Source organism: Periophthalmus magnuspinnatus, chromosome 13, assembly GCF_009829125.3.
Source record: "Periophthalmus magnuspinnatus isolate fPerMag1 chromosome 13, fPerMag1.2.pri, whole genome shotgun sequence".
NCBI classification, from domain to species: domain Eukaryota; kingdom Metazoa; phylum Chordata; class Actinopteri; order Gobiiformes; family Gobiidae; genus Periophthalmus; species Periophthalmus magnuspinnatus.
In genome coordinates, this window is record NC_047138.1 from 28,330,152 (window position 1) to 28,452,047 (window position 121,896).

General features: G+C 41.0%; 4 protein-coding genes across 6 annotated transcripts; 2 read left to right on the top strand and 2 right to left on the bottom strand.

Moving 5' to 3' along the window:
- Window positions 1-9,019: 9,019 nt before the first annotated feature.
- On the bottom strand, window positions 9,020-10,173 carry LOC117380075 (E3 ubiquitin-protein ligase RNF182). The gene has a single exon (XM_033976802.2). The coding sequence runs from the start codon at window positions 9,904-9,906 to the stop codon at window positions 9,124-9,126; it is 783 nt and encodes a 260-aa protein (XP_033832693.1). The 5' UTR covers window positions 9,907-10,173; the 3' UTR covers window positions 9,020-9,123.
- A 1,406-nt stretch (window positions 10,174-11,579) lies between these two features.
- On the top strand, window positions 11,580-40,210 carry sgpp2 (sphingosine-1-phosphate phosphatase 2). Its single transcript, XM_033976801.2, has 5 exons — window positions 11,580-11,927; window positions 15,118-15,279; window positions 29,814-29,993; window positions 35,648-35,737; window positions 39,006-40,210. Exons 1-5 carry the CDS (start codon window positions 11,685-11,687, stop codon window positions 39,549-39,551), a joined length of 1,221 nt encoding a protein of 406 aa, XP_033832692.1. The 5' UTR covers window positions 11,580-11,684; the 3' UTR covers window positions 39,552-40,210.
- A 2,467-nt stretch (window positions 40,211-42,677) lies between these two features.
- farsb (phenylalanyl-tRNA synthetase subunit beta) lies at window positions 42,678-69,380 on the bottom strand. Its single transcript, XM_033976800.2, has 18 exons — window positions 69,270-69,380; window positions 67,753-67,808; window positions 67,516-67,670; window positions 66,568-66,640; window positions 65,356-65,471; window positions 64,750-64,900; window positions 64,067-64,175; window positions 63,817-63,887; window positions 62,952-63,013; window positions 62,806-62,857; window positions 62,637-62,698; window positions 62,189-62,396; window positions 60,559-60,639; window positions 59,468-59,560; window positions 57,588-57,705; window positions 55,487-55,639; window positions 46,114-46,261; window positions 42,678-43,528 (listed from the first exon to the last, which is right to left on the bottom strand). The coding sequence occupies exons 1-18, from the start codon at window positions 69,325-69,327 to the stop codon at window positions 42,727-42,729; spliced, it is 2,568 nt and encodes an 855-aa protein (XP_033832691.1). The 5' UTR covers window positions 69,328-69,380; the 3' UTR covers window positions 42,678-42,726.
- Window positions 69,381-72,139: 2,759 nt separating this feature from the next.
- LOC117380454 (fatty acid CoA ligase Acsl3-like) lies at window positions 72,140-116,157 on the top strand. 3 transcript variants are annotated; one of them, XM_033977265.2, is made up of 15 exons: window positions 72,140-72,274; window positions 84,382-84,865; window positions 88,136-88,313; window positions 95,964-96,073; window positions 96,921-97,059; window positions 99,329-99,479; window positions 100,233-100,356; window positions 101,822-101,893; window positions 106,663-106,802; window positions 107,309-107,481; window positions 111,782-111,856; window positions 112,102-112,293; window positions 113,572-113,686; window positions 114,758-114,915; window positions 115,549-116,157. In XM_033977265.2, exons 2-15 carry the CDS (start codon window positions 84,491-84,493, stop codon window positions 115,704-115,706), a joined length of 2,160 nt encoding a protein of 719 aa, XP_033833156.1. In that variant the 5' UTR covers window positions 72,140-72,274; window positions 84,382-84,490; the 3' UTR covers window positions 115,707-116,157. The 3 variants fall into 3 exon arrangements, with proteins under 3 accessions (XP_033833156.1, XP_055081756.1, XP_055081755.1); XM_055225781.1 differs by lacking the exon at window positions 72,140-72,274 and adding an exon at window positions 74,684-74,699; XM_055225780.1 differs by lacking the exon at window positions 72,140-72,274 and adding an exon at window positions 75,739-75,779.
- The last annotated feature ends 5,739 nt before the right edge of the window (window positions 116,158-121,896 follow it).

Genomic DNA, 121,896 nt, shown 5'->3' on the forward strand with positions numbered 1-121,896 from the left:
CACTATGTAACATTTCTGGCGGAGAGTCTGCAGCCTGCTTGTATAAAAAGAACCGCAGTGTGGCATTAAGCTTATCTCTTCCTGTGGAGAGTTACAGGTAAGATCAGCGGAGAAGAAACGCTAATCACAATGAGAATGAACAAGGTATTTTCGAGCAATAAAAACCCCTAAAAAAAAGCAAAATTAATAGAAGTTTAATGTTATACTGTGGAACATTTCAGACAAACTACATAGTTCACCTTTAAGCGATAATTTGAAGTCATAATGTTTTTCCTGGTTTGTTTTTGTGTTGCAGTGTGCGCTATCAGCCAGTAGGGGGCAGATTCGTCGCACAGCAGGAGTTTTAATGTGTCAGACTGGTTTTATATCAATGGATTATGTAAGAGCTGGCATCAGAGGCTTTGGCAGCAGTGGCCTACAAACAGAGGGATAGAAATACACAGAAACACAGATACCAATGTTCCTTTATTACAGAAATGTGCCTTCCAGTCTGCCAGTGTGCAAATCAAAACAATAAGCACGATTCCCACTGGAGTTTTTGCAAATAAATACATACAAAACACCACGAGTTTAAAGTGCCTATGACAGGTTTTCATGTTTTTCTATTTATATCACTTGGTTTGAAAGGGATAGTACCTGTAGTAAAATTTTTAGCATAGTTTTACATCAGTTAAGTGTCAGTTTGTGGGGAAAAAAAAGTTGCAAAGAAAAGTGCAAAAAATGGAGGAAGGAGCAGTGAGTTCTTATCATAGACTGTATATATAAATGGATGTAGCTAACGTGTGCTAGCTGCCACGTTCCAAATAGGGAGTGAGCGTGGGCGCGCTTCCGGCTCCGTCAATTCTGGCTCCAATTCATTTTACGTTGAAAAACTGCGGCCCCTCTCTATGTAACTGCTGCTGTCAGACTCGTCATTTTGGTCTTAAAATGTTTGTGTTCACCCGCTTTACACGATCCTGTTGTTTTATTTCGCTTTTGTGTCCGTGAATCAAGATATGAACATTAATAACAGACGAATCAGGCGCCTTCTTTCACCGAAGTTGAAGTCTATGATTCTAACACAGAATCCGTTTAGCGATGGTTGTGTCCGAACGTCCACACTACTGTCTTCCCTATACAGAGCACTATTTAGGGGTCATGCCATTTTTAGTGCTGTCTGAATGTCCAGTTGGTGAAAAAGCAGTTCATTTAAAATTTCCCACAATGCACCTAGACCACGATGCATTGGGAAAGTTGGGAAAAACAACAGCGGACAGAGACAGGTCTTTAACTGGACACGACACGACTGGATGAAGCAGATAGAAGCACTGGTGTTCATCCTGATTATTGAATGAAACACTCTTAAATAAACCGTTGCTATGTAAAGTTGCTAGTGTTAGCCGCTTACATTAGCTTGAGCTGTTAACAGAGCGGTAATTTCCAAATGTCAGACAAAAAAATGTAAAAATCCAATCCGTTTACGTGAGATCCAGCTTGACAAAAACGTGTATGGTTATTATTAGTCCTAGTCATATTTCATCATACTTCATACTTGTGCCAATCCAATCTGATCATTATTTATGACAGAAATCAAGTTTTATCAGCGTTTAAACTTTTTTTTACCCAGAGTCACATGACCCAAATGAGGCACTAAAGCCCACTAAGAGTACAGAGATGTGTAGTGAATGAGGGGTTATGGGCTGGGGGGGGACATTCGGACACAACCAACGTCATCAAAACTGAAAATTATATCCAAAATACAAGGACATTTGTAATTGACCAAAAAAACAAAACAACACTTTTTTCTGACAGATTAAACATTGATTTAACAAAATAAATGTGTTCTCATCCATTTTTATTTGTCTAACCATAACTTCTGTGTAATTTAGACACGTTTTGGGCTTTGGTAACATTATGGTTGCTAGGTAACAGTTAAAGAATTACCTCTACGTATGTCACATCTGCTCCCCGTGTCCAACCAGGAAGTAAAATGATGAAAAGTAAAATTTTAAATATAATTATGCTGAGTACGCTTTAGTGAAAAAGTACTGTAACCTGTCGTATGTACTTTAAGTCAAAGAACCCCGTTACTATGGGATACAAGAGCGTGAAAGTGCTTTTAAAGTCGGGACAGGGGTGAAAGGGGATTTAAGCAGATCTGAAATAAGTTGATTGTTTTAGCAGTTCTCCTCCTCGCTAAAGCAGCAGTGTGCGGTGATGCGTCCACACAAAGGACTTTGGTGTTTGGGATTGGTTCATTCTCTGCTGGTACAATACTTCTCTTTGCATTCTCAAGTATAAAGTACACTGTATAGAACTTTAAAAATCAGGTCCTTCATATAAAACTAGTGGGTCATTCAGAAGATGCACTTAAAGGTCCTATATTACACAAAAGTGACTCTAGTAAGCGTTTAGCCATGTTATAATGTCGTTACCTCCTCAAAAACACACTTGGCGTTGTGTTTTGTTTCATTCACACATGTTTGAGTCGACCTTTATTATTAGTCTGGCTACATCTCCAAACCTCAAAATGCTCCGGTCCACCTTGTGATGTCATGAAGTGATAGTTTTCAAGTTAACATCTACCTTTTGCCTTTTGTTCAGTAGAAATTGGTAGTTTCATGGCTGAAATGATCCAAATGATTCTAGTGAAGGTGTGTGGAGTTTACAAACACAGTGGAGCACTTCCTGTATCACCACATGATGACATCACAAAGTGGAACAGCATGTTTTCAGTTTGAGAAAAGAACTCGATCTGTGTGTTAAACATGTGTGAATGAAACAAAACACAACTCCAGGTCTGTCTGTGATGAAGAAACAACATTAGAGCATAGATCAGAAAACAGTGTAATATGGGAACTTTAAAGTTTAAAGGAACCGTGTGTAAGATTTTGATTTTAAATTCCATAAACTTGACCTATAAGTTAAGACACTGCAACCCTCTCACCTCTCCACAGATCTGACCTGTGACTTGTTGACGTCACTTGATTGCCTCCATGGAGTTCGATAAGTTTAATGCCATACTGTGGAGGAACATTCCAGGCAAAGCAATAACATCTCCATGGAGACAAGCACGGGGAAGAAAAGTTATATAGTGCTGCCCTCCAGGATGGTTGACTGACAAATGTAAAGACGGGTCAAATGCAGAGACAAAATTGTGAAACTGAGGTGAGAAAGTCTTAATATTAATTTGAGAGATAAATCTGTATTAAAGTAGGACATAAACATGGTCTAAACAAGGTCTAAATTTGGAAGTAGATCTAAAACAGGACTAAATAAGATCACCCAGTCCTTGGTCCTGGTTTAGTCCCGGTTTAGTCCTGGTTTAGTCCTGATTTAGTCCTGGTTTAGTCCTGGTTTAGTCCTTTGCTTAGTCCTGGTTTAGTCCTTTGTTTAGTTCTGGTTTAGTCCTGGTTTAGTCCTGGTTTAGTCCTGGTTTAGTCCTGGGTTAGTCCTGGTTTAGTCCTGGTTTAGTCCTTTGTTTAGTTCTGGTTTAGTCCTTTGTTTATTCCTGGTTTATTCCTGGTTTAGTCCTGGTTTAGTCCTGGTTTAGTCCTGGGTTAGTCCTGGTTTAGTTATGGTTTAGTCCTGGTTTAGTCCTGGTTTAGTCCTGGATTAGTCCTGGTTTAGTCCTGGGTTAGTCCTGGTTTAGTCCTGGGTTAGTCCTGGGTTAGTCCTTTTTTTAGTCCTGGTTTAGTCCTTTGCTTAGTCCTGGTTTAGTCCTTTTTTTAGTCCTGGTTTAGTCCTTGTTTTAGTCCTGGTTTAGTCCTTTGCTTAGTCCTGGGTTAGTCCTTTTTTTAGTCCTGGTTTAGTCCTTTTTTAGTCCTGGTTTAGTCCTTTTTTTAGTCCTGGTTTAGTCCTTTGCTTAGTCCTGGTTTAATCCTGGTTTAGCCCTAGTTTAGTCCTGGTTTAGTCCTTTGTTTATTCCTGGTTTAGTCCTGGTTTAGTCCTGGTTTAGTCCTGGTTTAGTCCTTTGTTTATTCCTGGTTTAGTCCTGGTTTAGTCCTGGTTTAGTCCTTTGTTTATTCCTGGTTTAGTCCTGGTTTAGTCCTGGTTTAGTCCTGGTTTAGACTTTGGTTTGGTCAGTTCAGGTTAGAGAGTAGGTTACATACAGTTCCTTTAAACAGATAAGGTTCAGTGGTGGAATGTAACTAAGTAAAAGTACTGTACTTAAATATACATTTTAGGCATCTGTACTTTACTTAAGTACATTTTCAACTTTACTTAAGTACATTTTACTTTTACTACATCTGAGAGCAAGTATCAGTACTTTCAACTCCACTACATTTTTGTACTGGACTGAAAAGTAAAAGTATTTTTCATTATTGTTTGAGACTTGCTGAAAAGGCTGAGTTTTTTTTTTTTTTTAATAATATGAGCAAACAATTATATAAAAAAAAAAAAAAAAAAAAAAAAAAAAAAAACAGCTACAAAACAACAATCGATTCAATTGTTTCTGCTGAACAAAACTCAGCACAAATCTTTATCAAAACCACTACATTTGAACCTTTATAAGACCTCAAAATTTAGTCAAAATAATTTAACTTTTTACTCTTTAAGTAAATGTTTAAACAGGTACCTTAATACTTTTACTTGAGTAGATTTTTTCATGTGATACTTTTCCTTTAGTACCAAAACTGAGCACGTTTCCACCACTGATGAGGTTAGGGACCGTGTGCATGTTCACATTCAGCTTTAAGAAGTGAGATTCAGATTCAGACTGAGCCACTGTGTCATTGTGCAAAAGTCATTATATTGGGCTATCACTTCTACTTCACCAAACACACAATAAAAAGTTATAGGTCTTAAAATAACAGCTCAAATGTTTAAATCTTACACTAAACACTCTCGTAACACTCATTTTAGTGAATCTTACACAGACAGAGGCTAGCAGCTTCACGTCGGCCCCAGGTAGATCAACCACATCTCAAGATCTGGAGAAGGCATGACAAAAAACGTGAGTCAAAAGTGTATTTTAAAAAAATCTTTCTACACATCATTCTGTTTAACTGACCAGTTCTGAGCCATGTAAATGTAAAAGGCTCCACGTTACGCTATTGTCTGAGCCGTGTTATAATGTTGTTTCCTCATCACCAACAGACCTGGAGTTGTGTTTTGTTTCATTCACACACGTTTTAACACACAAATCGAGTTCTTCTCTCCAACTGAAAACGCTCTGTTCCACCTTGTGATGTCATGCGGTGACACAGGAAGTGGTCTACTGTGTTCTTAAACTCCACGCACCTTCACTAGAATCATTTGGATGATTTCAGCTCTGGAACTGGGAATCGCTATTGAACTAAAAGGTGGATGTTAACTTGAAAACTACCACTTCATGACATCACAAGGTGGACCAGAGCATTTTGAGCTTTGGAGATATAGACAAGACTAATAATGCAGGGTTACTCAAACATGTGTGAATGAAACAAAACACAACTCCAGGCCTGTTTTTGATGAGGTAACAGCTTTATGACACGGCTTAAAGATTAAAGAGTCCATTTTGTGTAATGTAAGACCTTTAGCGTCACTGCCTATAATAATATTGTGGTGTGCATAGTGTTTGGCTTACGTCACAACCTATTCCTATAAACGCTGTTATACCATCAAAAAGGAAAACAAAATGGACTACATAACCCCTTTACCGTTTGCACGTGAGATACTTCATTTTCCTTAAAGTGCGTGTGACAGGTTCACTTAACAACTGTTACGCACACAAGGCGTTTTTCTGGCGGTTTAAATGCTAAACGGTCACATTTTTATACAGCGCTTTTCCGCTTTCAAGCCACTCAAAGCACTTTACGTCAAGGAACCAGTCGCTCTACCAACTGAGCCACTGTTGCTCAATAATTTAACAAAATAAAGGTGTTATCATTTATTTTGTATGGCTCTAATCCTAATTTTAGTGTATTTTCGACAAGCTATGGCCCTTGTTAACATTATGGTTGCTAGGTAACCGTTCCAACCAGGAAGTAAAATGTTAACCAAGACCAAAATAAAAACTAAAAACTAAAAAAAAAAGCCTAGTTTCAGTAAAAATGAACCTGTCAGATGCACTTTAAGACGAACGGAGACGTACGGAGCGTGTAGAATACAGGTTACACGCTTTATAAAGTTAAAGTGCTAAAAAAAAAAGTGTAAAAACATTCTGAGGGGGGTTACAAAGATAGGGACCCTGTGTTTGCTGTGTAAATGGTGGGACAGGAGACCGATACTGTCCTGGTGCGCGATGCAGGTTGCTATGGTTACAGTGGAGTTTGCTTCGGATAGCAATAAGGTGAGGCACACAGCTCAAGAGATGATTTAAATACCTCTCGAATACTTTAAATATAAATCCAGGCCAGTGGTTCTCAAACTGACCAACGGCAGACGATGGGAATTTTAAAAGGTACACTGTGTAACTTTTCTGCCGGAGAGTATGCCACCGTTTGTCTCCATGGAGGTGTTATTGCTTTACCTCTTAATGCTCCGCAGTGTGGCATACAACTTCTCTACAGGTGTTTATGGCAAAAAATAAATAAATAAAAAAAAATCTTACTGAGAATGGGCTCGCCTCTCCACAGATCTGACTTGTTGAAGAAGTGGCTTGTTGACGTCACTTCATTGTTTCCATGAGGTTGGATAAGTTTAATGCAATACTGTGAGACATTCAAGGCAAAGTAAAAGTATCTCCGTGGAGACAAGCAGGTGGTGGACAATCCAATAGAAAAGTTGCACAGTGCGCTTTAATAGTCCTGTGTAAACTTGGTCTGAATAAGGTCTAAAACAAGACTGAACAAGATCACACAGTCCTTAGTCCTGGTTTAGACTTCAGTCTGGTCATGTTTTAGTCTTGGTTTAGCCCTGGTTTAGTCCTGGTTTAGTCCTGGTTTAGTTCTGGTTTAGTCCTGCTCCACTCAAGTTTAGTTCCGGGTTTAGTCCAAGTTTAGTTCCACTTTCGACAATTGTGAATGTACCCCAAGTCTGTACTACAGCTAAACCAGGACTAAACCAGGACTAAATCAGGATTAAAGAACTAAACCAGGTCTAAACCAGGACTACAGGACTAAATCAGAACTAATCTGGGACTAAACAATAACTAAACCAGGACTAAACCAGAAATGAATCATGACTAAACCAGAACTAAACCAGGATTAAACCAGAACTGAATCAGGACTAAACCAGGACTAATCCAGGACCAAACCAGAACTAAACCAGGACTAAACCAGAACTAAACCAGGACTAAACCAGAACTAAATCAGAACTGAATCAGGACTAAACCAGGACTAATCCAGGACCAAACCAGAACTAAATCAGAACTAAATCAGAACTAAACCAGGACTAAACCAGGACTAAACCAGAACTAAACCAGGACTAAATCAAGACTAAACCAGGACTAAACCAAGACCAAGACCAAGACTAAACTCTGGCTCTTATAGACTGCTCAGGACACAGTTTGAGAACCTCTGGTGTGCGTGTGGCTCTGACCTTCAGATCGTTCATGCAGAGAAAAGGAAAAATCAAAAAACTCAACAAAAAATACATGAATAAATAACAGCATTGCACCATTGACCCAAGTATAAGACAAAAGTCCTGTTCTGAGTCTGTACTGTCTCCAAATTTCAAATCAATACAACCCACTTTCCATCTAAGGCGGTGTTTCCCAATATTTAAGATAACAAATAACAAGAGAAGAGTAGGAGAGTTGGCAGTTTGATTCCCATTATATTCAAACCACTGTGTCCTCGGGCAAGACACGTCGCCCATATTGTCTACTCCAGCTCACAGATCGTATATATAAATGGACATAGCTAACCTGCTAGCCGCCGCGTTCCAAACAGGAAGTGAGCTCCATCGAGTTTGGCTCCAATTCACTTTCTATTGAAAAACTGTGGCCTCTCTCTTTGTAACTGCTGCTGTCAGGATCGTCAGTTTGGTGTTTTTATTTCGCTATTGTGTCCGTAAATCAAGATATGAGCATTAATATCCCTGGAAGAGGCGTTACTTTCAACAACCTCGCTCTGGATTGGCTCTTTGGTTGCTATGATACTCGTGGTCGGAATTCCAAATATGGAACTCGGCTCCGATTGGCCCCTATAACCTCTAGCCTCGATGAGCTTCGTTTGACTGGATTCAAACGCTATGGGCGACGTCACACTCACTTAGTCCGCTTATTTACACGGTCTATGCTCCAGTCGTGGCAAAAAATAAATAAATGTGATAAAATTTCATATTGTTTTCACAGGACAGTCACAAACTCGTCCAAAAACTAAATGTAGAACTTCACATCTGGGTCATATCTGAATGCAAGACGTGCCCAATTAAAGCCACACTCTGTAACTTTTCTCGTAGAGTGTGCCCCACCCGCTTGTCTCCATGGGGACGTTACTGCATTGCTCGGAATGTTCCTCAGTGTGGCGTTAAACTTAGTTATACTGCACACAGATATGACCTGTGACTTTACTGGTGGCTTCAACTGATTGTCTCCATGGTGACAGTTTCAATGCCATGCTGTGGAACATTTTAGACAAAACAATAACATCTCCGTGGATATAAGCAGGTGTCCAGAAAGGTTACATAGTGCGTCTTTAGGAGGGCAGATCGTCGTTTTTGGTCAGTACCCTCACCTGTTCTAATCGCTAAAACGAACACAAAAGTAATAAAAATACATGTAATAAATAAAGTGCTTTCAGATCTAGCATTTACTCATTTCCAAATCTGTCTGGGAAACACGGCCCTAGAGAACCCGGATTATCTGGACCCTGTCTGGACCAAAGCCAACGCAGTATTCAATTATTTACAGCCTGTTTACTGTGGGTCTGACTCCAAAACGCCAAGTACCAGCCCAGCCCAAAATCTGTACAAGAGAAGAGCCCGTGGAGACAGAGTGATATCATACAGTGGCATAGAGCGGAGGAGGTGCATATTATCAGCGGGAGGGGGAGGAGGGTCGCCCCGGGCAGAAGTGCTCCACATTCAGTCATCAAACCAACATCCTCCGGGAATAAACCAACCGCCCGGACCCAACAGTTCACGAACAGACTCGGGACCGGGCCTATGCTCCATGAAGGCCCGCGGTGTTTGTATAAGACAAGGCCATTTCGGGAAGTTCTGTTCCTATAAAAGTAAAGGGAGCAAAGTCTATGTACACCACCATAACAGACAGAGTCAGGCGTTTCTCCGGGAGTTACTGGTGGCAGACGCGCGTCCCGTGTCGTGGTCCGGTCTGTATTTGAGCCAGCAGATGAGCCACGTGACCACCACAGAGAACATGGCGAGGATGCTGGCCACGGACAGGCAGATGGGTCCAGCTGGAGAGGGCGGGATACTGTGGCTGTGCACAAAGATCAGGCCCATGAAGAGGAGCACGAGCATGGACAGGAAGGAGAAGATGACGCACACGCAGCCCGTGGTCAGCGCCACGCGCTTGCAGCTCTGACAGCTGTCGTAGCGCACGGAGTCCTGGGACAGCGTGGTGGCGGTGGACACGGTGGTGGACGGCGTGGCCTGGCTGTGGCTCACGCTGGACGTGCCCGATGCCTCCTCGCGGCGGAGGGCGACGAGAGCCGGGTGGAGAGGCGGGGGGTACGGGGGCAGAGCGTCCTGAGGGAGGGGGTCCGAGTCGATGTAGAGCGGGAAGTCCTCCGTCACCTTGGTGTTGTTGGGCAGGTTCTGGATGCGGTAGTCGGGCACGGGGGTCCGGTGGCGGCACACGGGGCAGCTGATGCGCCATGGCCGCTCCTCGCGCAGGTGCAGCGTGTTCAGACACTCCTCGCAAAACGTGTGCAGACACTCCAATATCTTGGGCGCGCGCCGGTCAAGGTCGAAGTAATTGTAGCATATTTTACACTCGTACTCCTCGTACGGGAACGCGGAGGACGAGGGCGCGCCGCCGGGGGGCTCCGCCGCGTTTGGTGCCAGCTCTACCTCTGCCATGTCATGTTTCGCCATTCACATTCTCCGCGGAAACACAAAGGGAGCTGGACTGGTGCTGATGACGGTGCAGTCTCTCCTCTGCCCCCTCCTCTCCGCGCGCGGCTCATTCACGCGGCATCACGTCCCGCCGCTGTTTATCCAAGCTTCTTTGTGTCTCAAACGAACGGGATTCCGGCTGTGTAGAGTCCCTGCGCCCATGCGCTCGTGCGTGGGGGTGAGATGATGTAATGGCGGTGAGTGGCTCACCCAAACACGCGCAGGGGGAGAGAGAGGCGTCCGCGTGGCGCTAACGGGCTGATGTTGTTTAGTGTCATGGGGCTGTAACGGCTCCGTTATTACGCAGAGCACGCACAACGGGATGATCTTATTTGGTCAACGGAGGCGTCATCTCACCCGCCTGTAAACAAAGCTGTTACTGTAACTAAAGTGTGACACTGCATCAATAAAAGGAAACTATTGTGCTACTGTTATACCGTTGGCAGAGATTATTATTTGAGACTACTCCATTTATCAAAGTTCATCTGGATCATATGGACAAGAAAACAGCCTTAGAAACAATAGACACAGATTATTTACTTTTATGACACAGGAGAAAGTGTTTTATACATCTACAAGAGAATCAGTAAAACCTGTTAGTGAGTTCACTGAATTTACACAGATCACATCAAAATTGGGTCTAAGGGGCTTTCTGGGACTCAAGCCATGACTAGAACAGAACTAAACCAGAACTAAACCAGGACTAAACCAGGACTAAACCAGGACTAGAACAGGACTAAACCAGGACTAGACAAAGACTAGACCAGAACTAAACCAGGACTAAACCAGGACTAAACCAGGACTAGAACAGGACTAAACCAGGACTAGACAAAGACTAGACCAGGACTAAACCAGGACTACAGCAAGACTAGAACAGGTCTAAACCTAATATACACTGGTGATAGAAAAATAACTCAATTACATTACTTAAGTAAAAGTAACAAAATACCGAAGCAAAAAATACTCAAATAAAAGTAAAAATATCACATGAAAAAATCTACTTAAGTAAAAGTACCAAAGCACCAGTTTAAAAAGTAAAAACTAAAAGTATTTCGTGCAGATTTTGAGATCTAATAAAACTTTAAATGTAGTGATTTTTGTGCAAAATTTTGTTCATCAGAAACAACTGAATACATGTTGTTGTTTTTTTAGCAGTTTTTATTTGTATATTTTTGTTTCCTCAAACTGTGAACATGATAAAAATAAAACCTCAGTCTTTTCAGCAGGTCTCAAACAATAATAAAAACGACTTGACTTTTACTTTTCAATCCTTTTCAAAATGTAGTGCAGTAGAAAGTACAGATACCTAACTTTTTTTTTTTTTTCCAACTAAAGTACAGTACTTTACTACTTTTACTTCATTACATTATGAGTCAAACTGGTCCCAAACCCGGATCTCCCACATTGAGGTTTAAAATGATGTCAGACTCAGGCCTGGATTTGCCCTACAGTGTTGAGTCACGTGACCAGTGTAATAAACCTAATGAAATCCTCCTGTTTCTCAATAATACGCTCAGACAATGCCCTACTACTGTCCCATACACACTGTACACACTTTACTACAGCCTCAAAGTCGCCCCGCCCTCGCCCCGCCCTCTCCCCCGGGGCACACCTGCGCCTGACAGCCGCACCTGAGCTTTGTGTGTGTGCCTGTGTGCGTGTGTGTGCCTGTGTGTGTGCGCCAGCCTCTCAGTCCTTGTCCCCGGTATCGACTCGTGCGCTTTATCCCTGACATATGCGCGCGTTTTCTGGGCACCATGTCGCAACTCCTCGCGTACCTGCAGGACTCGGAGCTCGTGGCCCGGTTCCAGAGACGCTGTGGGCTGTACCTGATCCAAGAAGAAGAAGAAGGAGCAGCCGAAGCACATCCCAACGCCTCCCCGGACCAACCGTGCCAAACCGGAACCGCCAGTACAGACGAAACACTTGCACATCTGCGCCAAAGATTCGACAACAACAACTCCAACTGGGGATATAAAGAGAATGGACACTGTGTCAGGGTGAGTTCATGTAGATTTATTAAGTAGTAGCTAAACGTTAAAGGTGTATTTTGAAAACTTTCCAGCTTGTCTCCATGGAAACGTTATTGTATTGGTATTTTTATTGCTAAAACAAAACATGCTTGCTTCACCTGCTTGGCTCCATCATGGGTATAGATAAGTTTAATGCCATACTGGGGAACATTCAAGGCAAGAAATGGCATTTAAAGGACATAGTTGTGTTGTGGAGGCAAAAATAGGTCATTGAATTAGAGTTAGACCCAACTCGAATAAGGATAAAACAGAGTAAAACAACTGTTGAAACTACCACAGTTGGCCAGTGGTGGAAGAAGTACTCAAGTAAAAGTAAAGGTATCACTTAAGTAAAAGTACCTGTTTAAAACTATAATTAAAGAGTAAAAAGTATTTAACGTCAATCTCTCAGTCGTACAGGTCTGATCCATCTCTCAACTGGAACTACAACTACTACAACTACAACTACAACTTTTTGTCCAGTTGACACATTCTACTTTTGGCTTTTACTATTAAAGTATTTCCCACATATTTTGAGGTCTTTATAAAGCTTTTAGTGTAGTGATCATGATTTGTGCTGAATTTTGTTCAACAGAAACAACTGAATCGATATTTTTTTCTAGCAGTTTTTATTTGTATATTTTGTCTGCTCAAATTATGGACATGTTAAAAATAAACTCTGAGACTTTTCACCGGGTCTCAAACAATAATCAAAATACTTTTACTTTGCGGTGCTGTTCAAAATGTAGTGGAGTAGGAAGTACAGATATCTGCTCTCAAATGTAGTGAAGTAGAAGTAAAAAGTATCCACTTGAAAATCTACCTAAGTAAAGTACAGATACCTAAAATGCAGTACTTTACTTCACCGCTGCCTTTGCATAGTGTTGTAAGTCCCTGTATATCACATTTAACCTCTTAACAGTGCAGTATTGGTCTACGGGGGCTTGTTGGGCGTGTTGGAAATGAGATAAACACAAGTCTGAAGTCCATTTTTCTACAGTGAATATTTCAATAAGAATCACAAACAAAACAAAGCAAACGAGTGACTGGCTTTTCTCGTTGGTCAGGCGCCATACGACCTTCTGCGCACCGCCATCTGTAAAGACGTGTTTACATTCTCCTACTGGTCACAGTGTTAAAGCTGTACTTGATGCAGTATGGCTCCAGGATACATGCATCAAAATTGGGACTAAAAGGGACTAAAAGTGACAGAATGGGGCTAAACCCGAGCTAAACCCGAGCTAAACCAGAGCTAAACCAGAGCTAAACCAAGTGAACATCAGGACTATAACGGGACTAAACCAAGACTAAACCAGGACAAAACCAGGACAAAACCAGGACAAAACCAGGACAAAACCAGGACTTAAAAGGGACTTAAAGCGGGTCTAAAGGGGGTCTAAAGCGGGTCTAAAGCGGGTCTAAAGCGGGACTAAAGCGGGACTAAAGCGGGACTAAAGCGGGACTAAAGCGGGACTAAAGCGGGACTAAAGCGGGACTAAACTGAGACTAAACTGAGACTAAACTGAGACTAAACTGAGACTAAACTGAGACTAAACTGAGACTAAACTGAGACTAAACTGAGACTAAACTGAGACTATACCGGGACTATACCGGGACTATACCAGAGCTAAACCAAGTGAACATCAGGACGAAACCAGGAAGAAACCAGGACGAAACCAGGACGAAACCAGGACTTAAACCAGGACTTAAACCAGGACTTAAACCAGGACTTAAACCAGGACTTAAACCAGGACTTAAACCAGGACTTAAACCAGGACTGAAACCAGGACTGAAACCAGGACGAAACCAGGACTGAAACCAGGACGAAACCAGGACGAAACCAGGACTTAAACCAGGACGAAACCAGGACTTAAACCAGGACGAAACCAGGTCTAAACCAGGACGAAACCAGGATGAAACCCGGTCTAAACCAAGTGAACATCAGAACTAAACTGGGTGCAAGCCAATAACAAACAAGTACGTGGAATGCTGTGTGAAAGAAAAATGGTGTACTTATCTACTGATCTACTTATCACTCTGTAACTTTTATAGTGGCTGGTCCCTCACCTGCTTGTCTGCATAGAGATGTTATTGTTTTGCTTAGACTATTCCAGAGTATGGTATTACTGGCTTTTGATTATTAAGAGCAACAACCCCTTGAGATTTAAGGTTAAACCTATAGTGTCGGATGCTATCACCACCGATACTCACGGTTGCCGATTTTCCATTACTGTTCAGCGCCTCAAAGCAGAGGCATGGGGCTCTTTAAATATGTTACTGTCATTACGGTAATGTGCTTATGTTGTCCCTCGAAGATGACAAATCAGAGCGCATGTGCTGTCGGGATTCTCCCAGTCAGTTATGTGATGCATTAAAGGAAAAATATGGATATGTAAAATACAGGACGTGTGAAAAAAAAGGCAAAAATACATGCTGATACTTCGTTTAATATGATTTTTTTATGGCAGACTTGTTAAGCAAAATTCACTTTTCAGGGGTTTGTATGTTGTTATAGTTGTTTCCTTCTCATTTACCATCTCAGAGTTGTTTTTGGAGTGATTCATTCATGTTTGAGCAATCTTTTAATCAAGACACCAAATTGCCGCTCAACCCGTGTTTTCACTACCATCAGTACATTCCCACTGTGACGTACTTACTTTGTTCTCCAGGTTTTTTTTTCTTAATCAGTGATGTCACTTAGCGTCACGTAGCCATTTTGGTACAAAGGGAAAAAAAAGCTGCTTCTTAGTGTGATCTGCAGCTATCCATAGGGGGCGCCGACAGCTACAGGGCTCTTTGTTGTGATGACTTTTACGGCAACATCAGCTCCCATTGGGCACCATAGTTTTTTTTTGTTTTTTTTTAAAGTCGTTTTAGATGGATATTGCGATTTAAAACGTAAAAATTATAACATAATGATCCACGGATGTCATAGATTTTTAGACTACCTTAATTTGCGGCTTGTATTTATGGTTATGTATGATCTTATTTTGAAGGGATTCTAAATTTTACTTATTTATTTCTATGGAGACGAGCATCTACAACTCAAATCCTATCGTACAAAAAAATAACTAAGTACAGAGACTCTCAAAACAAATGGTTTCGCCTATCATGCACTGATGAGCTGATAAATAAATTATCGCTAACAAGCCTGTGCATGAATCTTTGTGTTGTTCAGGAGCGGAGCGGGCCTGAGTACGAGGTCAGGGCTCCTCTGCTCCACCTGCTCTTCCTCTTCTCCTCCGCTCTGGGACACGAGGTCTTCTACATCAGCTGTCTGCCCTGGCTGCACTGGAACCTGGACCCATTCCTGTGTCGTCGGCTGGTCAACATGTGGACGGTAAGACCCTGTCATAGTCGCAGTGTAGTCCTGGTTTAGTCCTGGTTTAGACCTGGTTTAGACCTGGTTTCGACTACATCAACATTGGCAGTTGCAATTTATGGCCTATCAACAGGAGAATACTACTGGTCTTGGTTCTCCTCCTGTCTGCTCCTCTGGCTCTGCTCCTCTGGCTCTGCTCCTCTGGCTCTTCTCCTCTGGCTCTTCTCCTCTGGCTCTTCTCCTTTGCCTCTTCTCCCCTGGCTCTTCTCCTCTGGCTCTGCTCCTCTGGCTCTTCTCCTCTGGCTCTTCTCCTTTGCCTCTTCTCCTCTGGCTCTTCTCCTCTGGCTGATTTAATAGTTCTATTAATCATAATTCTGATCATTATTCCATATTGACTAAAGGTAAAACATACTTATCACTAGAATATATTGTCTGTATTTGTCGTCTAACTGATAAGTCCCCCTGAGCGTCTATCGCCCCCTCTGGTCCGTGCTACAAATTACATGAGTGTTGGCTGAGTGAGTTGAATCTGTCTACAAAGCTGCCAATCTCCTTCTTACTCTTTCTGTCTCCTCTTTCTCTCTTTCTCCACCTCTCTCCCTCTCCTCTTTCTCTGTCCACTGCTCTCCCTCTCCTCTTTCTCTTTCCACCTCTCCCTCTCCTCTTTCTCTTGCTCCACCTCTCTTCCTCCTCTGTTCTCTCTCTCCCTCTCATCTTTTCCCTTTCCAGCTCTCTCCCTCTCCTCTTCTCTTCTCTCTTTCTCCCTCTCCTTTCTTTCTCCCCACCTCTTTCCCTCTCCTCTTTCTCTCTCTACACCTCTCTCCCTGTCCTCTTTCTCCCTCCTCTTTCTCTCTCAACCTCTCTCCTGCTCCTCTTCTCTCCCTTCTCTTTCTCTCTCTCCTCTCTCTATTCTCTCTCTTCTTTCTCTCTCTCTTCTTTCTCCCTCTCCTCTTTTTCTCTCTTCTTTCTCTCGCTCTTCACTTTTCTCCCTCTCCTCTTTCCCTCTCCTCTTTCTCTCTCTCCACCTCTTTCTCTCCACCTCCCTCCCACTCCTGTCTCTTTCTCTCTCTTCACCTCCTCTTCTTTCCCTCTCCTCTTTCTCTCTCTCTTCTTTCTCTCCACCTCTTTCTCCCTCTCCTCTCTCTCTCTCTCTCTGTCCCTCCCTCCCTCTCTCTGGTGTTGATCTCTTCACCTCTCGACCTCCTTTCATCCTCTGACCTTCTGGTGACCCGTCTGTGACCGCTGTGTTCGTGTATGTCCTCAGGCTCAAGGGCACAAGGGCAGGGGCCACACAGGAGCTGAAAACGACTCAAAAGACGTTTCACTTTTACAAACACAATGTGATCGTTTCATATGAGAGAATCAAAAAATCACACAAAAACATACATGACAAAACAACAGTATGAAATGGGGCAGAATAATCACAAATGCATCTATTACAACAATACCATGTTTTTCAGGACATGTTTGTGTGTTTATGTTCTCTGTAGTGTATTTTCAGATGGAGGTCAGGGCCTGTACAGCTCTGTGGGAGATTCACAGTTTTTGAAAGACGTTCTGTGTCCAAATAGTCTTTAGTCCTGTCTGCGTCCTGATTTAGTTTTTCTTTAGTCCTTCCTTAGTCTAGCTTTAGTCCTGGTTTAGTCCTGGTTTAGTCCTGCTTTAGTCCTGCTTTAGTCCTAGTTTAATCCTAGTTTAGTCCAGGTTTGGTCCAGGTTTAGTCTAGGTTTAGTCCTGGTTTAGTCCTAGTTTAGTCATGCCTTAGTCTTGGTTTAGTCCAGGTTTAGTCTAGGTTTAGTCCTGGTTTAGTCCTGGTTTAGTCCTAGTTTAGTCATGCCTTAGTCCAGGTTTAGACTTGGTTTAGTCCAGGTTTAGTCTTGGTTTAGTCCAGGTTTAGTCCAGGTTTAGTCTAGGTTTAGTCCTGGTTTAGTCATGCCTTAGTCTTGGTTTAGTCCTGGTTTAGTCCAGGTTTAGTCCTAGTTTAGTCATGCCTTAGTCCAGGTTTAGACCTGGTTTAGTCCAGGTTTAGACCTGGTTTAGTCCAGGTTTAGTCCAGGTTTAGTCCAGGTTTAGTCTAGGTTTAGTCTAGGTTTAGTCTAGGTTTAGTCTAGGTTTAGTCCTAGTTTAGTCTAGGTTTAGTCTAGGTTTAGTCCTAGTTTAGTCATGCCTTAGTCTTGGTTTAGTCCAGGTTTAGTCTAGGTTTAGTCTAGGTTTAGTCTAGGTTTAGTCCTAGTTTAGTCATGCCTTAGTCTTGGTTTAGTCCAGGTTTAGTCTAGGTTTAGTCTAGGTTTAGTCCAGGTTTAGTCCTAGTTCAGTCATGCCTTAGTCTTGGTTTAGTCTAGATTTAGTCTAGGTTTAGTCCTGGTTTAGTCCTGGTTTAGTCATGCCTTAGTCTTGGTTTAGTCCTGGTTTAGTCCTGGTTTAGTCCTAGTTTAGTCATGCCTTAGTCCTGGTTTAGTCCTGGTTTAGTCCTGGTTTAGTCCTAGTTTAGTCATGCCTTAGTCTTGGTTTAGTCCAGGTTTAGTCCAGGTTTAGTCCAGGTTTAGTCTAGGTTTAGTCTAAGTTTAGACCTGGTTTAGACCTGGTTTAGACCTGGTTTAGACCTGGTTTAGACCTGGTTTAGTCCAGGTTTAGTCCAGGTTTAGTCCAGGTTTAGTCCAGGTTTAGTCCAGGTTTAGACCTGTCTTAGTCCTAGTTCAGCCCCAGTTTTGTCCCATAATACGTTGCATTTTTGTTCTTTGTTGTCTCTGTGGGAGATTCACTCTTCTAGACATTCTGTGTCCAAATGAAACATCGAGATTATTGTTTGTGAGAGATTAGGGCTAGACCAGGATTTAGACCAGGATTTAGACCAGGACTTAGACCAGGACTTAGACCAGGACCTAGACCAGGACCTAGACCAGGACTTAGACCAGGACCTAGACCAGGACCTAGACCAGGACTTAGACCAGGACTTAGACCAGGACTTAGACCAGGACTTAGACCAGGACTAGGAAAAATTATCAAACCAAGTCTACGTCCGAAGTAAATGGGCACAAGTGTACGTTGCCTTTAGGAGACTTATATTCCCAAAAATCATAACTGCTTTTCTGCTTTTTGCTTTTTTTGACACAACCTGGCAAATCAAAATCATAAAAAATGACCCTCCCACACTCGTATCTGCAGTTCATGCGATAGCAGCGTGTTTGGGTGCCCTCTCTGCCCCCCCCCCCCCCCCCCCCCCCCCCAGCTCCAGAGACATGTCCCCACTCTGACCCCCTCCGTGCCCCCTGAGGGTAGATTCCTCTGGGCTCCGGCTGAGCGAGGCCCCTGGGTGAACCTCCATCAAACAGTTGTGACCTCCCATACACACCCAGCCACTCCGGGCAGTAAACAGGCGCGCTCCCCTCCCTCTAGTTAGACATTACCAGGCTGAAAGTGCCCTCTCTCCTCCCTCTCTCTCCCTCTCTCCTCTCTCTCTCTCCTCTCTCTGCCCTCCACTGTTTTATTGAAGCACAGTGTGTTTTGAATGTGACTTTTTTTTTAGTATTAATACTTGCTCAAATGAGTATCTGGTTTCGATACTAGTTTCAGTATCAATTAGTACCCGATTTTCGATACTTTTGACAAACCTGCGATGTATTGCGACAGGGAAATATCACGATAAACGATAATATTGAAACAACTTTCTTTAACAAGGATTATCCAGTTTGTTTTTTTATTGAGTTAAGTGCTTTATCATTAAAACACATGAGGTGGAATAAGTACAACAATAAAACATCGAACTCACTTATTCAACCCTCCACAGCTAAAATCTTACCGTACTGTTCCATCTGTCAGTTATGGAGGTCGATATAGTAATTGTCATATTGGCCTCATCTGGGCTCTGACCCTCCCTCAGGCCTTACATAACCCCACGACTGCAGTTCAACAGTATAACAATGTAAGAGTTTCAAATAGGTCATGCGATTCAAAGTCCTGGTTTAGTTCTGGCTTTGTTTAGGTTTAGTCTTGGCCTAGTTCTGGCTTAGTTTTGGTCCGGGTTTAGTCGTAGCTTTGTCCTGGTTTAGTTCTGGTTTAGTCCTGGTTTAGTCCTCTCTTAGTCCTGGTTTAGTTCTTTCTTAGTCCTGGTTTAGTTCTATCTTAGTCTTGGTTTAGTCTCGGCTTGGTCCTGGGTTAGTCCTGATGGTTTAGTTCTGGTTTAGTTCTGGTTTAGTCCTGGTTTAATCCTGGTTTAGTCTTGTTTTTTTCCCGGTTTAGTCCCGATGATTTAGTCCTGGTTTAGTCCTCGTTTAGTCCTGGTGGTTTAGTCCTGATGGTTTAGTCCTGGTTTAATCCTTGTTTCATCCTGGTTTAGTCCTGATGGTTTAGCCCTGGTTTAGTCCTGGTTTAGTCCTGGTTTAATGCCGGTTTAATCCTGGTTTAGTCTCGGTTTAGTCCCGGTTTAGTCCTGATGGTTTAGCCCTGGTTAAATCATGATTTAATCCTGGTTTAGCCCTGGTTTAATCCTGGTTTAGTCCTGGTTTAGTCCCGGTTTAGTCCAGGTTTAGTCCCGGTTTAGTCCCGGTTTAGTCCCATTTTTTGTCCCGGTTTAGTCCCGGTTTAGTCCCGGTTTAGTCCTGGTTTAGTCCTATCTTAGTCCTGGCTTAGTCCTGGCTTAGTCCTGGCTTAGTCCCGGTTTAGTCCCGGTTTAGTCCCGGTTTAGTCCCGGTTTAGTCCCGGTTTTTGTCCTGGTTTAGTCCTGGTTTAGTCCCGGCTTAGTCCTGGTTTAGTCCCGGTTTAGTCCCGGTTTAGCCCTGGCTTAGTCCCGGTTTAGTCCCGGCTTAGTCCTGGCTTAGTCCCGGTTTAGTCCCGGCTTAGTCCTGGCTTAGTCCCGGCTTAGTCCCGGTTTAGTCCCGGCTTAATCCTCGTCTTAGTCCTGGTTTAGTCCTGGATTAGTCCCGGTTTAGTCCCGGTTTAGTCCCGGCTTAGTCCTGGCTTAGTCCCGGCTTAGTCCCGGTTTAGTCCCGGCTTAATCCTCGTCTTAGGCCTGGTTTAGTCCTGGCTTAGTCCTGGTTTAGTCCCGGTTTAGTCCCGGTTTAGTCCTCGTCTTAGTCCCGGCTTGGTCCCGGTTTAGTCCCGGCTTAGTCCTGGTTTAGTCCTGTCCTCAGAGCTCCCTGCCCACACTCCCTGAGGCCTTACATAACCCTGCACGTCCGCAGTCACACAATATAACGATGTAATGGTCTCAAATAGGTCATGTGACTCTACTTTTAAAGCCATTCACCTACAAGAGAGTCAATGCTGCTAAATGTGCTTTTTATCTTTATTTTTCTCTTTTATAAACCCACGAGCGACTTCTGTTTGTCCCTGTTTTATTTCATCTTAGTGAATCCTAACCTAATATTGTGTTTGTGTAAATGTGAAACGATCTGCTGCTCTGTGACCTGGAAGCTGTTGTAAAGGAGTTATTTTTTATTTTTTTATTTATTTTTTGATGAGTTTGACACAGGTTCGATGAATTGTTATAAGCAGCATTTTTGAGAACTATTCCCCAATCAAATCAAATGTAATATGTTGTTTGTTTTGGTTCATCACTATGGAAACGGTCGTAATTTTTGATTATTCTTAAATCCCTGTTTAGTCCCGTTTCCTTCTCCGCACTCCCCTCTGGCCCCGTCTAACCCCTCAGCTCTGGGGTTGTGTGAGGTGAGCGCTCGGTTGGACCAATGAGTGGTTGCTATGCAAATATAGAGCAACACGAGGAAGCGTCAAGTAAACAGCATGTACTCGAGTATTATGTGCAAATAGAATTACTCAAGTAGAAAAATGGGAATAAGTAATAGAGCAGTATGCACATAAATGGCCTTTTCAAATGTTATTAACCATGTATTGATTTAGTTTAGATGATAGATGATAGTTTAGATGCAGGTCTGGTTTAGTCCTGGTTTAGTCTGGGGTAAATTCGAGGTTAATCCGGGATTAGTCAGGGGGTAGTCCTGATTTAGTTTTATTTTAGTCCGGTTTTAGTACTGGTTCAGTCTTGGCTATGTACTGCCTTAGTCCTGTTTTAGTCCTGTCTTAGTCTGGGTTTAGTCCCGGTTTAATCCCGGTTTAGTCCAGCCTTAGTCTTGGGTTAGTCTTGGGTTAGTCCGGGTTTAGTCCTGGTTTAGTCCCGGCTTAGTCCTGGTTTAGTCCTGTTTTTATTATTGTTCAGTTTCATTGCTAGTTTGGTCCTGGTTTTGTTCTGGTTTTGTCCTGGATTTGTCCTGGTTTAGTCCTGGTTTAGTCCTGGTTTAGTCCTTGTTTAGTCCTTGTTTAGTCCTGGTTTAGTTCTAGTTTAGTCCTTGTCTAGTCCTGGTTTAGTCCTTGTCTAGTTCTTGTCTAGTCCTTGTCTAGTCCTTGTCTAGTCCTTGTCTAGTCCTGGTTTAGTCCTTGTCTAGTCCTTGTCTAGTCCTTGTCTAGTCCTGGTTTAGTCCTTGTCTAGTCCTTGTCTAGTCCTTGTCTAGTCCTTGTCTAGTCCTGGTTTACTCCTGTTTTTATTATCATTCAGTTTCATTGCTAGTTTGGTCCTGGTTTAGTCCTGGTTTAGTCCTGGTTTAGTCCTGGTTTAGTTCAGCTTTAGTCCTGGTTTAGTCTTGGTTTAGCCCTTGTGTAGTCCTGGTTTAGTTCTGCTTTAGTCCTGGTCTAGTCCTGGTCTGGTCCTGGCTCAGTCTAGTCCTGTTTAGACCCAATTGTCCATCTCAAACTTAAACTTACTTCCAACCTTCCCCTCTGTCATTTTCACTTTGTTTGACTTTGTTGAGTGAGAACTTGGCCTGTTCTTAACCATCTGCTCATGAATGAAACTGACCTCATGTCTCTGTTGTGTATATTTATGCAAGTCACACACAGGGCAGTGACTGGAATACAAATCTCTATCGCTATCATTTTTAAATTTACATTTCTGGAATAAAAAAACAAGTATAGCCCAAAGCTCAAAACACTCTGTTCCACCTTGTGATGTCATGAGGGCAATTCTGGGACTGAACTCATCCAAATGATTCTAGTGAAGGTGTGTGGAGTTTAAAAACACAGTGGAGCACTTCCTGTATTACCACATGACATCACAGGTGGAACAGAGTGTTTTGTTTTTTGAAGGACTCAGCCTCACCATAGATCTGACCTGTAACGTCCTTAGGGATAGATATGTTCAAATTTTGGTTAAATCGACAGAAACATTTTGTGCTCCTGTTTCTGTGACTAAATAGTTTTGATTTTTGATTAGAGTCTTGAGACACATCACAAGACCATTTTGGAGCTAAACCGCCGTAGTCCATCTCTTCTGCTCCCTCCCTGTTCTCTCCCCTCCCTCTCTCCTCATTCCCATCTCTTCTGCCCCCCCCATCTCCCGTCTTCACCTTCTTGTCCCTCCCTCTCTCTTCTCCGTCCCTCTTTTTCTCCTAATTTCCCATCTCTTCTGCCCTCCCTCCCTCTCTGTCCCTCTCTCCACTTTCCCCTTTCTTGCTCCCTCTCTCTCGCCCTCTCCTCCTCCTCACTCCCCCTTCCCATCTCTTTTGCGTCCTCCCTCTGTCTCCCTCTCCCTTCTTTTTCTCCCTCTCCTCCTTCCCATCTCTTCTGCTCCCTTTTGTCTCTCTCTCCCCTCTCTATCTCCCTCTCTGTCTCACTTCCCCTCCCTCTCTCCTCCTTCCATCTCGTCTGCTCCCTCTCGCTCCCCTCTCTATCTCACCCTCTCTCCCCTCCCCCCTCTCTCCCCTTCACATCTTTTCTTCTCCCCTCCCCCCTCTCTCCCCTTCACATCTTTTCTGCTTCCTCCCTCTGTCTCCCTCTCCCCTCTCTATCTCCCTCATTGTCTCTCTTCTCCACCCTCTCTCCTCCTCCTCACTCCCCCTTCCCATCTCTTTTGCGCCCTCCCTCTGTCTCTCTCTCCCTTCTTTTTCTCCCTCTCTCCGTCCCTCTCTCCCTCGTCTCCCTCTCTCCTCCTTCCCATCTCTTCTGCTCCCTTTTGTCTCTCTCTCCCCTCTCTCTCCCACTTCCCCTCCCTCTCTCCTCCTTCCATCTCTTCTGCTCCCTCTCGCTCCCCTCTTTATCTCCCCCTCTCTCCCCCTTCACATCTTTTCTGCTTCCTCCCTCTGTCTCCCTCTCCCCTCTCTATCTCCCTCATTGTCTCTCTTCTCCACCCTCTCTCCTCTCCTCCTTCCCATCTCTTCTGCTCCCTCCCTGTGAGCTCTTTTCTCCCTCCCCGTCTCTCTCCCTCCCTCTCTCCTCCTCTAGTCTCATAAGGACAGACTAAAGGCCACACTGTTCTCTTTGATTTAATGTCCCGTCTTATTCACAACCCACAGATCTGACTGAATCATTTTTAAAAGAATCAACTGAACCAAGTCTGTATCATAAAGTACATTTGACCCACTCTTCTGTCTGTGAGCACCCACAGACCCATCTCCAGATCTTTAACCCTTCACCCGCCCCCTCTTTCTTTTTGTTCCCTTTTGCCCTTTCTCTCCTTCTTTTTCTATATCTCTCTCCTTAGTTTTCTCATTTTCCTTTTTCCTCCCTCTGTCTCTCTAACCCAACTTCCCATCTCTTTCCTCCCTCCTTCCCTCTCTCATCTCCTCTCTCCCCTTCACATGTTTCCTGCTTTCTCTCCCAATTTCTCCCCTCTCTCTCTCCCTCTCCCCTTCCCATCTCGCCTCTCTTCTCCTGTCTGGCCATCCGATCTCTTCTTCTCACCTCTCCCTGTCTCCTCCTCCTCTCTCTATCTCCCTCTCATCTCCCCCATCTCCCTCTTTCCACCTTCCCATCTCTTCTGATCTCTCCCTCTTTCCCCTCTCCTCTCTCTCCCCTTCCCATCTCTTCTGCTCCCCCTTTCTCTCCCTGCCTCCCTCTCTCCTCTCTCCCCTTCCCAACTCTTCTGCTCCCCCCTCTCTCCCTCCCTCCTCTTCTCTCCCCTTCCAATCTCTTCTGCTCCCCCCCCCTCTTCTTCCCATCTCCTCTTCTCCCCCATTTCTCCCTCTTTCTCTCCCTCCCTCTCTCCCCCCTCCTCTCCCTTTTCTCTCTTCTTCCCATCTCTTCTTCTCCCCCCTCTCTCCTTCCCGCCCTCCCTCTCTCCTCTCTTCTGCTCCCCCCTCTCTCCCTCCTCCTCTCCCTCCCTCTCTCCTCTCTTCTGCTCCCCCCTCTCTCCCTCCTCCTCTCCCTCTCTCCCCTCCTCCTCTCTCATATTGACAGATTAAAGTCCACACTGTTCTCTCTGAATCAATGGCCTGTCTTATCCACAAACACTTGAGCATCTCCACAGTGTCCGTCTCCATCCATCTGTCACTTTGATCCGAGAACTAAACAAAAATCTGCATTTATTATAATCTGTGCTAATGTCGTCAAGGGGTTAGAGTTATCAGAAGTATCGAAAATCAGATAATCGATGCCAAAACTAGTATCGAAACCAGTCATTTGAGCAGGTATCGATACTAAAAAAAAACCTCATGGGAATATAAAAGAAGGTAGTACGATTTAATGTTGAAAATCACATTCTGTTGTCAAACGAAAGCATGTTTTTTTTCTCTTATCGTCCTGGTATCGGAATCGGTATCGAGTATCGAATCAAAATGCTGATTCCAGTGTAGTTATAGCTCCACGGTCCATCTTCTCCACTTTTCTTGTCACAGTTAAACACACACTTTGGCGCTGCTCTGCTCCAAACTGCAGCTCCACCTCCTCACGACAGGCCGTCATTAAAAATACAGACTTTAGCTTTAAATAACCAACCCGCCCCAGAGGATCATGGGAGATCGGGGACGAGAGAGGCAGCAGCAAGAGAGGTGGATAATGGGTCTATACAAATGTAAAATTCCATCTTTTTTTTGGGAAAACATTTGGTTTGGATCGAATTAACACTAAACAAGTGACGGAAATAAAACCAGAAAAATCTAGAATAAAGGCAGATCGTAAATGCGCACTGTGTAACTTTTCTGGTGGAGAGTCGTGTGCTTGTCTCCATGGAGATGTTATCACTATGCCTGGAATATTTCTTCACTATGGCATTAAACCTAACTATCTTGCGTTTGTTTTCATTATGGGAGTTTGCTCAGAAATAACTTGGAAAAACTTGCATTCTTACTGTGACCTGGGTAGCCTCCTCACAGATATGACCTGTAACTTGGCCAGTTATAGTCGTCCGCTTGTCTCCATGGCGATGAATAAACGCCAATAACCAACCAGGTCTATTCCAGGTCTAAAGCAAGAGCCAAGACCCAGATAAAACTAGAACAGCCCAAACCAGATTATGTAACTCCATAATCCTGCTCCATAATCACACCAGGTAAAGTGGGTGAAGTGTCTTGCTCGAGGACACAATGGCGTACCTGGATGGAGCTGAGTTATTACCACCCAATTCAGTTATTTTAGTTGTATTTATGATTTCTCTCTACTTTTTATCCAGATGCAACAGTAGCTCAGATGGTACAGCGTTTGTCCACCGATCTGAAGTTTGGTGGTTAGAATCCCGCCCTCGACGTAAACGGCGTTAGTTGAGCAGTCAGATCCGCTGCCCTACAGGTCCGCGGTGTGATTCCAGCTCCCGTAGATGATTGCTGTTGTTGTATCCTTGGGCAAGACTGCTTTCCTCATTGATTCTACAGAAATCCGCAATGCGTGTCCCTGATTGGCCAATCCACCTGTCAATCACGGCCATTTGAAAAGGCTTAGACCGTATATATAAATGGACATAGCTAACCCGCTAGCCGGCGTATTCCAAATAGGAAGTGAGCATTGGCGCGCTTCTGGTTCCATCGACTGTGGCTCCAGTTCACTTTCTATTGAAAAACTGCCCTCTCTCTGTAACTGCAGTGAGCCTCGTAATTTTTGTCTTAAAATGTTCATATTTATTTCACGATTGTGTCCATAAATCAAGATATGAATATTAATAACAGACAAATCGGGTGCTTTCGTTCCCTGAGGTAGGCGTGGAGCGATATTGAAATTTTGTGTCACGGTTATCATGGCCAAAATAATTGCGATTAACGATTATATCATGGTAATTATTAAAGTTGCTGACAGTTTAAATGTTATAGATAGTAATACTTCAAATTTGAATGTTATGAATAAGTTCCATGTTTAAACAATTTGTATGTAATTGTACTTTGTTTTCCGTGACAACTATGATCTAGTGGAGAACTTTACGGATAAGTAGCACATTCTGGTGATACAATGGCGATTATCTTTGTTGGCAATTATCACGATTATATAAAATGTCCCACAAACGATTATTGTCCGCCCTTTTTATCACAATAAATTGGCCCCTATAACTGCTTTAGCCTTGATGAGCCTCATTTGACTGGAGCTCACATCTACGTAAAGTATTGAAGAAGTGATCCCGGCCCAGTTTTGTTCCATTTTGCACTTCTTATTCTTTAGTACAACATTTGGCCTATACCTCTCTTCTTGCAGACGTCATTTTTGTAAAAATACTGTGTGACTTGATCAGCCGCATACTGGCACAGCCTCTGCAGATCTCCGGTTCTTATTTTAGCCTCTGCAGGTTGTGTGTCAGTGCAGTTTTCGAAACCAGGGAGCGTCCAGATTTTGAGGAGCGCAAATGTTCATTATTTATTCATGTGAGTGGTTAGCTTCAGCGCTAAACTAATCTCGATCCGCCTGCCTTATCCGTATCTCACGAGCTACTTCCTCTGTCTGTCTGGATCCCGAGTTGGCTTTTGGTGTTTTATATGGACAAATAAAATATATAATACAACTCAGACTGTGATCAGCTTGTGTCGTTTAAATGGAGAGGTCCACAGCCAATCCTCTGTCTGTAAAAGGATGTGGTTTGTGGTTTGAGTTCAGAGTTCTGTGATTAAAAGGCCCATAGTACACGATTTTCTGATCTGTTGTAATGTTTCCTCATCACAAACAATGTTTAACACACAAATCCTGCACATTTAGGCTGAGTTCTTCTCTAAAACTGAAAACACTCTGTTCCACCTTGTGATGTCATGTGGTAATACAGGAAGTGCTCCACCGTGTTTGTAAACTCCATACATCTTCACTAGAATCATTTGGATAATTTCAGCCCTGGAGTCACTAATCTCTACTGAACTAAAGGTAAATGGAGCTGTTAACATGACTGTAAACTACCACTTCATGACATCACAAGGTGGAACAGAGCATTTTGAGCTTTGGAGATGTAGACAGACTAATAATAAAGGGTTACTCAAACATGTGTGAATGAAACAAAACACAACTCCAGATATGTTTTTGAGGATTTAACAACATTGTAACATTGATTAAAGCTCATAATAGTCAATTTTGTGTAATATAGAACCTTTAATATTAGGGATCCGGGAGAATTTGCTGGAATGGGTGTTGCTTCCACGATGACGTAGGCCCAGAATGTCTCATAATGTTGAATCTTTGAACTACTTATAAAGCTGTTGTGTAGTTACTAGCAGGATACATAAGTTACGTAACGCAACTGGGTCAAATCTGTTAACAATCTCAAAACTGGTATCTGTTCACTAGCAAGGATCAGGCCGCAACAGTGGTTTACGATAAAGATATTTATTGACGATATGGAGAGATGTGGAGGTTGCGTAGAGACTCAGGATGGGGGGCTCTGTCTGAGGAGGTCAGCCCAGACAATTCAGGACCCCCATCTCTCTCTCTCTGTAGATGGTGAGGTCTTCCGGGATAGGCTTGTATAAATAGGGCTTCTGGGTAATTGGAGGCGTGGATGAGGTGAGCTGTGGTTGGCTGGAGAGGAGCAGGCGGAGGTTGAGGTGTGGTCCTGCTCCTGAATCTCAGTCAATCATATTAACTCCTTTTAATACTGGATATGGGCAGTTACTTAAAGCCGTAGCACTGATATTAGCATCTGGATCGGTGTATCTTTAGAGCTGGACGATATGAGAAATTAACAGTTTTGAAAAAGAGATGAAATACACCGGTCCCTCGTTTATCGCGGGGGTTACGTTCTAAAAATAACCCACAATAGGCAAAATCTGCAAAGTAGTCAGCTTTATTTTTTACAATTATATGTTTTTTGTTGTAAAACCCCTCACCACACACTTTATACACTTTTCTCACACAGGCGTTAACATTTTCTCACATTTCTCTCTTGTTTAAACTCTCTCAAAGTTCAAACCTTCGTAGGCGCCTTTGTCGGTACAGAACGTTTCATCGACATTGTGGGTTTTGTCGGGGAGAAAACTTGCAAACATACAGCACTTCAGAGTCACACTGCGATCCAACATTTATGTAAATTTGGCTGAACACATTCTGTACTGTACAGGAGACACAGCACGGAGGAGACGAATGGACAATGGTCTACAGTCCCTTAGCCAATCTGGGCTCAATGTGCATTCATACATTGTAAAAAAATCCCCGAAACAGTGAGGACACGAAAGGTGAACCGCGTTATAGTGAGGGACCACTGTAATGAAATAAACTTGCCGTGTTTTTATTTACGTCTTTTTACTTTTGCGAGATACTTGAACCTCAACCCAGACATTTGCTGGGTAAATAGACGTATAAGTTGAATGCCATTCTGTAGAACATTCCAGATGAAGCAATAACATCTCCATGGAGACACAGAGGCATTGGACCTTCCACTAGTTACATAGTGTACCTTTAATAAATAAGTAACTATTGTATGAACCTTGCCAGAGTCCATATTACTAATTATAAGTTTATACCAATCCAGCTTTTTCTGTTCCTATACCAATGTTGAGACTTTGTAATATTCATTGATATCGAGTATCAGGGAACCAGATACTTTAAGCCTGAGACAAAAAACGTAACAACATAAGCCGTACAGTAACAAAATGATCCAAATGTGATTTCTTGATCACTTAAAGTAACAGAATAGCTTTGAAAACATACAAGTTTAATATTTCGAGATGTTTTGAGACAGTTTGTCTTATTACACCAGTTTATGGACCAGAATGAGATATCGACTGAACTGACATCTGGGAACCAGTACCCAATATGATATATGTTATTGTATTGGTGCATCCCTCTCTCTTTCTCTCCCCCCCTATCTCTCTGCTGTCCTCTGTCCTTCTTCTCTCTCTCCCATCTTTCTTTCTTTCTCTCTCTCTTTCTATCCCTTTCTCTCTCTTTCTCCCTCTCTCTTTCTCTCCATCTCTCCCTCTTTCCATCTCTCTCTCCCCGTCTCTCCCTTTCTTTCTCCCCGTGTCTCTTTCTTTCTCCCCATCTCTTTCTTTCTCCCTGTCTCTCTCTTTCTTTCTCCCTGTCTCTCTCTCTCTTTCTCCCAGTCTCCCCCTCTCTTTCTCCCCATCCCTCTTTCTTTCTGTCTCTTTCTCTCTCTCCCTCCCATCTCTCTCTTTATCTCCCGTCTCTGTCTCTCTTTCTCTCCCGTCTCTCTCCCGTCTTTCTCTCCCTCCCAGCTCTCTCTTTCTCCCATCTATCTCTATCTCTGTCCCCTCTCTCACTTGTCCCTTCCCTCTTTCTCCACTTTCTCACCTGCTCTCTCTACAGCCCCCTCCCTCTCGTCCTTTATCTCTCTCTCTATCTGTCCCAGTATGTCTGATATCGTTTCATCTCTTTCCTCTTTGTCTTTTCCCCTCTCCTCTCTTCAGGTGGTGATGTACGTGGGGCAGGTGCTGAAGGACCTGCTGAAGTTGCCCCGCCCCCTCTCGCCCCCTGTGGTCAAACTGGAGAAACGCGTCGTGGCCGAATACGGACTTCCTTCCACCCACGCCATGGCCGCCACCGCGATCTCATTCACATTCCTGTACAGCGCCCCCTCCAGGATACAGGTAGCAATGGTTCATTCACTAGAACAGAATCACAAAGTTTAATTTCCCAACTTCATTAAGAGTCTCAGTGGCTCGATTCCCGGATAACGTGAGGCCTTAAGGTGTAGTTTGCGTGTTCTATCCTTGTCTGGGTGGGTGTCTTCAAGGTGTTCTAGTTTCAATCAAATATAACGCTCCATCTTGGACCTCCTGAACATCAGTTTAGCATGAGTCTTGGAGAACGGTCCAAGACTTTGCTTTGCTCATCATAAATTTCTTAATGCAGACACAATAGACCCTTTTCACGGAGCCGCTTGGCTAGTTCCGGTTCTCTCAAAAACTGCGGAACCACTCTTCCTGCACCATTTATTCTTCAGCAGAGGATTTAGCAGAATCTGGGTCTATTGGCTGTTTATGTCCATCATAATATTAAAGGAAAGATATGTGAATTTGTATTTACTAAACATGACCAGCCTGTTCCCATATAAGACGTAAGCTTCAAATCTAATAATGCTCTTGATAACGACTGTAATCCTGATTTATCCTTAAAAAAAAATTAAAAAAAATAACATAGGACACTGTAAGTTGATAATGTTGTCATTTTGTGTTTTGGTTCGACAATTATCCAATCAGAAATCAGAGCCTCACATGCATCGCTCATTTTTGGGTTGCCAGTTTTAGTGTCTGATCTGAATTCTCACTCTCAGTCAGGGAGTGAAGTCTGGAGGTTCTGAGCTTTCACATGAGTCGACCTGTTTTAATAATTACTATATCGACTCATCTTTCGACGTACGATACGAGAGAACATTCATTTTTGGGTGTCGATATGTATCCTGGGGACTTTTTGTTATTTTTCTGTAGTACGAAAAGATTATAGATACAAACTAAGTAAGTGTTTCATTCTGCTGTTTATTTATTGCAGTTGGTGTTTCTTTGGGGGGGGATAATTCTACTTTAGGGTTCAACATTATCGTTTATCGTCAATATTTTCTTCAGCAATATATCAAACTTTAAAATGTGTTACCGTGACAGGCCTACACATGAGGTATGGCCTTCAGTTGTAATTGTAAATCTTGTACATTGCGGTAATTATCAGCCACATCCCCCTTTAGCATGGAGCAGTAGGGCTAAGTGTGTTATGGGCTAAAAAGCACAGCTCGCGTCACGACTGCAGCGGATGTGCTCGCTCTGTGGTGAGACTGGCTTAAGTGGAGGCTTAAGTGATGCTCACATAGACGAACGCTATCGGACGTACTGGGAAACATAAAAGTGTAAGAACACACTGATGATTCACTTGTTTTGGAGCTTTTTGTCGTGGACTCGAGTCAGACTTGAGTCATTATTTTGAGGACTTGAGACTCGACTTGATGAAATAGGCTAAGACTCGGGATTCGACTCGGACTTGAGCACTGGGACTTGAGATGAGTTGATGCCTCTCCTCTCCTGTCACAGTAAAGTGGATTACAAGCTCCTTCGCTCAAGTGCATTGTTTTGATGCAGCAACAGCCAAAACAGAGGGAACTACATAGACCATGATCCTTTGCTCCAGTTCAGTGCAGACAAAGTAACTGTTATTACGCACTTTTAAATCTTAATTCTATGGATTATACGTGGACATATACAATTTTGTTCGTCTCTCCCAAATTTCCCAATAAGTATCATCCCGTGAGATTTGTACACTGTTACATCGCTATTTGTTGCATGAAAAAAAGCATAGAAATGACAAAAATGCAAATGTATTCGTCACTTTGGTTTAAACACTTGAAATGACTCTCTAACCCAGTATAAACATTACAAGTGAAACAGAATGAAAAGATATTAACTCAAATCTGGCCAAAGCACAAACTGGAGACGTCCGGTTAAAGTAACTGTAGTTTGAGTGGGCAGCAGTGGGCGTGGCAGAGCTGTCAATCACAGATCCCTCAGTGATCGGTTGGACAAAAGGCGGCGGTGGGCGGGACCAGCAGTCATCATCCGTCACTGTGAGGGCTGCTGTTTGGCCTCCTGATGGACTGAGAGGAGTCAATATCTGTCACGACACCCCCTCCCTCTCTCGCTCTCCTACTCTCCATCTTCTCTCTTTCTCTCCTCTTTGTCTTTCTCTCCTCTCTCTCTTTCTCTCCTCACTGTCTCTTTCTCCTCCCTCCCTCTCTTTCTCTCCTTTCTGTCTCTTTCTCCCCTTCTCTCTCTCTCTCCTCTGTCTCTTTCTCCCCCCTACCTCTCTTTCTCTCCTCTCTGTCTCTTTCTCCCCCCTCTCTCTTCCTCCCCCTCTTTCTCCCCCCCTTTCTCTCTGCTGTCTCTTTCTGTTTCTTTCTCCTCCCTCCCTCTCTTTCTCTCCCCTCTGTCTTTCTCCCCTTCTCTCTCTCTCCTGTCTCTTTCTCTCCCATCCCTCTCTTTCTCTCCTGTCTCTTTCTCCCCCCTCTGTCTGTCTCCTCTCTGTCTCTTTCTCCCTCTCTCCTGTCTATCTCCCTTCTCCCTCCCTCTTCTCATCAGCTCTCTGACTCACCTATCTTACTCCATGTCTTTCCCACTCTTTCCATCTTTCCCTGTCTCCCTCCCACCCTCTTTCTCATCAGATCTCTTACTTGCCCTCTTTCTTCTCCTCTCTCTCCATCTCATCAGTTCTCTTACTCCCCCCACACTACCACCCCCTCTTCATTTTCTCTCACAGACCCCCTTCCTCTCTGTCTCTCCCCTCTCTCCCTCCTTTCCTCTTACTTTTCTTTCTCTCTCCCCATCTCTGTGCAATAGAGGGACGAAGGCCCTTTCTTATTCTCTCTGTCATCAGCTCTCACATCCCCTCTCTGTCCTTTCGTCTCCCTCTTTCTCTCCTCCCTCTTCCCAGCTCTCTCAATCCTTTCCTCTGTCCTCCTCTCACCTCCATCACTTTCCACCAACTCTCCTCTCGTTCACTCACTCTCCAGCCCATAAAACTCTTTCATTGCTCCCTCCTTCTCTCTCTCGCTCTCTCTTTCTGCGCAAGAGATGACGGGATGAAGGCCCTTCCTCATTCTCTCTCTCATCACTCCTCTCGCTGCCCGTCCACTCCAGTCCATAAAACTCACGCTCGCTCGCCCCTGCCTTTAATCTCCATAGAGCAGACTGCAGTGAATGAGGCTCAGTGCTTCAGTTTCACGTCGCCATGGTGATTTGTGGCGAGGTCGTTTTAACTGTGTCACTGTCACATTTCCTCACAGTTATGAGTTTCACAGGGGCAGTAAATCAGATCAAGTGCCCCAATACGCCACGGAGCCGCTTCTCTGTAAATCAAGTGGGTTTCAAAGTGAACTAAAACAGATCTGTTCTGCAAAATCTACTTTCCAGAGCTTTTCACCGCGTTATAGTTGTTTCCTTCGCATTTACCCATTTGGAGATTCATCTTTGCGCAATCTTTAATCGCTTATTTTCAAGACGCCATTTTGCCGATCAAGCCACTGGTTCACGCTCCTGCTCTGTACGTACTTCGTTCTTCTATGTAATTTTTCTTAATCGATGATGCGTAATCATGTTGGTACAAATTAGGGATGCAACGATAAACAATAATAGCGTTTATTGTGGTTAAAAAGGGTTGACAATAATCGGTTGTGAGACGTTTTATATAATTGTGATAATCGCCATTGTGTAAAAAAAACAAAAACGCTTGTCTACAGGGGAGTCAACGGGGGGGACAAAAGGGTGTGTTGTCCGGGCCCCCAAATTTCAGTCAATGGCCCTGCTCATCCATAATATTCTGTTTAAAGTTATTATGGATATGAATAATTATAACTTTATCGTTATCGTGACATTATCGTTATCGCAATTATTTTGGCCATGATAATCGTCACAAAATTTGAATATCGTCCCATGCTTAGTACAAACGGGAAAAAAAAAAAAAATTGGCTGCTCGCTAGTGGGATCTGTAGCTATCCACAGGAGGAGTTGTGATGTTGTTTAAGGCGATGTCAGCTCCCCTTGGACACCGCAGTTTTCTAACACGGAAGTCAGCGGATTTGTTTCTTTTAAGTCGTTTTAGGTTGTAATTTTACATCACAATATCCATCTAATGATCCACGGTTGTCGTAGATTATAACTATAGAGCAAACACAAGCACAACAGGTCTTCCAACATGAGAATAACATCAGATTAAACATTTGCATTTATGTTAAACGAGGATTTTCAAGTGGCAATAGTGCGATGTAAAGCGAGAACACTGAAAGCTACAAGATTACATGTGGCAAAAGAAAATTTGAAAGAATGTATGTATATAATAATAAATATGAACTTTTAATCTAACTCAGCAGTGACATTTACTGAGTTCAAATGGGCGTGAGTGACAGGTGGATTAGCCAATCAGGGACACACATGGTCTATCAAAATAAATATGGCTGTTTACAAGGAAAAAGGAAAAAACATGGCACATTTGTGAAGTGAAGCCCTAAACTGTTAATCTGAGGTGAGAGGAATGTGATTTTGTTTTAACTGACTGATGACCAATGAGCTCCTTCGTTTCACGTGTGTCACTGAAATAAACTAATCTGATTGGACGATCGTGTTTGGATCTGGTTCAAGATGCCGCAGAGGGCTGATGGGCCAGACTGATCGGCTCTGTGTAAAAACATACAGATCATTCTGGACTTGGCAGGGCAAGGCAGAGTCTAAACTACAGGGTTAGCATTTTTTTTGTTTGTTTGGATAATTGGACCTATTGGAATTTTGATTGATTTGCTCGATATATTGTCCAGCCTTTGGGCGCTCGTACGTCCTCACACGCCATATCAAAACTGGGACAATACCAGGACCGAGCCAGGATGTGTGAATGGACCTAGATACAAGCCATATTTAAATTCTGACCCTAGTCTTGATTCTAGTGAAGGTGTGTGGAGTTAAAAAACGCAGTGGAGGACTTCCTATTACCACATGATGACATCACAAGGTGGAGCAGAGTGTTTTCAGTTTCAGAGAACTCAGCCTAAATATGTGCGTTAAACATGTGTGAATGAAACAAAACACAACTCCAGGTCTGTTTGCGATGAGGAAACTACATTATCACACAGATCAGAAAATGGTGTAACACGGGCCCTTTAAACAGTTGAGATTCCTACAGATAAAAGCGCGGCGCTGCAGTCGGGCTTTGTAGTGGACTTTGAATTGGCCGGAGCGGAGCCTAGGGGCATGTAGTGAAGTTCCCGCATAAGTCAAAGGTCACGACAGTCAATCAGCCACAGTCGCCCCCTCCTGGCCCCCCGCGGCGTCCTTTTGTACCCATTCACAAAACGCCCTGCTTCATGAACTCCGCGTGAATGGGGCTCCAGCTGCTTCAGACGGGAAAAGACAGAGGCCAGAGGGAGGAGAGGAGGAGCGGAGGAATACAACAGGTTTATCTACTATTGAAAGCAAACAGGAACCAGCCCCCAGAGTTGATGGAGGGAGGAGGAAGAGAGAGCGGAGGAGTGGAGTTACTGTCACTGTTAAAGCATCGATGAACGGACGAGGTGCAAGATGGACGACGACACAATTACACACACATTCATACACCGGTGTGCCCAGACACAGGGGGCGAGGTGGGTTAAGTGTCTTGCCCAAGGACACAACAGCGGCTAGGCCTGTGACGATAACACATTTTAAAGCAGATGATTCCGATATAGTAGCTTTAATGTTTTTTGTTTTGTTTTGATGTTTTCATTTCCTGTGTTTAGTTCCCGTTCGAGGTTGGGCTGATCGTCGCTGTGACTCTTTCTTCTCTCGTCTGTCTCAGCCGCATCTACACCGGCATGCACTCTGTACTGGTGAGTGTGTACCTCTCTTTCTCTCCCTCTCCTCCTCCCTCCTCCTACCTCGTCTACCTCACTCCGTTCCTCTAGATCCCCTTCTTTCCTCTCTCCTTCCTCTACCTCACGTTCTCCATGTTCTTTCCCTTTCCTTACCTCATATACCGCGTTCTTTCTCTACATTCCCTCCCTCCTCCCCTTCTCTCTCTTCCCGTATTCCCTAGATCCTCTGCTTCTCTCCTCCTCTACATTCCCTCCATCTTTCTCCATCTTCCCCCTCTCCTTTACTTGTCTACCTCCCTCTATTTCCCTAAATTCTCTCCCGCCCTCCTTCTTTCTCCATTTTCCATCCCTCCCTCCTCTCTTTCTGCGCCTTCCCTGCCTCTCTTACCCTCCATGTTCTCCTTAAGTCTCCTCCATCTATCCTCTCTTCTTCTTTACCTCTCCACTTTTCTCTCCCTCCCTCACTACCTCATCTCTCCATTTCTTTTCCCCTCTAACCCATTCCTCACTCTGTCTTCCATAGTTTTTCGGTACATCTTTCTGCCCCTCTTCTCCATTTATCTCTGGTTCCCCTTCTAGTATTTCATCTCTCTACCTCTTTCTCACCTCTCTCTCTACCTACACTCCTACTTCTGTACCTACCCCCACTCTCTCCTTCTCTACCTACACCTCTACCTCTCTCTTCCTCCTCTCTACCTGCACCTCCCCTCACCCTTCTCTACGGCTCAACCTCTCCCCTCTCTCTTAACCTACACCTCTTCCTCTCCCTACTCCCGTGTACCTACACCTCTGTCCCTCTCTTCTCTCTACCTCCATCTTTACCTGTCTCTCTGTACTTCACTTTCTACCTACACCTCTGTCCCTCTCTTCTTCTCTCTACCTCCATTGTTACCTGTCTTTCGCTCTACTGCACTCTCTTACCTTCACCTCTGCCTCTATCTTCACCTTTACCTGTCTCTTTAGTGCACTTTCTATCTACACTTCTGCCTCTCTCCCTCTTCCTACACCTCTGTCTCTCTCCCTCTTTACCTACACCTGTCTCTCTTCCTCTCTCTACCTTCACCTTTACCTGTCTCTTTACTGCACTTTCTATCTACACTTCTGCCTCCCTCCCCCTCTCTCTACCTACATTTCTGCTTCTCTCCCTCTACCTGTCTCTCTCCCTCTTTACCTACACCTGTCTCTCTTCCTCTCTTTACCTCCACCTTTACCTGTCTCTCTATACTGCAATTTCTATCCACAACTCTGCCTCTCTCCCTCTCTACCTACACATCTGTCTCTCTCTTCCTCTCTTTACCCCCATATTTACCTGTCTGTCTCTCTCTACTTCACTCTCTCTACCTCCACCACTGCCTCTCTCTTCCTCTCTCTACCTCCACCTTTACCTGTCTCTCTACTGCACTTTTTATCTACACTCTCCCCCTTTCTCTCTACCTACATCTCTGCATCTCTTCCTCTCTCTACCTCTACACCTCTTTCTCTCTCTTCCACTCTCTAGCTGCACCTTTACTTGTCTCGCTCTCTACTGCACTCTCTCTATCTCCATCTCTGTCTCTCTCCCTCTCTTCCTACACCTCTGCCTTTCTCACTCTCTTTACCTTCACCTCTCTACAGCACTCTCTTTACCCACACCCCTCTCTCCCTCCCTCCCTCTCTTCCTCCCTCACACTGTATAAAACATTGAAACTTTATCTGTATGTATAATTCAGTGTCTGGATGAATGGTCTGGCTGAAACTCCTGCAGTCTTATTTTAGACACTCTCACTGTTTATGCCACACAACCAGAACATTTAAAGGAAGTAGAGTTCAAAATGGTAATAATGGTTCGAGAATTTTTATCAGATGTGAATTATTAAGCCTGGATTCCATGGTGAACTTGGACTTTCTCAAACCAGTTAAATATACACGAGTCTGTCTATATGAGCAAGTCAGATAACCTATTATTACCTATTACCTAACCTATTATTACCTATTATTAATTAAATCTTAACCACACGGACCGCCCAGTTCAAGGTTAATATCAATACATGTATAACCATTATTATTCCATCTTAAACGAGCACTGTGTAAGTTTTCTGGTGACAGGTTTCCGTTGAAATATTGAGGACTAGAGTATTAGTTACCAGGGCTGTCAAAATCAAAAATCAGAGACTAATCAGCACTAAACCAGGGACTCATGTGAACAAGTATCGATACTGAAAAAGTCACATTCACAGGACAGAAATGAACCTTTCTTTTAAGAGAACAGGGATCTGCAGCCACTCTCTAAAGAGCCACATGCAGCTCTTTAAAGCCTCTAATGTGGCTCTCTGTACTGTAGTTTTTTGTGTATACTTTATTTATTAAGTTTGTATTTGACAGTGTTTGTAGCAGACCAAAGAGTACTTCCATTTAAATTAATTTTTTATTTACATTTTTTTACTGTTCACCTGGTCAAATCCCATACATAAAAGCAGAAATAATAATAATAATAATAATCTTGTAGAGTAAATATTACAAATAAAATGCTCCAGAATGCAGGAAATTACATAGAATTTTCTCACAACCCCCAGACCCCCTAAAAACACTTCAAATAAGTCCACAAAGCCAACATAAATGCAAAATGTTACATATTCTTTATAATGCATTAACAGCTACAAACAGTTGACTTACTTCTTTTAAATTAATTTATGAATCACATCGCCTCGTTACTTGTAAAAAAAACGTATGGCTCTTTCCTATTTTCACTCGGTTTGAAATGGACGAATGAAACACTTTTGCTGTTAAAGGTTGCAGACTTCTACTTAAGAATGATCTCGAGCTGTATCAGAACAAGTATAAGACACATAGACTAGGACACACCCGTGGACCACTATGGCAGGGGCGTCAAACTCAATTTCACTGAGGGCCACATCAGCAAAATGGTTTGTCTCAAATTTGCAAAGTTATAAAAAAAAAATGTCTGTGTAACTGCGTAACTCCTGATAAACATTTTAAGACAGTCATACATTTAAATTTACCTTGTCGCGGGCCACATAAAATGACATGGCCGGGCCGCATTTGGCCCCCGGGCCTTGAGTTTGACACATGTGTACTATGGAAACTACCAGGACACTGAGGGATCACACAGATATAAGACCACATGGGAAAAGAAAAGAAAGTACTACCATTTAATGCTGAAAATCACATTCTATTGTCTAAAGAAAAAGGCTATTTTACTATCATCTTAGTGTCTAGTAGTGTCATCTACTCCACAACAATATTACATCTACTTATTACTGTTTTTATTTTCTCTTTTCTCCAGGACGTCATCTGTGGCATCTCCATCTCCTTTTGCATTCTGTCCATCACTTATCCCTTCTGGGACACGTTTGATCACTACCAGCTCACCAGCCCCCTCTCCCCTCTGTTTGGTATAGGCCTCCCCCTCCTCCTCAGCTACACTTACCCCGACCTGGGACACTATAGTACCACCCGGGGGGACACCACCACCATCTTGGGCGTCTGCGCGGGTTGCTCCGTCGGTTACTGGTTTAACGCCCAACTCGGAGAGACATTCGAACCCAAAGACACATTACCAGTACCTTTACCTAAAGTTACTGGAACTGCCTTTACATATGGAACTGTACGGTTTATATTAGGGGTGCTAGCGTTGGTAGGGACAAGGCAGTTGGTTAAAATGGCGAGCTTACACTTTCTATATTGGGTCTACAAAGTGCCAAAATCAGACCAAAATGCAAGAAAAAGGAAAGAAATTGAGGTACCATATAAATTTGTGACCTATACCTCAGTGGGATTGGTGAATTCCATACTCGTCAATAGAGCTTTTGTTTACATGGGACTACTATGACGGGTCCCACTGTTTTAGGGGCCCAGAATTGGACCTTCATCCTATTAATTTATACCATAGGGGGGCCCATGTGAGGCTTCTTCCCCCAGGATCCCAAAAGTTCTCTTGACGGGCCTGGCAATACTACAGAGCTCTGCAATGAAACAGTAAAGTACCTCATGATGTATTTATTTCAATATATTTTTATGTACTACAGTATTCACAGAAGAGTCAGATTTTTTATTTTTTATTTTTTGTCGAGAGCATTGTTAAAGTTTTTATTTATATCTGTTAGGCAAAATATATAGGTAAAGAAAATATATATAAATTCCTATTAGGATTGTGTAATTAATCAATAATATACAAATTTATATTGAAATACAGGTTTATTTGTGTTTAATGAGAGAAATGAAATTGAAATCAACCATCAATATTATGGGGAAAAATGTGATATATTTTGTCATATCGCCCAGCCCTAATTCCCAAATTCTATAATAATATAAAATTCTGTAATATTTAAAAGTATACAAAAAAGTTCTATTTGAAGAAAGGCAGCTCCATAACTTCTAAACGCTCCTTAACATTTTTTCAAGCTGTAAAATCCAGCCCACACTGAGGAAACAACATTAGTTTGTGTTTCTTTTGTACCAGTTTAAACCAAATAAATGTTCCGTGATTGTTTGTTTGTGGCGGTTTCATTTTGATACATCTGAAATTAACTGAAGTACAATTAATGGAACTGGGACAGGCGTTTATCAAAGTCAAAGTGGCCTGGATTAAAGATAGTTTGGTTTATAATTCTGACATTTAACCTTTTAAACCAGTGGCTCTCAAACTTTTCACATCAAGTACCAATTAAGATATTTTAAAATTCTACGCAGGGGCAGTGCCGGACATTTTAGATTGGAGGAGCTATGGTGGGGGGGCTAAGTTCTTCAATAGGGGGGCTCGCTTAACATGTTAATTTAGAGCCTTTATGGACACGAATGAATCTTTTGTCAAGACTGGATGTGCTTTGAAAATGAGGCAAAAGTTTTAGGGGAGCTATGGGGGAGCATTGGCCATTCTAGGGGAGGCTAGTGCCCTTTTAAGCCCCCCCCTGGTGCCGCCCCTGCTTCTGATCCAAATCCAAACCACTAGGACTAAACCAGTGTTGGAATGGGACTACACAATGCCTATACTAGCTCAGGTCTTATCTCCTTATCAAAATAAAGTCATTTAAGGTCTATAAGTGTTGAGGCTCTTAAAGTCCTGTATTTGATAAAGGTGATACAGGTTTGGACAGGAGGTTGCGTCACACTGAAGTTAAACTGAAGGAATTGGAGGAATGAGGACTCACCTGTCTGACCGCATTCACCGCACCGATCACTACCGAAGCGCTATGCGGCACCGGCTTCTCCTTTTCTCATCCAGTCAGTGTATGAAGTTGTTAATGGTGTGAACATAAATGGGAGAAGTCATTGTTACAGTAAAAGTGGAAGTAGCAGTTAATGCATTTTTAAAAGGGCTAACGGTTATTCAGAACATTTACCCTGATCATGGGATTATATTGTTTATTTTTTCCACTGTTGTCAACAATAGACTGTGTGCACAATCGCACCCAGCAACCTCGCTACTTCCTGTCCAATTGTTTCTCTGAGGTTTTTGCCGAGTCATGCTAAAATGAAAAAAAATATTTCAAGATGAGGCAGTGAACATCATTTTATTTGTGTAGTTTTTAATCTATTGTCACTGACATTCACCCACAGCTTGAATACTTCACCAGAGGACTGTTTAGAAAGAGACATGTTTGTGTCTCAGTGCTAACGCTAATGCTAATTTTAAGACATAACAAATATTGAAACGACACCACAAACTGAAATATTCTACATTTAAGATAAATGGGTAGTCTTTATTTTTATAGGTTTATTTTATGTTTTCTGATTTTAGTAAAAGTGACTGTTAGCTTTGAGACACAGCTAGCTAGACAGAGTTTTTTTGTTATCAGGAGTAACAGTTTAAAGTAACCTGCCTTTCTTGGGATGGCACATCATCATTGAACTAAAGTTTCGGAGACGAGCAAGAGGAGGCTTGCGTGGGATCCAGAATACACACTTTAGTACTTTACAAAGAGTCTGGTCACCATTTCCCCGAGTTCAGATGATTGACTGACAGGTGGATTAACCAATTAGGGACATGTATGGGCTATTCGTATCAAAACGAATATGGCTCCTAATGCAGAATAAATATAGGAAAAATATCACAAGGGACTGAAAAACATGGCGGATTTCAGTAGAATCAACAAGTGCACTGAGGCACTGAACTCTGTTAATCTGAGGTGAGAGATTGATTTTTTTTGTAAATGATTAGTGACCAATGAGCTCCTTTGTTTCACATGTGTCACTGAAATAAACAAATTGGATCGGACGATCATGTTTGGCTCTGGCTCAAGATGTAAGAAAGTGTTAATCAGACGGAAATTCCTCTGTATAAAAGGCAGGGAGGAGGCCCTCTTCCAGGCCAAACAAAAGTCAAGTTTGCGGAGATGCAAGCCTGCTCAATGTAAAGATGCACATTTTTCCATGTGTCTTAATAATAGACCTTTTCATTTAGGCTCCTTTGGCTAAAACGCTGCTGGGGCTCATAGACTGTATATATGAATGGACATGGCTAACCTGCTAGGCGCCACATTCCAAATAGGAAGTGATCATGGGAGCACTTCCGGCTCTGGCTCCAATTCACTTTATTTTGAGAAACTGTGGCCCCTCTCTCCGTAACTGCCACTGTCAGGCACATCATTTTGATCTTAAATGTTTGTAGTGACCTGTTCCACATGATCCTGGTGTTTTTTTTTTTTTTGTTTTTTTGTGATTTTGACTTTTTCCCCCAGAGGTTCTCCCGCTAGCGTTAGCAACAGGTTTGATTGACAGCGTTGCTAAGCGTGCACTCCCTGCAGCTGTGTTGGCAAGAAGGGGCGTTACCTTCAATAACCTAGCTCCAGATGGGCTCTTTGGTTAGTATAATACTCGTGGTCGGAACTCGGCTCCAAATTCGCCTCTGTAACTTGCTTTTATACGTTCAACGCTGGGGCTTATGTGGCCTATAACAAGTGCACAGCATTGGTCAGAAGTTAAACAAACATCTAATAAAACAGTCCAAATATTCTGTCAAAAGCTAAACGTCTTTATTGACAGTTTTATGAAAATACATTGGCGTTTCAGATCTTATTAAACGCCGCCACATCTACAGACTGCACATAGTCCTCAAACGCAGTAATGGCTTCTTCTAGCATATCTGTCCCCACTTTATCATCCTCAACCACGCACCCAATCTGGAGTTTCTTAATCCCGTAACCCACTGGGACCAGCTTGGACTGCCCCCACAACAACCCCTCCATCTCCACGCTCCGAACGCACTCTTCCATTTTAACCATGTCCGTCTCATCGTCCCACGGTTTAACATCAAGTAGGATCGAAGATTTGGCGATTAACGCTGGTTTCTTGGCCTTCCTCGCTGCGTATTCCGCGAGTCGTTGTTGCTTGATTTTTTCCGCTTCTTCATCTTCATCATCAGACCCAAACAAATCCAAGTCATCATCCTCGTCATTGCTACAACCTAAATTATTCTGAGTGGGATTGGGAATATTTTGAGTATGATTGGGAATTACGTATTGACTTTTGGACACTGGTAGATTGGATCGCTGTGGATAGAACGATTTTGCGTGATTGTACCAACGCAGCAGATGGCAAAGATTAGACGGGGGCGAGACCGGTATGGCTTCAAAAACTGCAACGTCGGCCTGGGATGCGGAAAATCCCTCAATGTAGCTTTTATCCGCTAGAAAATTGTTTAGGGACTTCAGGCCAGCTTGGGTGCTCATGTCTCCGAATGTAGTTTTAGTCGAAGTTGGGGTGGTTAGAACGGAAGACTCCGAAGATCCAGGATTTGTTTGGAATTTGTGAATCTTGGTTTCCTTCAATGGAACGTCGTGGGACAGGGAAATCTCAGCTGTGTGGCCACTGGAAGAACCAAGGCAACAGAGCAAGGTGTAATGATATAATGATAATTACAGGTGCACTGTGTAACTTTTCTGGTGGAGTGTATGGCACCTGCTTGTCTCCATGGAGATGTTTGTTGTTAAGATAGAAAAAAGTTGGGTACCAGTGTTTATTGACTACCTTCTAAGCCTGGGGTGTCAAACTCATTTTCACAGAGGGCCACATCAACAAAATGGCTACTCTCGAAGGACCACATGTAACTGTAAGATAAATGTCACTACGTTTTTATCTTGTTAATTAACTGTTTCTATATTTATTACTTATTCAAGTTATAAATATTGCATATGGATTTGCATGGATATGAAAAAATGTTTAACTCTGTATCTAATGATTAACTGACATTTTAAGACAGTCATACCTTTTAATTTACTTTGTCGCGGGCCACATAGAATGACGTGGCGGGCTGCATTTGGCCCACGGGCCTTGAGTTTGACACATGTGTTCTAAGCTTTTTCTCAAACTCAGGTACTATAAACTGTTTACTGTATGAGTATATTTTCAATTTTTTGTCATAATTTCTTGTTTTAAATATACTGATGTCAAAAATTTTCCAAAATATTGTTAAAATGACTTCAATATCATTTTTATATTTAAATACTTTTCAATTTTACCTTTTTTAACCCGAAATCATTCCAAGTAAAACCCTGTACCCCTGGTTGGGAAACACTGGCTTAGAATGTTCAACAACATTAAATGTGTACGTCTCCATGGAAACAAGCAGGTGTAACTAGGCCTACAGTTCAGATCTGTTTTTGAGCAATAAAAACACCTGTAATTAAATAAATGCTGGATGGATATGCTTAATGCTGTGATGTGGAACATTATAGGCAAAGCAATAATATCTCCATAGAGACAAGTAGGTAGTGGACCCCCCCCACCACCAGGAAAGTTACATAGTACACATTTAACAGGCAGCAGACTCAAGGCACAAATGTAACAGGAACAGGGATGAACAGAGTCAGAGTCACAGCACAAAACACAACAGTATTAACATTTCATATATAAGTTTAATATTAATAACATGCAAAACACAGTGGTCCCTATCAAACGAAGTGGACCCAGAAAGTAATGAGAATGAATTTGTATATTTTATTGTTTATGTAGTATGTGAAAAAAGAGGGAAAAGAAGAAAATAATGGATAGTTTCCTCATATAGGTGAGAGATTAACATTGACCTGTCATGATAATCACTATATCGACTTATCGTTTTATACATGAAGCAGGAAATATTCATCATGTGTACATTTTCTTTGCACTACTGGGACTTTTTTTGTTATTTTTTTACTATATGATAAGATTTAAGCTGTAAAAGGTTGAATTAATAACTCCTAAGACTCATTACAGATGCAAACTAACGACTAAAGTGTTTCATTCTGCTGTTTATTTATTGTAGCTCATAGTGTTTTTTTTAACAATATTATAGATTTAGAACAGTTTTTGTCATTTAAATCTGCTCTCTCTTGGGTTTTTGTGTCAGTGGCGTAAATGAGTTTCAATATTATCGTTTATCGCCTCTACTCTATATTAACATCAGCGATATATCGAACTTCAAAATATGTTATCGTGACTTGAAGATTAGCCTTCTGTGCTGTTTTGTGTACATTTAAATACTTCATTCTCATTACTTTATGGGCACAACACTTTTTGCTGCATAATATTCAATGGAGATGGGGGGCAGGTAATTAATATGGTCACAATAGAACAGAATAAATATGTTTTGTTTTCAAATGGTGATTTAGATACAACATTAGCATATTTTCCTTGCTTTTTTTGTTAAATTAAAATATGCAACTAATTAGGTCCATGGTCCCCGAACTGTGGTATGGGGGGGGATTAACACTAGTTGTTGCCCCCCATCTGGGACTATGACTCACAAACCAATACACAACATAATAGAGATCGGGATCAAATGTCATAAATCGTACTTTATTGGAAAAAATCAGCCGCCATCTTTGACCTGTACTGCTGTAAATCCAGTACTTTAATAATAAACCAATGGAGTTTTTTGAAATGTAGAGGTGGTTCAAATAGTGATATTATTGTAAATGCAGTTCAAATCCCACTCTCGACATAAAACACCATTGGTTTAGTGGTCCAATCCACTTCCACAAACGAATGCTGTTGTTGTGTCTTTGGGCAAGACACTTAACACCCCCCTCACCCTCAGTGTCTGTGTATGAATGTGTGTGTGAATGGTTGAGAGGTTCCTTGATGTAAAGCCGTGTCTTGAAGGTCAAATATACTTCCAAATAAATATATAAACTGATAATTCTACCTTTTTTTGGTAAAGCTTACAGTTATTTCTTTGATACTTAAATCTTTTCAAACATTTTCTCGCATATTTCTGTTGGACTGACTGAATATCATGTGGATTTTGTTATTGGGATATTAAAATAATAATTAAAAAGTGTAATAAAAATTGCCCACCCCTATTTACCATTTTACTAAAATGTAAACAAAATGACACAATCCCGATCTCTGTGTGTATGGCTAAAACACGTCTCCATGGAAACGCATAGAAAAATAAAAATAGGAAATAGAATCACAGGAATGGCTGCAGGTCCAACTCCAGAGCAGAGCAGGGCATGGTCAGCTCAAAGCGCGTGATCACATCTGGATGAAGGACCCCGAGCCGTCCCACTCTCTGCCCGCGCGCAAAGATCTCAGCACAGCGGCCCGGGAAGAAGGTGCAGTCTGAGGAGGACGAGACGAGAACACATGTTAAAGGCACACTATGCAACTTTTCTATAGGATCAGCCATCGGTTTGTCTTCATGGAGATGTTGGTGCTTTTAGTTCGACAGTATGGTATTTTTTCAGTTACCAGTGTTTTTATTGTTTACTTAAAAAGATCGATTGTTACCGTAACTGGGATCGCTTCTCCACAGATCTGACTTTGCAGCTTGGCCTGATTGTGTCCACTACATGTGCATGTGTTTTAATATTATAACAGGCCTGTTCAAAAAAAAGATTCACAGATACTGATATTATGTTACAATGTTGATTTTACTTCACTACAGTTGAGAGCAGATACATTACTTTTCAGTCCTGTTCAAAAATGCAGTGAAGTAAAAAGTAAAAGTATTTTTTATTGTAGTTTGAGACCTGCTTAAAAGGCTGACACGTTCATAATTTAAGTAAAAATGTAATTGTTTTCTGTTGTACAAAATTTTGCTCAAATCTTTATCAAAATCACAACATTTGAAGCCTCATAATACCTCAAAATTTGTGCAAAATACTTTAATTTTTTCCTCTTACATTTTTAAACAGTTACTTTAATATTTTTACTTAAGTCGATTTTTCTCATGGGATACTTTAACTTTATGTCTTTGCCCTTGTATCTGTACATTTACTTAACAAAACTGAGTACTTCTTCGTTGTATTTTATCGAAATAATCAGATTATGATGTGAAGTAGCTTCTGGTTACATGGTTTAACTGTCAGCGTTTGTACTGGGAGCGATTTTTCCGTTTTTGATTTCAGAGCTGAAGACGCCTACGCTGGAGCAGATGTATCTATTTTGGTGCTGGTGGAACCTCAGGGGACAGTCTCTCACTAAGTTAAATAAATTACGTGTTTGATTTTGGATTTCCAAAATTTCTAAAAACAGAAAAAGTATTTATAATTCACTGATGATACAAAATTATGACCATCTGGATAGTATTGGTGACAGGCCCGCCGATGAATATTTTGGGGGCTCAGGACAAGAAGCCACACATGGGCCCCGTTTAATATAAATTAATAAAATGGAGGTACAATTCTGTGCCCATAAAACCTTGGGGCCTGGGACATCAGACCCCTTTGTCCTACGATGTCAACTCCCCTGACTAGTGATAATAATTTTAACTTTGGTAGATACTGCAGATCTCATCACAATCTCTATCAAGACATGCAGTTTTGGGGATGCTTCAACACAGTAGTAGTAGTAGTAGAAGAAGAAGTAGAAGAAGAAGAAGTAGAAGAAGAAGAAGTAGAAGAAGAAGAAGAAGAAGAAATTTTTATACATGTAGTTGAGCCAAATTAGTTTTCCACCAGTACAGATATATAACTGTGTGCCGTCTTCATCAAATCATAAAGTGTTCACGCCCGATAAATCAGGAAGTGCACTTAGCATGCTTGTTGTTCTGAGCATCCCAGTTATTCACCGTGATGAGTTTATAAGAGCTTCACTTTCGCTTTTCACAACTTTCAGACACCAATGTTAAATTTAAGATGATTATTTATGTTTTGATTTGTTTGTATTGTGACTTTAATGTTGTTCTTATTCTGTAAAGCACTTTGACTTACTTTGTGTACCAAATGTGCTATTCAAATAAACTTGCCGTACCGAGGAGAGTTTTGTCGTCACAGTAAGACTAACGACTACTAGCAACTACTGGCTAATACAAACTTCCTGATTGTGATGTCATGCTGTAATACAAGTGCTCCACTGTGTTTTTAAACTCCATGCAACTTCACTAGAATCATTTGGATGATTTCTGCCCTTACAATTGCCAATCTCTACTGAGCAAATGTAAACGGTAGCTGTTAACTCGAAAACTACCACTACGTGACATCACAAAGTGGAACAGAGCATTTTGAGGTTTGGAGATGTACAGACTAATAATAGTGTTACTCAAACATGTGTGAATGAAACAAAACACAACTCCAGGTAGGTGTTTGAGGAGATAACAGCACTCAAAGATGGCTTAACGCTCACATGAGTCCATTTTGTGTAATATAGGACCTTTAATCCCCAGTCTAATTTGAAACAGACTTCAGATAGGACATCTCAGAGTGATGGGTTTACAGATAATGATTTCTCTGGCAACACAATCTCCACTTTTTGCTCTCATCTCGTCTACGGATGCTTGCTCGTTCCCCTGCATTTCCGCCTGGAGTTAACTTGGAGTGGGAGGAAAGAGGAGCCATGATTTGAATGGTGCCGGATTCATTGAGCGATTGGTTATTTAAGACGCGCCATAGGGCTATTTATACAGTTACCATGGAGCGGGGATGACGCGTGAAACCAGTGCAAGAGAAATGGAAAGCCAACCAGTTTGGCTCACTAGACAGCAGAGGAGAAGGTTAACGTTAGTAGTGTTGTCTAGATACTAAAATTTCAAACTTAACACTAAAGAATAGACTTGATACCGATACCACAATATAGTAAAAAGCTCTTTCTTTCGACAATACAATGATATTTTCAACATTAAATAATTACTTTCTTTTATATTCCCATGTGGCCTTATATCTGTGTAATTCCTAAGTGAGTGTGACGTCACCCGTAGCGTTCGGCTCCAGTCAAATAAAGCTCATCGAGGCTAGAGCAGTTATAGGGGCCAATTTGGAGCAGAGTTTGATATGGAATTTCGACCATGAGTATCATAGCAACCAAAGAGCCAATCCAGAGCCAGGTTGTTGAAGGTAACGCTCCTTCTCGTCTGTACCGCTGATTTAGCAGGGAGTGGGTGCTTAGAAACGCTGTCAATCAAACCTGTTGCTAACGCTAGTGGGAGTGACCTCAGGGAAAGAAGGTGCCTGATTTGTATCTTATTAATGTTCATATATCTTCATTTACAGACATAATGGCTAAATAAAAAACCCAGGTTCATGTAGAGTGGGTTAATACGAACATTTTAAGACCGAAATGACGAGGCTCACAGCAGCAGTTACAGAGAGAAGCTAGCGTGTTAGCAGCTAGCGTGTCCATTTATATATACAGTCTATGGTGTATACTAGTCTGCGTGTCTTATAGTTGTTCTAATACAGCTCAAGATCATTCTAAAGCTATAAAGGTTCATATCTGTCCTGTGAACGTGACTTTTTTAGTATTGATACCCACTCAAATGAGTTTCTAGTTTTGATACCAGTTTTAGTATCAATTAGTATCCGATTTTCGATACTTTGGACAACCGTAGATGTTAGATAGTACACTCCAGAGGGACGGTCTGCTGTCACTGGTCATTTGAAGTGATGATATATATAGTTATAGTTGAAATTTGAACTTTGAAAATGGCTCTTTCTAACACTAGGAGGAAGAATAGGGACTAAAGTTCTTGTTTTCTTCCTGTACACATAATTATCATTAGTATATTATTCTAATTTTATCTGAAAAAATGAATAAGAAAGATACTAGCACCATTCTCTCCTCTCTGTAGTTCAGTAAAGCCCTCGTCCAAAGTCTAATCAGTGACCGGAGCCATTAGCACGGCAGCGTGGGCAGGAGCAGCAGTGCATCATGGGAAAATGCCATGTCTCTATGTGCACGGCTGTCGTCATAGAAACCCCTCGATCTTATTAAATCAGTGACTACGTTTTGTGTCCATCTGCATCCTGTCAATATGAACTCAAATGGATAATGTTTCACAAAGTGTTTTTGTTATCCATTTATCTATCTCTATATTTTTCCAAGTGTGACTTGGTTTAGTGGGGTAGTACTGGTGCTAAATATTTATCATAGTTTTACATCAGTTAAGTGGCAGTTTGAGGAAAAATAAAGTATAAAAACACAGGAAGTAGCGCCGACTTCTAAAACAATCCCTCTACCTATGTCATCAACACTGAAAATTATATCCAAAATACAGGGACAATTTATATAAAGCATTTTCTAACAGTTTAAACTTTAATATAACAAAATAAAGGTGCTGTCAGTTATTTTTATTAGTCTAATACTAACTACTATGCAATTTAGGCAAGTTTTGGCCCTTGTTAACATGACGGTTGCTAGGTAACTATTATGGCTTGATCTCTACATATGTCATGTCTGCTGCCTGAGTCCAACCAGGAAGGAAAATAAGCTTCACCAAAATAAAAAAAAATAAAAAATTATATATATATATATTATATGGAAAGTGGTGGCTAGCAGGTTAGCCATGTCCATTTATATATCCAGTCGATGGGCCTAACACATCAAATTTAGAAAAATGTCCCCACTTGAGCGAAGAAAAGGAACATATGGTAAATATTGAGCCTGAAAAATATTGTTCATCTCGAATATATTGAACGATAAGTAAATATAGTAATCATTGTGACATTTAGGCCATAGACTAATGTGCTAGCCGCTGTGAGGATGCGCAGGTGCACTTCCGGCTCCATCGACCCTGGCTCCAATTCACTTTACATTAGAAAACTGTCGCTCCTCTCTCTGTAACTGCTGAAGTGAGTATTTTAAAATGTTCGTATTAACCCGCTCTACATGATTCTGGGCTTTTTATTTCACTATTGTGTCCATAAATCAAGTTATGAACATCAATAACAGACAAATCAGACACCTTCTTTCTCTGAGGTCGTACCCGATAGCGTTAGCAACAGGTTTGATTGACAGTATTGCTAAGTGCACGCTCCATGCTAAACCAGCAGTGCGGGCAAGAAAGAGCCTTTCCATCATCAGCCTCGCTCTGGATTGGCTCTTTGGTTGTTATGATACTCGTGGCCAGAATTCCAAATATGGAACTCTGCTCCAAATTGGCCCCCATAACTGCTCTAGCCTCGATGAGCTTCATTTAACTGGAACTGAACGCTATAGGTGACATCACACTCACTTAGTCCACTTCTCAATACAGTCTATGATTCACACACACACACACACACTCATACACCAGGACACAGACACAGACACAGACCACTGGATCAGAGGATGAGCACATTGCCAAACCCACTGGGATTGTGGAGTGAGGAGCAAATGACACTGAACACAGGTCAAAGGTCAAACATTGAACAGTCATGTGACCATAGCTTCTTCGCTCCCATGAGTTCAGGGCCAGACCTCCCATTGGACACAGTTGTTAAGTGAAACAAGGACATATGTCTTTAAGAGAAGCATTTTTATTTTGTCTCCCCGAGCGTCACAGCTGTCCAAAATCATTAGGAGGAAGTGTCGGATGAGTGTGTGTGAGTATTACGGTATAGGCTTTTCAAATGGAACTATACTTTATAAGATTATACATAATCAAAATCGCAATTTTAATGAGCAAATCCAGTGGTGAAATACAATGTATTAAAAGTAGTAAACATTTTACGTATCTGTACTTTACTTAAGTAGATTTTAAAGTGGATAGTTTTTACCTTTACTTCACTACATTTGAGAGCAGTATCTGTACTTTCAACTCCAGTACATTATTGAACTGGATTGAAAAGTAAAAGTATTTTTTATTATTGTTTGAAACCTGATAAGGCTGAAGGGTTTTTTGTTTTATTTTATTTTACACGTTCATAGTTGGAGCAAAACAAAAATATGCAAATTAAAACAGCAAGAAAAAATTAACAATTCAATCATTTCTGTTGCACAAAATTCAGCACAAATCCACATCTGAATCCATTACACATTATAAAACCTCATAGTCTCCGCAAAACAGTGTCACTTTTTACTCTTTTAAGTAGATTTTTAAACTGAAATTTTAATGGAGCTCAACAGTGACCGCCCACCCCGCGGTTCCAGAACAAAATTCCCATTTCTACTTACTTCTTCTTCAATTTTATTTTCTTAATATGTCTGAGGAGGAGCTGACAGCTACACGACTCTTTGTTGTGATGACGTTTACGGCTCCCATTGAGCATGACAGTTTTCTACCATGGACGTCAGCAGACTTGTTTATTTTAGTTGTTTTAGGTGAATATTGCGATCTAAAATGTGTATTATATGTGAATGTGAATTATAACAATGATCCACAGGTGTCAAAGATTATAACTACAGCACAGACACAAACACAATAGGCTTTCTTTCACATCCAGTAAATACGTTGATAGTACTTTAAATACACTGGAGGTACTTTCCCCCCAGTGCCTCCCTCCTGATCGCTGCAGACGGGCCTGACGTGTAGTCCCTGGGCACACTCAGGGCTTAAGAGTGCAGCATTGACACTGATGGAGCTCTGGTGATGGACAGAGCCACAGGGGGCACAGGTGAGCTCTCAGCCCAGGGTCGTGACCTCATAATGGGGTTAAGGACACGCCGACATCTGGCTGCACGCTCCAGCTAATGGAGCCGAAGTGGAAACAACAGGAGTGTGGCAAAGTGCACCTACTGAGTCCAATGCTTCAATCTGTGGTAACTACATGTAATGGAGGAAACATTCTGGGTTGATGGAGTTCAGTAGGAATATAGGTATAACTTATGATACCCGTTGTAGTCGTAGGCCTGTCACAGTAATCACATGTTCTATATATGAAGCTGGAACAATATTTTTGGGGGTCAGTATTTATTGTGTGTACTTTTTCTTTACACTACTGGGAAATATTTTGTTATTGTTTGACTATATGATACGATTTAAGCTGTAAAAGTTTGAATTAATGACTTTTAAGGCTCATTATAGATGCAAACTAGCAGCTTATGATAATAAGCTGCTAATAATATTGTAGATAATATTGTAGATTTAGAATAGTTTTTGTGGTTTAAATCTGTGCATAAATAGTTTGCATACTATCATTTGTTGACTATATTTGCTTCAGCAATATATCAAACTTCAAACTGTTATTGTGACAGACGTAAATAGTCAGCAATAATTCTTTTGATTGGTTGATTACGCAAATAATTATTTTTATTGTACTTTGACACTTTTTTTAAATACATTTGAAATAACAATGCTTCTTTAATGTGAACTTGCCAGGTTTAGTCAATCATAACAGCCCTCACCTGTGGATTATTTTAGATTTTGGACATTTTAAATTCATCATTGATCTAAATTTCAATTACCATAAACATCATCACAACAAAATGCCACACTGCACCTGCATGAATCACTCCAAATACAACTCTGAGCAGTAAATGAGAAAGAAAAACAATTATAACGGTTATGGTTAAACGATATTGCACAGTAAAAGCCATTGGTCCCTCGGACCACCACCAACACTCACACCCACAATACAGTCATAGTAAGCAATGTGGGTGAAGTGTCTTGCCTAAGGACACAACAACCCACTGTGGCACCTGATATTCACAACTGTCTTCAATCCAAGTACTGACCAGGCCCAGCCCTGCTTTGCTTCTGACGAGATCAGGCTTTGACAAACCGGTGTGGTACAAAGTTTAATTATTAATCCACATATTAATTTTTAGTTATACATACATTGTTATTAATAGGCCTGTCCAATGACAGTAATTCATCTGACTAAAGCTAATGACCCTTTAATGCAACTTTAAGTATTCAGAATACTGTAATGCGTTAGTCTATAATATAGATAGGTCTGTCATGATCTTGAAGTACAATGTATATTCACCTCTACAACTTTTTGTCCAGTTGACAGATGTAAATTTTTTGTTTACGGCTGAGGGATCACGTATGCCTCTCACACAATAACCCTAAAGTAGAATTATACCCCAAAAAACATGAAGCTTGTATCTATAAGTCCTAGAGTCCTAGAAATGATGTATTCGACAGCTTAAATCTCTCAAAATGTTCCGCATTAGTAGAAAGGAAATCCCCACAATAAATACTGACCCCCAGAAAGGATTGTTCCATCTGTTATGTATTGAACAATGACAGGCCTACATATACATAAAAATGCTTAACCGAGTATTGTCAGTCATTATAACAGTGTGCTCTAGACACTATATTATACCATACTATATTAAACCATACTATACTAGATCATACCATACTATACTACCAAATATCACTAGTTTTTGGTCCACTGCCCTTTAGTGCTGCAGAGGCGGTGACGTGATTCTCATTTTCAGCACTGCAGACCTCACTCACCTGCTTCATAAATACTCTCTTTGTTCTTATCCTCCTCTCTTCAGCCTCTTCAGATCCTAAGTCTTATTTTCTCTCATCTTTTCGCCTACTCCCTCCTCTGCACTCTTTCCTCTCTGCACTGGTTTTCTGATACTTGAGCTCATTGATTGGCTGAAGTCTGGAGAATGTGGATCCTGTAGTAGTGACCTTGAAGCGTGCCGGACTCAAAAGGGAGAGGAGGGAGGGTGAGAGGGAGGGGAGAGCGAGCTGGGCCAGCAAACAAAAACTACACAAGATGGGGACTATGTAGTGTTTTAATAAGGGTTGTGGGAAAAAAAGTATATCAATGTTGTCATGATGCTAAAATTTCGATACTAAGGAATAGACCCGATACTCAACACTGATCACGATACCACGACAACACAAAACACTCTTTCTTTAAACAACAGAATGTGATTTTCAGTATTAAATGGTAGTACTTTCTGTTATATTCCCATGTGGCCTTATATCCATGTGCGTATACTAGTCTACGTGTCTTATACTTGTTCTGATGCAGCTCAAGATCATTCTAAAGATACTCAGGAAAGGTTCATTTCTGTCCTGTGAATGGGGCTCAATACTTGCTCAAATTAATCTAGTTCTGATGCTAGTTTTATTATCGATCAGTATCTGAGTTTTGATGCTTTTGACAATCCTACAACCTCGCATGTGAATATTCATGTTTTGCTAAGCTCCTTTTGTTTCAAGGGCCTAATATTTCTCTGTGTTTTCAATAGTATTCAGGCAGGACAAAAAAATGCATTGGATTTAACATAATCTCAACCTAACCTCCTTTTTAACCTTACAAAGCACTCTTATTTGTTTCAACACAGGGATCTGCTCTTTCATGTTTAAATCCAGTCTTAAGATATTTATCATTTAAGCTTAAGTATATTGCAGCAGGCCTGGTGGTTGGCTCCCCTCCCCCCTGAGTTTCCCAGAAACTGTCCTAAAGTACTACACAGCCAAATACTCCATAGGCTGCCATCATTCGTGTTTAGGTTTTGCATTCACTGAACAGACCAGACTGAATCACAACTGTTATTTTTGTAGTAAACTGGGAAGTACAGGAACACGCAAAAACAACAAATCTAAGTTTTTAAGTTTTTAGATTGTTGGGATACAGAAAATAAGGCTGGATTTTTTATTTGAAATCTATTCAGGCACAACATGATCAGTGTGTAGTGCGTCCTAGACCTGAAAGTCCCAACCCTCCCGGAGCTCACCGTCTGCGGCCTTGATGCTGTAGCCTTCTCCTGGCCCTGGTCTGACCTCCAGGAGCTGCATGGTCCGGTCCAGGAGTCCATGGATCACCTCAAAACCAGGACTCTTACTGTAGTACACCGCACAGAAATGCCGGCTGTTCCTCGCTCCCACATCTGCAGCGTACAGAAAGAGAGACAGAGAGACACAGAGAGAGAGAGATAAGCATTCATAAAAAATGTGTTTTGGTCCTCAAAATGATTATCCAATCAGAAGGCAGAACGAGTCTCATTTGGTTTAAACCATAGACCGTATATATAAATGAACATAGCTTACCTGCTAGCTGCTATGTACCAAAAAGTGATCATTCCAGCTCCATAAAATCTGGGTCGAATTTACATTAGAAAACTGTCGCCCTGCTCTCTGTTATTGCTGCTGTCAGGTCTTAAAATGTTTGTATTAACCCGCTCTACCCTTGCCAAACCAACAGTTCAGGCAGGAAGGGGTGCTAACTTCAACACCTTCGCTCCAGATTGGCTTGGCTCCACTTCAGCTTGGCTCAAAATTCTCCCCTATAGCTGCTAGCCTCGATGAGTTTCATTTGACTGGAGCTGAACGCTATGGGTAACGTCACACTCACTTAGTCCACTTCTTCAGTCTACGATTTAAACCTAAAATGACTCTCTGATCTGAATGGTTACTACCTAAACCCCAGCACCTGCAGCCAATCATGAATCAGTGCTAGTGCGGACTCTGTTGGGGCAGTATATGCATTAGATATAACCCCGGGCATTCGTTGATTTTTTAAAATGATAGACAAGCAATTATCATCTGCAGTTTATTTGACTCTTAAGACACGCACTCTATATATAGCCCTGTCACGATAACACATTTTGAAGTTTGATGTATCGCTCAAGTGAATATAGATAATACTAAAACTAATTTATGTCACTGACACAAAAACCGAAAATCAGATTTAAAACACAAACATTTTCTAAATCTACAATATTGTTAATAAAAATAATGAGCTGCAATCGATAAAGAGCAGAATGAATAAAGTTTATCGAGAGAGGCCTAGCTATGGGCTGAAAACATTAAAGGCAAAATGAAAGAAAGTGTTAAATAGTGAGAGAGTTATTTTAAAATACACTGTACTTTGTTATCCAAATACAGCAGCTACTCTAAAGAGCCACAGATGATCTGACACTTTGTTGTTGAGGATAAACAGATTGTGATGTCTATAGAAGTGTGGGGGGTATTCTGTCACACACAGCATCTATCAAAGGGTGTTTGGTTTTGGTTTGGTTTTGGTTTGATTTTGGTTTGGTTTTGGTTTGGTCTGGGTTTAAATACGATTTAGTTCTGGTTAAGCTTAGGTCTGGGTTTAGTCCGGGTTTAGTCCGGGTTTAGTCCGGGTTTAGTCCGGGTTTAGTCCGGGTTTAGTCCGGGTTTAGTCCAGGTTTAGTCCAGGTTTAGTCCAGGTTTAGTCCGGGTTTAAACACAATTTAGTTCTGGTTAAACTTAGGTCCAGGTTTAGCCCTGGTTTAGCCCTGGTTCAGTCCTGGTTCAGTCCTGGTTCAGTCCTGGTTCAGTCCTGGTTCAGTCCTGGTTTAGCCTTGGTTCAGCCCTAGTTCAGTCCTGGTTCAGTCCTGGTTCAGTCCTGGTTCAGTCCTGGTTCAGTCCTGGTTCAGTCCTGGTTCAATCCTGGTTCAATCCTGGTTCATCCTGGTTCAATCCTGGTTCAATCCTGGTTCAGTCCTGGTTCAGTCCTGGTTCAGTCCTGGTTCAGTCCTGGTTTAGCCCTGGTTTAGCCCTGGTTTAGCCCTGGTTTAGCCCTGGTTTAGCCCTGGTTCAGGCCTGGTTCAGCCCTGGTTTAGCCCTGGTTTAGCCCTGGTTTAGCCCTGGTTTAGCCCTGGTTTAGCCCTGGTTTAGCCCTGGTTCAGCCCTGGTTCAGCCCCCGTTTAGCCCTCATTTAGCCCTCGTTTAGCCCTCGTTTAGCCGGTGTTTTTTGATGCTCAGATTGAAACACCAAAAATCAGATGCAATTATTCTGCAATGATTTGGTTGTCTTCTTATTATTGACCATGTAAATGAATGGAGTGAGTCACTTTCACACACTCCTACCTTTAGTCTCATCCTTCAGAACCACGTCAGAAATCTCAAACAGTTTCAGAGGCAGTGGCATCTTCCTGTTCGCTGCGATGGTTTTCAGCAGCCCCGGGAGCAAGGTAGTGCGCGCCACCTACAGGACGAACACAGGAATGACAACAGAAACGTGAGTAAGAGGTTATGAAAAGTGAGACAGCGCCCTCTGCTGAAAGAATCACTCTAGTGCGATTTCTATTGTACATGTAAAGTAGGAACAACAGGTGAGGTTTAGTAATGTTTTGAATTATAGATTTAAATTATTTGATATATTTAGAAATAAGAATGACAATGGTTACAGTAACAAGCTCACCATCATCTGATAAATATCTGATTTCTAAACCTTAAAAATTATTATGTTACAGTAGCTCAGTTGTGTTTGGCCACTGATCTAAAGGTTTGTGGTTTGAATCCCTGTCTGCGTACACTGAAGTATGAATGTGTGTGTGTGAATGGGCGAGTGGTTCCTTGATGTAAATAGGTTTGAATGGGGTATTTTTGTTGTGTTACAATAAGATTTGAGCAGATTTACCAATACTTGCAAATATGGCATTACATAGACTCAAAGATTCCTACGCTGTCTGAGGTGAATATGGACCTGTTAAAAGTGCTTAAAAATGCAAATAATGGTAATAACAATAAGAAACTTATTTCTGTATAAATATATGACAAATCATAAGTCCCACTCCCAGGTGAAGGCACTATGGGAGAAAGAAGCAGGGATAAACATGTCAGAGGAAGAATGGACTTTTATATGGAAACATCAATGGAAATGTACTGCCTCACACAGATGGAGGGAGTCCGGATAGAAAACTTTGATTAGATACTTTATTACCACATGTCAGAAAACTCGCTATGACAGAAATCTTCCTACCTGCTCGAGAAAATGCAGAAATCAACGAGTGGATCACTTCCATATTTTGTGGGACTGCCCATTGATTAAATACTAGACTGATGTTCATGGAACATCGCAGGACAAATTCAAATGTAGATTTCCCTTTGGAATAAAAACTGTTCTGTGGATCTGCACTACAGGATTGGGTGAAGAAGGATAAATGTATTTTTAATGACTTGTTGGTTGCTAGTAAGAAATGGTCATTACAGGAAATGCCAAATTTGACAACATTGTGGGAAATAACACAGTTAACATGTATATAATGGAAGAGATGACTATGATTATTAAAAAAAACAAGGCTGGTTTGTGTCATGTTGGGAAAAGTGGGTTGAATGTACAACATCTAAAAAGACCCAATTTTATATATTAATAATGTACAATTAGTGCTCACTCCCTTTTTTCCATCTGACTTCTGTTTTCTATGTTGAAATGATGTGAATGTGTATGAAGAAGGGGAAACTACTGAGAAGAGTGTACAAATATTTGTACATGTTAAATGTACCCATCGTTGCAAATTGTTAAAACTTATAAAGACTTTAAAAAAAGATTTGAGCTGTAGAAAGCTCAATAAGTCCTTTTTATGGCTAATTATTGGTACATTCTACTATTTATTTCTTGCAGCTCATGTCAGTCAATTTAAAATTCTTCTACTCTTCTACTGGGATTATCCTGCATTATTTAAATCTTAATTAGTCACGTAAAGTTGTTTGAAGACTATAGTTTTTCTCTGTAGCGATATATCCAGCTTCAAATTTGTTATAGTAATAGATCTATGTGTTGTCCTTCAAATTACAAATCAGATGAGATCATTATTCTTATACTTAGTAGTACTTTTTAAGACAATGTACTTTTACTTCAGTGATATTTTTAAGTAACTCTACCCACCTCTCCAGCAAAGTATTTGGCTTATTATAATATTCTAATTATATATTGAAGTAATCGTGGGGGTCATTGACTTCTTTACCTGGAACTCTGCTGTTTTGGGGTTGGAGATGTGGATGGCTTTTGTGTCTTCAATCTTCTTTCCAAGTTTGTCTGCGATATCCTCCTTAGAGCACTATGAAGAAAATGCATCCACATAGTGTCATTATTGTACCAGGACTAAACCAGGACTAAACCGGGACTAAACCGGGACTAAACCGGGACTAAACCGGGACTAAACCGGGACTAAACCGGGACTAAACCGGGACTAAACCGGGACTAAACCGGGACTAAACCGGGACTAAACCGGGACTAAACCGGGACTAAACCGGGACTAAACCGGGACAAAACCGGGACAAAACCAGGACAAAACCAAGACAAACCAGGACAAAACCAAGACAAAACCAGGACAAAACCAGAACAAAACCAGAACAAAACCAGGACAAAACCAGGACAAAACCAGGACAAAACCAGGACAAAACCAGGACAAAACCAGGAAAAAAACAGGACTAAACCAGGGTTAAACTTGGGCTAAACCAGGACCAAACTGGCGCTAAACCAGGAATAAACTAGGACTAAACCAGGACTAAACCAGGACCAAACCAGTGCTAAATTAGGGTAAACTAGGGTTAAATTGGCGCTAAACCAGGACTAAGCCAGGACCTAAGAAAGATTTAACCTAAATCATGATTAAATCAGGACTAAGCTGTGGCCAAAACCTGGACCAAACCAAGACCAACCTGGTTTAGGTCTTAAAACCTAAACCAGGTTTTAAGACCCTTGATAGATACTGTCCACTACAGAATACCCCAGCCAGTTCTACAGCCATCACAATCTGTTTGTTTTAAATCTTTATCCAATACTTCCTGTTTTTAACTCACCAAATGTATACACACACCTGCATCTATTTTGAATTATTTAAAGACTTGTATGTAATGTACTTAATTCTTTTCTTTGTTTGCATTTTTCTGTATTTGAATAGCGGCCCATAAAAAGGAGAGTCAGAGTGCTCTCATTAGGCATTCCTTGTATAAATAGAGTTTTTTTTTTAATTAAATAAAAATTATCCACAAAACATTGCCTTGTATCCCTCCAATAACAAGAATCTATTTGTGTTGTCATTGTATTTCTCACCAGGGCAAAGTTGAGGGCTTCTGTAAATCCAGCTGCAGCCAGGTCTTGCCTCAGCAGCTCTGTCAGTTTGTTGATCGGAAACTGAAACCAGAGAAATAGTGGAACTTTAACATTATTAAATATTGATAATAGCTGTAACATGTGCTCCTACTGATTCAGAGCTGCCATTGGCTTTCTTATACTATGGTAAGGCTGTGAAATTAATCAAACTTGAATTGAGATCGAGATTCAGTCATTTCAAATGGTCAGAGATCATCTTCGGTCGTTTTAATGGAGAAGTCTACAGCCAATCCTCTGCCAGTGAAAACATGTGGTTTGGAGCAGAGGTAAGACTTTGGTAAAAGAAAAGTGTAATACATTTATCCAGACTCAAAACAGTTCTGTTTAGCTGTGCATACGAATGAAAGGTTTTTATTCTGCACTCTTCTGCTTTAATGTTAATTTTATAATGATTATTTGTGATTATTTACATTTTGATTTGTGTGATTTTAATGTCCTTCTTATTCTGTAAAGCACTGTGAATTACTTTGTGTACGAATTGTGCTATACAAATAAACTTGCCTTGCCTAAATGGAACTGATGTGTTTATATTAAGGGAATTAATATTGAAAGGGATTTTAATAAGACATAATAAAAGGAAAGAGAAATTGTCATTAATTAATATAAGGGAAAAACATGTACCAGTGTTTCCCATTAATAGACTTCAAATATGGATTGCTTGTGCCACTGTAGTCTCAGTATAAACTGGTGGGAAACACTGAATGTACTAAGGACACATCATATGAGCCCTCCCTAGTTTTAGTGTTAGGATCTGACAAACGTGAGGAGCTCATGTCTGCTCTCTAATTCGCTAATATGCTAATTGATATAAAAAGGATTTTTGGTAAACAATTATAATTATTACTATTGTCATCAGTGAAATCAACATCTCTACTTCTTAACTTATAAGACACAGTTAGACACTTATGTTGTGAACTACTGATGCGATCAAGAAATAAGGGGAGTGTACCAATGTAACAAGCATGAATTATTAACAAGTTGTGATATTTGGAGAGGAAATTACATTTAAAAGATCCTGTATTACACAAAATTGACTCTTGTGAGCTTTAAGCCATTTTATAATGCTGTTAGCTCCTCAAAAACTTACCTGGAGTTATGTTTACATTTCCACATTTCCTGTCTACATCTCCAAAGCTCAAAATGCTCTGTTCCACCTTGTGATGTCTTGAAGCGCTAGTTTTCAAGTCCACAGCTACATTTCCCCTTTAGTTCAAGCAGCTCCACAGGCGAAATTGATTCCCAAATGATTCTAGTGAAGATGTATGGAGTTTAAAATCACAGTGGAGCACTTCCTGTTTTACCACATGACATCACAAGGTGGAAGAGAGTGTTTTCTGTTGAGACAAGAACATGTGTGAAGGAAAGAAAACACAATGCCAGGTCTGTTTGTGATGAGGAAACAACATTATAACATAGATCAGAAAGTAGTGAAATATGGGCCCTATAGATCAGATAATGTAGTGCACATTTTTCTTTGCAAATAACCTGTTTTTGTAACACTGTCACGTAACAATAGACACTGTGAAATGCTAGTTAATCTGTAAGTGAAAGCAAAAGCTAAAATCCCTACCTGATTTGCAACGGTATAGGTTCTGGGTGTGGTGCGGATGATGTTGTTAAATCCATAGGCGATGGCGGCGTCCTCCATGATATCACAGGCGTGGATGACATCAGAGCGAGTGGGCGGGATCTCCACTTCGATCTCATCCCCGGCTCCGGTGGCTTTGGACTTCAGGCACATCTGGGTCAGAAGTTGAGCGATCTTTTCTGTCGACTCGCTGAGGAAAAACAAAAAACACATATTTTTCTATAGATTCTATTACCGGTATATTGTTGGCATTTTTTTCTCTAATTAATAGTTAGTTTTATTCTAGTGGATTGGACCAATGTATAGTATCATCAGGATTCTAAAATTTCAGTTTAAAAAGGCTGATACTGTCCCTTTGATAGGTCAAACTATGAAAACAATGTTAAATATAATGCTCATCATTTTAAGTGGTTGAGCACAAATCACTCACTTGATTCCCACTTTGCGGTTTATGAATTCACTGGACAACTTCTCTGTCCTGTAGGCCAGCTCCTAAAAATAGCAAAGATATTTTTTTATGATGTCTGTCACTTAAAAGGACACAAATATTTATGAGCTTACAATATATGAAATATGTTTAAGTGAGGTTATAAACATACAGGGTAAATACAGGTCTTTCCATCGGGGTACACCACCTCCGCCTCCTCCACCCTGAAAGACAAGAAATCAAGAAATCGTCATTGTTTTTGTTTAATACGGCCATGACTTTTGCTAAACCAAAACTACACTCATATGTGGCTCTTACGTGAAGGGCTGCGCGCAGTACTCGCTGAACATCGTCACCATCATGTCCAAAACGATCTTGGCCTGTGGATGAAACAGAGACAAAAACTTAGCCACCGATAATGCAAAAGACCTATCACTCAGGCAGGACAGAATTTGAATTTGAAGTTCAAAATGATTTGTTTGGAAGAATATTTTCCCTACTTTCTTTCATTAATAATGCAAAAACAGCCTCACTGCAGTAACACGAGACCAAAGTCACGCAGCGCTGTCTGCTTTGAAATCAGTGACACCAAATTAAATGTTAGGGGGCATGTTCAAAGCAATAGTTTGTTTTAGCTCATTCATAAAAGATTTCCCCACTGGCCAATGTGTTAAATATGATCACCAAATACTATCATTTTAGTTTTGACCATTATCTGCCAGCCACCCTTCCTACTCACTAATAGAGAAATTCATACACTACATATGTTTATGTCTTCTTAAAAGGTGCACCAAGTAACTTTTCCAGTGGAGGGTCCATCACCTGCTTGTCACCATGGATCTGTTATGACAAGCAGGTGATTAATACAATGAAAATTCCTATCCAGGTCTCACTCAATCATGTTCCCGCACAGCTATTTTCCATAAATGTAGAAAAACATGATACAAAACTGTACACTACAGCTTCACAAATCTGATGTGATGTGCAGTAGTTTCATTAGCGGAAATGCATGCTGCTTGTGTGGTGCTTTAATACCCCATAGAAGTGTAATACCCCCTCTTACGTCTTGCTTCCATTGGTTCATTTTGGATCAAGTAGAAACTGTTTCCACTGTCTACAGCCCAAATGTTTTGTTTGGTTTGTTTTTCGTTTTGTTTTTTTAAATAAAGTTATATCTGAATACCTTGGTCAGATCTGTGGCTGTGCATTCGATGAAGACATTCTTGGTCCTGAGGCTGATTTTTGAGTGGTCTCCTGAAGAGGAACAACACGCATGAGAAACGGTGAGACAAAGACACTGCCAACTGTCAGTTCATTTCTATTTATATGGCACATTTAAAATACAACTTAAGCACTCACAAAGCGCTTCACAAGTCAAAAGTCAGCAAAAACAGATGTAGAGAAAATGTACGTGTTCAAATGCATCCACAGACCATTGATGATGGGGGGCATGGAGAGGACGATGCCATTGCTGTCGTAGATGACGGGATACACAGGCTTGTCTTCGATGATGTGAAGGTAATGTCGAAGGTGGCTGTCCGTCTGAGTCAGAAAGTGATTAAGATTAAGATTAGTTTGAATGAAAAATAATCTGTCTGGATATAAAGAATGGTTCATATGGATTAGGGCTGCAATATTCTGGAACTAACGCAATGATCCCATGCTTTGTAGAGGGCTAAAGTACAGGGTTAGCAGCTTTTACGTAGAATAAGACGAGAGAGAGGGAGGGCATCGGACACGCAAGGGACTTTTCAGAACATGTTTGTAGAGGTCTAAACTACAGGTACAACAAGATTCTTCTATAAAAAGACAGGATAGTTTGTTCTTTTCAGAGCACTTAATCTAAAAATTGCAGGCATTGTGGCTCTCCTCAATGTTTCTGTTTCCCCCACTGGGTTTCGTTTGAGTTTTTCCATGCCGAGAAGGAGGGTCTAAGGACAGGGGGCGTTCTGGGACAGTTATCTATTTGTTGGTTAATCTGTTACTGACCAATGTCCGTTTCACCATTTGATTTTCTGACTTTCTACTGGTTAAATCAATGATCTGGTTAAGCCCTGAGAAGCAACTCCTGTGGTGATTTTGGGCTTCACACTCTTGAATAGATGCACGTGTTTACCTTGTATAGGCTCATGAGCTCTGTGGCGCTGTACTCTTTGGTTTGGTTCAAAGGTTTGAAGTTGATCTGAGCTGGAGCTTTGGCCGTGTATGTGAACGGCCCATCGATCGTGTCCAAGTCATGAGTCCCAATAGCAACCAGGCTCCTCTTCCTATAGACGGATAAATTACACAGTTTAAATAACACATTACTTTAAAAACATCAGATAAGAGACTGAGGCTGGCTGAAGCCTATCCAAATTGAATGAATCTATAAAAAAAATCCCATAGTAATAAAAGAATGGAAATAGGTGGGTTTAGGTTTTGGTTGTTTGAGACGATTCTAAAACAAGACATTTAACCCACCTCATCCCCAGTGTCTGCGTACAATGGTGTGTGAATGTGTGTGTGTGTGTGTGAATGGGTTATCCACTTCATCTTGTGTAGCTTGTTTATTTCAGTGCCAATATGTTGTCCGTAACGTTCGCTTTTCCACATTCAAGGCACTCAAAGCACTTTACATCAAAGAACCACTCGCCCATTCAAATTGGAGTATTGTCAGGGGAAAAGATTGATCCAAAACAGTGAGTAAAATGCTGCATGGTGAGAGACATAGTGACAGTTTGACCTGCAGATGTTCTGGTGCAGTTTCTCCTGGAGTTCGATGAAGCTGTCGTATCTCTCCTGAGTGAAGGTGATGTTCCTCAAAACGGCAGCGACAGCGTGAGGTCGAACCGCCGCAGTCTGAAGGAAATAAATGCTAATTATGAACCAGGCGTGATCTATTATTGTACAATTAAGTCTGTGTAATCCCTCAGTTGTCCAGATCTGATCCATAGTAAAAGAAAGTCTGTCAAATGCACAAAAAGTTATAGAACTGAAGACGTTTGGCTGCTCATCTTTCGCTTCTTCAGTTCTGGTCAGGTTACTGGTGGACACTGAATAATATGTATCTGAAGGGAGGAACGAACTACACTGAAACTAACACCTATTTGTTTGCAGTTTTTGTTTGTTGGTGGGTCTACTGAGCTACACCAATTGTGCACTGTGCCTAAGTCATAGTTAGCATAACTGTTCAGGCCCCTAATGGGTGCTCTCACACGTATTACCATACTGGCTAGAACTATTGTTTTCCTTGTTTAGGTTTAGGTCTGAGGATATTGGTATAAATAGGTAAAAATAGATAAATGATGCCTAAGCCCCCATTTCTTTTCACAGATGGCTTGTCTTTCCTAACAGAAATTGCCTTTTTAACTCCCCTCTGCAAACCAATTATTTTCTTTGGCCAAGATCTGTACCTCTCTGTCTTCAAAGGAGTGGTTAGTGGCTTTGAGATGGAGATATACAGCAGATTGAGGTCCTGAGCAGCTCTCACGATGGTGTCGGCAAATTATGGAATGGCTGCTATGTTTCTCCAATATAACGCTCAGACTGCAGTGAGTGTTCTTTTCTTATAGAATTAATCAAATTTTAATTGAGATTCAGTCATTTCAAATTGTCTGTGATCAGTGTGTCTTTTCAATGAAAAGGTCTACAGCCAATCCTCGGCCAATAAAAACCTGTGGTTTGGTGCAGAGTTGAGACTTGGAGGAAAAAATTGTGTTGTGCTGAATGGCACTGTTAAAAGTCTGTATTATGTTTTTATTAAGACAAAACTAAACTAAACTGCAAACCGGCATGGATCAGTATCCGGAAAAGAATGAAGTAAATGTTTTGTCATATCACCCAGGCCATCAGACATTTATTTAACCTTTCAATGTTATTAGATACACTTCCTTTTTAAAGCAGGTAGTGAAATATGAATTATTTATCAACACAAATGGATCCATGAGTTACCAACCTCTTTCGTGATGATGAGCCTTTGGGACTCTCCGCTCGCAGGGCGGACACGTCTGTATCGTGGGGCCTCCAGCCTACAGGAGAATATGATTTGTTAAGTAATAATGTAGAAGACTAACTCGGACTATTTGAAGCAGCTGCCCTGTGGCAAAGGGATCAATGTGGCTGTAAGTCTGTGCCAAGAAAGGGTCCTGGTTTTGTTTGTAACCACTGTTGACTCCACCATAGGGCTGGGTGATATGGTGATTTAAAAAAATCTAATAAACACTTTTCCCTTCCCGATTGAACATACAGATCAGCCTCCGTCATGCTCTGAGTGAGTGACAGGTGGATCTGAAGTTTGAACTCTCAGAAGAATCAAATGGGTTTTGCTGGCTTTTAACAGAGGATAAAAAGATTCTATCTGTGTGAATAATAATCACGATTATCGATCAACTGATTAATCTTAATATCCCCATATACATGCATAACATACATAATACATACGGAACAAGTTGAAATCAGAGCTAGACCTGGACAAAATCATGAAAATCATGTGATAATGTTGCTTCTTCTCACAAACTGAAAACATTCTGTTCCACCTTGTGATGTCATGTGGTAATACAGGAAGTGCTTCACTGTGTTTTTAAACTCCATACATCTTAACTAGAATCATTTGGACAAGTTCAGCCCTGGCATTTCCAATCTCTGCTAAACAAAAGGTAAAAGGCAGCTGTTACCTTGAAAACTACCATCATTCATTCATGACATAAGGTGGAACAGAGCATTTTAAGCTTTGGAGTCGTAGGCAACATTAATTGTAAAGGTTTGATGACTCAAACTTGTGTGAATGAAACAAAACACAACTCCGGGTATGTTTTTGAGGAGATAACAGCCTTATAACATGACTAAAACCTCAAAGGAGTAAATTTTGGTTAATACAGGACCATTCAAAAAAAAAACAACTTACTTATTCTTGAAGACCTGTAGCCCACGGACCAGGCCCTCCAGACAGAGCAGGTCATAGCGGTTGGCTGGAACATCGATTTTGTACAGGATTACATCAGATGCCCCGGATGCTTTGGAGTCTCCTTGTTCTCTGCTGATTATTTCTTTTTCAGAGGTCTGAAAGGAATTACAGCAAATTAACAATAAATGTACGAATAATATAGGAGTAAACGCTAGTATGTTTTCAGTCTATACTCACAATTTCATCCAACTCCAAACCAAATTCAAAGCACAACTCGTCAAACTCCTCATCCGCTAAAAATAGACAGTAAAAGTATTAATTATACATTTCAGAAGCTGACTGTTTGAACAGCAGCAAAACATCTTGTTAATTTTAAATGAGATTCTAAAAATACGCTTAAAAAATATTCACCACAATATGTATGAACAATATACAAAAAGAAAGTGTCAGCAGTCACCTCTAGTCTCTCTCTCTCTCAAACCTTCAAATCAGTCTAGAAATCTAGGGGTAATAATGGACTCAGACTTGAACTTTAACAGCCACATCAAATCAAAAACATCTACAGTTTTTTACCATCTAAAAACATTGCAAAAATCAAAGGTAAACTATCAAAGCCAGACTTAGAGAGACTTATCCATGCATTTGTCTCCAGTAGGTCAGACTACTGTAACGGCCTGCTCACTCGCCTCTCCAAACAAGTGTTAAGACAGCTGCAGTACATCCAGAATCCAGAGTACATCTCCTACATGTTAGTGCCATATGAACCATCTCACACTCTGAGGACTTCAGGGACCGGCCTCCTGCTGGTGCGAGAGTCAGCACTAAACATGAAGAATCAGCATTTCAGTTTTATGCAAAAACCTGGTCTTCCTGAAGATGTGAGACAGGCCTCTACTTTGACAAAGTTTAAATCCAGGCTCAAAACTGTTATGTTTAGATTGAAAGGTTTTTATTCTGCACTGTTCTCTTTTAATGTTAATTTTATGATGATTATTTGTGATTATTTATGTTTTGATTTGTTGTATTGTGATTTTAATTAACTTTCTCATTCTCTAAAGCACTTTGGATTACATTGTGTTATACAAATAAACCTGCCTTGTCTATTTTCGTTTTATCTTTTCTCACAATGTAATATATCTGTTTAGTATACTCATTAAAGTTTTGAAGACTGTATACAATAAAAGAAAGTACAGAGACAAAAATGCATTAAACACTTTAGAAATTAGCAGATAAAGGAGTAATCTATAAACTGCCAGTTTTAATACATAGCTTCAATATATTTTAATAAACAGAAAGGTACTATACTACTACTATTCTCCAATAAAGCCAATTTATTCTCCTTTACTTATTATTTTCTTTGATTACTTTTACTGTTTTTCTTGTATTATTTATTTTGGCTATAATTTTCTCTGCTACTACAATTGCAGAGTTAAACTGACAGGAGGCAGCATGATGCAATCCCTTTGATATTCATTCATTAGATTTGACCAAAATCCAAACTATATCGACCTCTCCAATCAAAAGTCTGATTCTAACTTCACCTTAAAACCAATGACAAATATTTACATCGCAATCAAACTGGATATCCTAACTTATTTGGGAGACATGTGAGTAATTCCTTACTAACACGGCTCATGCTAACGGGCTATCAAGTAAAGTCTGTCTTTTCGTTTATATTTTTTCGTGAACAAAATGGCAGAGGTGACTAAACTCGGTATTTCCGTGGTGTGAACTTTAATAACATGAAATCTTACTGTATGTTTTGCCCAGCGCTTTGAAAAGAAGGTCCCGTTTCACTCCGACAGTCGGCATGTTGCTGCTAATCCTGTTAGCCCCGGCGCAAAGGACCCCGCGTGAGTTTAGCTGCCTCCTACTTTGCCTGAGTGAAAACAAACATAACTTTTTTTTTTTTTTTTTTTGTAGCCTTTTACTGTACTTTCTTACTTACTCTCTTTAACCTGTATTAAGTTTCTTTCTACCTCCCTTCTTCTATTTGTATTTATTTATCTGAATATTTGTGAAACTGTCTATTTTAATTACGTTATTTTAATAGATCCATGTATTACAAACAAAACAAAAGAAACATAAAAGGAAATGCAGTTATTTGAAGGCAAGTTCCTTTAAGTATCTTTATCTTGAAATGAAATTAATGAATTAATTAGGAATACACAAATTCTCTCCTTCTCTTCTTGTTATAGGTGACATTTTCAGGACTTTTCACTAATCAACATATAGAAATATTTTGTTTTAAATTGTCAGTTACTACAGTCCTTATTTTTCATCACTGTGAAACCCATGTACTATAGGTAGGGCTTAATTTGATAAAACACATTGCACTTTCTCTTGATTTTTGAGGGGGAAAAGATCCGGGGAATATTTGTTTGCTCAAACTATGAACACGTTAAAAATAAACCCTCAGCCTTTTCAGCAGGTCTCAACAGTAATAAAAAATACTTTTACTTTTCAGTCCTGTTCAAAAATGTAGTAGAGCAGAGAGTACAGATAAGTGCTCTCAAATGTAGTGAAGTAAAAGTAAAAAGTGTCCAGTTTAAAATTTAATTAAGTAAAGTACAGATCCCTACTTTTTTTTTACTTAAGTATAGTACTTTACTACTTTTATTTCATAACCTTACATCACCTCAAAGTGCTATTGGTCTATATTTTTGCACTAATAAGCGAGTGAAAAGGTATGGTTCTGTTGCTGGTTTGTTCAATAGATCAAAGTTGCCTAGAAACCACTTTCAAGGGCAGTTTGTCTTTCATGAAAACCTGCCTACACAGAATATCTAAACGCACGGCTTTAGGAGCGCCGGCTTAGAAGAGAGATGTAGAACCACGGACAATGGTTTAAACTGTTAAATTTTGTATTTGTCTGTTTCGACTATCTGCAGCAGTGAGTCACAGCACTGTCACTGCGGAGCATCCACCCACGTACAACTTTTCATACGTCCCAATGGGCCTGATGAAAATGTAGTGTCTTTTCAAACATGACTGGAGTCTAAAACTGTCCTCCATTATTCAACACAACAATACCAGACTTTTTTTCGGAGTTGGTTCTCTTGCTTTTATGCATATTTTGGTTTACTTTTATTCTCATCCATTTTCTTCCACTTATCAGGGGCTGGGTCGCAGGGGCAGCAGTCTAAGCAGGGACTCTCTGACTTCCCCCACCCCAGACACTTCCTCCAGTTGATTCAGTAAGACCTCAAGGCGTTCCCAGGCTAGCCGAAAGACATAGTCCCTTTCTTCGTGTCCTGGGTCTTCTCCGAGGTTTCCTGGCAGTGCGACATGCCCGGGAACACCTCCTCAGGCACCTCAGCTGGATCCTCTCCAGGTGAAGGAGCAGCGGCTCTACTCTAAGCAGAAGTAGGACATTCTTTTGCAAGTCTCAAGTAGGTCTCACGTCTTTGAGACAGACGAGTCCAAGTCAAGTTGTGAGTCAGTGCCCCACAAGCCCAAGTTGAGTCCAAGTCCTCTGTTTTCAAGACTTTAAAAAAATACAGCTTGTATGTTTGCAGTTTATATGCTCTTTAAATTAAATTGCACTATATTTAGTCAGTCATAATAACAAATAGGGACGTAACAGTATCCAAATCTCATGCTGCTTTTTCCTTAAATGCCTTGAAAAGTCCTTAGTGAGAATCATCACTCTCACAATACTAAAAATTAAGATTTAATTTAAAAGTAGGCATATTTAATAATCGTTATTTATTCTTGCAGTCTGCAGTGAAACAGAGCAAAGGATTATGGTCTATGTAGTTCCCTCTGTTTTTTAGCTATTGCTGGAACAAAACAATTCACTTGGGGAAAGGAGCTTGTAACCCAATTTATTGAGACAGCCCCCTATATAAGACATTTAACGGTACGATATCACAGTTTTTCAGTTATCGTTTCATCCCTAGTAACAAATAGAGAAGAGGGGAGGGACATGCTCCAGTTTGTTCCTGTAAAAGTATTTTCTAAAAACTTTTTTTTTGAGTGGAAGCGTCAAGTCATCTCAGGTCACAGGGTTGAGTCCAGGTCATGACTTGCCTCCACCTCTGACTCCAAGCTCCTCCCGTGTGACTGCGCTGCCATTTCAGATTTATAAAACGAGATCATAGTTACTCCTGTCATATTTGCTCATGTATTTTTGCAATATATAACACTTGTATTAGAATAAAAGTAATACAGATATGATAAATAACAATAATAATACTGTGGAACAAACCAATAACATCCCCATGGAGATAAAACGGTAGCAGGCCTTACACCAGAAAGGTTCCATAGTGCACCTTTGAACAACCTGCTAAATCTTCTGAGCTCTTATATTATTTATTTGAATCGTATAGGCGTATGTAAAATCCTCGGCGGCTCTATAACTGTATGCATTTTACAGAGTTGTTATCCTCCTTAACAGCTCCATTATAAACCACTGAGCCGCTTCACCTCAGAAACACGGTTCAAAACCACTGTGTGCATTTCAAAGAAACACCTTGACCAAACAAAGAAAGTCTCACCCATAAAAAACACATCAAAATGTCAATAATTAACTGCTTCAAAAAGCGTAGAGGCGGGACTAGAATTTTAACGTGTTTGAAGGACCAAACTGCAGCTTTTATACACACTTTGAAGCTGGCGTTAATATTCCCTGGAGGTGTGACGCTAACTGAAGGCTCTGCTCTGTCTGAAGCTGTGTTACTCAAGTTTGACTTTAATTTAGGCTTTGTTTTAACACAACAATCTGAGCATAAAGAACTGACTTAGCAACAAACAACAGGTGAGCTGATTTTTGTACTCTTAAACAAGTCCCTCTCAAATAACATTACAGTCACAAGCTAGCTAGCATTATCCATTAGCATTTTTGACAGTTAAAGGGTCCGTATTACGTTATTTTCTGATCTGTGCTATAATGTTGTTTCCTCATCACAAACATACCTGGATTTGTGTTTTGTTTAATTCACACATGTTGCATATTTAGGCTGTGTTTGTCTCTCAAACAGAAAACACTCTGCTCCACCTTGTGATGTCATGTGGTGATACAGGAAGTGCTCCACTGTGTTTATAAACTCCATACATTTGCCACTTGAGTCGTTTGGATTATTTCAGTCCTGGAATTTCCAATCTTTTCTGAACAAAATGTAAAACATAACTTAACTTGAAAACGACCTCTTCATGACATCATACGGTGGAACGGGGTATTTTGATCTTTGGAGATGTAGACAGACCAATAATAAAGGGTTAGTCAAACATGTGTGAATGAAACAAAACACAATTCCAGGTCTGTTTTTGAGGAGGTAGCAGCATTATAACATGTTTTAAACTCAAGAGTCAATTTTGTTGTAATATAGGACCTTTAAGTCAGTATATTACAGAGTGCGTACTGCCAAATTTCAAACTAAGCAATAGTCAAGTGTAGATCCAATGGTCTGACATGTGAAACTAGCCCCGATAGAAAAGATCATGTATTTATTTGCAGTTGTTGTGTTTCGGTCGGGCTTCTAGCAGTGCGGTTGTGTTGTTTTGCATGTTTTGTTTAAGGAAGGAAACGCAACCCGAAATGTGAGCGCTACACTATATAGCAGTGGTGGATGAAGTACTCAGTGTTGCTACTTAAGTAAAAGTACAGATATTGAAGCAAAAAAAAAAAAAAAAAAAAAAAAAAAAAAACTCAAGTAAAAGTATCACATGAAAAAATCGACTAAAAAGTATTAAAGTACCTGTTTAAAAAATGTGTTTAAACAGTAAAAATGTAATGTATTTTGCGCAGATTTTGAGATTTAACGAAGTTTCCAATGTAGTGATTTGGGTAAAGATTTGTGCTGAATTTTGATCAACAGAAACATGCTAAAAAATAAACCTTCCGGCTTTTCTGCAGATCTCAAATGATAATAAAAAATACTTTTACTTGTCAGTCCTGTTCACAAATGTAGGTGAATGTAAAGTACATACATACCTTCTCTCAAATGCTCCCAAATCCTATACATCGTAAGGAGCAGGTCTAAAAGTAAAAAATAAGTCAATAAATAAAGTTAAAGGTGGATTATTCTGGTTGGGGGTCCATGGCATGCTTGTCTCCATGGAGATGTCATTTCTTAACCTAGAATATACCACAGTATGACAAACTTAAACTTGCATCTATTGTTACACCAGAAATGTTTATATAGTCTGCTACACACTTGTCTCCATGGAGATGTTGATCGTTTGCCTAGAATGCTTCACAGTATGGCATAAAACTTACAAATTGTGGGTCAGATCTGTGGAAAGGCACCCCACACACACAGTAGAATGTATGTTTTTCACGTTAGTATGCAACATTAAAGGCCCCAAATTACACTAAACTGAATATTGTGAGCTTTACCTCCTGAAAAACATACCTGGAGTTGTGTTTCTCTAACCCTTTCTTATTAGTCTGTCTACATCTCCAAACCTCAAAATGCTCTGTTCCACCTTGTGATGTCATGAAGTGGTAGTTTTCAAGTTAACAGCTACCTTTTACATTTAGTTCAATAGAGATTGCCAGTTCCGGGGTTGAAATCATTCAAATGATCCTAGTGAAGGTGCATGGAGTTTAAAAACACAGTGGAGCGCTTCCTGTATCACCCCATGACGTCACAAGGTGGGACAGAGTGTTTTCCGTTTGAAGGAAGAACACAAAACACAACTCCAGGTATGTTTGTGATGAGTAAACAACATGATAACAGATCAGAAAATAGTGTAACATGGTCCAGACAGTGGGTCATGTGCAGTTTCAAGTTTTCCAGGCTCTGATTTGCGCATTGTTCCGGCAGTTTCCTTGAGTGCGCGCGCGTTTGGGGAGCTCGTGCGCATGTGTGGCTTCTTGTGACCGTCAGTAACCCCCCCCCCCTCCACCTCCACCTCCCTCCCTGTCACATCCATGCACCCTCCCGTCATCTGAACCCGGCCCACAGCCACGCGCCACCTCACGAGCCCAATCATAGAGCTCCCCTCTCTCTCTCTATCCCTCTCTCCATTCCTCCGGCATCCAGCGGCAGTGCGCGCGTGTGTGGCTCTACTTCCGGGACTTGACTTGGCTTGGCTGGTCTGACGGGGCGGATTAAGAGCCCAAATATTAATTAATAACGCGCTCACTACGGCGCACTACCGCGGGGACGCACAACAGCAACCGGCGAGGAGAACGAGACAAAGTGACGTCCTTTTACGCACAAGTTACGCGTTTGGAGGTAAGTTTCAGTTTGGGTTTGCGTGTAGGATGCTCTGATTAGAAGATGCTCTTGATTCGTCTTAGACACGACTGGTCTGATTTGTCTTGAATATGTGTCTATTCTGTATTAAAATGGACTGGAGACTGTGGGTGATGATAGTAAAGAGATGTGGCACTTTTTGTGTAGAAAAAAATTAAAATAGAACTGAACTGGTTGGAGAGGCTATGTTGAAATAACTATGATTTTTACAGAAAAGAACAACAGCTCCACTAGAAGGAACTACTCTGATTTCTGTCATAGTAACTCGTCCTTGTATTTGATTGGAAGAAAGCTTGATATGTTACTTTTAACGTGGTAAGATTAGAGATGGCAAGATTATTCGGTTCATAAATAATCAAAAACAAAAGACAAAGTAGTGAAAAAATAGGTATCTGTACTTTACTTAAGCACATTTTACAGTGGATACTTTTTACTTTTACTTCACTACATTTGAGAGCAGTATCTGCGCTTTCTGCTCCACTACATTTTTGAACAGGACTGAAAAGTGAAAGTATTTTTTGTTATAGTTTGAGACCGGCTGAGGGTTTATTTTTATCAAGTTCATAGTTTGAGCAAATAAAAATATACAAATAAAAACAGGTAGAAAAAAATCTGTTGTTTTTAGTGAACAAAATTCAGCACATGTCACTATATTTGAATCCTTATATTTACTTTTTACTCTTTAAATACATTTTTAAACAGTACTTTAATACTGATACTTAAATACATTTTTTCATGTGATACTTTAGGTTTTTTTTTCTTCTTCCCCCACTGATAATCATAATTATTCAGGTCACAATATTTTACACCATTTTCGTTCACTTATTTGAACTCTATTCAAAACATTTTTAAAACATTTGCTAGATTTAAAATTGCACTATGAAACTTTTCTAACACAGAATCCACCATGCCACCTGCTTATTTCCATGTAGATGTTATTGTTTTGTCTAGAATGTTCCACAGTTTGGCATTAAACCTATGTATCTCCATGGAGACAATCAGTTGACGCCACCAGCCCCAGTCACAGGTCAGATCTGTGGTGAGACGACCCCTCTCACTGTCAGTATGTACGGTTGTTTTGTGATTTAAAACACCGGTAATAGATACGTTTAATGTCATACTGTGGAACATTCCAGACAATGCAATAATATCTTTATGGAACCAGCAGGTGGCAGACTTGAAAAAAAAGTTATTTCCCTGTTACCTTATACGTTCAGAACATACTAATTATACACCCCGATGAGTTTATAAGCACTTTTCACCACTTTTAGAGACCAGAGTGGTAAAGCTAACAACAACTAGCGAAACGTCTTCACTCCTACAACATATTTGTCCAGTTGACAGATTTTATTTTTCGTTTACCATGGATCAGACCTGGACAACTGAGGGATTACGCACAATTAGCATGCTAACCTTAGACTGTAAATTTAAATGGACATAGCTAACCTGCTAGCCACTGCGTTCCAAATAGGACGTGATCATGGGCGTGCTTCCGACTCCATCGACTCTGGCTTCAATTCACTTTCTATTGAAAAACTGTTACCCCTCTCTCTGTAACTGCTGCTGTCAGGCTCGTCATTCCAGTCTTAAAAAGTTCCTATTAATCCACTCTACATGATCCTAGTATTTATTATTTTGCTACCTTGTCCCTAAATTAGGATATGAACATTAATAACAAACCAATGACATACCTTTTATCCCCGAGTTTGCTCCTTCTAGCATTAGCAGCAGGTTTGATTGACAGCGTTGCTAAGTGCCCGCTCCCTGCTAAACCAGCGGCACGGGCGGGAAGGGGCGTTACCTTCGACAACCTCGCTCCGGATTGGCTCTTTGGTTGCTATGATACTCATGGTTGAAATTCCAAATATGGAACTCGGTGCCAAACCCGTCCCTATAACTGCTAGTCTATATTAGCTTAATTTGCCTGGAGCTGAACGCTGTGGGTGACGTCACTTTCACTTAGTCCACGTCTTTATACAGTCTATGATGCTAACGCACACTTCCTGATCATCTGACTATAAAACACTTTACATTTAGATGCAGACAGCACACAGTGGACTTATTTTGACCTCAAGAGCTGTTGTCCTGGGGTAATTTATGACCCCCAAAAATAACTCACTCACAGCAGAACTCGGACATTTCTTCATCAAATAGGCTGAAAATTGGGCCACTTGAAAAAAAGTTGATTGTATAATGAGAACTGTCTGATAAACAAGTTACGTTAAAGTTCAATTTGACCCCAATTTGTTTCTCTTATAACTCAGATCAACTTAATTTCCACCACTGTACTTTAATTAGTAAAATTAAGAGTTGCAGGAGATTTTCAGGTCCAGAAATGCACGATCTTTACTAAAATACAGCTTACTAACCAAAAAAAGAAAAAGAAAAGTATGTTATTTTATGGCTGAGAAATAAACTGGGGTCAAACTGAGCCCAAAGGAACTTCAGGAGGGAGGAACATACGAGGGTTAAACAATATATCTGTACTGGGGTAACACAAATTTTGCTCATATATGGAAAATAATTGGATACAACCCAGGCCTTTAAGTGATTTTATTTCAATGTATAGTCGACTCAGTTTAAATTTATACAACTGGCCACATAAAAACATGAGAATCTGTTAGAATGAAACAGAGGGAGTGATCATAAGGATTTCATATTTGAAATGCCTTTGGTGACGTTTTTTTTTCTAACCATTATCATAACACTAAATGTGATATTGTGGCATGAGACTGTATGCTCTGAAATGAATGAATAAACCTTTATGTTTATGCCAAAACCAGGACGAATTTGAACATCTAGTTTTCTTAAAGTCTCACCAGTGTTCCTGTATACAAGCATGTGGTACACAGTAATACTTCGGATGTGGGCTTTTTTCAGTCTTTGCCATAATGAGCGTACTGAGTGTGAAACCAGAGCTAAGACCAATCCATATAAACCAGAACGAAACTCTTTTATAGACCCTTATATCCCCTTGTATGCAGTAGTGAAACGCAACAAAGTAAAACTAGTAAAGTACTGTACATAAGGAAGTTTTAAGGTGGATACTTTTTACTTTTACTTCACTATATTTGAAAGCAAGTATCTCTACTTTCTACTCTACTGCATTTTTGAACAGGACTGAAAAGTAAAAGTATTATTTCTTATTGTTTTAGACCCGCGAAAAAGGCTCAGTGGTGTTTTGTTTTTTTTTTTGTTTTTTTTTTAATGTTCGTAGTCAGAGCAAACAAAAATATACAAATAAAAACAGCTAGAAAAAATATTGATTCAGTTGTTTCTGCTGATCAAAATTCAGCACAAATCAAAATCACTACATTTGAAGCTTTATAAGACCTCGGAATCAGCGTCAAATACTTTTACTTTCTACTCTACTCAGGTACTTTAATACTTTTACATAAGTCAATTTTTGTCAGTTTTCTCCGGTATCTGTACTTTTACCTAAGTGACACAATGAGTACTTCTTCCACCACTGCTTGTAGATCTATTAATGACATTTACACAGGACTAAAAACAGTTACGGAAACAGACCGGTGGAGCAAGAAGTTTAACAATTAGGGTTAAAGGTCGCCTACTTGATGTATTCCCCTGTATTTGATCCCTAGTGCAAATATATTGTATAAGCAGCTATTAGGTCAAAATAAGACTGCTGTGTACTGTCTGCATATCTCATTAGATCATCTGGAAGTGTGTGTTTACATGCTAGTTGTTTACGGTCAGATTACTGGTGGACACTGACTTATATCTGTCTGAAGGGGGGGCTAACTACACTGAGCTAACTACAATATTTCCTATTAATTTGTATTAGATGGGGGCCCACGTGAGGCTTCCTGCTCCGGGCCCCCCAAATTTCTGTCGACGGCCCTGCTTGTCCGCTAGATCGTAGTTGTTTTCACTGATAACAAAGTACAATGATATAAAAGTTGTATAAACATGGAACGTATTTATAACATTGAAATTATAATTATTCATACTCATGACATTTTAAACCGTCTGCATCTTTATCATTATCGTGATATTATCGTTAATCGCAGTTACTTTCGTCATCATAATCTCAACACAAAATTTCAGTATTGTCCCATGCCTAATACTGTCGAGCACTATTGTTTTCTTTGTTTGGATTTAAGTCTGAAGATGGGGTTATAAATAGGAGATACTCTAAATAAGGGCTCCATTCCTGTTCAAAGATGGATTGTCCTTCCTAACAAAAATGGCTCTTTAACTCCCCTCTCAAACCATTTCTTTTCTTTGGCTAAGATCTGTACCTCTCTATCTTCAAAGGAGTGGATTACACAGACAACCACGATGAATGGTGCCTGAAAAATGCCCCAAACTGCAAAGAAAAATAATATAATTTTTTTTTTTTAATCGTAAGAAAACTCATACAGAGTGGAATACACATGTTAAAGGTGATCTGTTTATCATTATTCATTCAGGTCACAAACATGAATAATATTTAAGCCATTAATACTTAGCAAACTACAACTATAGCAAAAAATAATCAGGGCTGTTTATGGGGTTAGCTTTAATAATCACAAAGTCTGATTTCATTAAACTTATCCCATATATAAGAAAGTTACTCTTTAGTGTGAATCAAACTGGAGTTCTCTGCTGTTTGGTCATGATGTCAGAGTGTTATACTATGACAAACTAGGACTAAACCAGGACTAAACTAGGACTAAACCAGGACTAAACTAGGACTAAACCAGGACTAAACTAGGACTAAACTAGGACTAAACTAGGACTAAACTAGGACTAAACTAGGACTAAACCAGGACTAAACCAGGACTAAACCATGACTAAACTAGGACTAAACTAGGACTAAACTAGGACTAAACTAGGACTAAACTAGGACTAAACCAGGACTAAACTAGGACTAAACCAGGACTAAACCAGGACTAAACCAGGACTAAACTAGGACTAAACAAGGACTAAACAAGGACTAAACAAGGACTAAACAAGGACTAAACTAGGACTAAACCAGGACTAAACCAGGACTAAACCAGGACTAAACCAGGGCTAAACCAGGGCTAAACCAGGACTAAACTAGGACTACAGATCTAAAGCAGGACTAAAGCAGGACTAAACCAGGACTAAACCAGGACTAAATCAGGACTACAGATCTAAATCAGGACTAAACCAGGACCAGACCAGGACTAAACCAGGACTAAATCAGGACTACAGATCTAAATCAGGACCAGACCAGGACCAGACCAGGACTAAACCAGGACTAAACCAGGACTAAACCAGGACTAAACCAGGACTAAACCAGGACTAAACCAGGACTAAACCAGGACTAAACCAGGACTACAGATCTAAACCAGGACTAAGCCAGGACTATGCCAGGACTATACCAGGACTACACCAGGACTACACCAGGACTAAGCCAGGACTATACCAGGACTACACCAGGACTACACCAGGACTACACCAGGACTACACCAGGACTACACCAGGACTACACGCATGTACGTGCCTTGACCCTGGGCGCATATAGTTGGCCCATAGTGGTCATGCAGAGTGCTGTGTAAGACTTAAGCCTGTTTAGTCCTGAGAAGACAAAGGGCCTTTCACTTGTTCTTATGAGGAAGCCATGATTGTGCCCACTCACCCCACCACGCTCACCAATGCACTCAATATTACACCACATCTGCAGATCTGTGCACGCTAAAGCTCTGTGTTGAGAAATTGTACAAGTTTAAAGTAAAGTTGCTAATCAATAAGAAGCTAAAGTTGGGGTTTGAGCAGGGAGCTTATGTAAGGGACATTTTGCAGTGTAATGATCTAAAAAAAAAAATCTAATTAAACCAATGAGATGGTGCAGTTGGAAAGTAACTAACTACAAATATTATGACTGCACATAATTGTAACCATGTAATATTAATTAGTATGTAGCCAAGTACTGTTCAAGTCCCAATCCTTCACATCCATGTCTGTCTCTGCCATAGATTGTATAGAGACGTGGACAAAGGGAGCGCGACGTCAACCATAGCGTTCGTCTCCAGTCAAATGAAGCTCATCGAGGCTAGAGCAGTTATAGCGGCGATTTTGGAGCCGAGTTCCACGTTTGGAATTCTGATTACGAGTATCATAGCAACCAAAGAGCCAATCCGGAGCGAGGTTGTTGAAAGTAACGCCCCTTCCCACCCGCACCACTGGTTTGGCAGGGAGCAGGCGCATAGCAACGCTGTCAATCAAACCTGTTGCTAACGTTAGGAAGCAACTTTGGGGAAAGAAGACGCCTGATTTGTTGTTATTAAAGTTCATATGTTAAATCACAGACAAAATGGCAAAATAAAAATACCAGGATCATGTAGAGTGGGAACATTTTAAGACCAAAATTTTCAATGTAAAGTGAACTGGAGTCAGAGTTGATGGAGCATGAAGCGCGCCCATGCTAACTTCCTATTCGGAATGCGACAGCTAGCAGGTTAGCTATGTCCATTTATATATAAAGTCTGGTATGGTCTCTGCTTTTATTTTAATTTTTTTTAAGACCTCAAACTTGCCATACGCCAGGGATCTAACACACATTCCTTTTTGCTTCTTTTATATAAGAAAAAGTGTGCAAAATTTGGCTTTTGATTGCTATATTTACATTTGTGCAGGCAGAATTTTGCAGAAAGAGCGAAGCTGTTCTTTAATACCTTCCTGGCCCTGCAGTGAAGTGTCCCCCCTGCTGGGATAAACATGGCACCTCTTGTGTTACAAACCACAGAACAATGAGCGGGACCTCCGGGAGCAGATGGTAGCCCGGGGAAGCACTCTGCCAAAACCGTATTTATTTATAAGACTCTAAAGAGACACTGCAAAGAGGAGGGGACATACGGCATATTGTTGTCGTGTCATTGAGCAAGACACTGTACGCACTTAGCATTAGTGAAGCTCTTCATGTGAGTGTTTGGCGCGGGGTGGAGAGGTTGTGGGTTCTAACTGTCACACACGCATGCACACACACTTAATGTCACTCACTTCTGTCAACTTCACTGGTTCAAGCTTTATGTTCTATAAAACCAATTAAAGTTTCACGTCTACGTTTACTGGAAGCGCGTAGGATTACTTAAGAAATACTCAAGTAGTGGTCCAAGAATTTGATGAAATGTGATTGGACCAAACACAAAATAACGCACAAAATCTCGTATTTTTCAATCCAATTCAAGTTTATTTGTACAGCACGTTTAAAACAACTTCAGCTGACCAAAGCGCTTCACATAAAAGTCAACAAAAAACCCAAATAAACAGATAACACATTGCATAAGAAAAGAACAACAAAAAAAACAAGATATCCGGTCGAGCTAGTATTAAATGCCAGGGAGAAAAGGTGGGTTTCAGGTTCGTCAAAAGATAGACAAAACAATGACACAAACTAAATTATATGTGAAAGAGATGCGCAAGAAACACAAATGTTCAAATTGTTTCATATTGTCAACATAAAGCTTTTGTTTGACTTACATAGACGTGTCCGGTCAGTTGATTTAAACACATTTTGGTGCTGTCTTCTTACCGGTGGACGCAGGACGACAGCGCCACCTGCTGTCCAACGTCCAGGTGTGTGAGAGTAAAAATCCCGGTTTTAAATTATTGGAAGACCAGATGAACCTCTACTGTTACTGTTAAATGTTACTCAAGTTCAAGTAAAGGGTTTAAAAACTACTCAGACTAACTAAATGTTCCGCAGTATGGCATTACACTTGTCTACTTTTTTCTCAGTTCTGAGCAATAACCTGGCCTGTCTCCGCGGATATAGAAAAGTTTAATGAAAATACTGCAGAACATTCCAGGCAAAGCAATAACATCTCCAAGGAGACTAGCAGGTGGTGGATTTAACCCCTGAAAAGTTACATAGTGTATCTTTTAAAGCAGTATTATCATTATTCTAATATAATGATAACTTCATTGGACTTCTGCTGTTACTGTTAAATATATTACTCGAGTAGAAGTAAAGGGTCTGAAAACTACTCGGAGTGATACAATTTTTATTTCAAATACTTAACTAAATAATATGCAGTACTAGCAACTCTGATATTAGTGCTCTGTAAAAACTGTGCTATTACTGTGTGAGAATTGAATAGAGTAAAAGAATAAATGGCAGGAGGCGGGCGCTTAGCAATGCTGTGAATCAAATCTGTTGCTAGCACTAGCGGGAGCAACCACGGGGATCAAAGGCGGCTGATTCGTCTGTTATTAATGTTCATATCTTGAGTTACAGACAGAATAGCGAAATAATGATGCCAGGATCATGTAGAGTGGGTTAAAACGGACATTTTAAGACCAAAATGACGAGTCTGACAGCAGCAGTTACAGAGAGAGGGGCGACGGTTTTTCAATAGAAAGTGAATTGGAGCCAGAAGCGCAGCCATTCTCACTTCCTAATCCGAACACGGCAGATAGCAGGTTAGCTATGTCCATTTATATATACAGTCTATGGCCCTGATGCCTTTATTATGGTGGCTATAATCACAGTTAAAAATACAATGAATGTAAACAGACTGAGGCCATTGACAAATACTAGTTTTTTTGTTCAGCTTTGGCCCGGCAGCAAAAACATGTGATTCATTCTTTCACTTTCACAATAGCTCAGACATTCTTCTCTTAAACTGGGTGTAGCTGAACAAGACTTAATCAAATTTACAAATTATTCACCAATAACAAGAGAATACCAATGTGCGCTGTATGTTGCGTGTTCATATGTTTTTCAGAAGGAGGTGATGTCATATTTAGCCTGGAAAAACGTTTAAAACCGATGATATCCTATTGCTTTGCCTGGAATGTTCCGTAGTGTGGCATTGCACTTGTCTATCTTAATTTTTTTTCTCAGCTCTGAACAGTAACTTGGACTGGCCTCACCTGCTTGTCTCCATGGAGATAGATAAGTGTAATGAAAGTACAAAGGAACATTCCAGACGCAAAGCATCTCCAAGGAGACACCACTGAAGAGAAATTATACTTGTGTGGGAAAGAAAGAGACAGAGAGAGACAGAGAGAAAGACAGAGAGAAAGACAGAGAGAGAGAAAGAGACTGAGAGACACAGCGAGAGAGAGACACAGCGAGAGAGAGACACAGCGAGAGAGAGACACAGCGAGAGAGAGACAGAGAGACTGTGAGAGAGAGACTGCGACACAGAGAGAGACGCAGAGAGTGAGAGAGAGAGAGAGACAGAGAGTGAGAGAGACAGAGTGCGAGGGAGACAGAGACAGAGAGAGCGAAGGAGACAGAGAGCGAGGGAGACGGAGAGAGAGAGACTGCGACATAGAGAGAGACACAGAGAGTGAGAGAGACACAGAGAGTGAGAGAGACAGTGAGAGTGAGAGAGACAGTGAGAGTGAGAGAGACAGTGAGAGTGAGAGAGACAGCGAGAGTGAGAGAGATATAGAGCGAGAGAGACAGAGAGTGAGAGACAGGGAGCGAGGGAGACAGAGAGCGAAGGAGGCAGAGAGCGAGGGAGACGGAGAGAGACAGAGAGAGAGAGAGACACACAGAGAGAGAGACTGCAAGACAGAGAGAGAGACACAGACAGTGAGAGAGAGAGACAGTGAGAGAAACACAGAGAGAGAGAGACAGAGACATAGAGAGAAGCAGGTGGTGGATTCTACCCCAGAAAAATGACATACTTTTAGTTACAAGTTACTCTAATCTCATGATAATTTTGTTTTATTCTTGCAGGTAAAGAGGAGACCTTTTCATCAAATAAATATCCAAAACCAGGAACAAAAACACAGACTGAAACCCTCATAGGAAAAATACTGAAAAAGGACGCCATTTTTGGAACAACATGAAGCTAAAAGATGAACTAAACCCTGTGATACTTATACTCTTCCATGTTATCGTTGGATTGTACACTGTGCTCACATTCCTCCCATCTTACCTCTTAAACATGCTCTCCTCCTCTGAACAAATCCACTACGGTTCTGAGGAGGATAGAGCCAGAAGAACCAAGGCCAAATCCGTGTCCGGCCGACCCGAGGGACCCTACCGAGCCGTGAGCGCCACCAAGAGGCTGCTGACGACGGTGCATCCCGGAGTGGACACGCTGGACAAGATGTTGGAGTACGCGGCGGAGAAGTTTCCTCACAGGGACTTTCTGGGAACGAGGGAAGTGATCTGTGAAGACGACGAGAAACAGAGCAACGGAAAAGTCTTCAAGAAGGTAAAGAAATAGACTATTACAGACTTTAAAGAGGGGGTATTACGCGAAATTGGCTTTTTGGAGCTTTGTACGATGTTATAATGTTGTTCCATCATCGAAAACATGCCAGAGGAAGTTTTAGATGTCATCCATGCAAGTTTGGGTAATATAGTGATCTCTCCTTCATGATTAGCTGTAAAAAGCTGTCCAAAGCTCCGCCCACAAGCCATGCTCCCACCCACAGTTCTCCATAAATATACAAAAGCATGATACAAAATTGCACACAACAACTTGACAAACCTGATGCGATGTGCAGTAGTTTCATCAGCTGGATGCACGGTGATTGTGTTGTGATAGCGCTCTGAAGGGGGAGTGACTAAGCACGGAGAGCAGAGAGGGGAGACTCATATGCAGTGCCCAAAACAAAACTAAAACTTAATCGTTAATGCGTTGTTTTTAGCAAATATAGCATTTTCAAAACAATAAAGGGTAACGTGCTGATCTAAATATGTAAATATGAGTTAATACCCCACAGAAAGTTACATAGTACATCTTTAAAATACCCTTTAAAGATGCGCCATGTAAGTTTCCTGGTGGTCACCTGCTTGTCTCTGTGTTATGCTATAGTTTTGCCTTCAATGTTCCACGGTATGGCATTAAACATACCTGTCTTGCAGTTATCTACGGGTACTTTTATTGCACAAAATCACCTCGTCACCTGCTTGTCACCACGGAGAGTGACTTGTTTAAAGCCATGCTGTGGAATACTCCAGGCAAAACAGTAACATCTCCGTGGAGACAAGCAGAAAAAAACTGTTTACAAAATATGGCATCTATTATGTAAACAGTGAAGTAGTGCAGCTGTTGTAATTTGGGATTCCACCACCTGCTTGTTGCTATGGCGATGATATTATTTTTGCCTGGAATGTTCCACGTTATGTCCTTTTACTTTTCTATCTTGCGTTCGTTCAATTACACGTGCATTAATGGGCAGTTGTTCTTATTGTCACCTCTTCAGGGATCTGACTTGTAAGTTGACCTTTTGGCATCACCTAAGGCACCAACACCTACACTGAGATAAACACAGTGGTGGAAGTAGTACTCAATTGTGTTACTTAAGTAAAAGTACAGATACTTAAGTAATAGTAAAAGTATCACATGAAAAAATCTATTTAAGTAAAAGTATGAAAGTACCTGTTTAAAAATGCACTTAAGGAGTAAAAAGTAAAAGTATTTCACGCAGATTTTGATGTTATAAGTTTTCAAATGTAGTGATTTTGATACAGATTTGTTCAACAGCCTTTTCAGCAGATCTCAAACAATAATAAATACTTTTACTTTTCAGTCCAGTTCAAAAATGTAGTGCAGTAGAAAGTACAGATACCTGCTCTTAAAAGTAGTGAAGTAAAAGTAAAAAGTACCCGTTATAAAATTGACTTAAATAAAGTACAGGTACCTCAAATTTTTACTTAAATACAGTACTTTACTACTTTTACTTTGTTACATCCCACCACTGGATAAGCAGGTGGCGACCTCCAACCAAAAAGTTACGCAATGCAGCTTTAATATACTGCAAAATTGAGCATAAATGATAGAATTCTATAGTAGAATTTGCCTTTTAACTTTGAAATGGAGTTTTGACCTAGTTTATGTTTAATATCTGTGTAATTACTGGGCCTATCCACATGAAACAAAAGCTGCCAAATGTTCACTATCTTCCCAGTCACTAAGATAAACTTTTAGTACTGAAATACTCCCTCCAAACTCTACTACATCCTGAGCATTTCATTTGTGCTGTAATATTTTAATACCTCATGTGTGCACAGACTGGGATATCTCCTTTGCTTACATAACCACAGCTTTGATAGTACTAATTTGTAGTTTTTATGCTGTTTTAGCCAATATTGCCACACATCAGCTCTGGTTCAGCCAATAATCTTATAAACTGATCAGAATAAGCCATTTAAACCTCGCTGTCGAAACACTCACCTAAGCACGTTTCAGCCTGTGGTGGAAGGTAACGAAGTACAAGCAGTAAAGTACTGTGCTTAAGCAGAATTTTTAGGTGTCTGTACTTTACTTTTTGCTTTTACTTCACTACATTTGAGAGCAGTATCTGTACTTTCTACTCTGCATTATTTTTTAACAGGACTGAAGAGTTAAAAGTACTTTTCATATGATTTGAGACGTTATTTTGACCATGTTCGCTGTAACATCCTGACTTCGAGTTCAAACTTCAACTTTGAGTAAACGGAAATAAATACACAAAACTCACAAGAAAAATGAAGAAATGGATTCGTATTGCTGCTGTCGACCAAAATATGTAATTTTTAGTCAATATCACTACATTTACACTTTAATACCTGAACAACACTTGTGCGAAATACTGTTACTTTTTACTCTTAAAGTACGTTTTTAAACAAGTACTTAAATACTTTTACTTAAGTCGATTTTTCATGTGATACTTTTACCTAAGTAACCTTTTACCTCTGGTCTGTGGTACTTACTTAAAAATAAAATTGAGTACTTCATGCACCCTTGGTCTCAGCTGTTTGACATGAGACTCTGGGGTTTCACTTTAACTGTTCTAGTGTGTATTTAGGTGCATAAGTGTTGTCAACCAATAGATGGCAGTATAAACTCACTCATTTCTACTCACTGTTTAGTTACTTGCCTTATTTTCCTCAGTGATGATGTTATGTCCTTATAGACGAGCATAAAATAGACTAGATTAATTGCAATCAAATCAAATGAACATAATTAGCCAATCACAAACAACAAAATCTCCTGTCTTATTCTGCACACAAACTGCTAACTAATAATAAATATAGGAGATCAAATTTCAATAAACAGAAGAACAGTTGTAGTTGTTGTAGTTTTTTTTTTTTTTAGGATTGTTTAAAGGTGATAGCAGTTTTGTTAAAGGGGCACTATGTAACTTTTCTAGTGGGGGGGTCTGTTATTAAAAACATACTTGGAGTTGTATTTCGGGTAATTCACACTGGTTTAATTAATCCTCTGTAAAGATTTTCAAACTTTGGAATTTCCCAGGATTGTGATGTTGTAGGTAGAGACCCTGCAGAGTTTTGAGTCCATAAATCATCACCATAACTCCATATTATAAGTATTTATGCCCGCAAATCAGGTTAATTACTATTGCATGCTTACATAAACATGCCAGGACTTGTTTCTCATTACCTAGTTTAATTGTTTCCCCATTGCTAATTACCATATACCTTCAACAACGTGCACTTTAAAATTATACTTGCCCCTCTGTGTCGCCCCCTGCAGGTGATCCTGGGTCAGTACCGCTGGCTCTCCTATGAGAAGGTCCACAGGTTGGCGAGGCAGTTTGGCAGTGGACTCTTAGCTCTGGGACAACAGCCCAAAAACAACATCGCCGTCTTCTGTGAGACCAGAGCAGAGTGGATGATCGCTGCTCAGGCCTGCTTCATGTACAACTTCCCCTGTAAGTCCCTCATCAGCAAACAGACACAAGCATGCTCTCATATTTAGAGATATTTAAAGAGAAAGAAGACACAAAAGGGTTACATCTGAGAAAAATAGACATTTGTTTTGTAGTAATATTAGTCTAATACAGGAGCTCTTTTTCTGTTCTGTTATGGCATTTATTGTTTATTTATAGAAATTGCTTGAGGGACCAAACCAGGATGGCACCAGGACAATATCAGGACAGACTGACTGATTGGTCTGGCCTCTGGATTCTGGTTTGGTCTCACACCAGAAACTAGACTGCACATCAATCTAGTCTCTGGTCTAGTCTCTAGTCTCTAGTCTCTGATCCAGTCTCTGGATTCTGGTTACGTCTCTAGTCCGGTCTCTGGTTTGGTCTATGGTCTAGTCTATGGTCTAGTCTCTGGTCTCTGATCTGTGGTCTCTAGTCTGGTCTCTTGTTTGGTTTATGGTCTGATCTCTGATCTCTGGTCTCTGGTCTCTGGTCTTTGGTCTCTGATCTCTACTCTTTTGTCAGGTCTCTGGTCTTTGGTCTGGTCTCTGGTCTGGTCTCTGGTTTGGTTTCTAGTCTCTAGTCTATGGGCTGGTCTCTGGTCTTTGGTCTGGCCTCTAGTTTCTGATCTGGTCTAGTCCCTGGTCTGGTCTCTAGTCTGTGCTCTCTGGTTTCTAGTCTCTGATCTTTAAAGTTAAAGAAAAAACAAATTTGAACTGAACCATGATATCTTGAAGCACGCTATCTTGCTACAGACAAATATAACAATAAACTATAATACTGAAACTCCTTTATGCCACAAAATAACCATAAAGCAGGATAATCCCAGTGAACCATTTTGTAAGTAGACAGATCACAGAATGAAGCAATAATAAGCCATAGAAGGGACTTATTGAACCCTCTACAGCTCAAATCGTATCGTATTACAACAAAAATGACAAAAGTCTCCCCATTATTACAACGAAAATGTAGACAAATGTGCACACGATACAAACCTCTTTAATGATTCCATTTCTCTTGGTTCCCTCTGGACAGTTTAAGCTTTTTACTTTCATTATCACTGTTTAGTCCAGTGTCAGTACAGTAAACTTGACCTGCACAAACTCAGCAGGTCAGCGTGCCCTTTCTGTTTTCTCATTTGAAGTGTTTCCTCTTTCTGTTTAAAATGGGTTTTCTCAGTGTTGCTTAGGCCGATGGTTCTCAAAATGTGGTGTGCGAGACGCTGATGGTGCATAGACTTAGTTATCTTGCAGTATTATTTCTCTAGTCTCCACTCACGTCTCTAGTCTCTGGTCTGGTCTCTAGTCTCCACTCTGGTCTCAGGTCTCTGGTCTCTAGTGTCTAGTCTCTAGTTTCTGGTCTCTTGTCTCCGGTCTCTGGTCTAGTCTCTGGTCTGGACTTTGGTCTGGTCTCTAGTCTCCAGTCTCTGAACTAGTCTCTAGACTCTGGGCTGGTCTCTTGTCTCTGATCTTTACTATGGTCTCTGGTCTGATTTTTCGTCCGGTCTCTAGTTTCTGGTCTGGTCTCTGAACTAGTCTCTAGTCTTTGGTGTCTGGTCTGGTTTCTTGTCTCTGGTCTCTGGTCTGGTCTTTTGTCTCTAGTCTCGAGTCTCTTGTCTCTGGTGTCTGGTCTTGTCTTGTGTCTCTGATCTGGTCTCTGGTCTGGTCTCTGGTCTGGTCTCTGGTCTAACTTCTGGTCTGGTCTCTGGTCCCTGGTCTCTGGTCTGGTCTCTGGTCTGATCTCTGGTCTGATCTCTGGTCTCTTGTCTCTAGTCACAAGTCTCTGGTCTGGTCTCTGGTCTGGTCTCTGGTCTAACTTCTGGTCTGGTCTCTGGTTTGGTTTCTAGTCTCTAGTCTATAGGCTGGTCTCTGGTCTCTGGTCTGGCCTCTAGTTTCTGGTCTGGTCTAGTCCCTGGTCTGGTCTCTAGTCTGTGCTCTCTGGTCTCTAGTCTCTGATCTTTAAAGTTAAAGAAAAAAGAAGACACAAAGAGCCACATGTGAGAAAAATAGATGTTTGTTTTGTTTATACATCACATCTGATCCTGAGTGGCCAGAGCCTTAACCTGCAGATAGACACATACAAGTACCTGTCACCATAACAAATTTGAACTGAACCACGATATCTTGAAGCACGCTATCTTGCTACAGACAAATATAACGATAAACTATAATACTGAAACTCCTTTATGCCACAAAATAACCATAAAGCAGGATAATCCCAGTGAACCATTTTGTAAGTAGACAGATCACAGAATGAAGCAATAATAAGCCATAGAAGGGACTTATTGAACCCTCTACAGCTTAAATCGTATCGTATTACAACAAAAATGACAAAAATCTCCCCATTATTACAAAGAAAATGTAGACAAATGTGCACACGATACAAACCTCTTTAATGATTCCATTTCTCTTGGCTCCCTCTGGACAGTTTAAGCTTTTTACTTTCATTATCACTGTTTAGTCCAGTGTCAGTACAGTAAACTTGACCTGCACAAACTCAGCAGGTCAGCGTGCCCTTTCTGTTTTCTCATTTGAAGTGTTTCCTCTTTCTGTTTAAAATGGGTTTTCTCAGTGTTGCTTAGGCCGATGGTTCTCAAAATGTGGTGTGCGAGACGCTGATGGTGCATAGACTTAGTTATCTTGCAGTATTATTTATTCGTTATATTGGTTTAATACAGGAGCTGTTTTTCTGTTCTGTTTTAGTTGTGTTTTGTGACATTTATTGTTTATTTATAGAAATTGCTTGACGGACTAAACCAAGACCAAGTCAGGATTAGACAAGGACAGTATCAGGACTGAGCTCTCTGGTCTCTGATCTCATCTCTGGATTTTGCTTTGGTCTCTGGTCTAGTCTCTGGTCTGGTCTCTGGTCTAGTCTCTGGTCTGGTCTCTGGTCTAGTCTCTGGTCTAGTCTCTCGTCTAGTCTCTGGTCTGGTCTCTAGTCTCCACTCTGGTCTCAGGTCTCTGGTCTCTAGTGTCTAGTCTCTAGTTTCTGGTCTCTTGTCTCCGGTCTCTGGTCTAGTCTCTGGTCTGGACTTTGGTCTGGTCTCTAGTCTCCAGTCTCTGAACTAGTCTCTAGACTCTGGGCTGGTCTCTTGTCTCTGATCTTTACTATGGTCTCTGGTCTGATTTTTCATCCAGTCTCTAGTTTCTGGTCTGGTCTCTGAACTAGTCTCTAGTCTTTGGTGTCTGGTCTGGTTTATTGTCTCTGGTCTCTGATCTGGTCTTTTGTCTCGAGTCTCGAGTCTCTGGTCTGGTCTCTGGTCTCTGGTCTCTGGTCTCTGGTCTCTGGTCTCTGGTCTCTGGTCTCTGGTCTCTGGTCTAGTCTCTAGTATGGATTTTGGTGTGGTCTCTAGTCTCTAGTCTCTGATCTGATCTGTCTCCAGTCTCTGAACTGGTCTCTAGTCTCTAGGCTGGTCTCTGATCTTTACTATGGTCTTTCGTCTGGTCTGGTCTTCCGTCTGATCTCTAGTCTCTGGGCTGGTCTCTTGTCTTTGGTCTCTGATCTTTACTATGGTCTTTGGTCTGGTCTGGTTTTTCGTCTGGTCTCTAGTCTCTGGTCTGGTCTCTGAACTAGTCTCTTGTCTCTGGTGTCTGGTCTTGTCTTGTGTCTCTGATCTGGTCTCTGGTCTGGTCTCTGGTCTGGTCTCTGGTCTAACTTCTGGTCTATTCTCTGGTCTGGTCTCTGGTCTAACTTCTGGTCTGGTCTCTGGTCTGATCTCTGGTCTCTGGTCTCTTGTCTCTAGTCACAAGTCTCTGGTCTGGTCTCTGGTCTGGTCTCTGGTCTAACTTCTGGTCTGGTCTCTGGTTTGGTTTCTAGTCTCTAGTCTATGGGCTGGTCTCTGGTCTCTGGTCTGGCCTCTAGTTTCTGGTCTGGTCTAGTCCCTGGTCTGGTCTCTAGTCTGTGCTCTCTGGTCTCTAGTCTCTGATCTTTAAAGTTCAAGAAAAAAGAAGACACAAAGAGCCACATGTGAGAAAAATAGATGTTTGTTTTGTTTATACATCACATCTGATCCTGAGTGACCAGAGCCTTAACCTGCAGATAGACACATACAAGTACCTGTCACCATAACAAATTTGAACTGAAACACGATATCTTGAAGCACGCTATCTTGCTACAGACAAATATAACGATAAACTATAATACTGAAACTCCTTTATGCCACAAAATAACCATAAAGCAGGATAATCCCAGTGAACCATTTTGTAAGTAGACAGATCACAGAATGAAGCAATAATAAGCCATAGAAGGGACTTATTGAACCCTCTACAGCTCAAATCGTAACGTATTACAACAAAAATGACAAAAATCTCCCCATTATTACAAAGAACATGTAGACAAATGTGCACACGATACAAACCTCTTTAATGATTCCATTTCTCTTGGTTCCCTCTGGACAGTTTAAGCTTTTTACTTTCATTATCACTGTTTAGTCCAGTGTCAGTACAGTAAACTTGACCTGCACAAACTCAGCAGGTCAGCGTGCCCTTTCTGTTTTCTCATTTGAAGTGTTTCCTCTTTCTGTTTAAAATGGGTTTTCTCAGTGTTGCTTAGGCCGATGGTTCTCAAAATGTGGTGTGCGAGACGCTGATGGTGCATAGACTTAGTTATCTTGCAGTATTATTTCTCTAGTCTCCACTCACGTCTCCAGTCTCTGGTCTAGTCTCTGGTCTAGTCTCTGGTCTGGTCTCTAGTCTCCACTCTGGTCTCAGGTCTCTGGTCTCTAGTGTCTAGTCTCTAGTTTCTGGTCTCTTGTCTCCGGTCTCTGGTCTAGTCTCTGGTCTGGACTTTGGTCTGGTCTCTAGTCTCCAGTCTCTGAACTAGTCTCTAGACTCTGGGCTGGTCTCTTGTCTCTGATCTTTACTATGGTCTCTGGTCTGATTTTTCGTCCGGTCTCTAGTTTCTGGTCTGGTCTCTGAACTAGTCTCTAGTCTTTGGTGTCTGGTCTGGTTTCTTGTCTCTGGTCTCTGGTCTCTGGTCTCTGGTCTCTGGTCTCTGGTCTCTGGTCTCTGGTCTCTGGTCTCTAGTATGGACTTTGGTGTGGTCTCTAGTCTCTAGTCTCTGGTCTTGTCTCCAGTCTCTGGGCTGGTCTCTTGTCTCTGGTCTCTGATCTTTACTATGGTCTTTGGTCTGGTCTGGTTTTTGGTCTGGTCTCTAGTCTCTGGTCTGGTCTCTGAACTAGTCTCTTGTCTCTGGTGTCTGGTCTGGTCTTGTCTTGTGTCTCTGGTCTGGTCTCTGGTCTGGTCTCTGGTCTGGTCTCTGGTCTGGTCTCTGGTCTGGTCTCTGGTCTCTGATCTCTGGTCTGGTCTCTGGTCTCTGGTCTGATCTCTGGTCTGGTCTCTGGTCTGGTCTCTGGTCTGATCTCTGGTCTGGTCTCTGGTCTCTGGTCTCTGGTCTGGTCTCTGGTCTGGTCTCTGGTCTGGTCTCTGGTCTCTGGTCTCTGGTCTCTTTTCTCTAGTCACAAGTCTCTCGTCTGGACTCTGGTCTGGACGAAGCTCTGGTCTACGTGAGGATTTGCTGTTGACAGAGGCTGGGGGGAGGCAGCCTCATTGAACTCATTAGAGAATCTGAACTATGAGTGTGTGAGTGTCTGAATGTGCGTTTGTGAGTGAGAATGTAGAAGGCAGTGTGGGGATCGTAACGTCTGTATGAAACAAAGCTGCAGTTTCATTTGTGTCTGTATCAACTATACCAGCCATTTTGTGTCTTATTTAAATGCGCTTTACCTGATTTTTTACTATCTTACAAAAGAGAAAAAACAACTAGTTAATTTTAAATAGTTTTCAGCAGTCCAGATTTATTCTTCACTAAAATTATGCATTCTGATCATCCTAATTATTCACCACAATGAGTTTATAAGCTGTGACAGTAAAGCAAACAACGCGTACTTCCTGAATATCAGACAATAAAACGCTTTCTAATTAGATGTAGACCACACACAGCTGACATATTTCGACATATTTTGATCGGCATTTAACTGATGTATCGCCATGGTGACACCACTAGGCAAAATTACAGATCAGAGCTATGGAGAGGCTACTCCGATGTATGGTTTCGGCACTTTTATTTTCACAATTAATTGAGTAAATATAAGGTAGATAAGCTTGTATATATGCACTATGTTACTTTTCTGAAGGAAGGTAGTCACATGTCTCCGTGGAGATATTACGCCTTGCCCAGAATGTCACACAATATGGCATTAAACTGGCATTGAAACGCCGTCCGAGGTCGCTCCCTTGGCTTCGTGCGTTTGCTTCTGTGCTAAACCGGAGCTCACCCCGTTGTTTATATCTCAGGGTGGGAGGTGTCACGGCCTCGTCCGCTCGTCCTCGGAGCAGGAAGTGATGACGCAGGATGATGATGTCACAATGCCCTGTCCCATAAACCCCCAGTGTCCTCTCACACCCTCCCTGCACCTCCGCAATGTGCTCGCCAATGCCTCAGACTTTCCACTGTGCAACCAGCACGCAAGAATACAGCACTACACACATACAGAGAGGAGTGCAAACCAAAAAACATGATCCAACACTTCTGAAGTTCAACGTTTTGATGATGTTTTTGTCATTATATGTAGATTATAAGGATTTCTGTGGGACAACAGCAGAAAGGGGAAGTTAGTAAGTGAGTTAGCTGAAGATTTGATATTGTTGGTTATATGTTAAAAGGCAGATTAAACTTTTTATACAGAAAAAAGTATACAGAAATAGTAGTTTTAGCATGAACTCCCCCTGCAGGTGTAGCCTTGTGAGCGCAGTTTAGGTCAGATACACAGAGATTTGTAATAGTTTTGCTTTGCCACTCCCCCTTTTAAGTGGACAAAATGATCAGCAGGACGTGTCTTTAGTCGAACGAGAACTTTTGTGTCCGCTACAGCCCTACAAATTAAGAAGAAGTAATTATTAGAAAAGCACACACTTGTCAAATGCACTTTAAACAACAATAATAGGGTACGTCAGAGTAACCACAGCAAGATGGATTCAAACTCAAGAGGATACATTCTGAGAGACTCCCGTTGTAAGGACCAATCACAGAGCAGCACTGAGGTTGTAGAAGTTAAAGCTCCCAAATGAACCAAAACAAACATGGCGGCGCCGACAGACATATTCAACCTATTCTAAAATACAGAAGGGAAGCAGTTTTGCATTTGTTTGTTGAATTTGAGTTTTATTTCTCGGCTTGCTCTGCTGTTGTGATACTTCTTTGCACTTGGGACATTTTTGGTCATTTTTTTGTTTTTTTTGGTAATTTTTTGGGGTCTGCTGTTCATTTATTGCAGATTTTAACAATATTATAGACTTAGGATATTTTTTGTAGTTTAAATCTGCTCTTGTGTTTGTCAGTGGCGTAAATCAGCTTCAGTATTATTGTGTCAGTGACATTTCGAACTTCAAAATGTGTTATCGTGACAGGCCTAGTTCCGTGTTTTCCTGATCACTCTCAGGGTTAGCGTCTGCGTATTCTCTCAGTCGTCCAGGTATGATCCGTAGCAAAAGAAAAATTTTAATCTGTCAGCTGGAAATGTAGTGAAACGTCTTGACTCCTACAACTTTTTGTCCAGTTGACTGATTAGAATTTTTCTTTTACTATTTTCTAAACTTGTTGGATTATTATTATGTTAAGGATTTCTCAGATTTCCCATGTTGTTGTTGCCAGTGGTGACCCTGTACTCCACCCTGGGAGGTCCGGCCATCGCCCACGGCCTGAAAGAGGCAGAGGTCACTCACATCATCACGAGTAGAGAGCTGCTGGAGACGAGGCTCAAGGTACCAACTCACGCACTCAGGAGCATACATACTTTCACATATTTTTGTTTCATATGATTAAGGCTTCAGTGATTACTCTGCTGATTGTGACTATAGACAATACAAATGAATCGTTGTTGTATTTTAATAATAATTTTTTAGTAATAATTCTCTGGACGATAGAGACTAAAACACACACCAAAAGTCTCTTTATAACAAAAACAGTGGCATTATTACAACGTCAACGCAGAATAATCCATTTCTGATTTTTGGGAGTAATATTCTATATCAACTTTTATTTGGTTTATCATGTTTTTAAAAAGTCTCAGTGTTCCAGGTTAGGGTTAAAGTTGGGGTTGGGGTTAGGGCTGGATTTGGGGTTGGGGTTAGGGTTTAGGGTTGGGTTTTGGGTTAGGCCTGGGCTCGGGGTTAGGGGATTAGGGTTTAGGGTTGGAGTTAGGGGTTAGGGTTGGGGTTTGGGTTAGGCCTGAGCTCGGGGTTGGGGTTAGGGGATTAGGGGTTAGGGTTTAGGGTTGGATTTAGGGGTTAGGGTTGGGATTTGGGTTAGGCCTGGGCTCAGGGTTGAGGTTAGGGGTTGGGGTTTATGGTTTAGGATTTGGGTTTAAGGTTTAGGGTTGGGGTTTAGGGTTAGAGCTGGTCTTAGGTTTAGGGGTTAGGGTTTAGGGTTGGGGTTAGGGGTTAGAGGTTAGGGTTTAGGGTAGGATTAGGGTTGGGGTTTAGGGTTGGAGTTGGGGTTAGGAGTTAGGGGTCATGGTTATGTGTGTCAGGCTTCTACTGTGTGATTTTGTCTTATATTTTCATTCCGACATGATTTATATTTAGAAAATTTGTTTTGTGTTTTGACCAGGCCATCCTTATAGAAGTGCCCAGACTGCAGCACATCATTGTAGTGGACGACTCCCCCTCCTCATGGCCCGGTTACCCACGAGGCATCAGTGTTCACAACATGGCTGCCGTTCAGAAGCTCGGAGCAAAGCCTGAGAACGGTCTGTATATTATAGTTTAGCTTTTACTAGCTTTTGATCATAGTGTTTTTGATGAAGAGGAGAGGAACAGAGGAGAGGAACAGAGGAGAGGAACAGAGGAGAGGAACAGAGGAGAGGAACAGAGGAGAGGAACAGAGGAGCAGAGGAGAGGAGCAGAGGAGGAGAGGAACAGAGGAGAGGAGCAGAGGAGAGGGACAGAGGAGAGGGACAGAGGAGAGGGACAGAGGAGAGGGACAGAGGAGAGGAAGAGAGGAGAGGAACAGAGGAGAGGAACAGAGGAGAGGAACAGAGGAGAGGAACAGAGGAGCAGAGGAGAGGAGCAGAGGAGGAGAGGAACAGAGGAGAGGAGCAGAGGAGAGGGACAGAGGAACAAAGGAACAGAGGAGAGGAACAGAGGAGAGGAACAGAGGAGAGGAACAGAGGAGAGGAACAGAGGAGAGGAACAGAGGAGAGGAACAGAGGAGCAGAGGAGAGGGACAGAGGAGAGGGACAGAGGAGAGGGACAGAGGAGAGGGACAGAGGAGAGGGACAGAGGAGAGGGACAGAGGAGAGGAACAGAGGAGAGGAACAGAGGAGAGGAACAGAGGAGAGGAACAGAGGAGAGGAACAGAGGAGAGGAACAGAGGAGAGGGACAGAGGAGAGGGACAGAGGAGAGGGACAGAGGAGAGGGACAGAGGAGAGGGACAGAAGAGGAGAGGAGCAGAGGAACAGAGGAGAGGAACAGAGGAGAGGAACAGAGGAGAGGAACAGAGGAGAGGGTCAGAGGAACAGGGGAGAGGAACAGGGGAGAGGAACAGAGGAGAGGGTCAGAGGAACAGGGGAGAGGAACAGAGGAGAGGGTCAGATGGAGCAGAGGACACAGAGGAGAGTCAGAAAGGCAGAGGATGCAGAGGAGAGGGTGAGATGGAACAGAGGAAGCAGAGGAAAGGGTCAAAGGAGCAGAGGATGCGGAGCAGTGGGACAGATGGAGTAGAGGATGCAGCAGAGAGGGTCAGAGGAGCAGAGGATGCAGAGGAACTAGTCTTAAAGGTGCATTGCGCAACTTTTCTGGAGGAGATTCTGCCACCTGTTTGTCTCTTGGAGATTTTATTGTTTATTCTGAAATGTTCCACAGTATTGCATAAATTCATGTATTTGTTCAATTTCAGGTGTAGATAAATTTAATCCCATACTGCGGGACATTTTAGGCAGAGTGATAACATCCCAATGGAGACAAGCAGGTGATGAACCGCCAGTTTTTGAGAAAAGTCACACATTGCATCTTTAAACTGCACAAATGTTTTTGAATGTTTACCACAGAAATGTAAATAAATTCCAGTAGAGATGTGATTTTGACCTGGTGGGTTGGTTTTCCTTCTTTGGTTGAGTGGGTCGTGTGAACTAGACTTGTTAACATCTGGATCGAATGAGCAGATTCGGTGCCCGCCTGAGACCGAGGAAGAGCACAGTACTCCTCCATGTTTTTACTGTGACCTTTGAATCCAGTGACCTTAAATGCAGGGAGGCCCTCCTCCCTGCATTTAGGGAGAGGGAAAGGAGGATGTAGCTTCATGGAGGGGAGATTTACAAAGAGAGATTTTCCCAGAATAGCTTGAGTGAGTTTTCAGTGATGGTATTCAGTAATACTGTTAATGTTAACGTTGTAATGTTGTGTTTACTTATCCCCCCCCTCTCTCGCTCCCTCTCTCTTTTGATCTTTCTATCTCTCTTTCTGTCTCTCTCTCTCACTCTCTTTATCTTTCTGTCTCTCTCTCTCACTCTCTTTATCTTTCTGTCTCTCTCTCTACCCCTCTCTCTACCTCCCTCTGTCTTTCTCTGTCTCTCTTTACCTCTCACTCTTTATCTCTCTCTTCCCCCTGTCTCTCTCTCTCTATCTGTTTCCCTATTCCTCTTACTCCCTCACCCTGTCTCCTCACCATATATCTCCTTTTTCCTGTCTCCACCTCTCTCTCTGTTTTTCTCTCTCTTACCCTCATCTCAACCTCAAGTCCTGGTATAGTCCGGTATAGTCTTGGTTTAGTCCTGGTCTAGTTCTGTTCTAACCATCGTCTAGTCCTGGTCTTGTCCTGGTCTTGTCCTGGTCTTGTCCTGGTCTTGTCCTGGTCTTGTCCTGGTCTTGTCCTGGTCTAGTCCTGGTCTAGTCCTGGTCTAGTCCAGGTCTAGTCCTGGTCTAGTCCTGGTCTAGTCCAGGTCTAGTCCAGGTCTAGTCCAGGTCTAGTCCAGGTCTAGTCCAGTGTTGATATATATTGTACTGTGTATATTCCCCAGCCTCTCGTGAGCGTAAGCAGCCCCTCCCCTCGGACATCGCTGTGATCATGTACACCAGCGGCTCCACAGGGGCACCCAAAGGTGTCATGATCTCCCATAGCAACATCCTGGCAGGCATCACAGGCATGGCCGAGCGCATCCCCAACCTCTGGTGAGCGGGGACGCACAAACACAGACACATGCAGGTTTAAATGGGCCACCAACTATTATCTTTAAAAGGCCCATATTATTCTCTGATCTATATTCTAATGTTGTTTCCTCATCACAAACATGTTTAACACACAAATCTGCATATTTAGTTCAGTTCTTCTCTCAAACAGAAAACACTCTGTTCCACCTTGTGATATCATGTGGTAATACAGGAAGTGCTTCACTGTGTTTTTAAAGTCCATACACCTTCACTAGAATCATTTGGAATGAATCATTTTGTGTGAATGAAACAAAACACAACTTCAGGTATGTTTTTGAGGAGGTAGCAACATTATAACACGGTTTGAATCTCACAAGAGTCAATTTAGCATAATATTGAACCTTTAATTAAGAATTGTCCTGCTCTTGAGTCCTCAGGAAATTCCAGATTTCACGTACCTCCTATCCTTCACCCACAGGCCTCTATATACCGTTTTAAAATGATACATAAGAAGTGAATGAACCCATTTTAGATCAATATTGCTTTTTATGATCTATACCTGTGACTACATGTATACAGTTTACTACTAGTTTACTTATATTTCACAAAACTGACTGAAATGATTCTAAAGAGTTTAAAAACACAGTGGACATGTGTAAATGAAACAAAACACAACTCCACGTATGTTTGTGATGAGGAAACATTATAACAATATGGAACCTTTAATACAAGAAAAAAGCAAAATAATCTTGTCTTGTTTTGACTCGTTCACAGTGAGGAGGACACCTACATCGGGTACCTGCCCCTGGCCCATGTGCTGGAGCTGAGTGCAGAGCTGGTGTGTGTCTCCCATGGGTGTCGCATCGGGTACTCCTCGCCCCAAACCCTCGTCGACCAGGTACGGGCCAGAAAACAGGATGACAAAGGTGATATTTTTACAAGGACAAAATGGTGATTGTTTTACTCAACCTCTCTCTCTCTCTTCTTCTTTCTCTCTTTCTCTCTTACTGCTTCACTTTCTCTCTCTCTTATCCTCCTCCCTCTTTTTTTCTCCGTCTCCACCTCTCGCTGTTTTTTTCTCTCTTACCCTCCTCTATCCATCCTCACCTCTTTTTTCTCTACCTCTCTCACTCTCACCCTCTGAAAATCCCTTTCTATTTGTTTCTCCTCTCTCACCTTCATTCTTTCTCTCTTTCTGTTTGTCTCTCTAACTCCCCCTTTCTGCGTTTTTTTCCTCTCTCTCTACTTCTCTCTCACTTTTCCACTCTACCTCCTCTGTTTCTCTCCCTCCATCACCTATTTCTCTCACTCTTTCCTTTTCTTCTTTCTTTTCCTCTGTCTATATGGCACTCCCATCTTCTCATTTTCTCTCTCTTATGCGTTCTCCCTTTTCTCTCTCTCATCCCTCCCCTCCCTCTGTCTCTGTGTCTCCCTCTCTCTCTCTTACTCTCTCTCTCTCCCTGTTTCTCTCTTCTCTCTCTCCTTACTCTCTCTCCCTGATTGTTTCTGTCTGTTTCTCTCCCTCTAACTCCTCTCTGCATCTTTATTCTCTGTACTTCTCTCTCACCCTCCCATTCTCCCTTTTATCTACATCCTCTCTGTCCCCCATCCTCCTCTCTCTCCCATTTCTCTCCTTACTCTCTCTCTTTCCCTCTGTCTGTGTTTCACTCCCATCCTCATTCTCTCTCTCTCTGTCCCTCTCTGTTTACCTTCTCTTTCCCTTTCTGTCACTCCCTCTCTCGATTTGTTTCTCTTTTCTCTCTCCCTCTGTCTCCCTCTCTCTCTTTCCCTCTGTCGGTATGCCACTCCCATCCTCTCATTTTCTGTCTCTCTCTCTTTGTCCCGTTCTGTCTCTCTCTCCCTGTCTCTCTCTTCTCTCTCTCCTTACTCTCTCTCCCTGATTGTTTCTGTCTGTTTCTCTCCCTCTAACTCCTCTCTGCGTCTTTATTCTCTCTACTTCTCTCTCACCCTCCCATTCTCCCTTTTATATACATCCTCTCTGTCTCCCATCCCCCTCTCTCTCCTTAATCTCTCTCTCATTCCCTTTGTCTGTATGCCACTCCCATCCTCTCATTCTCTCTCTCTCTGTCCCTCTCTGTTTCCCTTCTCTCTCCCTTTCTGTCTCTCCCTCTCTCGATTTATTTTTCTTCTCTCTCCCTCTCTCTCTCTTTCCCTCTGTCGGTATGCCACTCCCATCCTCTCATTTTCTCTCTCTCTTTCTTTGTCCCTTTCTGTCTCCCTTGGCTGTCCCTTTCTCTCTTCTCCCTCTCCCTCCGTCTCCCTCTCTCCCGTATCGGTCTCTCTCTACCTCCGTCTCCCTCTTTCTCCTTCTCTCTCTCTTTCTCCTTTCTCTCATTCTTCAGTCTACAAAGATAAAAAAGGGAAGTAAAGGAGACACGAGCGTTCTGCAGCCGACCCTGATGGCAGCTGTACCAGTGAGTTTTGATTAACGTCATAAATGAGCTTTACATTGTGGACTTTACCATGTTATAATGATGTTCCCTCATCAAAAAACATCCCTGAAGAGGCTTTAAATGTCATCCATGCATGTTTGAGTAATTTAGCGATCTCTTCCCCGAACTTTATTCAAACCCTCCTTACAATTACCTGTAAGATCCACCCAGAAGCCTACGTCACCCACGCTCCCACACGACAGTTCTCCAGAAATATAGTAAAGCATGATGCGAAACTGTACACTATAACTTCACAAACCTGATGCGATGTGCAGTGGTTTCATTAGCGGGATGCGCACTGATTGTGTTGTGTTAGCGCTCTGAAGGGGGGGTGACTTAGCGCAGAGACTCCTAGCACCAAAAAATGAAACTGAAATGTATTAAACGTGTTAATAAGTTGTTTTTGGTGAATTTAGTACAAGTTGAAACAATAAAATATATTATTATTATATTATGTGTTAGCAGTTAATGCGCCATAGAAGTAAAATACCTCTTCTTTAAACATTCAAGTAGTTAAAACAGGGGTACCTACTTGCTCTTTTTGTGGTTTGAAAAAATTGGCAATGCAGATATACTTAATAAAACCTGGAATCCAACTACCAACCTTTTTTCAACTTCAAGAAAAAGCTCTGACTATAAAAAGGACCAGATAGAAACAAACTGCCTGATCCGCTTTTGAATATCACGTTTCACTTACACTCGTGGTGCATTCGAGGCCTTGAAAAATCCTGGGAAACCCTGTGAACATCCCCCCCTCCCCCACTGTAGTCCCAGAGGTTAAAGGTCACAGGTCAGAGGGCCAGAATCTGAAACTGTAAACACAACGTGACAATAAACCATTGCGCATTCACACGTACTGAAAAAAGAGCAAGAAGTGGTCTGGTTTAGATCTGATTCTAGTCCTAGTTTAGTCCTGGTTTAGCCCTGGTTTAGTCCTGATTTAGTCCTGGTTTGGTGCTGGTTTCGGCCTGGTTTAGTCCTGGTTTAGTCCTGGTTTAGCCCTGGTTTAGCCCTGGTTTAACACTGGTTTAGCCCTGGTTTAGCCCTGATTTAGACCTGGTTTAGACCTGGTTTAGCCCTGGTTTAGCCCTGGTTTAGCCCTGGTTTAGCCCTGGTTTAGCACTGGTTTAGTCCTGGTTTAGCCCTGGTTTAGCCCTGGTTTAGTCCTGGTTTAGCCCTGGTTTAGCCCTGGTTTAGCCCTGGTTTAGCCCTGGTTTAGCCCTGGTTTAGCACTGGTTTAGTCCTGGTTTAGTCCTGGTTTAGCCTTGGTTTAGTCCTGGTTTAATCCTAGTTTAATCCTGGTTTAGTCCTGGTTTAGTCCTGGTTTAGTCCTGGTTTAGCCCTGGTTTAGCCCTGGTTTAGCCCTGGTTTAGCCCTGGTTTAGCCCTGGTTTAGTCCTGGTTTAGACCTGGTTTTGTCCTAGTTTAATCCTGGTTTAGTCCTAGTTTAGTCCTGGTTTAGTCCTGGTTTAGACCTGGTTTAGCCCTGGTTTAGTCCTGGCGTAGACCCTGTTAAGTCCGAGTTGGTTTAGATCTTACTGTAGAGGTCACTTTGCCCATAGAGTTGTTTTTTTTTCACCCCAAAACAATTATTTCCTCAACATATGAACTTAGAAACATTTTATTCAAGGAGATTTAATTCAACAGTGCCTGATCTAAAGCCCAGTGTCCCTGATGATCTATCTTAGCTGTTAACTGGTTTTCCACTACTGTTTACTTGATTTTTTTGTTTTAGATGTCAGATACAAACTAAATATTTAGCAGAGTTGTAGACTTTTATATATGTTATTAAACTGTAGTAACTCTTTCACAATTTAGATTATTACCATTACTCTCTATATAATGTTGTCACTCAGTAATAAAGTTCCAAATGTTGTGATGTCGTCTGTATAATCTCTATAGCGACAGGTCGTTGTCTTGATCTGGTCCTGGTTTAATCCTCTGTAAACCTGGATTATCCTTGGTCTAGTTCCACTGTAGTCCTAGTTTAGACATTTTTTATTAACACATGAAATTGCTTTAGATCAGAATTATGATTTAAAATGTCCAAAATACAAAATAATTACCCACAGGTGTTATAGATTATTACTATAAATCAGACAAAAGGATAATATGTCTTCTTTAAAGGTCCTATATTACACAAAATGGATTCCTGTGAGTTTTAATCCATGTTATAATGCAGTTACCTCCTCAAAAACAGGCCTGGAGTTGTGTTTTGTTTCATTCACACATGTTTGAGTGATTTATAATCCCAGGGTTGAAATGATCCAAATGATTCTAGTGAAGCTGAATGGAGTTTAGAAACACAGTGGAGCACTTCCTGTATTACAACATGACATCACAAGGTGGAACAGAGTGTTTCCAGTTTGAGAGAAGAACTTTGTTTGTGTGTTAAACATGTGTAAATGAAACAAAACACAACATTAGAACATAGATCAGAAAATAGCGTAACATGGGCCCTTTAATGTTGTTTTAGTCCAGTTTCAGACCTGTTTTAGTCCTGGTTTAGTTCTATTTACTGTTTGCTTTGTGCTTTGATGACATATGGGTTGTCGGTTCTACTTCCGCAGCTCTCGGTTCCAGATGTTTCACTTGAACCGTTTTCATCCTCGTGGCCTTTCCCCTACTTCTGTGTGAAGCCAAATCTTATGACAGATACTTCATTAGTGAGTGTGAGAGAGGACAGACACTTGTGGGACAATTTCACAGAAGAAAATTGGTTTAGAACTGTTTCATGTGCGATGTCCTACCCAAACTACATAAATTATAATTATATTTAGTTGCTGGGAGGAGACAATCTGAACCAAACTAAGACTAAACCAGGTCTAAATCATGTATAATGTAGACTTACTCAAACTACAACAATGAGGACTGAACCAACCCCAAATCAGGACTAAACCAGAACTATACCAGGACTAGATTAGGGTTACACCAGGACCAAACTGGGATAAAAGATGGACTACACAGGATTGAACCCTGCTCTAAACTAGGACTTAATTAGGATTTAACCAGGACTTAACCAAGACTAAACCCTGGACTAAACTAGGACTTAACTAGGATGTAACCAGGACATGACAAGGACTAAACCCTGGATTAAACCAGGACTAAACCCTGGACTGCACCAGGATTTAACCAGGACTAAATCTGGACTCAACTCTGGATTTAACCAGGGCTAAACCAGGATTTAAGCAGGACTAAACCATGTCTAAACTAACTTAAACCAAGAATAAACTACATCTAAATTATGACCAAAACCAAAGCCAAATTCAATACCAAGACTAAACCAAGACTGAATCGAGGAAAAAAAAGGACCAGACCAGGACTAAACAGGATTATACCCAGGACTTGGGTAGGACTAAACCATGTGTAACTAGACATAAAGTAAGATTACATTACAACTAAACTAGGACTGGACAAGGACCGAATCTGGACAAAACCAGGTCTAAACCAGATCTAAACCAGGACTAAACCAGGTCTAAACCAGGACGAAACCAGGACGAAACCAGGACGAAACCAGGACGAAACCAGGACGAAACCAGGTCTAAACCAGGTCTAAACCAGGTCTAAACCAGGTCTAAACCAGGTCTAAACCAGGTCTAAACCAGGACCAAACCAGGTCTAAACCACGTCTAAACCAGGTCGAAACCAGGTCGAAACCAGGTCGAAACCAGGTCAAAACCAGGATGAAACCAGGTCTAAACCAGGTCTAAACCAGGACAAAACCATGTCTAAACCATGTCTAAACCAGGTCTAAACCAGGTCTAAATGAGGACAAAACCATGTCTAAACCATGTCTAAACCAGGTCTAAACCAGGACGAAACCAGGTCTAAACCAGGTCGAAACCAGGTCGAAACCAGGACGAAACCAGGTCTAAACCAGGTCTAAACCGGGTCGAAACCAGGTCGAAACCAGGACGAAACCAGGTCTAAACCAGGTCTAAACCAGGTCGAAACCGGGTCGAAACCAGGTCGAAACAATGTCGAAACAATGTCGAAACCAGGACAAAATCAGGTCGAAACCAGGTCGAAACCAGGTCTAAATCAGGTCGAAACCAGGTCTAAACCAGGTCTAAGCCAGGACTAAACCAGGACTAAACCAGGACTAAACTAGGACTAAACTAGGACTAAACCAGGACTAAACTAGGACAAAACAAGGACTAAACTAGGACAAAACCAGGACGAAACCAGGTCTAAACCATGACTTTCAAACTGCTGTCTGTAAACTATGTCTCTTGTCCCCAGGGCCTTGGGACAGTGACAGGACAGCAGATTTTATGAGCTTAATAAAATGTGCAGTTTGTTCCTTTTGGTTTTGTGGGTCACTTCAGACTGAGAGGTCCACTGGGATCATTTAAAAACTGTTATATAATAGAACATGTGCTAGACTCATTTTATGATCTAATTGTGGGTACCTTCATTTAAAACAAGGATGCAGAGGCTGGACTTGTATTCAAACCATGAATTATATACCAAAAATTATAACTTTATATAGCTTCATTTTGATTGGCTAGACCTCTGCAAAGGCACTGACCATCACTTGCAGTAAACACTTTTTGCATTGAGCTACAAAAGATTTAAAGATGTGTAGATTATATGCACTTGGATCATCAGAAGAATCGAAAATCAAATACTGAACTAGATACACATTTGAATAATATATATAAAAGAAAGTACTACCAAATGCAGAGGACACAAATATTCCAATTAGGACATGAATAGTAATAATCTTTTGTTATTTTTATTTCTCTTTAGGAGATAATGGACCGTATCTATAAAAACATCATGGGGAAAGTGGAGGAAATGAGCTACTTCCAGAGAACGCTCTTCACTTTGGCCTACAGCTACAAACTGGACCAGCTCAGCAAAGGCAACAACACCCCTCTGTGCAACAGGTGGGACTAAACCTGGACTAAACCAGTTCTGAACCAGTTCTGAACTAGGGCTGAACCAAACCTGAACCAGGAGTAAACAAGGGCTAAACCAGGGCTAAACCAGGATTGAACCAGGTCTGAATCAGGTCTGAACCAGGAATAAACCAAAACTGATCCAAAACTGAACCAGGTCTGAACCAGGACTGAACCAGGACTGAACCAGGTCTAAACCGAGTTTAAAGCAGGTCAAAAGCAGGTCTGAACCAGGACTGAGCCTGGATTAAGCCAGGACTGAGCCAGGTCTAAACCAGGTCTCAACCTGGTCTCAACCAGATCTGAACCAGGACTAAACCAGGACTAAACCAAAACTGAACCAGGACTAAACCAGAACCAAATCAGGACAAAGTCTGATCTAACCCAGGACTATACCAGATGTTAATGTCTGACTGTGGACTGAAGCATAGGCAGCCCTTTTCTCTCCTAACAGCAGCGTCTGCAGTATTTTTACATTGCTTTGTGTATTCCAGGCTGGTTTTCCGTAAAGTGCGCTCTCTTTTGGGTGGTCGTGTTCGGGTACTCCTCTCAGGGGGTGCTCCTCTGTCTGCAGCGACTCAGCGCTTCATGAACGTGTGCTTCTGCTGCCCCGTGGGTCAAGGCTATGGACTGACCGAGACCTGCGGTGCTGGGACCATTAGTGAATGTATGTGATGTGATACTACTATTACTACTACTCCTACTATCACTTATTAAATGTTATCTTAAAGTGATGCGTAATATGTTTTCTAATTATTACCTAGTGTCTGTGTTAAATTGTTCAGTCAAGTGACATTTCGGAAGATACAGTGAAAATTACAGTGTTGTCACTGTCCTAGTCCCAAATCTGAACCAGGTCTGAACTAGGACTAAACCAGGACTGAACCAGGACTGAACCAGGACTAAACCAGGTCTGAACCAGGACTGAACCAGGACTAAAACCAGGTCTAAACCAGGTCTAAACCAGGTCTAAACCAGGTCTAAACAAGGTCTAAAGCAGGCCGAAAGCAGGTCTGAACCAGGTCTGAACCAGGACTGAACCAGGACTAAAACCAGGTCTAAACCAGGTCTAAACCAGGTCTAAACCAGGTCTAAACCAGGTCTAAACCAGGACTAAACCAGGTCTAAACAAGGTCTAAAGCAGGCCGAAAGCAGGTCTGAACCAGGTCTGAACCAGGTCTGAACCAGGACTAAACCAGGACTAAACCAGGACTAAACCAGGACTAAACCAGGACTAAACCAAGCCTAAAGCAGGACGGAACCTGAACTGAACCAGGACTGAACCAGGAAATCTGGATAAATTGAAAGTATTATGTTAGGAAAGTTGCTAGAGTGTTTGTCCACTGCTCCAAAGGTTGGCAGTTCAAATCCCACTCTCAACATAAACATTACTGGTAGAGTGGTCAGATTCACTAATCCATAGGTTTGCGGTACATTTCCAGCTCTCACAGATGAATACTGTCGTTATGTCCTTGGGGTTTCTGTGTGTGTAAATGGATGAGTGGTGCCTTGAAGATTGAAAATGGATGGAAAAGTGCTATATAAAAACATGACCAATCACCATGAATTTGATGCATTCATAAAAATATAGTACTGTATTGACCTAAACGCTTGCCTTGAATTTTGAGAAATGTCCTTTTCCCCCTCCCGTATTATTATTATTTTAGGGAATCTTATTAGGAAACTCCCACCACTTGTATGAATAGTTCTCGGAAAGTTTGTCTTTTTAAATGGTTTAAGTTCTCCTTCGTTTAACCCCTGCTGCTCCAAACGGCAGGCTCCTGTGTGAGTCTGAGCTGTTCACTTATCGGTTTATCAGGGAGAGCGCTTTCCACAGAAATAATGGATTTTCCAGAGTTTTGATAATAGCTCAGTAGATAAGAGTAATACTAACAATGTGTCACTGTGTGTGGTACTGGGTTTATTAAATATATAAACGTTAAAAAGTATCATTGAAAACAAATGAATCATATGGTGTGCTGTTGTAGTAACAGTTCGAATCCCGCTCTCGACATAAACATCATTGGTTGAACGGTCAGATCCGCTGCCCCACAGGTTGGCGGTGCAATTCCAGCTCCAACAGATGCCTTTAGTTTGCAGCTATGACACCTTTGGATCATAATTTTATATTCTGGACATTTTAAATCACAAGGTAAACCAATTTGATGAAGAAATAGGTCCACCCCTTTACAATGTGTTATTTAAAATCGAGGGTAAGGCCAGTATTACTACAGGGATTTTATTTTGGTTTTTTTTTATGAGACAAAATATACTATACCAAAGGTACCATATTAATCTTCGGCTTTTAACTGACAATGAGATCTGATGTGTTTGTGTTTGACAACCTTGAGAATGTCCACTCCCGAAGCTGGGCCTGGTTAGTACTTGGATGAGAAACCGCAACCAGTGTTGGAATATAACAAAGTAAAAGTAGTAAAGTATTGTGCTTAAGTATACATTTAACCTCCTGAGACCTGGTGTCCTCATCTGTGGACAACACATTTTGGATTGTTTAGGCCACAGTGCAAATTTTTAGAAGAACAGCAACAAGAACATGTTCAATTTTGAATATTTCTAAGAGTTTAGAATATTTATTTATTTATTTAATTATTTTTATTTAATTATTTTATTTTTATTTTATTTTTATTATTATTTTTATTGTATTTTTTTTATTTGTTTTATTTTATTTTTTTATTTGATTAAAGCTCGGGTCTCAGGAGGTTAAGGTATCTGTACTTTACTTGAGTACATTTTAATGTGGAGACTTTTTACTTTTACTTCACTACGTGTGAGAGCAGTATCTGTACTTTCTACTCCACTGCATTTTTAACTGGACTGAAAAGTAAAAGTATATTTCATTATTGTGTGAGTCCTTCTGAAAAAGCTTTATTATTATTATTATTATTTATTTTTAACACGTTCATAATTTCAGCAACTAAAAACAACTAGAAAGAACTGTAGTCAATTGTTTCTATTAGACAAAATTCAGATCAAATCACTACATAAAACCTCAAAATCTGTGCAAAATACCTTTACTTTTTACTCTTTAAGTACATCTTTAAATGGGTACTTTAATACTTTTACTTACGTTGATTTTTTTCATGTGATACTTGAGGGGTTTTTTTGTTTTGTTTTTTTTTGCTGCAGTATCTGAACCAAGACTGAACCAGGTCTGAACCTACTTGTACTTTTACAAAATTGAGTACTTTTCCACCACTGAGCGCTGGGAATATCAGATGTCTAAGAGATAATTAGTTGACAGTCTAATTAGATTTACACGACATCAACCAGATCAAAACATGAGCAGTTTTAAATGCAAATTATACCTTAGAACGCTGACCTGATCTGAACCTCTGTTTGAAATTTTCTCTTTTCCCATCCAAAAGATATTCATTATATTTAATCGCTATGGCAACGGCTCTGATTTCCCACCATTCTGAAACCCGTGGATAACCCCTTTAGAACAACATAACATCATGTGAACCCCTCCCATCACGTCGTCCTGCCGTATTCCCCTGTTAGCCGAGAGCGGGGTTTAGTTTCCATGGCGAGCGAGCGTGTGAGGTCGGGTTGCCGTGGTGACCGAGATGACTTTTTTCATTTGATTATTTGTTTTTAAGGGTTGTGTTCACCTTTTAAACTGTGATGTCAGATGGCGAGCGGGGACAATAATTATGTTTGGGTGAGGTAGTATTTTCGATTTGTTTGTGATGATTGGAAACCCACGAACCCACTATACACGTGTTTGAGAATGATGAAAAACCAGGACCGTTGCCATAGCGATTAACGATATAAAACCAAGTATTGTCTTATCTTTTGTATGGGGAATAGTCCTATAACAGGGAAAACCCATTCTGTTGAAGACCATATGACAGGATTTCATGTTTTTCTAATTATTACTTAGTTTGATGGTTAATATTTATAATAGTTTTGTGGCAGTTTGTGAATAAAAGTTCAGAAGTACAAAAATACAGGACGAAGCTGTGAGTTTTAAAGCAAAATACCTATATCTATGTCTTCAACACTGAAAATTCTACTTATAATTTACGCACATGGAAGGCATTATTTTTATTAGTCTAATCATAACTATTGTGTAATTCAGACAAGTTTTGACCGTTGTTTACATTATGGTTGCTAGGTAACAGTTATGGAGTATGTCACATCTGCTGCTCGTGTCCAACCAGGAAGTAAAATGATAAACTTCACCAAAATTTTAAAACCAGAAAAGACTAGGCAAGATTTTTTGTGAAAACTTAAAGGTCCTATATTTCGCAAAACTGACTCTTGTGAACTTTAAGTCATGTTATAATGTTGTTGTTGTTGTTGTTCATTCACACATGTTTGAGTAACACTTTATTATTAGTCTGTCCACATCTCCAAAGTTCAAAATGCTCTGTTCCACTTTGTGATGTCATGTGTGGTAATTTTCCAGCTACCATTTACCTTTTTGTAGCAGAGATGAGCAACTCCAGGGCTGAAATTATCTAAATGATTCTAGTGAAAATGTATGGAGTTTAAAAACCACAATGGAGCACTTCCTGTATTACAACATGACATCATAAGGTGGAAGAGAGTGTTTTCAGTTTGAGAGAAGAACTTTGTTTGTGTGTTAAACATGTGTGAATGAAACACAACCCAACTCCAGGTTTGTTTGTGATGAGGAAACGACATTATAACATAGATCAGAACATACTGTAATATGAGCGCTTTAAATATAATGATGTTAATGTGTTTATGTTTGTCACTTGAGCTACAGTTTAAATATGATATAGGCGTGGTAGAAATGAACAAATGTTGAGTTTATTCAGACAAAACATCATTACATTGCATGGGATATTTTACTAAAACTCTACCAATTTGTAGCATTTTTGATCAAAACAAAATCCTGGTTTATTTTAGGTTTTAAAGGACTAATAATTGGGGAAATGTTAAGTGCTGTTATTGTCCTGTGTTGTGTTTTTTTTCAGTGTGGGACTACAGCACAGGGAGAGTGGGAGAGCCGCTGGTCTGCTGTGAGATCAAACTCAAAGACTGGTTAGAAGGTGAGTCCACAATGGGGTTCTATAACTGTTTTTGAAAGAAATGTCTAACCAGAAAACCCATAAACGTTGAAATCCACAAACTTGTCATATTAAACAGCCTGACACAGCCTTTTGAATTAATACAAATAACGCGTTTATTTGCGACTGCTGCTCTGGACGAGACACAACATGATCTTGGTAAATCTATAGACGATCCACACATTTATTCTCAGGTTTTAACGTTATTCTCGTTGTTTTGTTTTAAGCTGGATACCGGAGCACAGACAAGCCCCATCCCAGAGGAGAGATCCTGGTCGGGGGTCCTAATGTGACGATGGGCTACTACAAAACTGATCCCAGAATGCAGCAGGACTTTGAGGTGGACGAGACCGGACAGCGCTGGTTCTGCACTGGGGACGTCGGAGAGGTCCATGACGACGGGTGCCTTAAAATAATTGGTGAGATTTTAACTGTGTGCTCCTGTTTCCCCCATCAACCCAAAAACACCATACGTACAAGTGTCTAGCGAAGATAGTACTGATGAAATCTAGGTCAAGATATAGAGATGGGTCCCCAGGCATGGCACTGAAGGATGGGTCAAATGCAGAGACAAATTTCTCTATGGGGACAATAACGTGTACAGTGGTCCCTTGTTTATTTCTGGGGTTACGTTTTAAAAATGGCCCGCAATAGGCGAAATCCGTAGTAGTCAGCTCTATTTTTAATAATTATTCTATATGTTTTTTGCTGTAAAACCCCTCACCACACACTTTATACACTTTTCTCAGACAGGTATTAACATTTTCTCACATTTCTCTCTTGTTTAAACACACTCAAAGTTCAAACCTTCATACATTAGATCCCCCTTCCTCGATGATCGCTTTAAATCTGTTGCTCACGTGTGTCCGCTCTAGCTGTATCCGCAGAGGAGCCTCTTCGTGCAGAGAAACACTTAAGTCCAAAGCGTTTCTGAAATTTGTCGATGCAGAACGTTTCATCGACATTGTGGGTTTTGCTGAGAGGGGGGGGGGACTTGGAAACATACAGCACTTCAGAGTCACACTGCGATCCAACATTTATGTAAGAGACCGCCTTAACCATGTGGCAGGCCGTCAACGAAAAATTAAGTCCAGTTATAAGTGCTAATTTGACCCACAAGTCTGATAATATAGTAAGAAAAATATTTAGTTCATCTATTTTAACAGCAAAATCCCAGTAATTGAATAAATGCAAGGCAGGTCAGTTTAAAGCCACACTAGGGAACATTTCAGGCAAAGCAAAGGCATCTGCGTCGTCTTATTGTCACGGACTTTGAGAATCTGGGCTGCACTCGTGTCGTTCATTTTGAGGGAAACATGCCCCTTCCCCTCACTTCCTGTCTGTAGTTCTCACACATTATCTCTGTGTGTTCTGCGTAAACACGGTCACATGTAACGCACAGATGGACCCACGTTAGGGCTGGAAGAGGAGGTGATGATTACATGGAAGCAGAAAATTAAAATCAAACTACAAAACATTTCCATGGAGACAAGCAGGCCAAGTAAGAGTCAGGTTTGTGAAGATGCAAGCCCACTCACAATAATGTCACATGTTTTGCTACATTTTCCAGTGTGATAAAAACATCCAAAATGAAAAAAAAACATGCTTCTTTTTAGTCCATGTTTTGGCTAAAAAGTTACATGGTGGGGCTTTATTTTCATGGCTATAATTGGCCCCTTTGTACCTCTTGTTTGCAGACAGAAAGAAGGACTTGGTGAAGCTTCAGGCTGGAGAATACGTGTCTCTGGGGAAAGTGGAAGCTATGTTGAAAAACTGTCCTCTCATCGACAACATCTGTGCTTACGCCAACAGGTCTGTCAACAACACCTTCTAACTAGAGGCACTGCTCTGTCTGAAGCTCTATTACTGTATTTTCCAGACTGTTTTTTTCATAGTTTGGCCAGGGGTGCGACTTATACTCAGATGCAACTTAAGAATGTGTTATGTTAGCGTGCTGTACTGCTATTCAGCCTGTTGTTCTCTATTTTATTTATTTTTTTATTATTATAACTTGCCTTTAAAGATAAAATGTCTGTTCTTGGTCTCAGATATTGTAAAATAAATTTCCCTAAAAAATGTGACTTATAGTCCAGTGCAACTTATATATGCTTTTTCTTCATTATTATGCATTTTTTGGCTGGTGTGACTCATACTCTGTAGCGACTTGCAGTCCGAAAAATATGATACTCAAATTAGACTTTAATCTAAGCTTTGTTTTAACACAATCTGACCCTAAAGACCTGACTCAGCTGGAACTACAACAGGAGAGCTGATTTGTGCTGTTAAACAAGCCTCTCTTCTCAAAATAGCATTACAGTCACAAGCTAGCTAGCATTAGCCAACAGTATTTTAGTTAATCACTGTCACCTTTTAGTTGAAAATCAAATTCCTAAATATGAACACAACTATTAATCACACTCTCCTGAAAATGTGCTTTTTAATTCCATTTTGTATTTTTGTTGAGTTTTAAGACAATCTAAAAACTTAACAGGCTGTGTTTGCTAATGTGTGTATTGTGTCCCCATGGTAACTGCTGAACATTCCTCCATAGACATACATGCAGAACACCGCAGTGTGATATTACTGCAAAGTATCAAAAACGTGTATTATTATTAAGTACATTACAGTAAATCTAAAAACAAGGTTCTCAAAATGTGCATATATATATAGCTAAAAAAGTCTAGTTTCTGTGTTTAAGTGGGTCTAAAAACAATGCACTTATTAAAGCCTTTATTATCGTTATTTACTTGATGAATCTGGTTATTTATACAGTTAGTTTGCAGAAACACAATCTCTAAGTCACAATGCAATGAAACCAGGCTCTCAGATGCTGAAGGCCCACGTCTCTCTGTTGTATTCATTTATTTATCTTATTTCTTTCAGCGATGAGACGTACGTGATTGGTTTCGCGGTGCCTAATCAGAAGCACTTCCTGTCCCTGGCTGAACAATATGGCGTCCGTGGGTCTTTTACAGAGCTGTGCAACAACACGACGATGGAGGAGCTGGTGCTGAAGGTCCTGACGGAGGTGGCTCTGGGAGGTGAGGAGGGAGATATACTTAATACTCTACTAATGTGTTTGGACAAGACTGAGGAAACTAACAATGTAAATAAACTAATAACTATTCACAAACTAAATAGAAAAAACATTTGGATAGTTGTAATCGCTGCCGTTCCGGTGACCTTTGACCGTATGATTTGTCTGTTATTAATGTTCATATCTTGATTTATGGATAAAATAGCTGAATAAAAACACCAGGATCATGTAGTGCAGGTTAATATGACGATTTTAAGCCTGACAGCGACAGTTACGGAGAGAGTTTTTCAATAGAAAGTGAATTGGAGCCAGAGTCGATGGAGCCGGAAGTGCACCCATGCTCACTCCTTTTCGGAACGTAGTGACTAACAGGTTAGATATGTCCAGTTATATATACTAGACAGTCTTTGTCCCACGAATGGTGGTCAAAAGTCCTACCCACTTAGAAACTCATTTCCACATAATTTTGTTCCCGTAGAGTTTCCCCAAAATCCTTTAGTGGGACCCCATCGTATTCCCAGGCCACTTGAGATACTCCCTACTATTTTATAATACTGTTAATGACAACAGAGGATGTAAATGACAGGTTATTCCTAATGTTGTGATTGAAATTGTGCTTTTTTTTCTTATCTTTCAGCCCAATTGGAGCGTTTTGAGATTCCTCGTAAGATCTGCCTCAGCCCCGACCCCTGGACCCCAGAGACCGGACTGGTGACTGATGCGTTCAAACTCAAACGCAAAGAGCTGAAGTCCCATTATAAAGACGACATCGAGAGAATGTACGGCGGAAAGTAACCAGGAAACAAGAAACCGCTCGGACAGATTTGAACTGAATTATTAAAGTTTTATTCAAACCTCTCTCCCTTAAAAAAAATACCGTTAAAGGGCCAGTACCTGATTTTGAACCATGAGTCAGCGGTGTGTTTTAGTTTGAACTTTTAGCCCTGCTCACTTTTAAACAACTGTCTGGAATAGTGTCAGGCAGTTGGTTTCCCATGATTCTTAGTACCAATGTGCCTAATTGGACAAAAAAGGTGATCCTGTCAGTTCTGCATTAGTTGTTGGTATTAGTTATAATAAATCAGGTACTGGCCCTTTAACAGCGGTTGTAGAGTCTGTTTACATTACAGCGCCCCCCCTTTAATATCCTTAACACATACAGTAAAGATAATATTAATGGGGGGCCTTGTATACTCATATTAAACCATCCCTTTTACTTGAATCTGTATAGCTTAAATGCGCACTATGTAACTTTTCTGGTGAGGGGGGGGGGGGGCAAAGTGGTCTATTGTCCAGGGTCTTGGGGCCCCAGGATCGGAACCTATGTCTATTAATTTATATTAAAGGGGGGCCCATGTGAGGCGACCTGCCCCGGGCCCCCAAATTTCTGTCGACGGGGCTGTTTGAATTACATGCGTTTTTATTGTGAGCAGGGTCGGCTCTACACAGATCTGACTTGTAACTAGGCCTATATAATCTTAAAGCAATACTGTGGGACATTCCTGGCAAAGCAGTCTCACCCCTCACAAAGAAAAGTTACATAATACAGCATTAAATTGCACATCTTGACGTGATCCAGGAAGTTTATTGTCATTGTATGAAAGCGCTTGACTCCGTCCTCCTTTGGCCTTTGACCCCTGACCTCTGCACAGGCGAGAGAGTGTTGTATTGTTTCAGGTGGGAGTTATGAAACTGCCCCATGTGGTGGTCTGGTGAACTCTCCACTCTCTGTTGGTTACTGAATTTTGACATTGTTTTGCTTTTTAACCAGAGCGTGATCTACACATGATCCAAATTGTTTTAAATAGGACTCAGACCTCACTGACCTGAGCTGAATGAACACAAAAACAGCACGTGCCATAGTCCAAAGGTGGGTTGAGATCATAACTTCGAAATATTACTCATAGTAGAAATACAAAGTCCAAGTCCAAGTTGGTGTGAAAAGTATTTGGGGACAGTACAACTCAAGTAAACGTAACTATAAGAATAACTCATTGTCTGGACGTTACATCTTTGTAATTTGAAGTTTACGCATTTGGAAGGACAAAACATGAAATAATGCAAGAAATCTGGTATTTTCAAAGCCAGGCCACAAAAATTAAATCATCTATCTATCACACCACTGCAGGAAACACAAACGTTAAAGCTTTTGCCACTTGTAGACCTATTCACAGTGGGAAACAGGCCCGTTGACAGAAATTTCAGGGGCCTGGGGCAAAAAGCCTTACATGGGCCCCACTCTAATATAAATGAATAGGAAGAGGGTCTAATTCTGGGCCCTTTGTCTCCCTCCTGACTACTCCCCTGGTGGGAAGTGTAACCAAAGCTTTTACTCAACTGTTACACTGTCAAATATATTACTCAAGTAAAAGTATGGCGTCCAAAAACGGATAAGAGATTTTTATAACAAAGTGCTACCCACCAATGGATAAGGCAAGATTTGAACCACTTCTCTTCTGGTTATTGGTTCAAATATTTAGTTCACTGCTCCACTGACTCTTTTGCATAACCAACATGTTTTAAAATATTTTTTTCAGCTGCAGCATTCACTTTTAAGCCGTTCTGCAGGTCAGGAATTTGGCTTTGCTTATTTTCAAACTCACAAGTGCAATAACAAAAAGCACAATATGAAGTAGTAAGACTTTGGGATAGAAATGGGCTAAAACTAGCATCACTACAACGCCGTTCGGGTATAAGAATTTTGTAATATAGATCACTGTATGAACAAATGAATATATGATTTTTCCCATGAAATCACTGGTATTTTTATAGTTCAGTGTGAAGACGTGTGACTTTGGCCCTAGTCAGAGTGAGGTTCATTTGGTCTGAGAATTTATTTTAAGATTGTTTTTGCAGACCAGGGTTTAGTTTGTTTTCATACCTGACAGTTTTCGACTGCTGTGAGAAGGAAAGCAACAAAACACAAAGGAGAACAAGAACAACTCAAATCCTCCATTTCTGACCACTGCAAAAGAGAGAATCACATTATGGACTGGGGCAGAGTGAACATCATTGCTGGACATAGACTGCATATATATAAATGGACATAGCTAACCTGCTAGCCACCACGTTCCAAATAGGAAGTGATCATGGGCGTGCTTCCGGCTCCATCGACTCTGGCTCCAATTCACTTTACATTGGAAAACTGTCACCCCTCTCTCTGTAACTGCTGTCAGGCTCATCATTTTGGTCTTAAAATGTTCATATTAACCCGCTCTACGTGATTCTGCTATTTTTATTTTGCTATTGTGTCTGTAGATCAAGGGGCATTGCCATCATCAGCCTTGCTCTGATTAAGGAGGCAATCGAAATACGTAAATGCGCCCGCGGGACTTTAAACCAGGATGAGGGGGTCTTTTTACTCTCACACACCAAGAATATTGTCCTGAAGAAGTCAAACTGCAAGTGGCGCTGTCGTCCTTCCTCCGCCCGTAGAAAGACAGCACCAAAACCTGTTTAAATCAACTGACCGGACACGTCACAGCAACGTCACGTGACCACTCTGAGGCGCTAGTGAGCAGTCCAAACTGTCAGGGATGAAAACAAACTAAACTTTGGTCTGGAAAAAGAATCAAAAATAAAACTTAAGACCTCGCTCTGTTTTAATTTGATTTAATACACACAAATTAAACTCAACATTAGCAACTACAGATGAGTTAATTGATATTTAAAGATAAACTATGCAACCTTTCTGGTGGGGGGGTTGTCATCACCTTGTCTCCTTGGAGATGTTATTGCTTAACCAGGAATCTTCCTCAGTATGGCATTAAACATATCTATTTAAATTCTCTATTCATCTCTAACAAACAGATAGAGATGTTTAACCGTGGACACTTCTAAGCACATGTCTCATCTCCATGGAGACAAACAGATGGCGAAACCCAACACCAGAAAATGTACGTAGTGGATCTTTAAATGTATTTTGGGGTGAAAATTGTCTATAGTTTAGTAATAGTCGAAATATTGAATACTTCAACTTGAATTCAAAAACAAAATTATGGCCAAAATGTTTTTTTGTCAAGTATATAAAACAATTTGATAATAACTTTTAATGCATATATATATAATACATACACATATTATTTAAAGTGCATATGACGGATTTTCATGTTTTTCTAATTCTAACCTGGGTTGGTGGCATAGTACTGTGCTTAATATTTTACAAAAGTTAAGAAGAAACGAACAAAAACAATGGAAGTAGCACTAAGCTAGAATCCCTCTTTTTTCAGTTTAAATATAAATTTTATTGTATTAGTTTAATCATGACTATTGTGTAATTTAGACAGTCCCATTGTTTACATTATAGTGCTATGTAACAGCCGCTACATATGTCATATCGATAGATTGCATATGTAAATGTGGTAGCGAACCTGCTATCTGCCATGTTCCAAATAGGAAGTGATAATGGGTGCACTTCCGGCTCAATCGACTCTGGCTGCAGTTCACTTTAAATTAGAAAACTGTGACCCCTCTCTCTGTAAATGCTGCTGTCAAGACTCATCATTTTGGTCTTAAAATGTTCATATTAACCCGCTCTACATGATCCTGGTGTTTTTATTTCACTATTTTGTCCATCACTCAAGATATGAATCAGCTGCCTTCTTTCTCCAAGGTCACTCCCACTAGCGTTAGCAACAGGTTTGATTGACAGCGTTGCTAAGCGCCCGCCCCCTGCCAAACCAGCCGTGTGGTCGGGAAGGGGCATTATCTTCAACAGCCTCGCTCTGGATTGGCTCTTTGGTTGCTATGATACTTGTCATCGGAATTCTAAATATGGAATTCACCGCTATAACTTCTAGCCTCGATCAGTTTCATTTGACTGCAGTTGGGTGACACTCACTTAGTCTACTTCTTTATACAGTCTATGGTCATATCTGCTCCACCAAATTTAGAAATAAGAAAAGTTTAAGGAAGATTTTTTCTGATAAAGTCTTAAATATATTATTGTTAACAATGTTTTAGTGAAATGAGTAGTCTAATCTGTCATATGCACTTTACTTAATTTGCAGTATAAATACAGTGTCATCATAATAGAATACACACACCATTATCTGACCCTTTAACTTCAAAATGTTCATTATGTTTGTGGCTAAGGATGTCTTCACTGTTGCCCTTTCTGTGCCTCTGTGTGAGAAATTAAATTATTTATTTTATTCTAAATTTAATACATTGTCATAGGAGCGAGCCACTCCATAAATGTACAGATGTAATGTGCCGCTAACATGTGAGTGTGAGCTGTTCTTGGCCCTGGATGAAACAGATAAATAAATGAGTGTTTGGTCTGAGTGTCTGAGCTGTTATTGTTCCAGTCCAGTTTATAAATGAGATGACCGCTCACGGACGTATACAGTCCTTAGACCTGGTTTGGACCTGGTTTAGACCTGGTTTAGACCTGGTTTAGACCTGGTTTAGTACTGGTTTAGAACTGGTTTAGACCTGGTTTAGACTTGGTTTGGACCTGGTTTAGAACTGGTTTAGACCTGGTTTAGACCTGGTTTGGACCTGGTTTAGACCTGGTTTGGACCTGGTTTAGACCTGGTTTGGACCTGGTTTAGTACTGGTTTAGAACTGGTTTAGACCTGGTTTAGACTTGGTTTGGACCTGGTTTAGAACTGGTTTAGACCTGGTTTAGACTTGGTTTGGACCTGGTTTAGTACTGGTTTAGACCTGGTTTAGAGCTGGTTTAGACCTGGTTTAGACTTGGTTTGGACCTGGTTTAGAACTGGTTTAGACCTGGTTTAGACTTGGTTTGGACCTGGTTTAGAACTGGTTTAGACCTGGTTTAGTCCCAGTTTAGACCTGGTTTAGACCTGGTTTAGAGATGGTTTGGACCTGGTTTAGACCTGGTTTAGACTTGGTTTGGACCTGGTTTAGACCTGGTTTAGACTTGGTTTGGACCTGGTTTAGAACTGGTTTAGACCTGGTTTAGAGATGGTTTGGACCTGGTTTAGACCTGGTTTAGAGTTGGTTTGGACCTGGTTTAGTCCTGGTCTGTAGGGTACAAGCATTTAGGGCACAATCATCACATCAAAACTGTGACTAAACCCACAAATAAATGTAGACTAGACCTTAGGACTTGAACTGGACCTAAGCAGGATCACACCAAAACAAATGTGACAAGTAGACCTGGTTTAGATCTAGTTTAGTCCTGGCTAGCACCTGGTTTTCATCTTACCTGTTTAGTCTCAGCTGAGCTCTGGTTAAGGTATTTCAGACTTGGGTTAGTCTTGGTTTTCTTTGTTTTTATTGCACTGAAACACACGTGTCCTTACTATGAGCAGGCTTGCATCTCCACAAACCTGACTCATATTTGGATCTCCTTCTGTTGTTTCCATAGAAATATTGCTCCTTAGGCTATAATATTCCACATTTTGGCATAAAACGTAAGTATGGTTTTAACTTTCTATTTCCATGGAATCATGCAGGTAACAAGCCACCTCTGGAAAGTTACACGGTGTTTCTTTAAGTTCTGTCCTGGTTTAGATCAGAAAAATCCACTTCTAAGACCTCTGGATGTTATGCCAAAATGCTTTCTAATATTACAAAGCATTCATCATAATTTAAGCAAAGTAGGTCAACCTAAATATTGTAATACGTTTCAAACAAAGAGGGCAGTGCAGACTTTCATTGTATTTCTATCTGGCAACATAAACTGTCCATGCACCTTTATAATGTTTTCTCAGTATCTGACCCACTAACCTAAATGTTGGTACTTTGATGCATGCTATGGACCATGCATACTGCCATTGTGTCCTCGGGCAAAACACACCAATATTTTAAAGGAATTTTATATCTATTTAAGTTCTATTTAAGATTATTAAGCAGTAGCTGTAATGGTATTTGAATAAAACATGTACTTCACCAAAGCAAACTATACATATTAATTATATTTAAGATGTTATTTAGAGTCTACCTTCCAAGGGTGCATTTACATTTGTTTTGGTGTGATCCTGGTTTAGGACCAGTTTGAGTCCTAATGTAGATT

Coding starts and splice junctions, on each gene's coding strand:
- LOC117380075 (XM_033976802.2), bottom strand. CDS start 9,906: ATGGCGAAACATGACATGGCAGAGGTAGAGCTGGCACCAAACGCGGCG.
- sgpp2 (XM_033976801.2), top strand. CDS start 11,685: ATGTCGCAACTCCTCGCGTACCTGCAGGACTCGGAGCTCGTGGCCCGG. Junction 15,280..29,813: donor GGCTGGTCAACATGTGGACG/GTAAGACCCTGT, acceptor TCCTCTCTTCAG/GTGGTGATGTACGTGGGGCA. Junction 29,994..35,647: donor GCGCCCCCTCCAGGATACAG/GTAGCAATGGTT, acceptor TCCTGTGTTTAG/TTCCCGTTCGAGGTTGGGCT.
- farsb (XM_033976800.2), bottom strand. CDS start 69,327: ATGCCGACTGTCGGAGTGAAACGGGACCTTCTTTTCAAAGCGCTGGGC. Junction 63,014..63,816: donor CAGCCACAGATCTGACCAAG/GTATTCAGATAT, acceptor TTTCATCCACAG/GCCAAGATCGTTTTGGACAT. Junction 62,699..62,805: donor GAAAGACCTGTATTTACCCT/GTATGTTTATAA, acceptor TGCTATTTTTAG/GAGCTGGCCTACAGGACAGA.
- LOC117380454 (XM_033977265.2), top strand. CDS start 84,491: ATGAAGCTAAAAGATGAACTAAACCCTGTGATACTTATACTCTTCCAT. Junction 88,314..95,963: donor CTTCATGTACAACTTCCCCT/GTAAGTCCCTCA, acceptor TGTTGTTGCCAG/TGGTGACCCTGTACTCCACC. Junction 99,480..100,232: donor GAGCGCATCCCCAACCTCTG/GTGAGCGGGGAC, acceptor ACTCGTTCACAG/TGAGGAGGACACCTACATCG.